Consider the following 144,179-nt stretch of genomic DNA (forward strand, 5'->3'; position numbering starts at 1 on the left):
CCCCTCAGATTCCTATTAACTCTTTTCCCCTTCACCTCAAACCTGTATCTTCACCTTAAATCTGGTCCTCGATTCACCTACTCTGGGCAAGAGACTCTATGCATCTACCCGATTTATTCCTCTCATGATAGGTCATAATATTCATCTCATAAAAGGTAGTTCCTATCTACCTATTAATTGTCTCTGTCTCCCACCCTCTCTCCCCCTGTCACACTTTCTCTCTCTGCTGTTGTTTCCTGATCTGCTGTGCATTATCATCATCTCCTGATTTCATTTGGACTGCAATAGTTTGAGAGACAGATCACTACCACTTTCGCGAGGCGATTAAGGAAATACAATTAATTATTTTTTGTTTCCCAGTATCAAAATAATGTCTACATAATTAAAATATGAATTTAATCACAAAACTTGAAATCGGAGGATTGTTTGGACAATTAGGATACATTATGTTCCACAGAGAAAATATTAATAATTCTCTTATAACTAACTTTGTTAAGGACAATGGAAACAATGTGCAATGACTTATTCTATAGAATTTCTTGAGCAGATGGATTTCCCTTAAAAAACTAACCCATTTGGTGGGAGAGTGGGGAGGGGGGTTGGAGATTAATGCTAGAGCATACTGTGTAACGTGTTTCTATTTCAGGCACTATTACTACTTTAACCCCCATCTCCTCTGATCCTTTCCAGGCACTTTAGTAATTAGAAGCTCAATTATGCTTCCTGCACTTTAACCCAACAATGTGCTTGATTCCCAACCTACTTCTACTCTCCGAGTGGAACACTTTGCCCATTCGTTTAATTGCACCTGGCAACCTCAGATGATCAAGTTTTACGTCGTAACACTGCCGAAATGATATCTGATTCTGTGGTAAAGCTTCATAGAATTGAGTTGTGCCTATCCTAAACTCAAAACTTCTACATATACTTCCAACTTTTTTAAATGAAAAAACCCCCATATAATTTGAAACGGAGACAAGTGACTGCAGATGCTGGAACCTTGAACAAAACACAAAGTGCTGGAGGAACTCAACCTGGCAGGCAGCATCTGGGTCGCGAATCGACAGGGGCCGTTTCGGACCGGGACTCTTCTTCAGACTGGTATGCATCATGGAGTTGTTCCATGCACATAATTAGTTGATTCCGACGCCTGAAACTATTGGGAAATCGGCGAGGTAGTGAAAATATCTGATATTAATTACCTGTGCATATGTAGTATTTTTTTTTCATTTGTTTCGTTATTAAAAGCAGACCATTCTATTTGTAATGGTATTCAGGGACATTTACATGCGGGATAAAACCATACTGCATGCACAAGAACGTAGATGGGGGTTCGTCATTTCTGACTCGGGTTTCTGTGTTTGGCATGATCTACACAGCTACATTGTTAAAGCTGTGGGACCCTGCAGACTGATGTTAGAATTTAACATGAATGGTTATTTACTCAATCTGAAAGGTCCCGACTTGAAGCATCGCCTGTCCATGCCCTCCCGAGATGCGACCTGACCCAGTGAGTTCCCCCAGCATTTTGCGCATTTCTGAACATCCCATAATCTATAGTCTCTTGTGCCGCCAATGTCCATTTAACGTTGGAGATAAATGTGGTCCCGAAGTTCTGATAATCCATCAATAGGTCATAAATCAAATTTGTCGTGCAACAGGCTTGAAGACAACTCAATGTTAACATTGCACCGAGATGAGGAACGCTAACCTTGTGTGTTCCCTTTCCCAACCCACAATCATACACAAGCCTATTTGTGCAGCGCCCCATATTTAGAAAGAATGACAACGGCGGAACCTCATTGTGGCATGGAAGTTCCATAAATCTGTTACAAGGTTGGCCAGTTTTACTTTCCAGGCCTTGGCATCAAAAACAAAGGGGAAAGCAGAGAGCTATATGTGGTTAATAAAGATCTCAACAACTCTTCCTGTCCGGAACCCATTGGCGCGGCAATGAAGCAACCATCCGGCTCAAAGCCGAGAACATCGTTGCTGCTTCTCTCTGCTCCCGGTGCTCAGCGTGACTGTAAATGCAAGAGGACCCCGGGGTTGCAGCGAGAAGTGAGATAGGTGTGACTCGTGAGTCCATCTCACCCGCTTCTCCTTCTCCCTGGCGCGTTTGCAATATGTGAACAATTACTGTGGATATAATTCCCATTGTCCTGATGTTTGGGAACCTGGAGCTGATGGAAACTGTCGAGGCAGCAATGCCCGAGGTGAGCCCCGAGCCCCTGTCCCGCTGGTGAACGGGGACTGGGGTGGGTGGTGGTGGTGGGGGGTGGGTGGGGGGTGGGGGGGGGGGGGGGGGGGGAGGAGCGGTGGCTTTATTTTGACAGTGGCCATGTGATCTTGCGCCAGCAGATCGATTGGAGAAGCGAGAATCGCAAGAGGGGGGAAAAAGGAAGCTCAGGCATCGAGGGCTGACAGCGAGAGCGAATACAACAGAAAGCAAACACGGTGGTGTGATTTGGATTTACATTCGATGACAAACTCCCAGCCTTGAGCCCGAGTGTTGGGGGGGATCTCGCCGCGCAGATCACTGGCAGCGAGCGAAGACCCACTCGGGGGGTGTTGGGACTCGGAGGCAAAGTTGCCGGAGCGTCTCGGACTGTGTGGGAGGTGGAGAGAGGAGAGAGAGCGATCCAGACCTGCCCCTCTGCTCAATGCAGCCGGCTCACCGTGATGGACAAGGATGCCCTGCTCCTTGTGCAGCTCCTGGCTCTCGCCGTTTGGGGTAAGGCGGTGACTTTGTTTTGCACTGAGGTGGACCCTTGCCTCCCTCTCCCAGGGTTGGGGCCGGCCGGCACTACCTGTGTCCCGGGACAACATCACATCGGAGAGAAGCCCAACATATTGTGGGCCGTCTTTACCTTTGCTTTATATTTGTAAACCTTAAATTTGGCCATTCTGTTTTTTTCTTTTGCTCTTACCTCTCACTTGAGTTTCACTAGTCGTTCTTGCAATGTACACAATACAACGAACGCGATGGAGTAATTCAACGGTTCAGACAGCATCTCTAGAGGACACGGATAGGCGACGTTTATAATAATAATAATAATAATAATAATCCTTTATTCGTCCCCCAACTGGCAAATTTGCAGGGTTACAGCAGCAAAGTGGATAGCAAAAATTAAGAAGCATTCATTCAAAAATAAAATAGCGGTAATTATCTTTATTTACTGGTCTGCTGGGAGCAGTGCTGATTGTGCAGTCTGACGGCAGCAGGAAGGAAGGACCTTCGATATCTCTCCTTCACACACTTGGGGTGAAGAAGTCTGTCACTGAAGGAGCTGCTCAGTGCAGTGACAGTGTCCTGCATGGGGTGGGAGTCGTTGTCCAGCAGTGATGATAGCTTTGCCATCATCCTCCTCTCTCCCACCGCCTGCACTGAGTCGAGGGGGTATCCCAGGACAGAGCTGGCCTTCTTGATCAGTTTATCAAGTCTCTTCCTGTCAGCAGTTGAGATGCTGCTCCTCCAGCAGACCACTCCATAGAAAATGGCTGATGCCACCACAGCGTCGAAGGTCCTCAGGAGTGCCCCCTGCACTCCAAAGGACTTGAGTCTCCTCAGCAGGTACAGTCTGCTCTGGCTTTTCTTATACAGTGCATTAATATTATCAGTCCAGTCCAGTCTATTCGGGTCCGGACAATGTCCATGTCTTCAGACTATATCCATGTCTTTTACACGACCCACATCCTCCAGAGATGCTGCCTGACCCGATGATTTCTTCCAGCACTTTGTGTTGTACTCAAGATTCCAGCATCTGCTTATCTTTATATTTGCAAACCTAAATTTTGGCCATTCCAGGATTTCTATTTGCTCTTGTCTCTCACTTCAGTAAATGAGTTTCATTCGTCCTTCTTCCCATATGCACCATGCAGAGTGCTGGAGGAACTCAGAGGGCCAGGCAGCATCTGTGGAGAGAATGGACAGACAGCTAAGGGTCGGGACCCTTCTTCGGACTCAGATGCTGCCTGACTCGCTGAGTTCCTCCAGCTCTTAGTGTTTTACTCAAGATTTTAACTTCTGCAGTTCCTTGTGGCTCCAATGTACACACTTCCTTTGAGAGACAAAATAATTCACTTATTTTTCCTCTGTCCATATTAAAAAGAAACCCTTGGATGAATTTATTTTGTGGCTTCTCCGCCTTGGTTTTGCTGTCTTTAAATGTAAACACTCCTTCTCCCTGCCATGTTTGTAGCAGTGTCGGCCGTTAACATGTAGGAAGGAACTGCAGATGTTGGTTTACACGGAAGATAGACACGAAAGGCTGGAGTAACTCAACGGGACAGACAGCCTCAGAGTCTATATCGGGGGGGGGGGGGGGGGGTTGGAGAATGTGGATGCTCCACCATAATCATGGGCACAAGTGTGGCGCGGACCACACCTCGTATAATAGAGGGGGGGGGGGGGGTAATGTTGCTAATCTATTTATTAACAACATTAGAGGGAGGGTCTATTTCTCTATCTTTCTTATTTCTTTTCTGTTTTTATACCTGGACTATGGAGGGGAGCACACTGAAATACGGCACAATGTAAATACCGGAAGAGGTATCAAGGTAAGGAAAAATGGAAAAAAAAAGGAAAAGGGAAAAAAAATAAAAAAAAAATAAAAAGGAATGAATGGATAACACATTAAATTTTTTAAGCTATAATGTGAATGGGTTAAATGTACCGATAAAAAGGAAGAGAATTTTAACACAGATGAAAAAATTGGAAGTAGATATAGCTTTCTTGCAAGAAACACATCTAACGGAAAAAGAGCATCAAAAGTTAAAGAGAGATTGGGTAGGAAGTATGGTCGCATCTTCTTTTAACTCAAAAGCAAGAGGGGTTGCTATCCTATTTAAGAAAATGCTACCAATTAAGATACAAAATATTGTAAGTGACCCAGTAGGTAGATTTGTAATGGTACATTGTCAAATTTTCTCAGAATTGTGGACCTTAATGAATATATATGCACCAAATATAGACGATGAGAAGTTTGTGCAGGGTACCTTTTTAAATCTGGCGGAAGCACATGAAAATATATTGATAGGGGGAGATTTCAATTTTTGTTTAGATCCATCAAGGACAACGACAAGAACAAGAGCAGCGAAGACAACCTTGAATTTAATGGAAAATTTAAATTTAATAGATGTTTGGAGGAAAAGCCATCCCATGGAAAGAGACTACTCCTTCTATTCCAATAGACATGATACATATTCTAGAATAGATCTATTTTTGATTTCAGCTCAATTAAGGGGTAGAATAATACAAATAGAGTACAAGGCTAGATTGTTATCGGATCACTCACCATTATTAATGAAAATTACGATGCCAGATAAAGAACTGTCAGTCTATAGATGGAGACTCAACTCTTTACTATTGAAAAGGCAAGACTTTTGTGATTTTATTCGAGGACAAATTGAATTATTTTTGGAAACAAATTTAAATTCAGTTGATGATAAATTTATTGTATGGGATACAATGAAGGCTTATTTGAGAGGCCAAATTATAAGCTACTCATCTAAGATAAAGAAAGACTATAGGAAGGAATCTGAAAGATTAGAAAAAGAAATCACCGTATTAGAAAAAGACTTACAGAAAACTTCTTCAGATACGAGAAAAACACAACTTGCAAATAAAAAATTTCAATACAATACTTTACATACTTACAGAACAGAAAAACTAATATTACAAACTAACCAAAGATATTATGAATTAGGAGAAAGAGCGCACAAGGTATTGGCATGGCAACTGAAAGAAGAACAAATATCAAGAACAATAAATTCAATTAGAACAGATCAAAACATTATTACTTATAAACCTAGAGAAATCAATGAGATATTTAAGCAATTCTACACTAATCTGTACCATTCTGAATCTGAAAAGGATGAAATTAAGAGAAATAATTTTTTATCCAAGATACAATTACCAACAATCTCTAATGAGGAGCAGATGGGACTAAATGCCTCCTTTACTTTGAGAGAGGTGGAGGAAGTATTATATTCTTTACCAAGTAATAAATCTCCAGGGGAAGATGGTTTCCCGCCTGAGTTCTATAAAAAAATTAAAGATTTGTTGTTACCAGTATTTATGGAAGTGATACATCAAGCGGAAAAAACTTCTACATTACCAGAATCCTTCTCACTGGCAATTATAACTGTAATTTAAAAAAAAGGGAAAGACCCTTTAAATGCATCTTCTTATAGACCAATATCATTGTTGAATGCAGATTATAAAATAGTTGCTAAACTTTTGGCAAGGAGATTGGCAGAATATTTACCGAAGTTGGTTAAAGAGGACCAAACTGGATTTGTCAAAAAAAGGAAAATATCTGATAATGTAGCAAGATTTATAAGTATTTTACATTTAGCACAGAAAAGAAAGGAATTGAGCGTAGCAGTTGCTTTAGATGCTGAAAAGGCGTTTGACAGGTTAGAATGGGATTTTTTATTTAATAGTATTAGAGAAGTACGGATTGGGAAATGGTTTCATTAACTGGGTAAAAGCTCTTTATAAACAACCTAAAGCCAAAGTGGTGACAAATGGCCAATCCTCTCAATCATTTAATTTGGAAAGATCTAGTAGACAGGGATGTCCCTTGTCACCGGCTTTATTTGTATTGGCCATTGAACCTCTGGCAGAGCTAATAAGATCAGATTTAGACATTGAAGGATTTAAAGTTAATCAGGAAAATCATAAAATTACTTTATTTGCAGATGATGTTTTAATTTGTCTTACTAGACCATTGGAATCCTTAAGAAAATTATATTTCAGACTGGAAGAATATGGGAAAGTATCAGGATATAAAATTAATAAAGATAAAACTGAAATAATGCCTCTTTCTGAAGATAATTATGATCAATGTAAAAGAGAAAGTCAGTTTAAATGGCAAAAAGAAGGCATGAAGTACCTAGGGGTTAAAGTAGATAATAAGTTAAATAATCTGTATAAACTAAATTATAAACCACTAATTAAAAAAATTGAGGAGGACTTGAAGAAATGGATGAATCTTCCAATTACATTGCTAGGGAGAGTGAACTGTATTAAGCTGAATATTTTTCCGAGGTTACAGTATTTATTCCAAACACTGCCTATAACTTTACCAAATAATTTTTTTCAAGAATTGAATAAAATTGTGAGAAATTTTCTTTGGAAAGGTAAAATGCCAAGAGTGTCTATGGAAAAATTAACATGGAAATTTGAATTAGGTGGACTGCAATTACCAAATTTTAAAAATTACTATCTGGCAGCACAAATGAGTTTTATTTCATCCTTTTATCAAGAGGGTGGAAAAACAGCATGGGTTAAAATTGAAATGGATAAAATAAAAGAACTATGCCCAGAAGAATTTATCTATAAATGGGAAGCGAAGCTATTAGTTAAGGATCAAGAGTCACCTTTGCTAAAACATTTAATTAATATATTGTTGAAAACAGTTAAAGCTAATGATAAAAGATTTTTTCTAACAGTTAAAACTCCATTAGTAAAAAATAGATTACTGCCGTTTGCTTGGAATAATCAAATATTACAAGTCTGGGAACAGAAGGGTATTAAACATATGGGAGATTGCTATGAAGGAAATAATTTTTTGACATTTTCTCAATTGAGAAACAAATATCAAATTCCAGGGAATAGTATTTTTTTCTATTATCAATTACAATCTTATTTAAGGGAAAAGTTAGGTAATTCAATGTTTTTATTTCAAATTAAAGGAATTGAATCCCTGATTCAGGGCAAGGGAACTAAAAAAATTATATCTTCAATGTATAAATTGTTACAAAAATCTAGTCCAAAGACAGGAATTCAAAAATCAAGACAAAGATGGGAAACAGATCTGAATATTAGCATTGATGAACCAAGTTGGGAAAGATTGTGTTTAGAAAGTATGAAAAATACTATTAATGTGAGATATAGTTTAGTACAATACAATTTTTTACATCAACTATATTTAACTCCGAAAAAATTAAACAATTTAAATTAAAATTTACCTGAAATTTGTTTTAGATGCAACCAGGATGTGGGTACTTTTTTACACTCCACATGGGCATGTCCTAAGATAACTCCTGTTTGGAAAGACCTAAAAAACTTTTTGGAACAATTGATGAATAAGACCATACCATTGGATTCAAGGTTGTTTTTATTGGGAGATACTAAAGGAATATTACCAAGATTAATTTTAGATAAATATCAGGAAAGATTTCTCAAAATAGTAATAGCAATAGCAAAAAAATGTGTGGCGGTCACTTGGAAAGATCACAATGAAATAAGAATTGCAAGATGGTATGCAGAAATGCGTAGTTGTATCCCATTAGAAAAAGCTACTTATAATCTGAGAGATAAATATGATTTATTTTTCAAACTTTGGAACCCATTCACTTTAAAACTAGGATTAAGAATTGGAAATATTTAATTTCAGGATTGTTTTGATACCCCTAAAAAGAATTTAATAAGAAATTAGCCGGAAGTGTTTCCTTCTTGTCTCCAGGTTCCCTTCATTCTTCTTTCTTTCTTTCTTTCCTTTTTAATTTTTTTTATTTCTTTATCTTTCTTCTTCTCCTTTTTCCTCTTTTTTCTAACTGGGGGGAGGGGGGTTGTGGGTGGGGAGATAATACAGAACAATACAGGTATAATCGAATTTAAATGCATAATCGAATTTATAATGTAGGTACCATCGCGTACTATGAGTTCATACATGTATTTGTTTTGTTAAAATTTAAATTAAATCAAAAAATAAAAAAGAATAAAAAGACAGCCTCAGAGTCTGAAGAAGCGTCTCGACCCGAAACAGCACCCATTCCTTCTATCCAGAGATGCTGCCCGACCCTCTGAGTTACTCCAACATTTTGTGTCTATCGTCCGGTATCGCGATCGGACCTACACAGCAATGAACAAGGATCACAGTAATGCCTCTCCAAGAGACCGCACCAACAGTATAATTGTGTTTACATTGGCAAAAAGACTCGAATCGGTCATGTTCCGTTTTTGTTTTGTTTTACAAACTAAGTACTCTAGTAAACAAGTATCTCCATGTCACCTTCTAATGCTTTTTGTATGTTTTGTAGGTAATAGTTTGTTGACACCTGGCCTTGCAGGTAAGAGGAAACCACCAGATTGTCATTGACCTACAATGCTTAATGCATGTTTGCGCCTTCTAGCTTTGCAAATGTTCTGTTTTGTCTTATTTGATTCATTCCTGGATATTTGTAAATTAGTGTTACGTGCATCAGAACTACTTCTGTATGTATATATATAAAAATAAACGCCTCATCTTGTATGTGTATGTATATATGTATGTATGTTCCCGAAATAGAGCCAAAACGATACACGATAGCGCAACAATTTTAGGGCCACCTTATTCACCATTCGCCTGTGGTGTGCAGTATCAAGTATCGTTATATTTTAAAAGTAATTCACTTTCTAAACTTTAAGAAACTTTATACTGTGAATGGGACAAGTTTCAACGTGGCAGTCGCACCTGCGCAGTGCGCTCCCACTTGCCGGGCCTGGCAGCCACACGTGCGCAGTTGGGGGAGGGTTGCCAGGCCTGGCAGCCACACATGCGCAGTTGGGGGAGGGTTGCCAGGCCCGGTATCCGCGCGTGTGCAGTTGGGGAGGGTTGCCGGGCCCGGCGGCAGTGCGCCTGCTCAGCAGCACTGGGAGGACTGGCGCCTGCCCGGCGTGACCCGCACCTGACCTTCCTCCCGTCACAACAGGAACCCAACAGGTCCACGGGTCGTGTTTCGTTCAAATTGTTGCGCTATCGTGTTCCGTTTTGGCTGCTTTCTGCCCAACCAATTGTTCAAGCGCTTTTGGACCCAACGTCTAGTAAGACATTAATATTTGTAGTAGTGTTCACACAACTGATGTCTGCAACAGATTTCAGATGGAAATATAATATAGCAAAATGAACTCCAGGTTATTAGTACTTATCCTGATGGGCACAATGTAATTGTAAATGATATAAACTCCTGTCTAGAGGTTCAGGTTGTTTTCTTAATGCAAAGTTAAATGTAGAGATTAAGATTTCAGATGGAAATTTAATATAATAAAATGAACTCCATTTACTAGTAATTATCCTGATGGGTACAATATGAAAAAAAAGCTAAGTGTTTGAAAATTATTCCAAAACTCCTCTTTTTTTAAAGTTCTGAAACTGTCAACTGAATATTTACACAGCTTCAGTAATTTTATGAACAATGCAATGTGTATGTTGAACCAAAGTCTAGGTAACCAATTTTTCTTACTGAAATACTGTAACTGGCTATTCTGATTGGAATTTATTAGAATAATATCCTATTTAGGTGATTTATAATGACCTAATTAGGATTATTGGCTTTTGTTGCAAGTTGGGTTGGGATTGGTTGTATCGGTTGGATAATGCAGGAAATGGAACATCATTAATCATGATTATAATGTGAAAAATGTCAGGTCTTGCTTTCAAAAGTATTTTAATTCTAATATAATGTTAATTAAAAAAAAATTATATGCTCTAAACAAATACATTTTCTTGTTTGTTTTCAGCCAAGGATTTTGCAAACTCGCAGAATCAATTACAATCAAACCAGTCAGATGAAAAAAAATTAAGGATCTGTAATGGGACAGCAATGCTCGAAAAAGTGTACTGGTGTGGGGATCTGTTTGCAAGCCAACTCAATGAAATGAATTCCAGTGATTGGTGCAACTTCACACTCATTGCGGAGTAGGATCTTTTTAAATACCTTTTTGATTTGCCATTTTAATTTGATTTGCTTTTAAAACCTGATGCACAAATTAGGAATAATTGTTGCATGTGTATTTTTTAATGGTGATTGATGCAAAATGTTTTGACATTTAAAATGGCTTGATGGGCTGAAGGGCCTGTTTCCATGCTGTATCTCTCAATGACACTTATGTCTAGCATCAGAGGGCGCACAGTGGCACAACACTAGAGTTGCTGCCTTATAGCTCCAGAGACTCCGGTTCGATCCTGACTGCGGGTGCTGTCTGTACAGAGTTTGTACGTTCTCCTTGTGACTGCTTGGGTTCTCCGGTTTCCTCCCACACTACAAAGACGTACAGGTTTGTAGGTTAATTGGCTTCTGTAGATTGTAAATTGTCCCTGGTTTGTAGAATAGTGTGAGTGTATGGGGTGATCGTGGTCGGTGCGGACCCGGTGGGCTAAAGAGCCTATTTCCGCACTGTATCCCTGAAGTAAATTAAAAGTCTAAAGAATGGAAGCTACACATCTTTAGATATAATTAAATGATGGATCATTGTAAGAATTAAATTCTAGTCCAGAAATTAATTTTTCAGGGCTTTACCTAAGCGAGAGTAGATTTTAGAAACCCGTATTGTACGGTACACTTTACAAAAGGATTGAGTCTCGTCATTTACTTTGGTGAAGGTTGCTATGGATTTATATGGATTTGTAAATTTCCCCGATGTGGGACGAATAAAGGAATATATTATTATTATTATAATTAAATTGTATGAAGTCAAGAAATAATAACTGAAAGATCACGGAAAAATAAAAGTATTGAACTGAGAAATAATTAATGGAATATGTCATGCACAAAAGGTGCAGTTATAACCTTTTCCAGTAGACCAATTCTAAATGGATCTGATCCTAATTGAAAACCAGGATGCTAGTTTTTATAGCTGATTACTTTTAGAGCTTGACTCTGCTAAATACATTCTATTTGCAGTTAGGGAATATAAACATAATTCTATCACATTTAAGTTTTGTGTTCAAAATATGTAATCACTTTGTACAGCAATTGCCTCTACTCTGCCTGCATTTATTGCTTCTCCTTTCAGAGGATACATCCAATCTCATTATCACCCTTACTCCTGATAGTGCTCATTAAAGCAGATTTAGGCATCTAGAAAATACATGCTGGAGGGACAAGTGTAAAATATGACAAACTCTTCTGTAAAATGTGCCTTTATGTCTGTGACTCCCTCCCAAGAGATTTTGTGTATATTGCAAAGTTTCTCTGCTATTTGAAATGAAAATGTGTCTCTTAATCAATATGTGCTCAAGTCTATGCAGAAATCTTGGTTCTTGCGTGTATTTTTTAACATTCAGAAGCACTTTATATTGATTTTCCTACATGTCAGTAGTGGCCACAGGTTAAAACAATTTCATATCCATAAATCTTGAAAGACGTTGCATAAATGTAGATCATTGTTTTACTTTAGTGAACATATAAGGAATGTTGCAGTGAGGTTAGGATCAAGAAGTATGAGAGAATTCAGGGATGGGTGATTGATGGCCAGTGTGGACTTGATGGGCTGATGTTTCCATGCTGTATCTTTCTATGACCCTTATGTCTAGCATCACAAGGTTGGATGGACTGCATTGCTGTATTTTTCAAGGAGGGGAAATGGTGGTGTTCACGGCTCCCTTATTCTAATTTTTGTCAGGATATTAGATTTTGGGTATGTGGGATAGATAGATAAGAGGTTCTCTGGAACCAGAGACCATAGCAAATATTTAGGTAGGATGTGCTTTGCTCAGTTTGAAACAAGGTGAAATTAAGATCACACGGACACTCGTGTAGTTTGTTTGCTTCCTGAATAAGAATCTTGTTGTCATCTGTCTTTTAATTTAATTGAGTAGACATAGCATTTTTACATAGCATTTTTATAAAAGCCGCTGTATGTAACAGATAACTCATCCTTCCTGATCATGCAATATTTATATAAACACTGGGCTGCCTACAGTATCAAGGAACTGCAATAATGCCACCACAAATTCACTGGAAGGATAAGGAACTGATGTCAGTATCCTCTCCCAGATTAATGTCCCAAAACTGAGGATGTAGTTACACTCAGTAGGTTATTAGGATAGCTCTCGTTTCCTTATCCCATGACTCTTAGTCTGAAGAAGGGTCTCAACCCGAAACTTCACCTATTCCTTTTCTCCAGAGATGTTGTCTGACTCGTTGAGTTACTCTAACCTTTTGTGTCTATTCATATGCCCTACATCAGTTTCTGGAAATAGAGACTGTATTCTGAGCTCGATTGTGGGAAGAGGTTATTTGGGAACGGCGGAAAAGAATCAATGATAATCTCAGTCTCCTTAACAAAAGTGACATCTCCACTGGGAATCTCCATTCAATGTGGAGAAGGAGCATTGAGGATAGTATTGAGAAACAAGGATTCTCACAGCAAAAGAGGTCAGTGTGTGCAGCCAAAGGAGTGCACCACTTCACAAACTGCCCACCGGCAGCCCTATCAACCATCTCCTGCCCCATCTGTGGAAGAGTCTCCGAATTCCACATTAACCATTTCAGAACCCACAAAGGTGGGCTGGTAATAAGACATTCTCAATCAAAACCTTCCAACCAATTTCCATGTGAAGGATTTGCCCTTAAATTCTTGACGTCATCGATTAATGGTTTTTAGAATGACTTTTGGGAACTGAATGGTTAACATTCAGACATAAATAATTGGGTATTATTTATGGAAGGCAATTTTATATAATTCTATAATATGAAGGAACAATACATGAGTAACTCATGTCTCTAAAAGTTTAAAGTTTGCCCATCAGTGACTTGAAAGAGAATGACTGTTACTCATGGAGTAAGTATCAAAGTTTAAAAAAATGCTGTGATCTACTTAGATCATTTATGATTCCCATTATTATTTTATTTCATAATATTCATGAGAAAAATGACAATTCCTAATATATTTTACACATACGTTTATGGATTGCCATGAACACATGTCAGCCTAGGCATTGTGCTTTTGATCAAAGATCCTTGTTAAAAACCATTGCAGACAATACAATAGTTCATGTTATTTGAAATCTTTCCTTTGTTAACACCTCAGGAGAAATGCTTAAATTTTTAACCATCTTCAAATATTTTATTTTTACACTGTTAATCATACAATAAATGTAAACAGCAGATTCTGGCATTTCTTAAATGAATATATTTCTGTTTGCACAGTTTTTTGGGTGTTGCTCATTTTCTACATATTTAGCAATTTTTCTCTATGAAATCATCTGAATAAATTTCCAGAAATCAGTGAGCTGATTATTGTAGCAGGTTGCAACTATTTTGCTTTTGGAGTTAGTTAATGGATATCCAGGTCAAGAGTATTGTTAATTTGGTATGGGTTATTGAGGAAAGAGAGAAGATTGCTTTTCTTTCTTGGGTCCCACTAAATTACAACATTTATTTATGTTAAGTATGGCAGAATTCATACACTATACTCTTAAATATTTTTGATGGCGGCACTGTTTTTTTGACCAGACTGTGGTTCATACTCAGCAATTGTTTATTTGTGGTTAAATTTGTAGTGTAATCCCACAAGTTAACTGATTTATTGGAAGAATTCTATGAACATCCATCTTAGTTTTGTGCTATAATCATATGGCAGTTATGTATTTTGCTGAAGTGGTATTAAGCTACACTTTTATCCAATATATTTATTGGTTGAGCCCAATACAAAATTATGGGTTTTGGTGTGAAGGAGTAGGAAATTTGGGAGATTTAGGAGTGTGGTTCAAAGGAGAAAGGGGGATAATTAGTGACTGGAGATGTCGCAGATAATCCCATAGCCACCTATTGTCCTGACCCAATAATATGTCTGAAATATATCTGGTGTTCTTGGGCTATGTGATGCATTTTCCTTAAATTAGTTATTATACCTCCATTTTCTGCCTGGGTGATTATGTTAAGAGGAGGAAGTTCTCCAACCGTAGCTGCTTGTTTAGTCAGAGTTTACTGTAATCTCTCCCTTCCTGAGACATAGAAGGAAAACTCATGAATTTTTAGTTCACCGAGGGCTGGAGTAATGATTTGTTTCAATGCAGTTCCCAACTTTTTTTAAATTGGAATCAGTAGATTGGAATTCTATTCAGCACTCATCTGCATTGTGGATTGCTTCAATGATAAATGGAAGATTAGCATTTGTACGCCCAAAGGAGTGAAAGATATTTGTAACCCTGAACAGGATTGTAACCTTCTGTTTTGTCAATGAAGAAAAGGAAATTACATTGACATGCCATTTAACAATTGCTCTATCATTAGCAGCACCTCTAGCTTAGAAAGGGCTTGAAAATAAAATCTAATTGTAATACCTTGTCCTGATCTCTCATAAATAGACCAAATGGCTTGTGAATTTCCCCCTTTTAGTGGTTCATAAATTCCTCATAACTATCAAGTTTCTAACATCCGATTCAAAATTATTAATATTCGGCAGTGAACGCTCTGTAGATTTTGCAAATTTGCTCAGTATTCTGTTTAAGTAACAATTGTTTTCACTATTTAAAATTTTTTTTAAATATTGACTATTAATAGATTAATAGGCAGTCTATTTATGTATCAGTTCTTTGCAATAGATTCCCCCAAAATGAGTATTCCCAGTTCAAATGCAATGTATCCTGTGCTAAGAAAGTGTTCAGATATTGTAACAAAAGTAGGAAGTTGGATACAATTGCTTTGCCAATCCTTTTTAAGCAAAGCAATATGGTCAGGTTCAAAGTAGTAAAATAAATAGAAACCTTGAATTATGGATAGTGAGTATGACTTTCATGTTGTTTCACACGAAAAAAGTTATGTATCTATCATTTAAAAAATAATATTTAACTTGTTGGTGTTGGATTACTGTAGTTCATTTCTGGTATCTTAGATTGATTAAAACATCTCTTGAGCATCACAGTTTTATTTGCTGTCCAGTGTGTTTTGCTGCAGTGCTGAAAATAACAATTTGCTGAATTATGATGTCAACATGTTTTAATCTGAGAGAAACTTGCGGAAGTTATACAGCTATCTGCAGAGAGAATTCAATACTGCAGAAATTTGAAGTGTTAATAAAACATAAAGGCAGCCCAAATTCTACCTGATGCCTAACCAGTGATTTACAAAGGGTGTTTGCAATATTTTGCATCTCCATTTACAAAGTCAAGTATCCCCTTAACTTTGACAACTATTTTACCAACTTGTGTCATCAGCTTGAAAACATTTTGAATTCATTGCCCCCATGTGCTTTTGCATCTTCAATGTAGCACTTTTCAGATTCTTTCGATATTCCTCCTACAGAGCATCAATTGAAACTTATTTCCGTGAAGTGCATCTGTTACATCTATGTCTATGTGGCCATTCTGATGTATCCTCCTGTAGAATTTGAGAATATGACTTACTACTTTCTGTGTAGCTGATGTGAAAGTAAGCTGTTGCAGGCTGATAACGCACGACAGTAAGAAAGAGGTCAATGCAATCACATGGGTTAAATTGGCAATTTTAGCATTACAGTTGTATTTACAAGAAATCAAAGTTATTTTCAGCCCCGTGTGTAGCCAAGTTTTGGTTCACCTGCCCACCTTCAAAATTATACTCCTTTCATCAAATTGTAGACCATTTATGTACAATGTGAGAAATAATGGCTCTAATATTGATCTTTGGCAATTCCACTGTATACTTCTCCCCAGAGCAAAAATCATCCATTGTTCTGTCTCCTTTTCTTTATTAAATTGCACAAATTGTCTGCATTGGTTTAAAAGCATACTTTAAATTTATCATTAAATCTGTTTGCTTTATCAATGCATTATTCAAGCCAATTAAAAATACCAGTGGCAGCACCTTTACAAAACTTTTATTCATCAAAATACAAATTGGAGGGCCGAAAAGGCCTGTTTCCGGCTGTATATATATGATATGATATGATACTTAGACATGGCCCAACCAAAAATTATAATCAATCTTTTCCACATTATTACTCCATACTAATAATCCATATTAATCATAATCTATCTGTCATAGATGGACCGCTCATCCGCATCTCCTCTGTGTCCTGGTTCTGCACTTGCTTCTCAGCTTTCACCAGCCTCCACATCCATCACATCATCCTCTGACATTTCTGTTGCCTCCAACATGATCCAAACACCCCTCTCACATCTTCCCATCTACCCCTTTCTACCCTCCGTAGAGACTGCTTCCTCCACACGTCCTTGGTTCACTCATCGCTTCCCACCCAAATAAACCCCTCCCCGTTATTTTCCCTGTAACTGGCTTTGTTCCAACTGGCTTCTGAAGGATTTTGACATTACATCAATAACCTAAGAGAATTATAAAGTTAATTTACGTTAACACTCATTAGAATTCATTACATCGTAGGCATAGTTGGAATTAAGCTCCTTAGCACTGTCTGGTTTGCTGCATTTTGGATCAATGATATTCTTACTCATCTGCTATTTTCAGCATTTTTCCTTACACATGAATGCTGAATATTATTAAAACGACTTCAGTAGAATAAAATTTAAACAAGCAATTTGCATACTCAGAAAAAAAGTGCTGTGCTATAATTTAGATGCAGTCGAAGCATATATTGGATAAATATGGAAGAGATGTAGAGGCATTAGATGTCATATTTTAAATGAGGCATAATATATTCATAGGATCAAAAAGAAAGTCCTGCAAAGATTTAAAGCTCTATTCACTGCAGGTTGAACCGATCATTCTTAAGTTTAGTATTATGAATTTTCTTTTTTTTGAACTGCAATCATTAAAATTAAGGAAAAGGAGGATTCACCTGTCACAGTGATATTAATGCAAATGATTTTTTCCCCCCAATTTTTTAAATATTGAGCATGATTTCAAATTCATAAAGTGGTTTTATACTCCAGCAAATTGCCCATTTTGAAAGACTGATAACAGTTTGTACTTTCGTCTGCCTCATAATTAAAAAATATATCTTTGCCAATGCTGTTATGATCATCGACTAAGTGGAAGAGATAATGTTTGCAAGTATTGCCGGAAGTAATCAGTGGTTCAAGCAGCATCTGTAAAGAGAGAAACAAAGCTATCATAAACTTGAAAAGTTTATTCTGATTCTCTCTCTTCACCCACTGAGTATTACCAATACACTATTTGTAAGCTTCACACCATTTGTAGTGTTTTGTTTTAAATTTGATCTTAGTGGGCTTTGTTGCATTTCAAAAACAATTATCCTTTTTAAGTAAGGAACGTAGGGTGTGGGAAGCTGGTGCTGGCTTGCATTAGTTGTCTTCTCCTTTTACGGAACAAATCTAATATTTTCAATACTTCTTCATATCTAATTGTACCAATAGTTCTGAATATAGTACCATTTTCATTATTACACCATGTTCTCAAATTAAGTTCAGTGTTTCAATAGTAAACATTTTCTATTTGTTGTCTGCACTCTTGCTTTTAAAGGCTGGTAATTCATGTTGCAATGACATTGTCAAATGCACAATGAACAATCTTGCTTAGTACTGGAACCTGGAGTTGATGGGAATCTGGAGAATACAATGGGTTAGGATAGGATTAGAGAAAATGTGGGTGCTTGATACTGATGGATGGCATGAGCACTGTGGGCTGAAGGGCCTGTTTCTATGTTGTATCTCCCCATGACTCTATCACTATGACTAGCTTGCAAAAATCCCAGAAAAATAATTCCCTCTTCAGAATGAGATTCCGAAATTTATTTTCTCAAACACTACTACAGCTGCACTTAACAGACTTTTTATAGGTCCCGGAAATTTGGGCGGCATGGTGGCACCTCAGAGTGCCAGATCCTGACCTTGGATGCTGTCTGTGTGGTGTTTGTATGTTCTCTCTGTGACCGTGTGGGTTTTCTTTGGATGTTCTTGTTTCCTCCCACATTCCAAAGACGTGCAGGTTTGTAGCTTAATCCGCCTCTGTAAATTGCTTCTAGTATGCAGGGATTGGATGTGAAAGTAGGATTATATAGAACTAGTGTGATCAGGTGATTAATGGTTGGCGTGGGTGTGCTGAAGATCCCATCCCCATGCTGAGTCTCTAAACCCCAAACTCCAGGTTAAGGATGCCTTTTTATAAAAATGTCAGAAGGCACAGCTCTTCAATAATGAGCTCAGAAATCATAGAAAGAAAACTGTAGCATTAGGTCATTCGGCTCTTCCACTTTACCTCCACCAGTCAATTTTATTATGGCTGATCATTCTCTCATTTTCATTCCTACTCTTTCCGCATATCACAGTGTATCTATAAATATATCCATCTCCTTCTTCACTCAGTTCAGTGCCTCATCCTCCATGGCCCCTCATGGTAGTGCCCTTCACGTTCATTACCTTTTGAGTGAAGAAATTTTCCTTTATTCTAAATCATGTGTCTTTTTCTAGAACCCCAGCTGGGAGCAATATCATCTTCACAATGCCAAGAGTATTATGTTTCAGTTGCATCTCCTCTAATCCCTCTATGTTTCAGTGAATCCAAACCCAATCAACCAAATCTTTAGACACATCTGCAGATACTGGCTTACAAAAAAAGACACAAAGTACTGGAGTAACTCAGCAGGTCAGGCAGCATCTCTGGAGAACATGGTTAGTCGACATCTCAGGTCGGTTCCCAAATTAATTTCTGCTTAAATGGCAGTTCCACCATCCCAGGAAGTGCACTAGTAAAGCGTTGTTAATCTCCCTTTTCTTATATAAAGGGAACAAAACTGCACATGATATTCCAGTGAAGATAGACACAAAGTGCTGGATATAACTCAGCAGGACAGGAGAGACGTTTTGGGTCGAGGCCCTTCGAAATGTCACCCATTCCCTCTATCCAGCAATGCTGCCTGTCCGGCTGAGTTACTCCAGCATTTTGTGTCTTTCTTCGGTGTAAACCACCATCCACAGTTTCTTCCTACACATGATAGTGATGCCTTCATTAAGTGTAGTGATAGGCCTACACTGACAGTGACAGTGTAGTGATAGGCCTTTTCTGTGACAACAATTCTAAAAATTTCTTGTTGACATTATTAATTCTTTTCAAACTAGAGAAAGTTATATGACAAAGGCATGATCTGCCAGTATAAATTGGGAAGTTGAGATGCTGATGAACTGGCGCAAGGCTATTTTGAACATTGTAGCTCAATGACTTTTCAGTTCCACTCCTTGACTGAGTTGATGCCATCTGCTTTCATCCATTTATATTGTAAGTCTAAGATAGACACAAAATGCTGGAGTAACTCAGTGGGACATGCAGCATCTCTGGAGAAAAAGAATGGGTGAGGTTTCGGGTCAAGATTCTTCACCCATTCCTTCACTCCAGAAATGCTGCTTGTCCCGTTGAGTTACTCCAGCATTTTGTGCCTGTCTTCGATTTAACCAGCTTCTGCAGTTCCTTCCTACATATATTGTAAGTCTGTTTGGCAGACCATTCCACTTTGTTGTCATGATAACCTGTTGAAGACATCATAGATACATAGATACATAGACAATAGGTGCAGGAGTAGGCCATTCAGCCCTTTGAGCCATCACCGCCATTCAATGTGATCATGGCTGATCATCCACAATCAGTACCCCGTTCCTGCCTTCTCCCCATACCCTTTGATTCCGCTAGCCCTAAGAACTCTATCTAATTCTTTTTTGAATGCATCCAGTGAATCGGTCTCCACTGCCCTCTGAGGCAGAGAATTCCACAAATTCACAACACTGTGTGAAAAGGTTTTTCCTCATCTCAGTTCTAAATGGCCTACCTCTTATTCTTAAACTATAGCCCCTGGTTCTGGAGTTCCCCAACATTGAGAACATGTGTCCTGCATCTAGTGTGTTCAATCCCTTGATAATTTTATATGTTTCTCTAAGATCCCCTCTCATCCATCTAAATTCCAGTGAATACAAGCCCAGTTGCTCCATTCTTTCATCATATGATAGTCCCTCCATCCCGAAAATTAACCTTGTGAACCTACGCTGCACTCCCTGAATAGCAAGAATGTCCTTCCTCAAATTAGGAGACCAAAACTGTACACCATACTCCAAGTGTGGTCTCGCCAGGGCCCTGTACAACTGCAGAAGGACTTCTTTGCTCCTATACTTAACTCCTCTTGTTATGATGGTCAATATGCCATTAGCTTTCTTCACTATCTGTTGTACCTGTGTGCTTACTTTCAGTGGCTGATGTACTAGGTCACCCAGATCTCGTTGCACTTTCCCTTTTCCTAACCTGACACCATTCAAATGATAATCTGCCTTCCCGTTCTTGCCTCCAAAGTGGATAACTTCACATTTATCCACGGTTGCCTCGGTAGGGGTCGAGTTGTCTGTCCGTGGGTGCGGGGGGAAGAGAGGGGAAGTTTTGTTGCCTCCATCACAGTGAGGGGGTGTTTGGAGTCACTGTGATGGATGTTTGTGTTGGGGTCGTGTGTCCTGTGTTCTTTTCTTTTTTTTGCTGTGACTGCTGAAATTTCATTCGGTGTTGTGCCGAGTGACAATAAAGTATTGTTATGTTATGTTATGTTATGTTATGTTATGTTATACTGCATCTGTCATGCATCTGCCAACTCATCCAACTTGTCCAAATCACTCTGCATCCCGATAGCATCCTCTTTACAGTTCACACTCCCACCTAGCTTTGTGTCATCTGCAAATTTGCTAATATTACTTTTAATTCCTACATCTAAATCATTAATGTATATTGTAAATAGCTGCGGTCCCAGCACTGAGCCTTGCGGCACCCCACTAGTCACTGCCTGCCATTCTGAAAGTGACCCGTTAATCCCTTCTCTTTGTTTCCTGTCTGCCAACCAATTTTCTATCCATGACAATACCCTACCCCCAATACCATGTGCTCTAATTTTGTCCACTAATCTCCTGTGTGGGACCTTATCAAAGGCTTTCCGAAAGTCCACATACACTACATTAACTGGCTCTCCCTTGTCCATTTTACTCGTTACATCCTCAAAATTCCAGAAGATTTGTCAAGCATGATTTCCCCTTCATAAATTCTTGCTGACTTGGACCAATCCTGTTACTGCTATCCAACTGCTGTTACATCTTTGATAATCGACTCCAGTATCTTCTCCACCACTGATGTCAGGCTAACTGGTCTACAATTCCCTGCTTTCTCTCTCCCTCCTTTCTTGAAAAGTGGGATAACATTAGCTACCCTCCAATCCACAGGAACTGATCCTGAATCTATAGAACATTGGAAAATGATCACCAATGTGTCCATGATTTCTAGAGTCACCTTCTTGAGTACCCTGGGATGCAGACCATTAGGCCCTGGGGATTTATCAGCCTTCACTCCCATCAGTCTACCTACCACCATTTTCTGACTAATGTGAATTTCCTTCAGTTCCTCCGTCACCCAAGGTCCTCTGATTGCTATTTGATTTTTTTGGGCAACTTTCTGCTTCCGAATAGTATGATCTGACAGGGAAGGTAAAATAAAATTACAAATGATGGTGCTCAGTGTAAATTGCACCGTCTAGCAATTTCTGGTGCGCAAAGAATTCTCAGAGCTGGCTAATCCATCTGTACTACATTCCTCAAACTTGCAGCAAGGAGAACTATGATTTTAATAATTGTAGATCAGCAGTAGAAACTCAGTTAAATATCTAAAAATATGTGCTACATCAATTCTTAGAATCATTTCAATACTTTTTTTTTAACCTTTGTAGGGGCAGTCAACAAGAATATGTAGAATTTTTCACTCTCTTTATTTGCACTTCAGTTTGCAGGTGTGACTAAAATATAATAACTTGCAATATTTGATATATCAGTTACTGGTTATACTCTTTTAGTTCCAAAAATCATTCATCAAAATGGATTAAATCATTTTTTATTTTCATTGTGGTCATAAAATATTTCATTTTGCTTATTTGTACCGTAAAATAACAACGTGGGAAAACATGCAGCCGTTTAAAACTGAATAGAAGCAATCTCTGCATCTTATCTGAGTTATATGCTGAAAATGTCAACAACAGCCACGAATGTCAAGCATGGGTGACCACAGCAATCCCAACTATTGTTCTGCAACAATGTACACTTGTTAGAGTTGCTGATGAATACTGTGGCCATTTCACGAGTATTCTTTTTTTGCACAGGCAATTTATCAATTGAATTGTTGATTATATTGGAAGTATTGTAGACATTTTATCTTGATCCTGTCAACTAGATTTGTTTGATATATTGCCTGATGCTTTTGGTCCTTTGTTGCTGCTTGCTCAAAACCAATTAAAGTAGAATATTTTAAAGCATATGAATTATTGTCACGGAATTCACCTCTGGTTGATGGTTCTAAATGTGCTGTGTTGCCACGTCAGCACATTGCACTGTAACTCCAAAGTTTATTTGATTGATTTTTCAATGCTTACATTTTGGATTTAGAGCAATGTGCTGACATGGCTGCAAAGCATGTTGAATATTAGCAACCCAAATATGGATGTGCTGATCTTCTGGTTCTAACTTTCACATCTCCTTCGAACGATCAAATTTAAGCTTTGAATTCATTTGGACTTTTGAGTTGCAGATGGTGCTCAGGTTTTTAATTTATGCTTACATAACAGAAATTAAATGCTTGATGCCTCCTGAGTATACTATGGTATGGTTAGTGAGTCTATCCAAAAAGATTGCTGTTTTATTTAGTAATATATGACTATTCGGATGTTCATTTATGCTTCTTATACATCATTGCAAATTACTTTTATTAATTTTTTTTTTTTTAAAGCATATGTACAAATAATAATAAACAACAAACTGGTTATAGAATTCTTACATAGCTTCAATTTTTAAATTTTTAAAGAAAATATAAAGATGAAAAGAGATTGAAAAAAATGACTATAAACTAATAGGGAGAAAGCAAAGAAAAAAGAGAATTACAAATATAAAGATTATGGGGATAGATCCGGGAGATGATGAGTATAGTTGTACATCCAACCCTAAACTCAAGTTTTAACTTTAGTTTTAAATTTTAGTTTTGTGTCAAACCCATTTACTTTTTTAAAAATTCAATAAATGGAGACCATATTTTAAAAAATAGATCTGGTTTGTCAATTAAGGCAAACCTTATTTTTTCCAAATGTAAGGTCTCGGTCATTTCCGTAATTCCGCAAATTACTTTTAAGTAATGTTTATGCAAATTGAATATCTCCACCTGGAGTACAAAAATAGAGCAGAAATTAATCCTTTGTTACATTGAATGTTGCATCTGAAATTTTATTTTTATTGACTTCAATAGCTCTGAATTCTGAAAGGCACTTCCATGATCCTATGACAATGTATCACAGAGCAAGAGTTTGTATTCTGAAATTATTGATCTTCACTCAAATAATTTGGCCTTTAATGTTTTAAAATCTGAATATAAAATATTTAATTATCATACCAAAATACTGGAGTAACTCAGCAGGTCAGGCAACAATGTATTAGATACTGCCACGATTAGTTGCAAAACATACTTTTATTGTAGTAACAAAATAGAAGAAATATTTGATGAGTTAATATCTGGATATACAGACAGTAAAATATTATTTTGCTAATTTTTCTTTTTAAGATGAAATGTTGAAATTCTAAGCATTGAACTTTAGTATAGTCTTTAGTACTATACTAAACTTAACTGTGGATTTATCAGTGTGCTGAAGGGTCTCGACCCGAAACGTCACCCATTCCTTCTCTCCTGAAATGCTGCCTGACCTGCTGAGTTACTCCAGCATTTTGTGAATAAATACCTTCGATTTGTACCAGCATCTGCAGTTATTTTCTTACACTACCTTAAGAGACAAAGTTAATTTTGATGGATACAAACATACAGTTCCTCAATACATCTTTTTGGATGAGATGTGTATAGGTTAGGGGAGTACATCTGAGAAACAAGGTCTCTCAATCAATGCCAAAATTAGACTTAGATTAATTAGTAGTATTAATTATTGGCATTTGGCATAATGATTAGATTCAATACCCTCAAATCTTGGTTGCTTTGAAATCTGAGAAGTTAAGGATATAAGTGTGCTGGTAAGGACAGATAATCAAATGGGTCCAAGTTTGTTTAGGTCTTATTATGAATATAAGGATAATCAATTTAACTGTACAAAAGTATCAATGTGAGATCACACTCTTTCGCAATTTAGATAGAATTTGGCAAAGTATTTTATGAATAAAAGCAGAAACCTGCTGATATTAGAGCTGCAAACAATCTGCTGGAGAAATTTAGGATGGAGCAGCTTTGTGAGTCGTAGAGTCATACAAAATGAAAGCAAGTCTTCCAGCCCAAATTGCCCATGACACTAGTCCCACCAGCCTGTCTTGGCCTTTTAAACCTATCCTACCCATATACCTATCCAAATGTTTCTTAAAAGTTATGATAGTACTAGTCTCAGCTACATCCTCCGGAAGGTTATTCCATATGCCCACCACCATTTGTGTAAAAAAAAAAAGATACCCCTCAAGTTCCTATTAAATCTTTACCTTACCTTACCTTAAACCTATGTCCTCTGGTTCTCGATTCTGAGGGGAAAGAAATTGTTGACGGTCTGTGTTGAAACCCTGCATCAAGACTGAGAGTGGAGGGGGAAGATGACCAGTATAAAGAGGAGAGGGGGAGGGGTGAGACAGAGGCTAGTAGGTAATCAATGGACTTAGAAGAGGTCAAGGGTAACTGGCGGATGGAGCCAGGAGAGGCTGGGGTGGGGGAGGGGGGTTGCAGAGGGAGGAGGTGGGTGGTGATGGTGGGAAATAGAGGCAGGTGGATCATAGGTGTAGGTAGACAAAATAAAGGCAAATGAAGCCAAATGAGGAGAGGATAAAATGGGAACAGCTAGGAATGTGATAAATGAGGTTCAGTTTGTTTCCCTTCATAGATGCTGAATGACCCATGGGCTAGTGAGAGCAGAAATTGAAGGATAAGCCAGATGGAGGTGAGGTTGAGGTAAGGTTGTAGTGCAGGTGGCAGAGATTCAGATTTTTAGATCATTTGGTTCTCTTGTTGGGTAGTGGTGACCTGTACAAGAAGGAAATGTTGCAGCTGAACTGGACGGGAACCAATATCCTGGGAGGGAGATTTGCTAGCGCTACTTGGGAGAGTGTAAACTAAATTGGCAGGTGAGTCTGTCCCACAGCAGAAATGGAGTGAATAAGAAGATAGACACAAAATGCTGGAGTAACTCAGCAGGTCATGCAACATCTCTGGAGAAAAGGAATAGGTGATATTTCGGGTCAAGACCCTTTTTCAGACTGAGAGTGAATGATAAGCTGGAGGCAAATAATGTAATCAAAGAGAGCAAGGTTAGTTGACAGGACAGTCTGCAGCATGTCGAAGAGAGAAGGGACACTGGTGGCTCAAACTGCATTTATTTCAATACAGGATGCTTAACAGCCTGGTAAAGTGGGTGAATTTAGGGTGTGGATTGACTCGATAGACTGGGTTATTATAGGCAAAACACAAAGATGACTGAGAGAAGGGCAGAACTGGCAGCTTAGTATTGCAGAGTATAAATACTCGAGGCATGATAAAGGTACAGGACGAGAGGAGGTAGGTTGCTTTTCTCATGAGCGAGGACATAACAACAATGCTTAGAGAGGATATTCTTGGGGGTTTGTCCAGTGTGGCTATATGTGTAGAACTTAGAAGCAGGAAGGGATTGATCAATTTGCTGGGATTTTGTTACAGGGCCTTGTTAGTCAGCAGGAAGTAGAGGAGCAGATGTGCAGGGAGAGCTCTATGAATAATAGTTAGTATTACTGGGAGATTTAATTTCCCTGATATTGACTGGACACCATAGTGTGAAAGGCTTGAATGGGGTGCAATTTTGTTAATTCTGTCCAAGGAAGCTTTCTTAATCGAAATATAGGGGCCCCTACTAGAGAAGGCAAAACTCCCCTTCCAACTATATTCCTTCCTCAGGCTTCACAATTGGCACTTCTTCTATCCTTATCTCACATATTCTGTTTTTTTCATCTCTGGGCTTTGACCAACCATCAGACTATTAAAAACTCCCCTCATTTGTGTCCACCTTTAACTCGTCAGGCTTTGTTCTGTCCAACCCCTTTCCAGCTTCCCCTCCTCAGCCACCACCACAATCGATCTGAAGAAAAGTCTCAATCAGAAATGTCACCTATCCAAGATCTCCAGCGATCCTGCCGGACCTGCTGAGATTCCGGCATTTTGTGTCTTTTTAAGGTGAAGCAGAATGTTGGCAAGTTTATGAAACCATATTGACAAGAGATATGGAGCCTCTGGTCAGGAAAAAGAAGGCATACGTCAGGTGTAGGCAGTTGAGATCAAACAAAATGGCTCAATTGCCAAAAGAAGTGCAAGAATACACTTTAGTGTGAAATCAAGATTTAAAAGGGACTTGGAGGCAACTTCTTCACACAGGTGGTGGTGGTGCATGTGTGGAAGGTGTTGCACCAGCAAATTGCTTGTTGCTCTGTAGTCCCTTTTGTTTCAGGCTGATATTAGATTCATTGGAAGTTTAGGTCAATATCAAAGCCTGATACCTCAAGAATTATAGTGAGGAAAACATGGGTTAAAGTTGGTGTAGGAAGGTGGGAAAGAGTTATGACAGATAGAATTTTCCTTTCATTTTTAAAGCAGATACATATATAAGAGTCTTGAGTAAGGGACCAAATTCTAGTGAAGTTTGAATTTGACCCAACAAATCCAAGAGCATCACAGATAGGAGATCATTAGCTGACGTTGTCTCAAATCATGGGAAACTACTCCTGAAAATTCTTCCTTACATCAAATTTTCTCGTTGATGGAATTGAATTGATGGAATTCAGTGGTTCATGTACCTGTAGCGTTGGAGTCCTCCAAGGGAAAGAAAATTAATAAAATTTTAGAATCAGAGTGGACAAGAATCTCCAGAGCCAGCACATCCTTCAGATATGGTGCCGAAGATTGCTCACAATATTCCAAATGGGGCCTTATTTACACATCAGATCCCCTTTAAACTCCTCGCTATCACCTTAAACTTGTGCCCTCGAGTTTCAAATACACCTGCAATGGAAACAGACTCTGGCTATCTATCCAATATATGTTTCTCATAATTTTATATCTCTATCATATCACCTCTCAGCCACTTTTGTTCCAGGGCAAACAGATCCATTCGTTGCACTCTCTACTTATAACTTGAGCCCTCTAATCCAACTAACTTCCTTGTGAATCCTTTCTGCATCCTTTATCGAGCTTAATTACATTTTGGTTACAGTGTGGGCAGAACTGCATACAAATATAGCCGAACCAATGGTTTGTACAAGTAACTTGCACCAATTATCAAGTAACATTTATCAGCTCCAAGTAGGAAAGATAAAAAAAAATTGTGTCGCAAAAATCAGTCACATGATTTATTAGATAGCATATTTTGAGAGAAATGTCACATTTTTTCACAAAATCATATCAAATTAAGAATTGTAGTCAATCTAATTCGCCAGTAAGCTTTAAGGTAATACAGAATCATGGCTATTGAATAGTAGTCCACAGAATCTAAACTACAGAGTCTAGACTATCGATTAATATGAAGGGTCGAGGTAGATAGCTCTACTTTCAGACTCAATGGGCCAAATGGCTTAATTCTGCTCCAATGCCTTATGTCTTATGTCAATTGTGGCTCAAAGAAAGCTGACCACCAACTTCCAGTTTTCTTGCACAACCTACTTCTGCAGAAATTTCAAAATGAGTTTGTTCCCTGTGATTATCAGGATTATTCAGATTAATATTCCAATGCACTAAAATAACACCCTGCCATTTGCCATTGAAGTGAAGTGCTGCCATTGTTCCCATTAGGAATTACTTTGTATCATTGCTTTTTTTGAAAGACAAGATGGAATTTTGTTTGGCATTCACCATCAACCAGCTCCCACTGGGCCACGTGTACACATGCAGTGCTGTGATGTTGGATTTACAACCTTCTTCTCTCCTAGTTGGTAAGCAACTAGTGAAAATCAACACCATTCCATTGATACATTAACTAATCAAGTGAACTTTGCCGGATGCGAGCCAGCATTTATTGCCTAAATTGAATAGCCCTTGCAGTAACAGTGAGCCATCTTTTTGAATCTCAATATGGATTTTTATGAAGTATTCCCACAATGCTGTTGGATAGGGAATTGTGGGGTTAAGACCTGGGACTGATGAAGGAACAAAGATTGGGTTGCAGTTCAGAATGCCATACAATTTAAACGGGAACCCACAGGTGGCTGTTACCTTAGGCATCACCTACTCTACATCTTGATGGTGGATGTCAGGTGTTTGAGATGTGCTGGTGGATTAGCCAAGCCGAGTAATTCCACTGCATTTCCAGTTGAACACACAGAAGTCAAGGTGAGCAGGTGATGAAGGGCATGAATGTTTAGGGCAGTTTATTGAGTGCTAGGCATGCATCTGTTTTATCCAGGTCCACACGAGCTGTTGGTTAGTTTTGTTAGTGCACTTATCGATGCAAGTGAAGAGGATTCCATCACACTCCTGACGTGCCTTCTGGAGCTAGTGGCAAGGTTTTAGGGAATTAGGATGTGAGTTGCTGACTGCAGGGTGCTTATTATCTGATGTCTTCACTTCACAAGTTCACAGGTTATAGGAGTAGAATTAGGCCATTCAGCCCATCGAGTCTGCCATTCAATCATGGCTCATCTCTGCCTTCTAATCCCATTTTCCTGCCTTCTCCCCATAACCCTTGACACTCGTTCTAATCAAGAATTTGTCTATCTCTGCCTTAAAAATACCCACTGATATTGCACTGCCTTCCTTATAGTCTTGATATTTATGTGGTTGAGTACTTGCTGAATGGTGACTTCGTCAGTATGTTGAGTCGGGGGACTTGGCGATGATAATGACAGTGAACAGTTATTTTCCCATTTGTTGGGGTTGGTCATTGTCTAGCCTGTTTTGTGACATGAGTGGTATCATGTCACTTATCTGTCCATGCCTGAAGACTGTCTAGGCCTTGCTGCATGCAGGGACTGCTTCATTTCCTGAAGTTATGAAAGGAATTGAATATTACACAATCATCAATCAGCATCCCCACGTCTGATCTGATAATGATAGAAGGACCATTGATACAGCAGTTGCAGTTGATGCTACTCACTGCTCTGACAAACACACACAGTGATGAGCTGGGATGGATGCTTGACCTCTAATAACTATAACCATTTTCCTTTGTGCAAGGTATGACTCCAACCATTGAGTCTGAAGAAGGATCCCAACCTGAAACAACACTTATCCATGTTCTCTAGAGATGCTGCCTGACCCGCTGAGTTACTCCAGCACTTTGCAGTTCCTTGTTTCTACGCTCTAGCCATTGGATTGTTTTCCCTTTGATGCATGTGGCCACCGGTTTTACCAGGGCTCCTTGGTGATTACTAGTAGAGCTACTACCTCACGGCTCCAAAATGCTAGGTCTAATCCTGACCTCTGGCGTTTTCTGCGAGGAGTTTGCACACCGTTCCGATGACTGTATGGGATCTCCCATTTGCTCCCATGTCCCAAAGGTATTTGGATTGATAGTTTAAATTGATCACGGTAAATTGCCCCCCGTGTCTAGGTGAGTGTGAGAATCGGCAATGAGGCAGCAAGTTAACCCGCTGTACCACGAGGTGACAATCTTTACTTTAGACAGTGCAAAAACAGGCCCTTCGCCCCACTGAGTCAGTGTCAACCAGCGATCACCTTGTACACTAACACGATCCTACACACTAGGGACAATTTACAATTTTACTTCAGCAAATTATCCTGCAATCCTGTACGTCTTTGGAGTGTGGGAGAAAACCGGAGCACCTGGAGAAAACTCACAAGGTCACAGGGAGAATGTACAAATTCCGTACAGACAGCACCCATAGTCAGGATCGAACCCGGATCTCTGGCGCAGTAAGACAGCAACTTTACTGCTGCACCACTGTGCCGCCCCGGTAGTTTATGCACTGAGACTAATTGACAATTTGAAATTATTAACTGAATTTCACAGTCAGCATGCTGGATTTTGAACTAAGTCTCCTCATTTGTTATTTCCAGATTAGTTATCTGGAAATTTGACCACTGAACCACCACGGAACATGGTGTATATTTTACATGAAGGAAATTTCATCTTTTTCCTGTATGGGAAGGAACTGCAGATGCAGGATCGAACCGAAGATAGACACAAGAAGCTGGAGCAACTCAGCGGGTCAGACAGCATCTCTGGAGACAAGGAATTGGTGATGTTTCAGGGTCGAGACCTTTGACTCTCAGTCTGAAGACGAGTCTCGACCCGAAACATCTTTCTTTTCTCCAGTTATGCTGACTGATCTGCTGAGTTACTCCAGCTATTTGTGTCTATCTTCATCTTTTTCCTGACAGGTGCTTTGAGGAAGCACGGTTGGGCACTGTCATTTTGGGGTGTGGAGTCGGAGAACCTACTGATGACCTTTTGTGCTCTCATGCAGAATTCCATGGGCTTTGTATGTAGGATGTAATCTACTCTCAATGTATAGCTTCTCAGCGATAAAACTGTCAAAAACTGCAACTCTGAGGTTAGCCACAGACAGTCAAATGTGCTAAAGTGTGGGAGGGTAAGAGTCATGCTTGTTTTAATAATAATAATAATAATAATAATCCTTTATTCGTCCCACAACGGGGAAATTTGCAGGGTTACAGCAGCAAAGTGGATAGCAAAAATAAATAAGCATTCATTAAAAAATAAAATAGCGGTAATTATCTTTATTTACTGGTCTGCTGGGAGCAGTGCTGATTGTGCAGTCTGACGGCAGCAGGAAGGAAGGCCCTTCGATACCTCTCCTTCACACACTTGGGGTGAAGAAGTCTGTCACTGAAGGAGCTGCTCAGTGCAGTGACATTGTCCTGCATGTGGTGGGAGTCGTTGTCCAGCAGTGATGATAGCTTTGCCATCATCCTCCTCTCTCCCACCGCCTGCACTGAGTCGAGGGGGCATCCCAGGACAGAGCTGGCCTTCTTGATCAGTTTATCAAGTCTCTTCTTGTCAGCAGTTGAGATGCTGCTGCTCCAGCAGACCACTCCATAGAAAATGGCTGATGCCACCACAGTGTCGAAGAAGGTCCTCGGGAGTGACCCCTGCACTTCAAAGGACCTGAGTCTCCTCAGCAGGTACAGTCTGCTCTGGCCTTTCTGATACAGTGCATTAATATTATCAGTACAGTCCAGTTTGTTGTTCAGGTAAACACCCAGGTACTTATCAAGGTCCACTCTCTCAATGTCCATTCCCTGGATGTTCACCGGTGTCAAGGGGGCGTGGCTGCGCCTGCGGAAATCCACCACCATCTCCTTGGTTTATTTGACACAAATAGGTTGCAGAGATACTGTGAATGAGTGGGGTCGTGATTAACTGGGTTAATCATCACAAAGGCCCACGGATTCCTTCTGTGTAGTGCTTTTCTGTGATTATATGATCTTTACGTCCAAAACTCAAAACCTATCTATGCCTGTTATCCAGGTCTGGAATGAAATGGAGGGCTACTGATCTCAATGAAACTGTACCTCAGGGTAAATTATGCCTTTCACAAATTAGAAGAAAATTAAAAATAGAAGTTTGTTAGAAGTTTCGTAATGGCAATATGAGTAAATGCACTGCGTGGACTGCGGTCATATTTTTCTGATTCATTTTTTAAATTATGATTATGCGAGTCGACCTTAGCACAGACAGCAGTAGGATTACAACTATTGACAACAGAGCTTTATTCCAAGGAAACAAAGTTAAAATCTTTATTGAATTTATGTTTCTGATTTTTTTACTCTATAAACTTAACGCTGAAAAATCTCTGCAAATGAATTTAAGGCAAGGGCAGGAATGGGCTCATTCAGGGTAGCCTTCCTCATCAAATAGCCTTCCTAATCAAATATTCAGGGTATCCTTCCTAATCAATTAAATCTAACGGTTTAGTTAGCGTGATTGAACAAAGAATAGCCACTTGCAGCAGGCATCATTGACAAAATGCTTGCAGAGTTTTGCTTCAGATGAAAACAATGCCTTCACCAAAAAATATTCTGCTGCGAATGTGTGACCTGCTAGCAAATGTCCGAAGCGGGGAGAGTTTCTCACGTTTCTATTAGTTTATTGTGCACCAGGATGTTTCCTCCAAAAATAGAACAGCTACTTCCTTCTGCACAAAACTAGGGAAAAGTCAGCACTTTGACCACATGCTTTGGCAGTTCTTTTCTTACTCAAACTGGCTTTCCTAGTTCAGTAAAACTGAGGGGAAAGATAGGTTTTAGACAACCAGGCAGCCTTACGCCTGCAAAGAGAAGGCATTTTGTTTGGGAGGTATCCCTGGCATTGCTGCTATTATTGCACCAGAAGTGGAGAGTAAATCTACTTTCAGTTGTAAGCAGGGCTTCCACTGCTTTTGTCTTGTTTTGTGATGTGATAGACAAGGAATTAAGCAGCCTCCTGCAACTCACGTGGACAACTCATACTTCAATGGTTTCTTCTACTATTTCTATATTTCATTACAGAATGTAAGGAGGCCATTCAGCCTATTGAGTATGCCAGCTCCTAGCATGATCCCATTCCCTCCTCACTAATTTTTGCTGTAACCAGTTCTCCCCTCATTCCGATTAACTGCCCTCCAGATTCTGCCACTTACCGACACACTGGAAGTTAATTAGCCCTTACTTCTGTGGGATGTGGAATGAAACTAGAACACCTGGAGGAAACCCACACACAGTCACAGGAAGAAAGTGCAAGCTGCAAACAAATTTCACCAGAAGTTAGGATTGAACCTGGGTAACAGATTAAATGTGTAGGAATGGGATGACCATTTTGCACAATTGAGAAATGACACAGGTATGATATTCTTTTACAATGAAAATACATTTTTGACCTGAATTTAACTCAAAAGGAACGAGGTTAGACATTCCACTGCACCACACCATGTTTATGTATGCCAAAAGTTGAATTGTAAAGCCAACTGCTAAAAACAACTGGCGCTTACAGTATATTGCCACACAAATGCGTGGAATTTCCCCAATAGGCAGAGTTGCATACAATGCAAATGTGGCTGTCTCAGCAGCTAAATCCAGTCACATGCATGTAGTCTGTGCTTAGTTTGGCTACTCACACAGGATAACAAATGTGAAAATTGCCTCCATTACAATGTGGGGAAGTAGCTCACGTAGATCGAAGGCCATGAAGACTGGCACTTGAGATGAATTGTGGGCAAATCCTTTTTAAGTTCTGAATGTGGTCGTTACGAGAGATCACTCTTGCGCCCACCATTATCATTCACTGATATGGTGATGATCCCAAAACCCACCCTACCCCAACCCAGACTTTGCCCTCAGCTGTCTCACTGCCCAGGCTTCATTCTTAAAATACAATTTTATCCTTACATGTAGAAACAAAGAACTGCCGATGCTGGTTTATACCAAAGATAGACACAAAATGTTGGAGTAACCCAGCGGGCCAAGCAGCATCTCTGGAGAAAAAAAGATCTTCAGAAGGGTCCCGACCCGAAACGTCACCCATCCTTTTTCTCCAAAAATCTGCCTGACCTGCTGAGTTACTCCAGCAATTTGTATCAATCTCATTTTTCTCTTGGAAAGAACTGCAGATGCTGGTTTAAATCGAAAGTAGACACAAAATGCCGGAGTAACTCAGCGGGACAGGCAGCATCTCTGGAGAGAAGGAATGTTTCCTCCAGAGATGCTGCCTGTCCCACTGAGTTACTCCAGCATTTGGTGTCTACCTCGTTTTTCTCTACTTCCCATCACTTTGTCTCTCCCCCTGCACACTTCATCTCAGTCTCCTGCAACTCCTCCCTTCCACCTACCATCACGATGCATTGCAATGCAGAGACAAGGGATTTGTGCATGTTGGGTTGGGTTTCCCTGCAATGGCACAGACATAAAATGTGTTGGCCCTACTGTGGATTGCATTTTTTCCAGAGGGAAGTTTTTCCATGCCTATTTATATAACATCGGATCGTAAGGAGTGCTTGCTGCAATCAAGACCTTTGCCTGGAAATTTCTCTGCTCATAAAGTGCACTGAGAAGTGCCCCAACATCTATACTGTACAACACATGGGTGTGTGGCATATTACAGGATATTGCATGTAGTAGATTTGATTTGCACTCAAACACGTACAGCAGCTTTGGTGATGGAAGTAGCAGAGCAGCTGTGGAAAAGTGGGAGGTTGCGAGTCAAAGTTTGCAGGTGGTGTGGTTGAGAGAGAGGGGTGATGGGGGATGTAGTAAGTGTTGGACTCTGATTCATGAAGCATCATGAATTAGAGGGTTAGGAATGGACATCAAGAGGGAGGCTTCAATTTGGCTGAGATGCATCGGGGAGTTGAGGTCACACAAGCCTGTTGTGGCGCCTCTTGCATGCAGGATCAGTAGATTATTTCTGTGCAATTTGCTAATCGGGGATGTGCTTAGGTACGACAATACTGGACTGTATGGTGAGAAAGGAATTTCACTGTGCATTTGCACCGCACATGTGACAACAAAAGTACCATTGAACCATTGGTGGATTAATGGCTGTTTGCAAAAGTGCCAGGTGAAATTGTGTGGAGCTGAGATGGTTTGTAGGTTAATTGGTAAATTGGTAAAATGGTAAATTGTCACTAGTGTTCAGGATAGTGCTAGTGTATGGGGCCCACTGGTCAGCACAGACTTAGTGGGCTGAAGGGCCTGTTTCCACACTGTATCTCTAAACTAAACTACTGAAGCCAATTATCCTACAAACCTGCACATCTTTGGAATAAGGGAGGAAACCGGAGCACCCTGAGAGAACCCACATGATCACAGGGAGAACGTACAACTGCGCACAGACAGCACATGTAGTCAGGATTGAACCCGGGTCTCTGACACTGAGGCAGCAGTTCTATTGCTGCGCCATTATGCTGCCCGTCTGAAGGGTGACTTATGCCAGTAACATCATGAATTTTTAATGCCTTTGTGCATAAATGATTCATGCACAAGGATGACCTAGAACATATGTAGCTCTTAGCAGCCATTAGAGCAAGTACTTAATTCTATTTTTTTGATTAAATTCCTTTGCAATGTACACAATAACCTTGTGCCCTGTGACTGAATTTTGAGACCATCTTTTAAATGGCGACCATCCTTTATTTCCTGTTCCGAGAATGGCTGTCTGGAATGATTGGGAATGGCTGGAACTGGCAGAGGATGGCATCTTGATATAGTTCATTGAAACATTATCTTAGTTTGTGTTGTCAGTCCCCTGCGGCAGGTCTCGAACCATTACATTTTGCCTGAGAGATGAGATTATTGTTCATGGAACTGCACTGATGAAGATAAAGATGGTTGGGAGTTTCTTCTCCCAACAGGATAGGAGGTTGAAATCTGCCCACCCCTGGCACATTGAAGCAGAAAGTATAAATAAAAGCATGACTTTGGCATGTCCAGCTGTCTCCCAAGCTTTGAAATTAACGTGGGCTTGGGCTGGAGTTTCCTGATAGACAAAAAAATGCCGGAGCGGGTCGGGCAGCATCTCTGGAGAAAAGGAATAGGTGACGTTTTGGGTTGGAACCCCTCTTCAGGTTGAAAGATAGAGAAGGCCAGATCAAAACTAGGCCATGCAACAGAGAAATGTGCGGTATTGCATTTTGGGAAGACTAACATGGGCTGGACCTATACAGTGAATGGTAGGGCTCTGGGGAGTGTTGTAGAGCAGAGGGATCTAGGAGTGCAAGTGCATGGTTTATTGAAGGTGGAGTCACAGGCAGATAGGGTGGTCAAAAAGGCGTTTGGCACATTGGCCATCAGTCGGAGCATTGAGTATAGAAGTTTGGAGGTTATGTTGCAGTTGTATAAGACATTTGTGAGGCCGCATTTAGAGTATTGTGTTGAGTTCTGGGCACCATGTTTTTGGAAAGATGCTGTCAAGTTGTAAAGGGTACAGAGACGATTTACAAGGATGTTGCCAGAACTAGAGGGTCTGAGCTATAGGAAGAGGTTGAGCAGGCTGGGACTCTACTCCTTAGAGTGCAGGAGGATGAGGGGTGATCTTATTTAGGTGTATAAAATCATGAGAGGAATAGATCAGGTGGATGCACAGTCTCTTACCCAGAGTAGGTGAATCGAGGACCAGAGGACATAGGTTTAAGGTGAAAGGGAAAAAATGTAATAGGAATCTGAGGGGTAACCTTTTCACACAAAGGGTGGTGGATGTATAGAACAATCTGCCAGAGGAGGTCGTTGAGGCAGGGACTATCCCAACATTTAAGAAACAGTTAGACAGGTACATGGATAGGACAGGTTTGGAGGGATATGGGCCAAGCGCAGGCAGGTGGGACTAGTGTAGCTGGGATATGTTGGCCAATGTGGGCAAGTTGGGCCAAATGACCTATTTCCACACTGTATCACTAGATGACTCTATGACTATAACAGATGACCTCAGGAGGGGTGAAGTCCATGATGGCCAACTGTTGCCTAGAAGGTGTGCTAACAACAGGGATACATAGTTGCGAACAGTGGAAGTAGTAGGATGACTAGGGTGGGGGAGTGGGGAAAAGAGGAGGAGGAGGGGGGAAGGAATGCAGGAGTTACTTGAAATGAGGGAAATCAACATTCACACTGCTGGGTTGTAAGCTGCCCAATTGAAATATGAGGTGCTGTTCCTCCAATTTGCGTGTGGCTAACTCTGACAGTGGGGGAGACCCAGGATAGAAAGGTTGGTTTATATATGAATGCGCGAAGCATAAGAAGTAAAGTGGATGAGCTTGAGGCTCAGTTAGAGATTGGTAGATGTGACATTGTGGGGATTACAGAGACATGGCTGCAGGAGGATCGGGACTGGGAACTGAATATTCAGGGTTATACGTCTTTTAGAAAGGACAGGCTGGTGGGCAGAGGAGGTGGGGTAGCTCTGTTGGTGAGGGATGAAATTCAGTCCATTGCGAGGGGTGACATAGGGATTGACGATGTAGAGTCGCTGTGGATAGAATTGAGGAATTGTAAAGGTAAGAAGACATTAATGGGAGTTAATTACAGTCCCCCAAACAGTAGCCGGGATATAGGGTGTAAGTTGCAGCAGGAGTTAAAATTGGCATGTAACAAAGGTAATGCTACTGTGGTTATGGGAGATTTCAATATGGAGGTAGACTGGGAAAATCAGGTTGATTCTGGACCCCAAAAAAGGGAGTTTGTAGAGTGCCTCCGGGATGGATTATTGGAGCAGCTTGTACTGGAGCCTACCAGAGAGAAGGCAATTCTGGATTTAGTTATGAACCAGATTTGATAAGGGAACTCAAGGTAAAGGAACTGCTAGGCGGTAGTGACCATAATATGATAAGTTTTATTCTGCAATTTGAGAGGGAGAAGATTAAATCAGAAGTGTCAGTGTTGCAGTTGAACAAAGGGGACTATGAAGGCATGAGAGAGGGGCTGGCCAAGGTCGACTGGAAAAGGATCCTAGCAGGAATGACGGTGGAACAGCAATGGCAGGAATTTCTAGGCATAATCCAGAAGATGCAGGATAATTTCATTCCAAAGAGGAAGAAAGATTCTAAGGGGAGCAAGAGGCAACTGTGGTTGACATGGGAAGTTAGAGATGGAATAAAACTAAAAGAAAAGAAGTATAACATAGCAAAGAGTAGCGGGAAGCCAGAGGATTGGACAACTTTCAAAGGACAACAAAAGGTAACAAAAAGGGCAATACGGGGTGGAAATATGAAGTACGAGGGTAAGCTGGCCAAGAATATAAAGAAGGATAGTAAAAGCTTCTTTGGTATGATAAGAGAAAAAGATTAGTAAAGACAAATGTGGGTCCATTGAAGGCAGAAACAGATGAAATTATCATGGGGAACATGGAAATAGCAGAAGAGTTGAACAGGTACTTTGGTTCTGTCTTCACTCAGAAAGACACAAATAATCTCCCAGATGTACTAGAGGATGGAGGATCTAGGGAGACAGAAGAACTGAAAGAAATTTGCATTAAGCGAGAAATAGTATTGGGTAGACTGATGGGACTGAAGGCTGATAAATCCCCAGGGCCTGATGGTCTGCATCCCAGGGTACTCAAGGAGGTGGTTCTAGAAATCGTGGACGCATTGGTGATCATTTTCCAATGTTCTATAGATTCAGGATCAGTTCCTGTGGATTGGAGGGTAGCTAATGTTATCCCACTTTTCAAGAAAGGAGGGAGCGAGAAAACGGAATTATAGACCAGTTAGTCTGACATCGGTAGTGGGGAAGATGCTGGAGTCAATTATTAAATAATTAATAATGGCACATTTGGATAGCAGAAAATGGATTGGTCCAAGTCAGCATAGATTTATGAAGGGGAAATCCTGCTTGACTAATCTTCTGGATTTTTTTGAGGATGTGACAAATAAAATGAATGAAGGAGAGCCAGTGGATGTAGTGTATCTGGACTTTCAGAAAGCCTTTGATAAGGTCCCACACAGGAGATTAGTGGGCAAAATTAGAGCACATGGTATTGGGGGTAGGGGATTGACATGGATAGAGAATTGGTTGGCAGACAGGAAGCAAAGAGAAGGAATAAACGGGTCCTTTTCAGAATGGCAGGCAGTGACGAGTGGAGTGCCGCAAGGCTCGGTGCTGGGGCCGCAACTATTTACAATATATATTAATGATTTGGATGATGGAATTAAAAGTAACACTAGCAAGTTTACAGATGACACAAAGCTGGGTGGCAGTGTGAACTGCGAAGAGGATGCTAGGAGGTTGCAGGGTGACTTAGACAGGTTGCATGAGTAGGCAGTTGCATGGCAGATGTTAATAAATGTGAGGTTATCTACTTTGGCGGCAAAAACAAGGAGGTAGATTATTATCTCAATGGTGTCACATTAGGTAAAAGGGAAGGTCAACGAGACCTGGGTGTCCTTGTACACCAGTCACTGAAAGTTGGCGTGCAGGTACAGCAGGCAGTGAAGTAAGCTAATGGTATGTTGGCCTTTATAATAAGAGGATTTGAGTATAGGAGTAAAGAGGTCCTTCTGCAGTTGTATAGAGAGTCTGGAGTATTGTGTGCAGTTTTGGGCTCTTAATTTGAGGAAGGACATCCTTGCTATTGAGGCAGTGCAATGTAGGTTCACGAGGTTAATCCCCAGGATGGCGGGACTATCATATAAGGAAAGATTGGAAAGACTGGACTTGTATTCACTGGAATTTGGAAAGATGAGAGGGGATCTTATAGAAACGTATAAAATTATAAAAGGACTGAACAAGCTAGATGCAGGAAAAATGTTCCCAATGTTGGGGGAGTCCATAACCAGGGGCCACAGTCTAAGAATAAAGGGGAGGCCATTTAAAACTGAGGTGAGAAAAACCTTTTTCATCCAGAGAGTTGTGAATTTGTGGAATTCTCTGCCACAGAAGGCCGTGGAAGCTAATACACTGGATGAATTTAAAAGAGAGTTAGATAGAGCTCTGGGGGCTAGCAGAATCAAGGGATATGGGGAGAAGGCAGGCACAGGTTACTGATTGTGGATGATCAGCCAAGATCAGAATGAATGGCGGTGCTGGGTCGAAGGGCCAAATGGCCTCCTCCTGCACCTAATTTCTATGTTTTCTTATGTTTTCTGGGTATCAAATTGAGATCTCTTTGGCATTAATAAGGAACTGCAGATGCTGGAATCTTGACCAAAGCACAATGTGCAGGAGAAACTCAGTGGGTCAGGCAGCATCTGTGGAGGGAATGGACAGACAATGTTTTTGGTTGGAATCCTTCTTCAGACTGATTGACAGGTTCACTTTGGCAGATTATTGATTGAAGCCCAGTGAAGAGACAGCCTGTAACATAGGTGGACATAGGTTGGATTTGTGGACCCACTGTACTTGAACCATTACTTGCGAATAACACTCTGTACTGCCTCAGCATTACATTTTCTCTTTCACAACACCCATCCTCTGGCTATTTAGAGTGATGTGCCAATATGGTGCCATAACATTTTGTACTAACAAATGAACATCTTGTGGTTGAGATAAATGTGTGCAATAAACATGGCAAATGAACATAATCTTTGGAGCAGGCAATGCGGCACTTCATACCAACTCTATCATTTAACAAGATCATGGCTGTTTTAATTGTAACCTAGGTTCTGCATTCCTCCCCCCCCCCCATGTCTACTTGCACTCCACCCGTTTTACAAGCATCTATCTACTTTTGCTTTTGAACTCTTCCAAAATTCTGCTTCCACTTCCCATTAATGCAGAGTATTCCAAAATCTCATGGCACTCTCAGAAATAAAATGTCTCCTTTTTTTTTGATGAGTGACCTCTTATTTTTAAACAGTAATACAGTTCTCATACTTAGGTCTAGATTCTCCCACAAGTAGAAATGTTCTCTTGACATCCACCCCGAGGATCCTACATGTTTCAGTCTACCCTTCCCACTCTTTTAAACTCCAGCATATACAAGCCAGCTTGTTCAACTTTCATCATGACAACCCAGTCATTTCAAATAGAAACAAGGAACTACAGTGCCTAACTCAGCGGGTCAGGCAGAGATGCCTGGGACTAACTCCAGTTACTCCAGTCATTTCAATATTAGCCCAGTAAGCAATTTGCTAAATTGTTTTGATGCAGGTCTATTATTGTCATGCGTACCAAGGTATAGTCATAGAGTCATAGAGCGATACAGTGTGGAAACAGGCCCTTAGGCCCAACTTGCCAACATTGGCCAAAAATGTCCTAGCTACACTAGTCCCACCTGCCCACGTTTGGTCCATGTCCCTCCAAACCTGTCCTATCCATGTACCTGTCTAACTGTTTCTTAAATGTTGGGATAGTCTCTGCCTCAACTACCTCCTCTGGCAGCTTGTTACATACACCCACCACCCTTTGTGTGATAAAGTTATCCCTCAGATTCCTCTTAAATCTTTTTCCCTTCACATTTAACCTACGTCCTCTGGTCCTCGATTCCCCTACTCTGGGCAAGAGACAGTGCATCTACCCGATCTATTCCTCTCATGATTTTATACACCTCAATAAGATCACTCTTCATCTTCCTGCGCTTCAAGGAATAGCCCCAGCCTACTCAACCTCTCCCTACCGCTCAGACCCTCTAGCCTGGCAACATCCTTATAAATCTTCCCTGTACCCTTTCCAGCTTGAAAAGCTTTGTTGAAAAGCTTTTTTTTGCATACCATCCATCAAGTCAAATAATGCTATGCATACTATGCAAAGAGTGAAAGGAAAGATACAGAGTGCAAAATATAGGTTTCAGCATTATAGTGCAACAGTTCCAGAGATAAAGTCCAATATCCGCAATGAGGTAGGGGAGAATCGGACAGTACCCCAGCTTAGAAGCAAACTGTTCAGAAGCCTGAGTGGTTGAAGCTGTTCCTGAGTCTGGTGGTGTGCGCTGTAAGCTTCTTCAGCATATTAACAAGCTTCCTCAAATAAGGAGATCAACACTGTATACATCACTGCAGATGTGGTCTCACCAATGCTCTCTGTAATTGAAGCATAACCATGCTACTTTTGTATTCAATTTCCTTAGCAATAAATGATAATACTCTGTTAGCTTTCTGAATAATTTACCGAACCTGCTTGCTTATTTTTTGAGAAACATGCCCTTGAAGAACACTGCAAACCAATGCTTTTTTTCTTAATTTTCTGACAAAGTAGACAACTTTAAATATTCACTCACTATAATCCACTTGTCAGATTTTTGCCAATTTAACCTATCCTTTTATAGCAGTGAGAAATGATTATAATGCAGCCCTTTGGTCCCAGTCGGCACAGGAGTGAGATTTTAAAGCACTGCTGCAGCTGTTGCAACATCTTTTGCTTTCATGTTTATTATTAAATTTGTACATAGAAATATGGAAAATAGGCTTCGAGCCAGCACCACCATTCATTGTGATCATGGCTGATCGTCCCCAATCAATACCCCGTGCCTGCCTTCTTGCCATATCCCTTGATTCCACTAGCCCCTATAGCTCTATCTAACTCTCTCTTAAATCCACCCAGTGATTTGGCCTCCACTGCCCTCTGTGGCAGAGAATTCCACAAATTCACAACTCTCTGGGTGAAAAAGTTTTTTCTCACCTCAGTTTTAAATGGCCTCCCCTTTATTCTAAGACTGTGGCCCCTGGTTCTGGACTCGCCCAACATTGGGAACATTTTTCCTGCATCTAGCTTGTCCAGTCCTTTTATAATTTTATATGTTTCTATAAGATCCCCTCTCATCCTTCTAAACTCCAGTGAATACAAGCCTAGTCTTTTCAATCTTTCCTCATATGTCAGTCCCGCCATCCCAGGGATCAATCTCGTGAACCTACGCTGCACTGCCTCAATTACAAGGATGTCCTTCCACAAATTAGGAGACCAAAACTGTACACAATACTCCAGATGTGGTCTTACCAGGGCCCTTTACAACTGCAGAAGAACCTCTTTACTCCTATACTGAAATCCTCTTGTTATGAAGGCCAACATTCCATTAGCTTTCTTCACTGCCTGCTGTACCTGCACGCCAACTTTCAGTGACTGGTGTACAAGGACACCCAGGTGTTGCTGCACCTTCCCTTTACCTAACCTAACACCATTGAGATAATAATGAGATGGGAAAATTAGCTGGCAGATCACATGTCAAGGTAAATGATCAGGCATTTTTATTTTTATGAAATAAAACAAAAATATATAGCTCTGATAATGTATTAAATCTTTTTATATTGTAATCTTGCAGAATGTAATCTTAAGATCCCACATTCTTCCCTCTTTTAAAATTGTGAGGAGCAGAACACTTTAAATTGTGAACATTCTAACATACTGAAATCAATAGACAATAGACAATAGGTGCAGGAGTAGGCCATTCAGCCCTTCGAGCCAGCACCGCCATTCAATGCGATCATGGCTGATCACTCTCAATCAGTACCCCGTTCCTGCCTTCTCCCCATACCCCCTCACTCCGCTATCCTTAAGAGCTCTATCCAGCTCTCTCTTGAAAGCATCCAACGAACTGGCCTCCACTGCCTTCTGAGGCAGAGAATTTCGCACCTTCACCATTCTCTGACTGAAAAAGTTCTTCCTCATCTCCGTTCTAAATGGCCTACCCCTTATTCTTAAACTGTGGCCCCTTGTTCTGGACTCCCCCAACATTGGGAACATGTTTCCTGCCTCTAATGTGTCCAATCCCCTAATTATCTTATATGTTTATATGTCATACGATTAAATAATCTAACTGGAAATACTTTTATGGTTGCATTATGGGAAAGGCAAGTAAGATTTTTCTTTGTGTCATCTCATCATAATAGTGATTACAAAATGTCTGGAAATTCAAAATAAAGACTGTATCTTGGACTGAATAGGTACATAGATAGGAAACGTTTGGAGGGATATGGAGCAAACATGAGCAGGTGGGACTAGTGTAGATGGGACATCTTGGTTGATGTGGGCAAGTTGGGGTGAAGGGGCTGCTTCCATGCTGTATGATTCTATGAAGGGAAGTCATTTACAAACATAAACTACTACTCCACTATGAAGGTTTCATGAACCTATACCGCATCTCCACCTGTGGTGGTGCAAGAAGCAAAACAGATTTGCCCCAGTAGGTGAGTGGTACACCCTGATGGAAGATTCATCTCAGTAGAGTGTATCTCAGAACAGATAACATTATTGTCACATGCCCCTACTATTTGTTTTACAAGTCAACAAAATACAGGTGCTGAGTTAGAAACAGGAAATGCTGGAAACAATCAGCAGGTCAGGCAGAAACTGAAAAAAAAAGTTATATTTCCAGCTATGTTAAATAGCTGAATAATGCTCTTCTGCGGAAGTGCCCTGGCCTGAAACATTAACCCTTTTTCTCTTTCCACTGATGCGAACTGACCCACTAAGTGCTTTCAGCATTTTATCGTTTAATTTTCATGCAGTTTCCTTCTAGCAATGAAGGGCAACTTTCTAATATTAGCTTTCCCAGTTACTTGCTGAACCTGCTTAATGGCTTCTTGTCAATCATGCAGTAGGAAACACAGATCTCTTTGCATCTCAGAGACAGATCTACAATCCCTCACTATTTAGATAATATGCTTCATTTTTGTTTTTCCCACGTAAGGTTCCAATTGCCAGAAGGAAGAGAATGCTGACAAGTGCCAGTAATGTAATGTAGTTACTAGTCTTTCCACTGAAGGTAACATAGCTACACAAGTGGTTCACTACATGTCGCACCATGTGATGAGGCCAGAGTAAGCCTGAACTTGTAAACGTGCTTCCTGGCCTTTGGTCTTCTTGACATGCTTTCCTTGAAGCCTACTCATTCATGCTTCAGGATATTATTTTAAAACATTACCTACATTAGAGTGTACATTTTGGATATAGGCTGAGTATATTTAACTGCTTACAGTTGATATTAATGTCTTATAACAAACCTTTTATAATTTAACATATAAATATATATATTGGGCAGGTTTTGGTAAAATTTTTCCCCTGCTTTGCAAAATGACTCAGTGGATCAGACAACATATAGTATGTGGAGGGAACGGACAGGTGCTATTTTGGGTCGGGACCCATCTTCAGCCCTTAAGAATGATCCCGACCTGAAACATCACCTGTCCATTCCCTCCACAGATGTTGCCTGACCCGCTAAGTTATTTTGTGCTTGCTCAAGATTCCAGCATCTGCAGTTCCTTGTGCCTATTTAATGCCTAATTATTGTAGATGGCAGGTGTTTAGTTTAGTTTAGATTAAAGATACAGCACAGAAGCAGGCCCTTCGGCCCACCAAGTCTGCACTGACCAGCAACACCTGTACACTACCACTATCCTACAAAGCCAATTAACCTACAATCCTGTACGTCTTTTGAGTATGGGAAGGAACCTGGAGAAAACCTACACGGTCATGGGGGAATATACAAATTCAGAAAAGACAACACCCATAGTCAGGATCGAACCCAGGTCTCTGGCGCTGTAAGGCAACAACTTTACAGCTGCGCCACCTGTATCATAAAGTTTAAAAAAATCTAACTTATTCAATATATTACTTTTCAAAATATGTCTGTTAATTATTTCTGTCTTTATTTTTTCAGCTATTACAGTTCATTCTCATTCTGCATGGAGTTTTCAACAGAAAGCGTTTTTTGCTACTGGCCGAATCCACACGTGGAAAGCTATGTAATTAATATTCACAAGTTATTTTTTTCAAACTGTATTTCTGAAATGCCAATATTTCGCGACCCTCCCGACAACATCCTCTTTGCCCTCATTGCAGTGCCTATCTGCCTAACTATTGTGGTGATAGCTGTCGTGGTGTGGTGCAGTAAGAGGAGCGATGTGCTGGTGTAGATTTAAGGAACAACATTGCACTGCAGTACCAAGCAGTTACTTTATCTTAATGTGATTTAAGTCGATTCCACTGACAATGTGTAAATCAATGTTCATCAGCTTCAGTTGGAAGACAAGGGCCATTTTGAAGTTCACAGAACTATAATATCATTGGCCTGCAACAAATATATGTTCAAAATATGAACCCGACTGGAAAATCGACTGCGTCTGATTTACTGAAAGACAAAGGGTTGACTCCCCCAACCACCCCCACCTTGGACTCGTGCTTCAAGCATACTGAACCTTCAAATGAATCAACAATCTAACATATTACATTCCCTAGTCAGCATCATTAATAGCACTTGCAACAGACCCAGATCTCTGTTACAGTAAGCCACGACCAAGTCAGGAGGTATATTTCCTGGAGATAATTGAACGAAGAAGATATTAGCACTTGTTGAAGAAAACTTTCCCAAACCACCTTAGGATAACTTGCTGGGTGTGGAGCAAGCACCAGGAAGGATGTTGAGAGTGCTTCCTGCAGCAGAGAAGAATGAAAGGAAATAGGTCGACTGGTACGGGAACAGACAAGAGCTCTGTGTTTCCTAAACTTTACTATGAGTTAAAACTAAATTTGCTGCTCATCCCCTCCCAGTGCATTTTGTGGCAGAAGAAAAATGATTAATGATTAAATATGATGCCTTTAAGAACTTTGTATAAAAAAGGCATTACGAAGTGGATAATCGTTACCATAAAATGAACAGTTGTCAGAATACAATAGCTTCAGCCCAGGCTGAGATTGCTGTGCTACAAAGAGAAGTGGGTTGCTGAGCAATGTGCTATTTTCTGTCTGAAATGACATATACCAATTTGTATATATTTTAAACTAATGACCTCGTCAAACAATGGTAGGAAATTTGTGCGTTCCACTTAGTGCTAAAACATGTCTTTTTGGCATATCCCTGACACCCAAGCTTCACGCAACTACAAAACATCTGAGTTACCATGTTTCGTGATTGCCTTAACAACTTGCAAGGATTGATCTTGGTTATTAAAGCTAATGGCTGGGTACAGAGATGTGATATTACTGTGGACCCTACAGTGGAATCAACAGGATCTTAATAACTCATCAACAAAATGTTAAACCCAAAGAAGTTTAATGAGCCCGCTTTAAGTTTAATGAGCGCACTGCAATCTCATGTGACTCAGCAATCCAACAGATGATGTTCACTCGTAAGCATCATGAATAACACCTGTAACTAATTCAAATCTCCATTACAGTTACAAGGAACAAGGCAGAAAGGACATCTTTGGAGACTATTGTAAAAATGTCATTAGCACCCACTGTGAAAATGTTTCTTAGTCCACCCACCTGTAACTTTTGTTGTCAAATTCATCATTATGTATTGGGGAAACAAAGAAGTTATCCAGTTTAAATGGCTCTGATTTGGATATACCTGCCACTCAGGTGCTTCTTGGGCACTTGCCTTCTAATGAAGACAGTCAGGTCCTTTGTAAGGAGACAGATTTATCATAACCAAGGGTGCACTGCTGTCATTTGGAGAATAGGATCTGCCACTGAAGCATCTTATACAAAAGCTGGGATGTAGACATTTTTCCGATTGAAGAGAGTTGGCCTGGCTCCGGTCCCACCCCAAAAACATTAATGTTCTTGTTTAGGACAACTGGAGGAACTCCTATCAGATAAAGACTATAAGAAACATCAAGGAATGGTTAGAACAAATATTAAGGATTATCTAATTTTCAATTTCCTGCTACAGTTCACTTACTATCATGATTACAGTGGAATTTCACCAAAGGGCCAAGATGCTTTTTGTTGCTTCAAGAATTCCATGTCCTATAAATGAGAGAATTGGTTGTTGTTTACAAAAGTTCAAATGATCTTTTGAAGAGGTTTTATGTTTATGTTGCAAATTTTAAACCACTTCTAATGGTGAAAAGTAACATTGACACCTATTTGTGAGGATATATTAATTATCTTTAATTTGAATTTTGCATCTGTGCTGACTTGGAGTAGGACACAAGTTTATTAAGAGAAAAGGTCAGAGTCTCTTGTGTTTTGCTCTAAAGATTTAGTTTCGTAACAAGCACCCTTCAAAAAGTATTAGCTACAGAATAGAACAACAAAATATACCGGAGAATAATATATTTTTAATATCGTAATTTTATTTAAATATATATACTTCAGTCCATATTGGATTAGGAATCCTTAAATATTCGGAACAACGTTAGCTTATTTTCTATTTTAAAGAAACTATTTTAAATCCTCACTGACCATGAAGAAAGGACTGGCTGCCTTCTGAGTCTAATTATCCAAGTTGCACAGAACAAGATGAGGGGTGAAATTGGGCAATGTGGAAGATACATCTGGATGCACTGGGATGCATCCTCAGTGATGTGACCTGGGGTCATCGGGTGTTTCGGGTCTCACAACATCAGACACCCTCGCCCAGGCGACCCAGCCAGGGTTGATCAGGCCATTCAACTTCATTACTACTTTTTGATTTAGATAATGGTAAAATATGTCACCTGTATTATTGCTAAGATATATGTTGTTGTAAGATATATTTGGTTACGAAATTTGACAACAGCCACCTATATGATTTTGTTTTAAGTTGCAATAATAAGAAACATTAGAAAGAGGCGTCTGTTTGACTTCCATGATTACAATTATTTCCTCCTTATCCTTCATTTGTTGACCCTTCACCTCATCCCCTTCGTAATTCAAATCACCTGTTTCTGGACTTCTGCTGATGGTACTCCTGAACCAGTTTCTGCTGAAATGATGCTTGGGAAGTTTCCTGTTGTTCTTGAATTAGCCTGCTAAGTTTCTGTTCAATGAAAATTGCTGATTGTTTAGTTTAGCGATACAGCATGGATAAAGGCCTTTTGGCCCACCAAGTCCACCCCGACCATCAATCATCCATTCACACTAGTTAAAACAATGCATGGGTATAGCCGTTATTGGTTGAGGAACAGAATATAAAGGCGGGTAGATTCTATTAGAATAGTACATCACACTAGTTAGACCACAGCTGGAAATTGGAGACATTCCAGTCTCAAGATTCCTGCATTATAGAGGGTGCAGAAGTTCGTCTCATTTTTCAATCAGTTTAAATCAATGTCATCCATTTTTTAACCCCTCTGCTAAGGGAAATAGGGTCCTCCCATTTATTCTATTAGGTCTCTCATAATTGTATGCACCACAATTAAGTGTCCCGTCTGCGATTTATTCTGTTTTCTTTATGGATCTATCAATGTTCCATGCAGGGTCTCTCTTCTACATTACTCAACATCCTCTTCTTTACTATATCTTTCCTTGTTGCACCTCCCCAAATGCATTAATTCCCATTTCTTTAGATTTGCCATTTTTCTCCTCAAAAGCCTCAACTGTCCACATCATTCTGCATTCTTTAGCATTCCTCCTCACTGTCAATCACACACAGTTTTTGAATTATCTGCAACTTCCTTGTCAGGCACTCTACAATTAAGGCTAAATTATTAACATTACAAAAAGCAAGGGACTGAGCACTAAGCTGAATGCAACCCCATTGGTAACAACCTTCAAATAACAATAACACCCATCAATTATTCCTCTCTTGTTGAGCTGATTTTGGTTCTACATTGCCACTTTCTCTTGGATCCCATTGCCTTTTTCTCTTGACCAGCCTGCCATGTAGTAGACCCTGTCAAAAGCCAACCCCATTATCCCTTCTTGTTACCATCTGAAAGTTAGACAGGTGCATTAAAATGGAGTTGGCACTAGTTTGAGTCCTCAGCATGAACAACATCATAATTGTATCTATGAATGTTGGAGCGGTGATGTATTCCTCCATTACTGTGCTCTGACCTATTTTTCATTGCAAACAAGAAAATGTAAATACATCACAGTACTGTAGAAATCCCACTTCAATCATGATAAATAATATTCCGTCAGAGGGAGTACTGACTTGATACTTCCACAGGAAAGATGAGTTTCAATTGGGAGATGGAGGATCATGCAGACTTCAGTCCTTTGTACAGGTTGACAATAAAAAATGGCGTGGAGATAGTCGTGAACAGATGATTCATAACACTGCTGTGGCAACGGCTCAATTTATCAGACGTTTTTAACCGGTGAATATAGCTCTTTATTTCCATGCTTGCCTCTCTCTAGTTTATGTAAATCCAAATACAGGAGGCATGAAAACAAAAATAATCAGTTTTTAGTACAGTTGATCTGTAGTTAACCATGTGAAGTCATATGGAGTCAAACTCATGATTGCCATTTTCAACCAGCCTCCTCTGGGTGAAACATTTGAGTGATATCCACCAACCTTCTGTTATGATATGCATGAGGTCAGAAACCACATCAGAATCCATTATTTGCTGGTACAATCAGTTTTTCCTCCAATATGCCTGTTCCCGTGGCACAATAAATGATTTGAAGTCCAATCTATCATCATCAAGCTCTTATTTTCATGATTTTCTTTTGCCTGAAGGCAATGACTTGTAACGTATATTCAGAACTGTCATCAATCCTCCATTATCTCATCCAACTGGTACTTCTCATTTACTAGTTTAGAGAATGAACATCAGATGGCAACTCAGTCAAGGAAACATCACAGCTTTGGTCACTGTTGGCCTTAATTGATGACGCACATATCACTGACAGAACATAGAACTGTACAGCACAGAAACAAGCCCTTCAGTCCATACTGAACATGATGCCAATTAAACCTATCGCCTCTGCATGCACATGATCCATATCCTTTCATTCCCTACAGTTCCATATACCTATCTATGTGCTTATCGAAAAGACTCTTAAATGCCACTATCATATCTGCCTTCATCATCACTCCTGGCATGACATTCCAGGCACTCACCACTCTCTGTGTACAACACTTACACCTCAGAACTCCTCTGAAATTTGCTCCTGTCACTGTGCATTCCAGTCTTTGATGTGTGTAATAGTGGATAGCAACCAGGACAAAGAACAGTGGCTGGTTTTTCCACTTCTTAGATATGGGAAGTGTGGCTAATGAAGTTAGCCATATCTCTGTGATTGAAATCAGCCAACTTATTGCAGAGCAAGGGTCAAACCTTATATTCTCATGGTCTGCTCAACCTAACGAAGTAATCTATGTTTGGAGTTTGCACGGATAGGTGATGTTTCAGGTTGGGGCCCCTCTTTAGTCTACCCATTGTGTTCATGGTTGATGGGAGAATCAGTGAGGGGGATATTAATGGGCATGGGTTAGAAGGAAACAAATGGAGCAATGGGACTGATGATTGCTGTAAGGTCCATTCTGGACTCACTGCACCTATATTGTGAGGAAATATGAAAATCCAACAAAAGTTCTTACCGGCCTCAATTATTATCAGTGGATGGAATGTTCTGTCAACAACAATATGACGAGCTGCCTGAAAATAAGATCTTGTTGCAGATATTTTCAGTGTTTTATCTCTTAATGCTATCTCTGCTTGCGAAAGGGTACAGGACTACCCGGTACTGTGCTCCACTTGCAGTGTTTGAAAATGTCTGTTCTTTGTAATTATCATAGAAGCAGTTTTATTTTTCAGGCATGTTGCAATTTAATTCACAAAACAAATTGCCAGTAAGTGATTAATTGTATATTAGTGCACATTTTGTTCATGGTCGTAATATGTTAGAATTTTTTTAAAGGAAGTTTGAAAATTATCTCTGTATATAACTTCTCTATGAAAAAAATGGCCAGAAATTGAGCCCAGCATTTGGCAATTAACAAGAAAGTTGGACTACGTAAAAAGAGATGCTGTGCATCTTTAATATTCAAAATTTTAAAATACTGCCCACAAATTTAAGTAGTCCGATGGAATGGTGAAAATCCAACTTTGGTTTGGTTCTGCTTTATATTATTTAAAATGGAATTTTGGAATAAAATGTGAATTGTTGAAAAATGTGTGGAAGATTTTGCATTTTCATTTTAAACCCATTTTAAAGTGTTATAAGAATTCCAAGTGTGATGTTTTTAAGAAGAAATAGTACCCACATTTCACATGGAGATGGGTAGCTCTGCAATATAATGTATTATTTTTTCCCCCAATTGCACAACTTGTATATTGTGAAATGAGATATATTTCCAACTGTTCACATATTTTGTTTCCAACTGTGTTTATATTGAAACATGTACATGCAGTAAAGTAATACGTTGGTCTGAGAAGTCCCTTGTCCATGTCAGCAGCATTATATCAAGAACATCGCCAAAACAAAGACAACTCCTGTGCCAAGGTGGTCAAAGGCTATTAGATTCTGGCCTGGATAGAGTGGTTGTGGAGAGGATCTTTCCACTAATGGGAGAGTCTAGGACCAGAGTTCAAAGCCTCAGAATTAAAGGATATGCCTTTAGGAAGGAGATGAGGGTGGAGGGAGAATTTAGTCGGAGGGTGGTAAATCTTTGAAATTTATTGCCACAGAAGGCTGTGGAGGCAAAATCAATGAATATTTTAAAGGCAGAGATTCTTGATTAGCATGGGTATCAGGGGATATGGAGATAAGGCAGGAGAATGGGGTTAAGAGCAAAAGATAGATCATCCGTGTTTGAATGGCAGAGTAGACTTGATGGGCCGAATGGATTAATTCTGCTCCTATCACATGAATTTATGAGATTCAGATTTTGTCCACCCGTAAAAGCATATGTATCCTCTTGGGAAATGTTAATTCATTTTCTATCTACTGCATTTTCTGCAGAAGGGCTGGATGGAAAATATAGTACCATTCATAAACCCATCCTGCAACCAGTTCTTTGTGCTCTTTACATCTCTGCAAACTGAGGTTTGCAAACTCATCCGGTTCGAGATTTCAGATGCCCGATTGGGGAACTCTCTCTCTCGCCCAACTCTCCAACCCCACTTTAACCACATTGCTCCCTCCCCTCTCCCCCTCACTGATTCCACCTCACTCCATTGCTGCCGCTGACCCTACCATCCCCTGCTGACTCCACCCTATCCCCTACATTCCTCTAATCCCACATCTCAACTCTGCCACAACCCAACTTTCTCCATACTCTCTCCAGCTGATCTATGTGTGATCTATGGAAAAATAATTTCACTGTGCAGTGCACATGTGACAGGATAGCACCGTTGAACCATTGTCTCCAGTACATAGACAGAACTATCAATTTCATCATCTTTGTCTCAACTCCAACTCTGCACTGGAATTTACCTGGAATATCTCTGACTCTTCCCTTCCTTCTTTGGATCTCTCTGACCCCCATCTTGCCACTGTCATCTTTCATAAACTTAGTGAAACCACAGCTACCCGGACTCTACTCGTACTACCCTGCCTGCTGTAAGGATACCATCCTTTTTTTCTGCCACATCTGTTCACAAGATGAAACCTGTCCCAGGGCATCTGAAATGGCATCCATCTTCCTGAAGCATGGCTTCCCTTCCTCCATTTCGCACATGCCTGCTCTCACCTGTCAGAACTGTGATAGAGTTCCCATGGTCCTCACCCTTCACCCAAGCAGCCTCTGTATTCAATATATGATCCTTCATCATTTCCTACAAGTCAAATGTGACTCCACTGCCAGTTACATCTTCCCTTCTTTGCCCGCTTTTTGCTTTCCACAGGATCTTCATCTCTGGTATTTGCCTCCCCAGTCCCCGTCCTTCACAAAGGTTCTGCCTGCCCATCATTCCCCCTCGTCTGGTTTCATCCATCACAAAGTAGCCTCTGTTCCAACCCTATTATTGGTCTAGGAAGGAACTGCAGATGCTGGTCTAAACCGAAGATAGACATAAAATGCTGGAGTAACTCAGTGGGACAGGCAGCCTCTCTGGAGAGAAGGAATGGATTACGTTTCGGGGTCTCGAAGTTACTCCAGCATTTTGTGTCTATCTTCTATTATTGGTCTATATTGGCTGTCTTTTCTCTTACATCTCAGTCTCGATATAGGGATTTGACCGAAAATATCCATTTACACCGTTTGTTTCCACTGCTGCTGCTTGATCCATTGAGTTATTCCAGCATTTTGTTTTCTGCATTCAGTGTAATTTTGTGGAACGTTTATTAATGCACGGAATCCTTTTAAAGAGAGGCTGCAAAACAAAGCAGTGAGAACATACTGAGACACAAGAAACTGCAGATGTTGGAATCTGGAGCAAAAAGTAAACCTTGAGTAACTTAGCAGGTCCAGCAACATCTGTAGAGTCAAAGGGATAGTCCTCCACAGTTAGTGCTTGATCAGCTGAGTTCCAATGGCGGCTTATTTTTTGCTCCTGGGAGAACACTAAGACCAGGCTCCAGTGGTGTCCCACAAAAAATCCCGCTCTCCAGCAAAAAATTAATGAGTGGACACTTACACAAATTACATGTGTAAAATAAATCCAGCCAATTACTGCAGTGCAATCTCTTGGGATGAACGATAGGCAAATTATCCATCTGATTGTGAGTGCTGCTATTATGCTTTCATAGCAGTTCTCATGCCTTAACTAAATGTAAATATTGGCTAATGCATCATAATGAGTAATAATAGCCAGGTTAACATTATTCTGCTGCTGCAAGTATAAACATTGGCCATTAGAGGTTTTTTTAAACATTGCTGTGTTCAGTTTGGAGGAAGGTGTCCACAATTGATGGCAATAATACAATGCTCTGCATGCAGTTTGCACTGATTATCAAGCGCCTTTGATGGCACCTTGTTCAACATCTACTTGACATTGTACACTGCAGATCAGGAATTCATTAACCTTCCTAAAGGCTCAACGATAGTTAAGGAGGTCCTTGGACAAAATTTAGCAAATGACACAATTGGTGATAAACAGGCTAATTGGTTAGCTTTGGTTTTGTTCCTGAAAAATTATTAAGATATGTCAAGTAGCTGTACATTGGCCATTATTTCATTATTCCAGCTATTAACAAACCCTCACAGCTGTACTCTATCAGCAATTTGTCCACATTAGCCAAGGCAACTTCAATGCCTGTGGTCTGAATTAAAACATACCATTATCATAATGGCTTTCTGCTTGTGAAACAGAGGATTGGGGAAGCAAAGGAAGTTCAGCTGACAAAGGCATCCACTGTTATTAGTTGCTGTATTAACAATATATTGGCTTACAAAACGACCTTGCAGTGAAGGTTCAGGAGAATGTTGAAAACAACAGCCAAAAGCATTTTGTCGGTTTGCATCACAGCATGGTTAGGAAACAGATCCATCCAAGACTGCAAGAAACTGCAGAGAGTTGTGGACATAGCCCAGATCATCACAAAATCCAACCTCCCTTCCATTGACTCCATCTCACAAGGCCAGCAGCATAATCAAGGACCAGTCTCACTCTGGTCACTCCTTCTTCTCCCCTCTCCTATCAGCAAAGAGCTACAGAATTTTGAACATGCATACCTCCAGATTCAGGGACAGTTTCTTCCCAGCTGTTATCAGGCAACTGAATAGTCCTCTCATCAGCTAGAGTGCAGACCTGACTTCCCACCTACCACATTGGAGACCTTTGAACTATCTTTAATTGAACTTTATCGGAACCCAATGTTATATCTTGCACTAAATGTTGTACCTTTTACCTGTGCACTGGACGCCTTGATTGTATTTATGTATAGTCTTTTCTTTGACTGGAAAGCATGCAATAAAAACTTTTCACTGTACCTGTGACAGTAAACCTGAGGCTGTACATGTGACAATAAACTAAACTAAACTATGCAGGAAACAGAAAATGTTGCTGCCCAAGGAAACAGCTGCACATTGAAGAATCATATTAGAAATAAAAATAGCGGTAGGTTCATGGCATTCAGCTCCTTGTCCCTGCTCCACCATTCAAACAGGTCACGGCTGCTCTTTTATTTCAAAATTATTTTCCCGCACTAACCTAATAATTAACTAATCCTCAATCCACAGCTCTGTATTTTCTCTTGTGCTCAGTGCTTTATTTAAAAAAAATCAATATGGCACATTTGAAAGTGCAAATGCATCAACTCAACCAGTTTGCCTTTATTTATTAGTTGAGTTACAACCTCAACAAATTACAAAGGATTTGCCAAATGTAAGCATATCACCAGGATGGTGAGATTTTAACCTCAACTATACATTCCCATCCACTACACATTGTAACATTTAACCTCCTTATCAAAAATCTATCTGCTGTACATCTGACCTCAAAGTATTTAAAAGAATGCTTCCACCACTTTTTGTCCCAGTGACTCTGGCCCTCAATATCTGCCTTAAATTGCTCAATATCTGTCTTAAATGGATGAACCTTCCTTTTTATACAGTGATTTCCAGTTGTAGACTCTCTCACAAGAGGAAACAACGTTGGGTTGCTGTTGTCTAAATTACTTAAATTATTGCATCGTATGGGAGGCGCATTCCTAATCTCGTTGTACTCCTGGGTACAATGACAATAAAGATATATTGTATTGTATTGTATTGTATATCCACCCTGCTGAGACCTCTCAGGATCTAATGAGTTTCAATTAATTTCCCACTCCTAAACTCCTGTGGTTTCACACCTATCCTGTTCATCCTTTCCTCTGAACACAGCACTCCCGTCCCCGGTATTAATGCAGTAAATCTTCTCTGTACTGTTTCCAAAGCTTTCCTATATAATGAAACCAGTAGAGTGCACAGTTTTCTCGATATGGCCTCATCAATTCCCTTTATAACTGAGGCGTAGTTTCTCTTTAATGAAGGTGCACAACATGTCTTTATTAAATCATAACTTGATGGGAGGAAGAAGTGAGGTTGGTGTGTTCTCAAGTGACTTCAATTATGACCATGTGTACCTGAGGTGTTTTGGTATAATTCTCTCTTTTTGACAATTTCATTTTGGGAAGTTAAACCAAACAGGGTCTGGTCCTACACAACGAATGGCAGGACCCTAGGGTGTGTTGCAGAACAAAAATATCTAGGGGGAGAAGTACATGGTTTCCTGAAAATGGTAACACAGATAGATGAGATGGTGAAGAAGCCATATGGCATGTTTGCCTTCATCAGCCAAGAGTGAGAACATTGTGCTACATGACAGAAAGGTCAGACTGGGAATGGGAGGGGGAGTTGAAGTGCTCGGCCACCGGAGGATCAGTTTGGTTAATGCGGACCGAGCGCAGGTGTTCAGCGAAGCGATCGCCGAGCCTGCGCTTGGTTTCGCCGATGTAAATAAGTTGACATCTAGAGCAGCGGATGCAATAGATGAGGTTGGAGAAGGTGCAGGTGAACCTTTGTCTCACCTGGAAAGACTGTTTGGGTCCTTGGATGGAGTTGATATATAATACAATGTTTACAATGGATAGGGAACATTTAGAAAGTTATGGGACAAATACAACAAATGGGATTCGTTTGAATAGGCATCTTGATGGCATGGACATATTGGGCACATGGGCCTGTTTTACTCTATGAATCTGTATGCCTGTGCTCTAATCTTCATAATGCAGTAAAATGAAGAGATTGCAGGGTAATGCATGGGAAATGTGGAGAACTCTGTGAAATGTCTCTTGTATATCTGCACACATTTGCACAATGATGTACAAAACATGAGCAATACTTCATACTTATTTACATATAGTACATCTTTATGTACATATTTACATTTATAGTAAACTCCTTTAGCACCATATTTCAAGAATTATTCTTAGATTAATGTAGGTAGAGTATTTCATGTTATTAAATCTATTGCTCAACCCACAATGTTAAAACAAACATCTGGTTGTCACGGCATTATACTGGTGGGAGTGTACTCTGTACAAATTAGCAGCACTGTTTCTTAATCGACGTTAACAGTGATTGCACTTTGAAATACTTAATTGGCAATAAGGCATGTAATTTACAGTATCAGTGCCTCCATTGTTTACTTTTAACTACTTTTCCTAGTCAACATGGACTAATATTTGCTGGGTTTTTATATAAAACTATTTCAAGATCCATTACATTAAGAGGGTTTTTGGATGATTCCCAAGAAATTCTGACCATAGGAATCATCTAAACAGAAACACCATTCTGGTCCTGTTAAAAGCTGTTAAAAGCAGATTTGTTACATTTTCAATAGTGTTTGTAATCACATTAAAATTTAGCAGCTGCAAAGGAAAATAAAATTTGGAACAATTTAGATCTCTGCTTGAATTTAGTTTAGTTTAGTTTAGAGAAACAGCTTGGAGACAGGCCCTTCGGCCCACCTAGTCCACTCCGACCAGCGATCACCCATACACTAGCTCTATCCTGCACATTAGGGACAATTTTCAGAAGCCAGTTAACCTACAAACCTGCATGTCTTTGGAAAGTGGGACAAAACTGAAGCACCCGGAGAAAACTCATGCAATCACAGGGAGAATGTACAAACTTCGTACAGACAGCATATGTGGTCAGGATCAAACTCAGGTCTCTGGCGCTGTAAGGCAGCAGCTCTAAAGCTGGGCCACTGTGCTGCCCAATTGATACAGTTAAAATATAGCAAAACATTTCTTAATATACAGAAAGGGTGGACTCAAAATGTTGTATCATATACCACAAATGGTGCATCAGGTTAGTGGGGAAGTCAAGATTAGGATAATCATGTTTCATGATTATGAACTGATTATGTTCATCCATGTTAATTAAAAATGACCACATAATTGACCTATAATTCACAGTCAGAGAGAGATAATGGAAAAAAACCAGAAACATAGAAAAATAGGTGCAGGAGTAGGCCATTTGACACTTCGAGCCAGCACCGCCATTCAATATGATCATGGCTGATCATCTAAAATCAGTACGCCATTCCTGCTTTTTCCCCATTTCCCCTGATTCCTTTAACCCCAAGAGCTACATCTAACTCTCTCTTGAAAACACCTAGTGAATTGGCCTCCACTGCCTTCTGTGGCAGCAAATTCCACAGATTCACAACTCTCTGGGTGAAAACGTTTTTCCTCTTCATTCACAACTCTCTGGGTGAAAAAGATTTTCCTCATCTTGGTCCACTGAGACCATGCCAACTATAAACCATCCATTTATACTAATCTTGCATTAATCTCATTCTCCCTGCAATTGATCAACTCCCCCAAGATGTTGCCACTTGCTGTAGTCGTGGTAATTTACAGTGGCAATTAACCGACTGACTCACAAATCTTTATGATGTAAGAGGAAACTGGAACATTTGGGAGAAACTCGTACAAACTCACTCCCAAGGTCAGAATTGAACCTGAGTCTCTGGGACTGGGACTGTGAGGCAGCTGATCTATGAACCACATCATTGTGTCAGCTTGTATAAAGCAATCCTTTAGAACTGATGGGCAAAGGTGATAAATAGATAATGAGTTATTATTGAATCACATCATTAGTGTCTGTATGACTCATTATTGATTCATGTTAGTGGATTTAGTCTTTGAGTTTAGATGTGAATTTGGATGGTTATGTTCCATTGTGATATTCAAGAGGAGCAAACACGGGACATTTAGAAATGAGCACCTTATTGGAAAATCCAAAAATGGGCCTCTTTTACTCTAAATTAGATTTATGTTCTACATGAAATCCTTTTCAGAAGGTTCTTGATGAAAGTTCATTGATTTGAAATGTTAACATTCTTCCTCTTCACATGGATGCTGTCTGACTGAATATTTCCAGAATAGTTTGTTATTATTTCAGACTTACAGACTTCAAACTACTTTACTTTTTGTACAAAATATTTATGGTGAATGCACAGAGTGAGGAACCCAGGGTGAGGAACCAAGAACCAATTGAAATAGATTTAAGGTGAGAGAAGCAAGATTTAATATTAACCCGAGGGGCACCTTTTTCCACACAAAGGGTTGTGGGTCTATGGAACTATCTGTCAGTGGAGATAATCGAGGCAGGTACTTTAACAGGATTTAAAAGACATGGATAAGAAAGGTTGGGACTAGCTTAGATGGGGCATCTTTGTCGACATTGGTATGGTTGAGCATGGAAACAGGCCCTTCGGCCCACCAAGTCTACGCAGACCACCAAACACCATTCACACGTTCTACATTATCCCACTTTGGCACCCACTCCCTACACGCTCGGAGTAATTCAAAGAGGACAATTAACCTATAAATTCGCACTTCTTTGGGATGTGCGAGGAAACCGGAGCGCTGGAGGAAACCACAGGGAAAAGGTACAAATTGCACACAGACAATGGTTTAATGGTACAATGGTACTTTATTTCTCACATATGCAACAAAGAAATTATTTACACATGCAGTGCCGCCATGTTTTGCCGCCATTTCCAGAGTCCAAAGTCTGCCCCCGCGCGTTCGGTCTACCTCAGCAGCTGAGGTCAGGATCGAACCCGGGACTCTGGTGCTGTGAGACAACATCTCTCCCAGCTGTGCCACTGTGGTGGGGATTTTTCATTAGTTTATTTTGTTTTTCAATTAAGGGTTTCAGAAAGCCAGGAACATGAACAGTCCATTTATCTCACTAAACAGAATACTAATCATGGACTCTAGCTGATGGAAGGTTATGCATTCTGCTCTTAACTCCCCACAGCCCGCATGTGTAAATATGCAGAAGGTGCCCACATGTGTAAATATGCCAAAAGAATTTCACTGTTGCATATGTGAGAAACTGCTTCAAAATATTTATTCATCATGACGATTCCTGCAGCCCGTGATTATCTTCCAAACGATACTGGCTTCTGGGTTCAACAGCACAGGAAGGTGAGTCCTGTTAATCAGATCCTGGTGCCTCGACTCCAGAGTTGTTGCTTCCTGCTAATCTCCACTGTAATATGAGGGCAGCTCATTTTATCAGTCATCTCAGAACAAAGAATATTAAAAAAATAAAAGAATAAAGCCTCGGGTCTGACACGGGGTGCAAAGCCTAATATTTATTATCCATTTCAGGCTGCCCTGAACATTTGTCACAGTTATCAGGATGTTCCAACATACTTCACAGTGAACTTCATAAGATGCTGTCACAACATAGGAATCGTTATGCTAACCAAGGCAATGTGATTTGTTTATAAGACCCACACTGATGATTGCTTTGAGAGTGACCTTACACCCCTACCCACAGCTATTAATAGGGACTCTTTCCCCAGTACCAACTGGTAATCTTTGCCCACCTGTATCCTCATTTCTACTATCACCCTCTGCTGCAGCTTTCCGCCCAGTGATACGTAGATGAGGCCTAGAAGTAAACCTTGCACGGGTTTCAAATCTTGTCCAAGATTGCCCTTCACATCTGAGAACTGTCCAAAAACTAATCCTAAACTTTCATTTGATTATGTTGTCATTTGGTTTTGTGAAACAGCATGAAAACAGGCCATTCGGCCCATCGAGTCCACAACGACCATCGATCACCTGTTCACACTAGTTCTAAGTCATCCCACTTTCTCATCCCCTCCCTACACATTAGGGGCAATTTACAGAGGCCAATTAACCTGTACGTCTTTGGGATATGGGATGTTTACACTCAGAGGAAACTCACATGGTCACAGGGAGAATGTGCATACTCTACACAGCATGTACCCGAGGTCACGATCTAACCTAGGTCTCTGGCCCTGTGAGGCAGCAACTCTGCATACAAACTGTGCCACTGTGCCACCCATGTTGGTCATCTACATAGGGATTCCTGCTTCTTTTTCTATGATTTCGTGAACTGCACAATCCCTTCATTATTTTATTTCATAAATAAAATAAAATTATAAAATCAAATTTTATAAATAAAAAAATCATGATGGCTGTGGATGGAGGAAAATGGGAAAACTATTAACCATATCAGAAGGTTAAAACTTTTAAAGAAATTGGTGGAAGGGGAAAGAGGAAATGTTTTTCCAGTTCGAAGATGGTAGGATTCTGCAGCCCTTTACTCGAATGGGTAATAGAGGCAGAAACCATTAAGTGCATTAAGGGTATTGATCTACATCTTATAGACTCAGTGATGAAAATAAATTAAGTGGGATCACCTAATCCCTTTAGTTTCTAATTCTAGCTTTCAAGATTTGTTAAATTCTGAGTATTTCAACTAATTTCATTTCTAATTTCATTTCATATCCAAAAATCTCTGCTGCGTTCTTGTTATTTTTAGGAAATTTAGGCTGACTTTGAACCCTAATTCAGTTATTAGAAATGCTTATGTTATTTGCCTACTGCCTTATTTGGCAATTTGCCTTTCCAGTTACAATCTTGGTAAATGTTTCCCATATGTTCTACTACCATTGTGTTATCTCACACCCACTACAGTCCCTAGAACTCGATCAGGCACCATCTTCTCTGCTGGTTGCAATAGTTCAGAAAATATTCCAGAAAATATTTATGTATGCTATAAGAAACACCCTTCTGTTTTTTTGCCGGTTACCTCGATTAATGACACCCATATTTATGACTGCAATTATTAATGCATATTACTATAGATTATTGATATGTTTCTTCTACCATTTCATATCCATTGCTTATTAGTCCATAACAAACTCCTAACAAATAAAAGGTTGCATTCTTATTCCTCAAATCTAACCCAACAGGTTCACATTTGGGGTGAAACTCATCTTGAATCGTAGCACAGAAAAAGCAATGAAAAACTGGGAGCTTATTTTATTCTCTCTCTGAATTAATTCGCTGTTAACAAGAATGGAAAACAAATCTTTGAAAACAAGCAGCCATTATGAGTTTCACCCATTTTGCACTACATTCCACGGTGAGTTTTGCAGTAATTGCCTTCTTGGAATATTCTGATGCCATAATAAAAGCTTTAGTTATTATTCTTACACCTTTTTTTTCTCCACTGGTCTATCTGTCCTGAATATTTTGTAACCAGGATCAAAAAATATCTCCAATTCTGCCTTACCCGTCTCATTGTCAGAACCGGTTTCCCAGGATGAAAATGTCAAATGCTAGAAGGGTCTCAACCTAAAGCGTCACATATCCATGTTCTCCAAGGATGCTGCCTGACCTGCTGAGTTACTCCAGCACTCTGTGTCCTTTTGTGTTTAAAAATAGACAATAGACAATAGGCGCAGGAGGAGGCCATTCGGCCCTTTGAGCCAGCACCGCCATTCAATATGATCATGGCTGACCATTCTCAATCAGTACCCCGTTCCTGCCTTCTCCCCATACCCCATGACTCCGCTATCCTTAAGAGCTCTATCTAGCTCTCTCTTCAATGCATTCAGAGAATTGGCCTCCACTGCCTTCTGAGGCAGAGAATTCCACAGATTCACAACTCTCTGACTGAAAAAGTTTTTCCTCATCTCAGTTCTAAATGGCCTACCCCTTATTCTTAAACTGTGGCCCCTTGTTCTGGACTCCCCCAACATCGGGAACATGTTTCCTGCCTCTAACGTGTCCAACCCCTTAATAATCTTATACGTTTCGATAAGATCCTCTCTCATCCTTCTAAATTCCAGTGTATACAATCCTAGTCGCTCCAATCTTTCAACATATGACAGTCCCGCCATTCCAGGAATTAACCTAGTAAACCTACGCTGCACGCCCGCAATAGCAAGAATATCCTTCCTCAAATTTGGAGACCAAAACTGCACACAGTACCCCAGGTGCGGTCTCACTAGGGCCCTGTACAACTGCAGAAGGACCTCTTTGCTCCTATACTCAACTCCCCTTGTTATGAAGGCCAACATTCCATTGGCTTTCTTAATGTACAGCATTAAGGCAAGAGAGGCAAAGTTTAAAGAAGATGTGCAAGGCAAGTTTTTTTTATATAGAGAATGGTGGGTGCCTGGAATACGCTGCCAGGAGTGGAGGTGGAAGCGGATACAATAGTGGTATTTAAAAGGCCTTTTGATTGGTACGTGGATACGTGGGGGATGGAGGGCTAAGCAGAGAAGATTAGTTTAACTTTGCATCGTGTATGGAATGGGTCAAAGGATCTGTTCTTGCAACGTGCTGTCCTATGTTCTACATTGCGTTACATTACACTCATTGGCAATTTGTGATTCAAGGCAATTAATATTATTCAAAGTACATTTAATACATACAACTCAAGTGTGCCTCCACCAGTTACTTCTTTTTACTTAAAAAAAAACTTCTCTAGATCTTTCATAATTTCCGCTTCATTTTTTTCAGCTCCTTGCAACCATGTTGATTTAAACTCTGCCACAGTAAAGAAAATTGAAACCAAGTATTTCTTGAGTGAAGCCCACACATCTGTGGAAAACGTCTGAGTCTTGTTCATTGTTACAGAGATCTGAACTCTTCTTACATCTCTTTTCTCTAGCTACATGTTTATTTCCCTTATCTTTGTATTCTTGGTCAACTGAAGGTACTGTCGTGTATGAAGGTAGACAAATCTCCAGGGCCTGATCAGATATATCCGAGGACATTGCGGGAAACTAGAGACAAAATTGCGGGAACCCTGGTTGAAATTTACGAGTTGTCCTTAAAAACAGGAAAGGTGCTGGAAGACTGGAGGGTGAAAAATATGGTGCTTCTTTTCAAGAAGAGCTGTAGGTAAAATGCTGAGAACTATAGGCCGGTGAGCTTAACATCTGTAGTTGGAAAGTTACTAGAGAGTATTCTGAAGGATAGGTTATACAGGCATTTGGATGGGCAAGGGCTTATTAGGGATAGTCAGCATGGTTTTGTATGTGGAAGATCGTGTCTCACAAATCTGATTGATTTTTTTGAAGACATGACCAAAAAGGTCGATGAGGGCAGAGCTGTAGATGTTGTATACATGGATTTCAGTAAGGCATCCGGCAAGGTGCCACATGGTAGGCTGCTCTGGAAGGTTAGATCGCATGGATCCAAGGAGAGATAGGTGAATGGATAGCAAATTGGCTCCATGGAAGGAATCAGAGGGCAATGGTGGAAGGTTGCTTCTCGGACTGGAGACCTGTGACTAGTGGTGTGCCTCAGGGTTCGGTGCTGGGCCTATTACTGTTTGTCATCTACATCAATTGCCTTCCATCACAGTGAGGAATGTGGGGAATCCGCTATGGTGGATGTTTATGTTAACCTTTATGTAGTTGTGTATCTTGTTGTTTTTTTTTTGTGTATGGCTGTATGGTAGTTCAAATTTCACTCTACCTTAATTGGTACATGTGGCAATAAACTGACCTTGAAACCTTCACCTTGAAACCTTGAAATCTTGATTTGGATGAGAGCAGGGCAAGATTAGCAAGTTTGCTGATGATACAAAAGTGAGTGGTTTTGCAGATAGTGAAGATGGTTGTGAACGATTGCAGCAGGATCTGGATCGATTGGCCAGGTAGGCAGAGGAAAAGTTGATGGAATTTAATACAGAGAAGGGTGAGGTGTTGCATTTTGGGATGTTGAACAAGGACAGGACCTATACAGTAAATGGTAGGCCTCTGGGTGGTGTTGTAGAGCAGTGGGATCTAGGAGTACAGGTACATGGTTCCTTCAAGGTCGAGTCACAGGTACATAAGGTGGTCAAAAACGCTTTGGCACTTTGGCCTTCATCAGTCAGAGTATTGAGTATATAAGTTGGGAGGTCATGTTACAGTTATAACAGACATTGGTGAGACTAAATTTAGAATATTCTGTTCAGTTCTGGGCACCATGTTATAGGAAAGATATTGCCAAGCTTGAAAGGGATCAGAAAATATTCACTAGGATGGTGCCAGGACTAGAGGGTGTGAGCTATAGGGAGAGGTTGAGTAGGCTGGGTCTCTATTCCACTGAGTGCAGGTGGATGAGGGGGGATCTCAGAAGTGCACAAAATCATGCGAGGAATAGATCGGGTAGATGCAGAGTCTCTTGCCCTGAGTAGGGGAATCGAGGACCAGAGGACATAGGTTCAAGGTGAAGGAGAAAAGATTTAATAGGAATCCGAGGGGTAACTTTGTCACACAAAGGGTGGTGGGTGCCAGAGAAGGTAGTTGAGGCTGGGACTATCCCATCGTTTAAGAAACAGATAGACAGGTACATGGATAGGACAGGTTTGAAGGGGTATGGACCAAGCGCAGGCAAGTGGGACTAGTGAAACTGGGACATTGTTAGCCGCTGTGAGCAATGTTTCTGGGCCTGTTTCCACACTGTATCACTCCATGACTCTATGACTCTATGACTCTAACTGGATGTGACATTGGGAATGGTCGTTGAATTATCTTCATTTAAGTTCTGTTGTTCAATCCATTTTCTAATTTTTCGAACTTCTTTCAGGTCACAGAATAGGAGTGCGCTAACGCAAGCCTCATTTGTGATTAATGGTGTGTTTCGCAGAGACTAACACAGACGTTAGTCTTATTTGACAAATGTCACGATGTTTTTTAAAACATCTTTAAAACTGTTTTCTATTCAGGAAAAACAACTTCAAAAATATTGCCTTTAGAAGAAAAGCACAAAGTAACTCAACGGACCAGGCAGCAAAATGGATACTAATTAAAGCATCTCATTTCAATGTGTTACAAAGAAGACAAATTGGTAACAGCCTCTGCTCATAAAGTTTGGAATCTTCTGCTCCTCTTGGTTCCATGCGCTGGTATGCTTTATAAATGTACCTAGTTGATAACAGAGAGTTCATGAGTCTGGTGTATAGTTAGTGCAAAGAGCTTGACATATATTTCAGATGTAACAGCATTTTAGTAATGGAAGTAAAAAAAGAAAATGTCTTAAATTTATACAGCTTCTCTCGTAGCCTCAGATTACCTCAAAGGCATCATAGTCAATTAAGTGCTCTTGAAGTCATCTCTGTATTAAAGTACAAAAATGGTAACCTATTGGCACATAGCTAGCTGACCCAAACCATAGAGATATCAATGTTTTTGTGATGTTTTTAGAGAGATTAACGTCAGTCAGAACACTTGGACAAAACCTCATGTTCTTCTTTGAAATAGTTCCATTGCATCAATTACATCCATCCAAGATAGAAGGCTGTTCTGCACCTTTTCATACCTCTAGTTTCCCTCTCCCCGCCTCAGTCTGATAAAGGGTCTTGACCTGAAACGTCACCTATTCCTTTTCTCCAGAGATGCTGCCTGACCCGCTGAGTTACTCCAGCATTTTGTGTCCATCTGCAGCTCCTTCCGAAACATAGATGTGACTTTGGTTGAACATCGAGACTGAAAGCTCAAAGCCTCTAACTGTGTAGTATTTTCTCAGTACCGCAGGATTCGGCCTAGATTTTTATGCGTAAATCCATAATGAAGTGGGATCTTTCCAATGACTGGTTACCACGCAACAAAAGTTTTTCACTGTACCTCGGTACACCTGATAATAAAATAAACTGAACTGACAGAGAAACTTGGGGCAATGCAGTATAATACCATTGTATTGAGTTGCGATCGCAGGGGTTGCATTTGTGTGGAATTGACCTATCCTCCATGGGGTTTAGAAGAATGAAAGATAATCTTAGTGGAGCATTACAAACTATTAAAGAGATTGACAGGGCAGATTTTTTAAGGTTGCTTTTCTCCTGTAACAGAGTATAGAACTAGAGCAGAAAGTCTGATTGTAACAGGTCAGCCATTTTCAACTGAGCTGGGGAAATTCTTTTTTTTCTAGAGAGTTTTAAATCTTTTAAATTTTCCACCCTGGAAACATTTTGAATGCTCAAGTAATGGGTCAAAGGCTATCATTGCCTGGCTTTGTCCAACCCCCAACTCTCTTTTCCAGTTTTGTCCTCCCTACAATCAGTCTGAAGGATCTCAACCTGAAACGTTACCTGTCCATTTCATCCACAGATGTTATTTGACTCACTGGGTTTCTCAAGCACTCTGTGTTTTGATCAAAGTCATGATGTTTGAACACTAATCAAAGAATGTAGGGATTGAAAGGCAAAGTGGGTGATATATAGGCTTGGTTATAATCTTATTGGATGTGTGTTATACGAGAGACTCAAAGAGCCATACACCTTATTGTGTAGGAGGTCTGTTTGTGTTTATTTGAAACCCTATTGTGCCAGCCCTGTTTTGTTCTGGAGAAGGGTTCCGATCCGAAACATCACCTATTCCTTTTCTCCAGAGATGCTGCCTGACCCGCTGAGTTACTTCAGCATTTTGTGCCTATCTTCCATACACCTTATTGCTGCTTCCATTTCTTACGTTTTAGTAAGAAAAACACAACAGCCTTCACAAAGGTCAAAAACTAATGCAGAAGCGAAGTAGACCTTTAAAACCACGTTACTGTTTCTGGATGATGGGAAATCATTAGTTGCACGTACCACATCAATAATTTAAACAGCACTCAGAACAAGTTGCATGGACCTTGATTTTCTCTTTAAATGTCATAAATGTCCTAGCAACGTTTTGTATAAAAAGAGTAAAATTGCTCATCAACATTTAAAAATTTTAAAAGTAAAATCAGTAGTTTATTTGAAATCAAGCAAAATTCAGATTAAGACTGTATTCTCTGAATTTCTGAGTACTGTTCACTGGTGAGTCTGACTCATTAATGTGGTCTGGATGAATGAAGATGACAGACAAAAGGCAGTTGAAATGTGTAGGAATGAACTGCAGATGCTGGTTTAAACCGAAGATAGACACAAAGAGTTGGAGTAACTCAGCAGGGACGGGCAGTATCTATAGAGAGAAGGAATGGGTGATGTTTCGGGTCGAGACTGGAAGCAGTCTGAAGAAAGGTCTCGACCCGAAATGCCATCTATTCCTTCTCTCCAGAGAGGCTGCTGTCCCATTGAGCTACTCCAGCTTTTTGTGTCTGTCTGGTAGTGTTGTCAATAGAAGGAAGCTGAAGGACATGTAGGGCTAGGTGAGTGAAGGGCAGGGAGCTAAATGAGAGGTTGATTGAAGGGAGAGTAGAGCGGAGTGAGGGGGTATGGGGAGAAGGCAGGAACGGGGTACTGATTGATAGTGATCAGCCATGATCGCATTGAATGGCGGTGCTGGCTCGAAGGGCTGAATGGCCTACTCCTGCACCTATTGTCTATTGTCTATTGTCTAGAGAGAGGGAGAGGGTCTGGGGGAGGCCACTCGGGGAAGGGGAATGGAAGCAGGCAGATGAAGGCATGGGGTATGAGTGTTCTTGCTTAAATGAATGTGCAACTTCTGGCAGTTACAGCTTGGACAACTGAAGCTTCAGTGAAACAGAGATCAGAGAGAATTCTTCAATTTAATTTTTTATGGTTGAATATCCTATAAAGTAATAATTTTGAATTTATACTCAAAATTACGCTTTCTCATCCATCTATTTTGACAATAACAATTTATTCTTAAATATATGCAGAACAATTCAAGCAATCAGAGGCCATGGGAAGCATCAAAGTATATTATATATTTCATATTTATTTATTTATGAAAATTTAAGTTTCATGCAATTCAACCATCACTAATGCACATTATGCTAAACATGTTTAAGAACCTGTAAATATAAAAGTATTTCAGTTTTTAATGTGACTTAACATGAAGCTATATTAAAAAATATAGTAAGGCTTTAGTGAGGATAAAAATGCTTAGAAAAATGCAGTGAATCACCAGCAAAAAGCTTGTTTATTCCTGCTGCACATAATCCTGGTTAGAATTTTACATATCATATCATATCATATATATACAGCCGGAAACAGGCCCTTTCGGCCCACCAAGTCTGTGCCGCCCAGCGATCCCCGTACATTAACACTATCCTACACTCACTAGGGACAATTTTTTACATTTACCCAGCCATTTAACCTACATACCTGTACGTCTTTGGAGTGTGGGAGGAAACCGAAGATCTCGGAGAAAACCCACGCAGGTCACGGGGAGAACGTACAAACTCCTTACAGTGCAGCACCCATAGTCAGGATCGAACCTGAGTCTCCGGCGCTGCATTAGCTGTAAAGCAGCAACTCTACCGCTGCGCTACCGTGCCGCCCTTGATGCGGCCTACATGCATTTGATCTAGTATAATTTGCATCCAAGGCTCTTTAGCCTGGAGTTGAACCATTATAATGAGTACAGAGGGATTTGCAGAGATTGAAAGACAGGCAGAAGATGTTGAGACAACTTGTGTTTAATGAATTCATGTGCAAAATGCAATTTTGAGTCCACTCAATCGCCATGCAGAGATATTTGCCTTACACCCCATATACACTTATCTCTGGTATCAAATGCAAAGAAATTTCACCCCACTACACTTACTTTTGCCTCATTGGTTTTGAAGCAAACCCTAAAAATATTTGATTAAAAATTGAAATGACTTTAGCGTCAGTTGCTATGCTTTGCAATGCTTGCATATAATCAAAAAGTAGGTATGCCGCTTCAATGAAATGGTGTTGTTTTGTAGTTTGGCTCTCAACTTGTGAGGCATCCTGTTCTTCCATACAGTTTGATCACCTGTGCTTCCCCTTCAGGAATTAAAAACTCACAGGTTTTCACAACATTATCTTAAGTGAAAAACGAACTCAGATGCAGAAAATCACGATGTACTTTGATGGTTCATCTTTCTGTCATTCTTGGAATTGGTCTGAATTTGTTTGAATATATGTTTGAAAGCCCTAGGGAAGGAACAGGAGTCACCAGAGACTGCAGACGCTTGAATCTTTAGCAAAAAATACAAAGTCTTGGAAGAACTCAGCGGGTCAGCAGCATCTGTGGATGGGAAAGGATGGAGTAAAGTCTAGTACTGACCAGAACGTGAAGGGTGGAGATAGCAACAGAGGCTGGGAAGTGAAAAGTGGAGAACCTTTGGCGTGGAGAACTAAATGGACATTCTGGAGACTGATAAGAAAAGAAGGGGAAGAGTGGGCCGAAATAGCAAGGGATGGTGGCTTTAAACCACAGCCGTGCTCAACTGCTCGAGGGAGACAGAGGGAAGGCATCTAGTTGACTCTGTTTGAGGGTGTAAATAGGGTGTTAAAGAAGGGATTTGACATGCTTGCCTTTATCAGTCAGGCTGTTGAGTATTAATGTCAGGAAGTCATGTTGCAACTGTATTCAACTTTGGTGAGGCCACATTTGGAATACTATGTGCAGTTCAATATGGACCAGGTGCAGGCAGAAGGGGTTTGTTTCATTTGGTATCATGGTCGGCACAAACATTGTGGGGTGAAGGGCCTGTTCCTGTACATTATTTATCTATGTTTTCTGTTTTATGCTCTTTTCCCTTTACACAAAACAAGTGCTACAGAAACAAGCTGAATTAAACTCAATTGAACAGCCATTTCTTTTACCACGATATCAACATTCAATGTGAAAACTGTGAAAGGGAAATGAAAAATAAACATTTCACATGTGAACTAGTCTTTCATGGTTGTTGGCAGCAAATTGATGCTCACATCTGTTTATGATTTTGTTAGGAGAAAGAAAGTAGGGCATCAATTTAAAATGATGCATTGAAGATTACATAGCTACACCAAGCAATATTGGTAAAAAGTTATGTATAACTGGGAGCCCAGACCCACAGCTTTGTTTACTGACAAAGGAACTCCATGTGTGTATTCTTGTAAATTACTCTGGAGGACAATTATTTTTAATATTCCTGGTGACTTGATGAAACAACAGGTAGTGTAAGAAAATAACTGCAGATGCTGGTGCAAATCGAAGGTATTTATTTCACAAAATGCTGAAGTAACTCAGCAGGTCAGGCAGCATCTCAGGAGAGAAGGAATGGGTGACTTTTCGGGCCGAGACCCTTCTTCAGACTGATGTCGGGGGGCGGGACAAAGGAAGGATATAAGTGGAGACAGGAAGATAGAGGGAGAACTGGGAAGGAGGAGGGGAAGAGAGGGACAGAGGAACTATCTAAAGTTGGAGAAGTCAATGTTCATACCGCTGGGCTGCAAGCTGCCCAAGTGAAATATGAGGTGCTGTTCCTCCAATTTCTTTTAAGTCAAGGTTGTTGCTGAGTGAGTGGAGGGCTGCACGTTCAGGAGGGGAGAGGTTAGAGTTAGTCAGGGGAGTGGAGAATTTGAGGCAGTTGATGTCACGCTGGCAGTTGGAGATGAAAAATTCTAGTGAGGGTAGTTGGCCAACCGGGGGGGTCCAAGAGGAGGGGGTCCGCTGGAGACTGGAGAAGGGGTCATCACTGGGGGGTGAGGACTCCTTCCCATGAAGGAACAGCATCTCATATTTTGCTTGGGCAGCTTGCAGCCCATCTCTTTTCTTCAAATTGAAAATATTGTCAAATTTTCAGGGAGATATTTGAATGCATCTAGTATGTGCAATGTATATCTCTAGCTCAATATATACATTGTCCAGACTGCTTTTTGCCATAGTTGGTAGCTTAATTACATTTGTGTTTTGGATAAATACAATGTATAACATCTTTTCACCACCAGGGGGATGCCATCACTTGTCCTTTATCCAAAATATTTTGGAAAGGATGGCATCCCCTTAGCCAACAAGCGCTGACAGGGCAATGATAATTTACAGAGCCGAATCTGAGTTAGAACAGATACTTATAATGTTTTGTGAGCCAAAAGTTACTCAGCAACAGTACAAGTAAAGAGTTTTTGCAGTGCAATCAAAAAGTTTAAATATAGTAATGCCATCCTTTCCCAGGTCACATTATTGCAGAAGGCTTTTGCCCTGTTGCATTGCCTGACTTAATTTTGGCCTTCCCATGACACTCAAACCAAACTAAGTTAATTTCGGATACAGGTAAATTAAAATAAAATAATCTTCTCCCACATCCAAAAAATATGCTGGTCAGTTGATTGGCTGATTGGTAAATTTACCCTTAGTGTGTGTGAGTGCAGGGAGGATAAATAATAATCCTTTATTTGTCCCACAATGGGGAAATTTACAGGGTCACAGCAGCAAAATGGAAAGCAAAAATAAATAAGCATTCATTAAAAAATAAAATAGCGGCAATACCAAAGACGTGCAGGTATGTAGGTTAATTTGACTGGGTAAATGTAAAAATTGTCCCTAGTGTGTGTGGGATAGTGTTAATGTACGGGGATCGCTGGGCGGCGCGGACTTGGTGGGCTGAAAAGGCCTGTTTCCGCGCTGTATATATATGATATGATGATGATATGATATGATAATTATCTTTATTTACTGGTCTGCTGGGAGCAGTGCTGATTGTGCAGTCTGACGGCAGCAGGAAGGAAGGACCTTCGATATCTCTCCTTCACACACGGGGTGAAGAAGTCTGTCACTGAAGGAGCTGCTCAGTGCAGTGACAGTGTCCTGCATGGGGTGGGAGTCGTTGTCCAGCAGTGATGATAGCTTTGCCATCATCCTCCTCTCTCCCACCGCCTGCACTGAGTCGAGGGGGCATCCCAGGACAGAGCTGGCCTTCTTGATCAGTTTATCAAGTCTCTTCCTGTCAGCAGTTGAGATGCTGCTGCTCCAGCAGACCACTCCATAGAAAATGGCTGATGCCACCACAGTGTCGAAGAAGGTCCTCAGGAGTGACCCCTGCACTCCAAAGGACCTGAGTCTCCTCAGCAGGTACAGTCTGCTCTGGCCATTCTGATACAGTGCATTAATATTATCAGTCCAGTCCAGGTACTTATAAGAGTCCACTCTCTCAATGCCCATTCCCTGGATGTTCACCGGTGTCGAGGGGGCGTGGCTGCGCCTGCAGAAGTCTACCACCATCTCCCTGGTTTTCCCCGCGTTGATCTGGAGGCGGTTCCGCTGGCACCAGTCCACAAAGTCCTGGGTCAATTCTCTGTACGCCCTGTCCTCGTCATCTGTGATGAGGCCAACGATAGCAGAGTCGTCAGAGAACTTTTGCAGATAACATTTGGCTGAGCTGTGTATGAAGTCCGCAGTGTACAGGGTAAACAGGAAAGGGAATTCTTGGGCATTTAAGAAAAAATAAGCTTCAGGGAAATAGTTGGGGAGTAAACCTTATCGGAATACACTGAGCTGGCATAGATCCAATAGTCCAAATGGCCTCCATTTGTGCCTTAAGAAATGTAAAAAAATGTAATATCAGTAAAATGAACATTCATTAAAATATATCTGTTTAATATAGGTTTTCACAACATTATAAAACTATAATTTTTGGTATTGGCGTAGATCCTGATAAGCCAGCCACTCTTTTGAAATTACAAGCACAGCACCAGCCAAAGGGAAGCAGCCTCCGATTTGGAAACATGCAATTTAATGGATCAGTTGCATTGTTTTAATCTGTTGGAAAAACAGTACTTGCAAATGAGGCTGAGTTTTACTATATCAACAGTGATATAAGCAGCAGAAACACAAGCATGTGAATAATCTAGCAGTGACTAACTTTCTTTCTTCATTAGCAGAATTTCCCATCCTAATCTACTTAAAATAGTCCAGTGTGTTGCTCTAGGGTCAGAGAGATTGGAAAAAATTAACGTTGTTTTTTCCTCCAGGCATGGTGGAAAAAAAGTACTGCCCATTGAGTGCTGAGATTTATTTTCCTGAATTCTTCTTTTCATCAATTTACTAACAAAAATAAAATTGTGCACAAAATGGGTGCTTTTTTAGTTTCAGTACATAAGCTACATGCAAGTTTCTCTGTAAAGATGCAATAGTATAGTTTCACCAGAGTTATTCATCAGGTTAATTGCATATTGAGTAAACCTGAACCAATATCCCTTTTGCCTGCTAATGACTTTATAAACATCACTTAATGATGAGAACATACTAATTCAATCAAGAAAGGCTTCCTTGATCATGGTGATGGGCGATAGCAGATTGAGGTGCGAATGCTGTGCCCTGCACACAGCAAAGCAGCAATCTGAAGAAAACTCAATTGCTTTAGTTCACACGTCGATATCAATGCATCATGACATACTGAGTGGCATAAAATCTTTACTGCCATTTTGATGATGTGTTTAAAATTCTGGATGGATAGAATAGAATAAATCAAAGTAATTGAGGTCTTAATAAAGACGGGAAATGTGTGCGAGATTAAATATGACACTGTGCAGTAATACCTTTTAATGCAGTTTCAAGGCTATAGAATTCACTTCTCAGGCTAATGTGTGTGTGACAGAAATCACAGCTGGACTATCGACACTTTGGAACATAGAACTGTATAACACAGGAACAGGTCCTTTGGCCTGCAATGTCTGTGCTGATCAGCATGTCAAGATCAACTCTGCCTGCTCATAATCCATATCACTCTATTCCCCGCATATCCATATGCCTATCCAAAAGTCGCTTAAATGCCACTATTGTATCTCCCTTCAACGCTGTTCCAGGCAATGCGATTCATGCACTCAAGATCCTCTGTGTAAAAACTTGCCCCACTCATCACCTTTAAACTTTAGCCCTCTCACCTTAGAATCGTAGAGTGATAAAGTGTGGAAACAGGCCCTTCAGCCCAACTTGCCCACACCGGCCATCATGTCCCAGCTAAACTTGTCTCAACTGCCTGTGCTTGGTCCATATCCCTCCAAACCCGAGAGGGACCTTAATGCTATGCTCTCTAGTATTTGATATTTCGAAGGGTTCAAAGGTTCAAAGGGTATATCAATGTCACGTGTACCAATTAAAGTACAGTGATATTCGATTTACCATACAGCCATACTAAAAAAAACAAAGACACACAACTACTTAAAAGTTAACATAAACATCCACCACAGTGGATTCCCCATATTCCTCACTGCGATAGAAGGCAATAAAGTCTAATCTTCTTCACTCTTTATTATCGCGCAGTCGGGGCATTTGAACCATCCGCAGTCGGAACAATCGAAGCTCCCGCAGCTGGTGATCGAAGCCCTCACTTCGGGGCGGTCGAAGCTCCCGTGATCGGGGCGGTCGAAACTCCTGCTGCCAGGAGCTTCCGAAGTCGATCCCCAACCAGGGACCGCGAGCTCCATGATGTTAAAGTCCGCAAGCTCCCGCGGTTGGAGCTCCGAGGTCGATCCCCGACAGGGACCGCCAGCACTACGATGCTAAGTCCGCAGGTTCCCGTGGTTATGGCTCCCGAAGTTGATCCCTAGCAGAGGCCGCCAGCTCCATGATGTTAGGCCGCATCTCCGTCGAGGTAAGATATTTTTTAAAGTTTCCCCCAACTGTGGCAATGAACTCCACAGATTAACTAGCCTCTGACTAGTTCCTCTTCATCTCCTTTCTAAAAGAGCACCCTTTAATTCTGAGGCTATGTCCTCTGATCCTACACTCCCACCAGTGGAAGCATCCTTTCAATATCCACTCTTTCTATGCATTTCACTTACAGACGTTTCAATGACGACCCCCTCAACTCCAGTGAGTACAGGCCCAGTGCTGTTAAACGCTCATCATATACTAATCTACTCATTCCTGGAATCATCTTTGTAAACCTCGACTGGACCCTCTTCTGAGCCAGCACATCCTTCCTCAGATATGGGGCCCAAAATTGCTCACAATATTCCAAATGCGGCCTGACCAGCACCTTATAGAGCCTCAGCTTTACATCTCTGTTTTTGTATTCAATTCCTCTTGATATAAATGCTAGCATTGAACTTGCCTTCCTTACTACCGATTCGACTTGCAAATTAACTTTTTGGGAGTCCTGCACCAGCACTACCAAGTCCCTTTGCACATCTGATTTCTGGATTCTCTCTCCATTTAGAAAATAATCTACAGCTTTATTCTTATTACCAAAATGCATGACTCCACACTTTGCTATACTGAATTTCATCTGCCACTTCTCTGCTCACACCCCTAACCTGTCTAAGTCCTTCAGCAGAGTCTTTGCTTCCTCTACACTCCCTGCCCCTCCCTGCCCCTCCAACTACCTTAGCATCACCTGCAAACTTGGCCATAAAGCCTTCAATCCCCTTATCCAAATCATTAATATATAACGTGAAGAGAAGCGGCCCCAGCACCGTAAAATGGCGCCAAGATATCGTGACGGGTGCAAAAATTTCACTGTGCAATGTAAATGTGACAATAAAGAACCAATTGAAGGATTGAACAGGTGCAGAAGAGACACAGTCTCAATTATGTCATACTCCATAGGTTAAGGAAGTGCACATGAAGTTAGGCTCCAGAGTGTTCCTGACATCTTACAGGATATCTATTCTTCATCACTGATTCTTGACAGCAGTTTTTGCTGCATTTCCAGCTTTAATAATGAAACTTTCTCTATCCAGTGCACTTCAGTGCACTATCAACAGGGATCACAGTTCCATGGTTTAGAAATTGATTATTTCATTAATCTGTAAATGGTGAGGCCAAGTGTAATATACTTCGTCCCATCTCATCTTAAATTAGTCAATGTTGTACAAACTGGAGTCTGATCATAAGATGTTCTCTGATCCGAATAACTCAAAGTCGGAGATACTGGATATTTTCTGCTCTATATTACCTGTTTTCAGCCACAGCAATGATGAAAAGAAGAGAGGAAACCAGTTTCATGTTTTCATTTCTTGATTGTGCAATGGCGCCAAAACCTGATGACGTGCATATAGACTCAGTGGGTTAATTCTTTGCATTATGTGCTAACCGGGAATTGTACTTATGCATGGCAATAATCTCACTGATCTGTGTGCAAAAAAAAAAGGAATCTCACTGTACCTTGTACATGTGACAATAAAATAACTATTCTTCTTGTGCAGGAAGGAACTGCAGATGCAGGGTTTGCACCGAAGATAGACACAAAATGCTTGGGTAACTCAGCGGGACAGGCAGCATCTCTGGAGAGAAGGAATGGATTCCTCTTTTTCTCTTCTGCTTCCTCTATCGCAAAGACAAATTGTGCACACTTCAATTATGAATGCTACCGTGTCCATATTTAAATAATATAACGTTCCTACTTTATTTACGCTAGAAGTTGATTATGTCTCTAAAGGCATCTGCCAAGCACTCAAACATATTGCAGTAAATTAATTAATCACAGCAGATACATTAAGAATTTCTTCAATGCATTTATATTTCAACCATCGTTCTCATTATCAGCTATTGTCCCATGTCCATCTCTATGTCTGTTCATTCAAGCTTCAAATTTGAATCCCCTTTCATTCTCAGAAGATCAAAACGCAACATCAAAGGATGGCACGGACTGGTAAAATGCAGCTTTGATGACCAAATGTATTGAACTCTCAGCATCAGCCCATTTCCTGTTGAAGGGAAATTAGATAGGACAGGGAGAATCTAATAGATTGACCTCTCTTGCTGCCTAGTGAATGAGAATGCCCAGGATAATGCTTATGGATGTGGCCTTAAGGACATTCACCCAACCTTATCAGACACAGGAAGGGTATGTCTCACTTGGGACTAACAAGGAAAGAAAATGAAAGGAAATAGGTGGTTACATCCTCTTATAGGGAAGTGCATACTGTTTAACAACTTACTTTACGAGATGTCCTTTTTGGGAATCTGAGTCACTCAGCATAATAATCCAAAGGTAGTAAAACTGAATGGAAGAAGCATATGGATGTGAATATGTACAATTGTTCATCATTTAATTGTGTGTTGGTGGCGCGAGCCACAGGGTGTTGCATGTGTCTCCTGCCCTGGTATAAATCCAGATGCCGCTGGCTAGCAAATTTTGCGTAAAAGGGAGCTGAGTGTGAAAGCCTCCCCCTGCCAGTACATAACCTCTGCATCAGACTCTCGCAGTGCCTCCTTGAGGCAACACATGGTAACTGGGGCCATCTTCAGTCACAGGCTAAACTGTGCGGGGATCTCGAAGGAACTCTGGCCCCAAGAGATGCGACTTGCAGGCCCACCGGCGTGTGGACACGTCCTGACGTCCATCAACCAGGTCCCAGCTATGGGTTAAATAGCACCCCACTGCCTTGTGGGTCAGGCTCAGGAGAGCCAAAGGCACTGAAGCTGGAGTCCCTAGAGACGGGCAGCTGATCCCTCGTGCATCCGCCTTCCGGCAACTCCTGCAACCGAGTAGGCCCCAGATGTAGCAGCCATGCCGTTCCTCTGGAATCAGCCTATTAGGTCGAGAGGGGAATGCAGATGCTGGGTAAGTTTGTTTTCCCATTTACCTGCCCAGGCTCAGCAGCCAAATCAAATGGAGAGGACACTGAAAAATCCCCCTCTCCAAGCAGGACAACACCAAGTCGCACCATCATCTCCCGCAGATGGGCGGATGCCAGAAATGATCATCATTTAATTGGAGGGGAAAGTAATGCAAAAGCTTGCAATCACTCATTAATCTTTAAGTATTTTATTTGTGCACCAGAAACTTAAAAATCTGAAATATAGCTGTTACGTTACGTGTTTAACTTTCTATATTTTACTTAGGATCTGATTATCCAATAAAATGTTTAAACTAATGCTACTCTGATTCCACCCGTTACTATTATAACTGAACACAAATGTGCAACATTAGGAAATCTGGATGTAAGTTATTAAAGATCTAGAATCTGCACGTGACCAGACAATTAAAGTTTAAGGATTTCCAGTTCTCCTTAAACATATAATAAGTAGCCATAATGTATTAGACACAAGGAACTGCAGATTCTCATTTACAAGTGAAAGGCAGAAAATGCTGGAGTGACTCAGCAGGTCAGGCAGCATTCTGGAGAACATGGATAGGCGATGTTTCGGGTCGAGACCCTTCTTCAGACCCAAGTGATTTCTTTGGTTGCATTTGGATTAATTTTCTCAGAAGTTTATCAGTGTTCAGGGCTGGCAAATGTGATTGAAATAGAGGCAGGAAAAAAGGATTCAGCTGATAGTGGCTGACAGCACCTTTTCCCTTCGCTCCTGTCTAATACATTTGAGGTTGGAGCTATTGAATGTCGATGAGCATTAACAGGAGGTTTTTGCTCCATATTTTGGATGAAGGGAGTGACTGCAAGGAAGATGCACAACCTGTCTTGACCCAATTACACAGCGGATCGTTCAGTTCCAGTTTCAGTTTCAAGTTTGTTTAATGTCACATGTACCAAGGTACAGTGAAAAGCTTTTGTTGCTTGCTGACCAGTCAGCGGAAAGACCATATATGATTGCAATCGAACCATTTACAGTAGAGGGAGCATAGTTCAAGTCAGAAATATTGATGTGGGAGTAGAGATTTAAAAGTATGGAATGATTATAACATGTGATTGTAGATCTGCTTCTGTGGCTAGCCCACAAATAGTCATCTGGGTTGAGCGCCATCTTGGTCAGATCAAGTGGGAGGAGAGGGTTAGTGGGGGATGAAAAATAATGTCATCGGTGTTAGGATGGTATATTTAGGAGAACCAACATTGTTCTCTGCACCAAAGACAGAGTCCCAATGAATATGTTGCCTGCCAAGTTTAAGGATCTCTTTTCTGGGCTGGAGAGGAATTTGGAGTGTGAAGGGATGGATCCACTTGTTGTGGTTTGCAGCATTAACAGCTTTGTTAGGACCAGGAAGGAGGTCTTGCTTTGGGACTGTGAGCACCTTCGGGCAAACCTGAAAAGCAGAACCGCAAGGTTGACAGTTTTAAATTTGTCTGTGCATAGAACATAGAAAGGTACAGTGCGGAAACAGGTCCATGGCACACTGTGTGTGCTGAATATGATGCCAATATGTAAAAGTGAGGTAGTATGATTAGCTGACGTGCAAATTGAGAGGGGATCAATGAGTTTAGAGAAGTAACTTAGAAAGGTTAGCTCAAAAATTGCTGTGGGAGAAATGGGTTTTGGTTCGTGAGGCAATGACACCAGTACTGGGGGAGGAGGGAGCTGTTCCTATGGGACATGCTTCATCTGTGCAGTGCTGGGACCTGTTTCAGAAATTGAATTGTGGAAAGGGCTCTCAACTAATTAGAGGTGGGGAGAGTTCTAGCATTGGGAAGTTTGACAAATTAAAAAGAAATGAGGGAGTAGTGCTGCGGGATAATGAGGAATTGAAAATTGAAAATCAAAGCATGACGGGCAGGTGCAGAAATTATAAGCAAAGGTGAGTAGCGAAAGGTAAACCCTGAGTAAGTAAAAAGCATAGAAAGTGAAAGCACATGGTTGTCTATCTGAATGCACGTAACATTTATAATAAAATAGATGAGCTGATGGCACAAATAGTAATATACAGTATAACAATGATTTAGTAGTTAATACAGCAATAGTGACCGGGGATAGTAGCCGGGTTATTCAAGATTTTAAAAAGATTTTTAGAGATACAGCGCGGAAACAGGCCCTTCGGCCCACCGGGTCCGCGCCGCCCAGCGATCCCCGCACACTAACACTATCCTACACACACTAGGGACAATTTTTACATTTTCACAGCCAATTAACCTACATACCTGTACATCTTTGGAGTGTGGGAGGAAACTGAAGATCTCGGAGAAAACCCACGCAGGTCACGGGGAGAATGTGCAAACTCCGTACAGACAGCAACCGCAGTCAGGATCGAACCTGAGTCTCCGGCGCTGCATTCACTGTAAGGCAGCAACTCTACCGCTGCACCACCGTACATTTTTAAAGAATAGGGAGAAGGGGAAAATAGGTGATGGCTTTATTAATTAAGGAAGGACTCAATGTTGTTCTGAGTCCTGACACAAATGCAGTGGATCATGAAGCTGAATCAATATGGGTGGAAATAATGAATAGTAGGAGAAAGAAATCACATGTGGGATTAGGCTCTGGGTCCCCATGGTGTTCATTCTTGAGAGGACAAAGCATAGATGCGGAAATGTTAACAGCAGGTAAAAAGGGAACTACAATTATCATGCGTGATTTTAATCTGCATATTGATTGGATTAATTAAGGTGGAAAGGCTACCGTGAAAAAAGGGATTTGTGAATTGTGCCATGTTTTTTTTTAGAGAAGCACGTTACAGAACCTACCCCAAAACAGGCTATTTGAGATTTGGTCATTTGTAATGCGTTAGGATAAATATAATATTTTATTTGTAAAAAATTCTTAGGACATAGTGATTATTACTTAGAACAAAAAGTTGGAGTAACTCAGCAGGTCAGGCAGCATCTGTGGAGGGAAATTAATGGACTGATTAGTCTGAAGAGGGGACTTGATCCGAAACATCGCCTATCCATTCCCTCCACCCCTTCCCACCCAAACCACCCCCTCCCCAGGTACCTACCCCTGCAACCGCAGAAGATGCAACACCTATCGCTATACCTGTTCCCTCGATTCTGTCCAGAGACCCCGACAGTCCTTTCAGGTTAGGCAGAGGTTCACTTGCACCTCCTCCAACCTCATCTACTGTATCCATTGTTCAAGATGTGGACTCTTATACATCGGCGGAACCAAACGTAGACAGGGAGATCATTTCACGGAACACCTTCGCTCAGCCCGCCTGAACCAACCTGATCTCTCGGATGCCGGACACTTTAATTCTCCTTCCCATTCCAACACAGACCTTTCTGTCTTAGGTCTCCTCCATTGTCAGAGTGAGGCTAAATGCAAATTGGAGGAACAGCATCTCATATTTCGCTTGGGCAGCTTACAGTCCAGTGGTATGAGTATTGATTTATCTCGCTTCAGGTAGCCCCGGCATACCCTCTCTCTCTATCCCTCCCCAACCAAGTTGCACTAGCTTCTTGTTTTCACCCGACAAACAGCTAACAATGGCCTGTTTCCTTTATCATCATTACTTTTATGCATATCTTTTATTCATTGTTCTTTATCTCTCCACATCATCGTCTATTTCTCTCGTTTCCCTTATCTCTAACCAGTCTGAAGAAGGTTCTCGACCCGAAACGTCACCCATTCCTTCTCTCCAGAGATGCTGCCTGACCCGCTGAGTTACTCCAGCTTTTTGTGTCTACTCTCCACAGCTGAGTTTAGTTTTGTTTATTGCCACATGTACCAAAGTACGGTAAAAAGCTATTGTTGTGCTCTAACCAGTCAGCGGAAAGACAATTCGTGATTACAACCATCCACAGTGTACAGATACATGATGAAGGGAATAATGTGAATAACATTTATTGCACGATAAAGCCAGTAAAAATGCTGCCTGACCTGCTAAGTTACTCCAACACTTTGTACTTTGCTCGATTCCAGCATACGCAGCTCCAATGATCACAACATGGTCGAATTCTAGATACCATTTGAAGGCAAACTCCTGAGGCTCATAACCAATTCCTTCAATTTAAATAAGGGCAATTACAATGTTATGAAGGTAAAGTTGCATGGCATAGACTGGGCGAATAGACTTACGAAAGACACAAAGTGCTGAAATAACCCAGCAGGTCAGGTAGCATCTCTGGAGAACATGTACAGGTGACGATTCGGGTCAGAAACCTTCTACAGACTCTGAAAAAGGGTCCCGAACTGAAACATCATCTATCCATGTTTTCAAGAGATGCTGCCTGACCTGCAGAGTTACTCCATCACATTGTGTCTTTTTTTGTTAACCAGCTTCTGCAGTTCCTTGTTTCTACAACCAGACCAAGGGATAGGTTAGTGTATGAGCAGTGATAGGTACTTAATAAGCTAATTCATAATGCTCGGAAGAGATTTATCCCAATTTGAAAGAGGAATCCCAGGAGAAAGATGAATCATCCATGGTTAACAAATGAGGTCAAGGAAGGTATTAAGGACTAGAACCTTAATAAAGTAGCAAGTGCTAAGGTTAGACCAGAGCACCGGTAATTTTCCAACAGCCGGTGACTAGAGACTAAAAAGTTAATAAAGAGAAAGAAGATTAATTATAAGGGGAAACTAACAAGTAATTTCAAAGAGCAAAGGCTTTTATTTAAAGTGCACAGTACAGCTTATTGACTGGTTGCATCAGACTGGCTTGGCAACTCAAACTCCCAGGAATGAAGGAGATAGACAATAGACAATAGACAATAGGTGCAGGAGTAGGCCATTCAGCCCTTCGAGCCAGCACCGCCATTCAATGCGATCATGGCTGATCACTCTCAATCAGTACCCCGTTCCTGCCTTCTCCCCATACCCCCTCACTCCGCTATCCTTAAGAGCTCTATCCAGCTCTCTCTTGAAAGCATCCAACGAACTGGCCTCCACTGCCTTCTGAGGCAGAGAATTCCACACCTTCACCACCCTCTGACTGAAAAAGTTCTTCCTCATCTCCGTTCTAAATGGCCTACCCCTTATTCTTAAACTGTGGCCCCTTGTTCTGGACTCCCCCAACATTGGGAACATGCTATCTGCCTCTAATGTGTCCAATCCCCTAATTATCTTATATGTTTCAATAAGATCCCCCCTCATCCTTCTAAATTCCAGTGTATACAAGCCCAATCGCTCCAGCCTTTCAACATACGACAGTCCCGCCATTCCGGGAATTAACCTAGTGAACCTACGCTGCACGCCCTCCATAGCAAGAATATCCTTCCTCAAATTTGGAGACCAAATCTGCACACAGTACTCCAGGTGCGGTCTCACCAGGGCCCGGTACAACTGTAGAAGGACCTCTTTGCTCCTATACTCAACTCCTCTTGTTACGAAGGCCAACATTCCATTGGCTTTCTTCACTGCCTGCTGTACCTGCATGCTTCCTTTCATTGACTGATGCACTAGGACACCCAGATCTCGTTGAACTCCCCCTCCTCCTAACTTGATTATAAAAAGTGGTGGACATTGCTCAATCCGTGCTAGGTGTTGACCTCCCCACTATCAAAGGGATCTATAGGAAGCACAACCTCAAAAAGGCAGCCAACATTATAAAGACATAATGTGTAGGAAAGAACTGCAGATGCTGGTTTAAACTGAAGATAGACACAAAAAGCTGGAGTAACTCAGAGAATGGAGGGGTATGGATCACATGCAGGCAGAATGGAGTTGTTCAACTTGGCACAGACATTGTATGTTGAAGTGTCTTTCCTGCACTGCACTGTTCTATAACAGTATAACAGTATAACAGTATAACAGAGCTTTATTTGTCGTTCGGTACCGAAGTACCGAACGAAACTACATAGCAGTCATAGAAAAAAAAGAACACAAGACACATAACCCCAACACAAACGTCCATCACAGTGACTCCAAACACCCCCTCACTGTGATGGAGGCAACAAAACTTCCACTCTGTTCCCCACGCCCACGGACAGACAGCTCGTCCCCGACCGACCCGCACAGTCCCCGCACCGGGCGCTGAAACGTCTCGCGGCCGATCCGGGCGATGAAAGGCCCGCGACCAAGCCTTGCGCAGCTAAGTCCCGTGGTCGAGCCGCACCGGGCGATGTCAAGTCCGCAGCCGAGCCGCACCAGCGATGAAAAGCCCCGCAGCCGAGCTGCACCGGGCGATGTTAAGTCCAGCGGCCAAGCCGCACCGGGTGATGTAAAGTCCAGCGGCCAAGCCGCACCGGGCGATGTTAAGCCCCGCAGCCGAGCTGCACCGGGCACTGTTAAGTCCAGCGGCCAAGCCGCACCGGGATGTAAAGTCCAGCGGCCAAGCCGCACCGGGATGTAAAGTCCAGCGGCCAAGCCGCACCAGGGGATGTTAGGCCCCGCAGCCGAGCCGCACCCCGCGCCGTGAGGAAGAGAAAAGTTCCCCCCACACCCACCCACCCACACCACCACCCCCTCCCACACATACACAACCAAAAAAAATATATAAAAACCATCCCAACACCGACACACAACAAAAAAAGGGAAAAAAAAAAAGACGGACAGACTGCTAGTCAGCCGCTGCCGTTAGGCGCCGCCACGTGATGCCAAGGGGTGGTGATTTAAACTGAGGTGTGTAGGAACATTTTGCGTGGAGGGTGATGGAACACTGGAATTCTGTCCTCCAGCTGGTTGTGTAAACTAAATCATTGGTGGAGCTGAAAAGAGGAAAGAGATAATTTTCTGAAAGATCATGAAATTGAGATCTGATCACCATGATGACATTGAATGATGCGGTGGGCACGGGTTCCAACCACAACCTGGTGGAGACCACCAACCTGATTGAAAGCACCAAATTGTGAGTCTATGAATCCTGGTGTCCTCAATAGACTTCACTACAGCAGTGAAATCTGGACAATGCATGCAAAACTGAGCAAGGACTTAACATTTTCCATCTAGCTTTCAAGAGAGAGCTAGATAGAGCTCTTAAGGATAGCGGAGTCAGGGGGTATGGGGAGTAGGCAGGAACGGGGTACTGATTGAGAATGATCAACCACGATCACATTGAATGGTGGTGCTGGCTTGAAGGGCCTACTCCTGCACCTATTGTCTATTGTCTATTGTCTATTGTCTATTTACTATTTACTATTTACACATTTAGAGCTCTTTGAGCACTATAACTCTGTCAGCATATTCCCATCATCAAACCAATGACATTTGCAGTGAGTGGACCATGTTTATCAGGTGGATTGAAACTTTACACCACTAGAGATACTCTGTATAACACCCGGAAACAGGCCCTTCGGCCCACCGAGTCCGTTCTGACCAACCCTGTACACTAACATTATCCTACACACTAGGATCAATTTTATCAAGGAAATAAATTTAACTACAAACCTGTACTTCTTTGCAGTGTGGGAGGAAACCAGAGCACCTGGAGAACAGGGAGAATGTGCAAACTCCGTACAATCAGCACCCATAGCCAGGATCGATTCCGGGTCTCTGGCACTGTAAGGAAGCAACTCCACTGCTGCGCCCCTGTGCCGTCTACTGGATGTTGACTGTATTTCCAAGGACAACATTCCCTATCATGAATTGACCATTGGATCACAACTTTTGCAACAAGATATCACAAGGGAGGGCACTGACATCAGCAATTGGGAGGTAGCTGCCATTGTGTCTCCAAATGTTGATTGTTCAGGAAGGTATCAAGGAGGGAAATGATGCTGGCAGAGAAGGTAGCACAGGAAAAACTGATGCCAACAAACGTAGCATATTGTCTGCTCATTGTCTTTAACAGCAATGTGTATGGTGGGCCTGCTACACTAGGATGGGCTTATGAATCACACCTGATTTTAAACAACATGGAGCCAGCCATCTAGATGCAAACTATTGTCCAGTGGGATGGGATACTGCTGCCAATCTAGCACAAAACCAATGATTTGGTGTCTTTGTGCAGGCATCCAGAAGAATATCTTGAAATCCAAGTTCATAGCTCACTGAAGGTGGCAGCACAGGTGGATAGGATGGTTAAGAAGCCATCTAGTAGTGCCTTCATTACTAGGGGCATTGAATATAAGAGTCAGGAAGGACTTTAGTTATCTGCATTTGGAGTATTGCGTGCAGTTCTGGTCGCGCCATTACAGGAAAGAAATGGAGGCTTTGTGGAGCGTGCAGGGGAGGTCTACTAGAATGCTGCCTGGATTGGAGGTTTTCAGCCTCAGGGAGGTTGGACAGACTTGGATTGTTTTCTCTGGTACATCAGAGGTTGAGGGGAGATTTGATAGAAGTTTATGAAATTATGAGAGGCATAGATAGGGTAGAAAGTCACAACCATTTTCCCAGGGTTGAAATGATCACCACTAGAGGGCATAGCTATATGGTGAGAGGGGGGAATGTTTAAAGGAGATGTGTGGGCAAGTTTTCTTTGACATGGTGAATGGTGGGGCCCTGGAATGTACTTCCAGGGGTAGTGGTGGAGGTAGATACAATAGTGGAATTTAAGATGTTTATGGATAGGCACATAGAAATGCAGGGAATAGAGGAATATGGATCATGTACAGGCAGATGACATCAGTTTAACTTGGCATGATGTTCAGCACAAATGTTGTTGGCTGAAGGGCCCATTCCTGTGCTGTACTGTTCTTTGTTCTATGATACTAAAGCATTAACAGTTTATATTTAACCAAAGATTCAGTGCCAAGAATACTCTGAATTACTTTGCAAAGACTACTGAAGTTTGATGCTATCATCTAGTACATAATGTTCACTTTTTGGAAGTTTTGCTTGGTTGTAAGTTAACTGGCAGTGGTTTTAAAAATTTTAACTTTGATTTGCAATGTTTGCAATTACTGTTCTTGACTATGACAGTTTTTGGATTATCATATTGATTTATTCTTAAAAACAGCTTTTATGTATAATCAATTTTTAAAATCTTGATTAAGAACAGGAAACGTAGGAACACAACTCTTCAATTCTGTTCAGCCATTTTATTAGATCATGGATGATCTGATTAGGTTTTAATTTTATTCTCCAATTTTATTCCCTTTTACCTGATACCCAACCTACAAGACATGTTTATTTACCCACAGTACATTTTGGGAATCTTCCAAATTTTCATACCTATTTCTAATAAAAAAGCTTCTGGATTTTACTCCTCACTTTTGAGTTTACTGCCTTTGTTCTTTTCGATTAGAGGAAATTATTTAGAGGTACCTAGTCTTTCAAGTTCCTTTACTATATGACATTCCTCATTGACATTACATTATGAATATGAACTCTATGGAACACAAACCAAATGCACAGTTTAAGAATAAGGGGTAGGCCATTTAGAACTGAGATGAGGAAAAACCTTTTCACCCAGATAGTTGTGAATCTGTGGAATTCTCTGCCTCAGAAGGCAGTGGAGGTCGATTCATTGGATGCATTCAAAAGAGAGTTAGATAGAGCTCTTAAGGCTAGCGGAATCAAGGGATATGGGGAGAAGGCAGGAATGGGGCACTGATTGTGGATGATCAGCCAATGATCACATTGAATGGCAGTGCTGGCTTGAAGGGCTGAATGGCCTACTCCTGCACCTATTTTCTATGTATCTATGTATCTATGTAAATGTACTTGATGTACTATCAGTGGTTGAGCCACTCTTCATATTATTTATATTTTTCACTGCAGAAAAGGAAGTCACTAAGCAATCTGCACTGGCTATTAGAGGCGTGCCCAGAACACATTTCTTAATTGTAGTTTAGTTTAGTTTATTATTGTAATGTGTACCGAGATCCAATGAAAAGCTTTTTTGTTGCCTGCTATTCAGACAGCAAAAAGACAATACGTGATAACAATCAAGTCGCCCACAGTGTACGGATACAGGATAAATGGAGTAACGTTTATTGCAAGTCCAGTGAAATCTGATTAAAGATAGACCAAGGGGCTCCAAAGATTCTTTGGTTGTGATAGGATGATTCAGTTGCCTGATAACAGCTGGGAAGAAACTGTCCCTGAATCTGGAGGTGTGCGTTTGCACACTTCTATACCTCTTGCCTGATGGGAGAGGGCAGAAGAGGGAGTGACCGGGGTGAGACTGGTCCTTGATTATGCTGGTGGCTTGGATGAGGTAGCGTGAAGTAGAGATGCAGTCAATGGAAGGGAGGTTGGTTTGTGTGATCGTCTGGGCTACGTCCACAACTCTCTGCAATTTCTTGCGTTCCCAAAACACACTGTGATGCATTCCAATAAAATGCTTTCTACAGCGCATCTGTAGAACTTCATAAACCTTCTGAGGAAATAGAGGCATTGGTGTGCTTTCTTAGCCATTGCTTCGATATTGGTGGTCCGGGACAATTTGCTGGTGATATTTATTCCTAGGAACTTGAAACTTTCAACCATCTCTGCTTCGGCACCGTGAATGTAGAGTAAGTGTACCCTTTGCTTCCTGAAATCAATCATAATCTCCTTTGTCTTACTGACATTGAGGGAACAGTTGTTGCTTTGGCACCAGGTTACAAGGTTCTCAATTTCTTACCTGTACTCCGTCTCACCATTATTTAATACCCGGCCCACTACGGTGGTGTTGTCTGTAAATTTGTAAATTGAGTTGGATTGATATTTGGTTACATAGCCTATATGTATGCCTATTATCTCTGTTATCTCTCACGTGCCCATCAACACTTCCAAATCTCCTACAACCTTCCTATACAAAACAGTATAAAGTTTAAAAACATCACAAAGTGCTGTAGTTACTTAATGGGTCAGGCGGTATCAGAACATGGATAGGTGACATTTCAGGTCGGGACACTTCTTCAGTTTGCCAATATAAATGAGTTCATTTACCGACCAATTGGCCTGTCTTTTGGATGTGGGATGAAACTGGAGCACCTTAGGGGAGAGTCACAATATGAGGAACATGGAAATGTAGATAGCATCCAAGCACTTGATCAAACAGTTCCCTGGAGCTGTGAGGCAGAAGCACCAACTACTGCACAACCATGTTACACATCAACATTTCTCCGCCGGATTGTTCAAAATTGATTTACCCAGGTATAGCTGATCACTGACATAACCTTCCATAATATAAACCAACTGTAGTATCTGCCTATACACGTTCATGATTATAACTCACACTGGCAAATGACACCTAATATCACTTGAAACACAGCCAGAGAAAATAAGTCAATTGAAGATGTTGGATCCTGCCATCTTCAATTTCAAGTTGCTTTCAATCGGGTGCCATCTGCTCATCTGGCAACATCTGCTCTCAGCAGACAGCGTCTTTAAAAAAAATATTGGTTTAAATTGCATGTATTTTAATGCAAGGGGCTTGACGGGTAAGGCAGATGAGCTTTGGGTATGGATAGGTACGAGCGACTAGGACGTTGTAGCCATGACAGAAACCTGGTTAAGGGACGGGCAGCTCAATGTTCCGGGGTACAGGAGTTTCAGGAGAGACAGGGGCGAGGGAAAAAGAGGAGGGGGGGGGAGTTTTATTGTTGGTTAAGGAGGACGTCACGACTGTGTTCAGAGGCGACATTACGGACGGTTCGTCTAGTGAGGCTATATGGATGGAGCTGAGGAACAAGATAGGGATGATCACCTTGTTGGGGGTGTACTACAGACCCCCGAAAAGTGAACGGGAATTAGAAGAACAAATGTGCCGGGAGATTGCAGACAGCTTCAGGTCAAATAAGGTTGGTGTAGTAGGGGATTTTAACTTTCCTAATATAGACTGGGAAAAATCATAGCATGAAGGGTTCTGATGGGGTGCAATTTCTCAAAGGTGTTCAGGAGAGTTTTCCTAAGCAGTATGTGGAGGCCCCCACACCTGAGAGGGCAATGCTGGATCTAGTATTGGGAAATTGGGAAGGGCAAGTTAATGAAGTGTTTGTGGAGGAGCCATTTGGGACCAATGACCACAGTCGATTAGATTTAAGATAGTTATGGATAGGGATGGAGAGGGTCCATGTGTTAAAATGCTCAACTGGGGTAAGGCCAACTTTGAGGGTATGAGAGAAGATCTCGCTCAAGTTGACTGGAGCAGGGTATTAGAGGGGAAAAGAACATCGGCCAAGTGGGATGTTTTTAAATGTGTACTGAAGAAAGCTCAGGATGTGTACGTCTCCGTTAGAGTGAAGGGCAAAGCAGGCAAACGTAAGGATGCTTGGCTGACGAGGGAAATTGAGACTTTAGTCAAAAACAAGAAGGATGCATGGGACAGGTATAGGCAGCAGGGATCAAGTGCATCCCTGGAGGAGTTTGGGAACTAAGGAGTAAACTAAAAAAGGAGATCAGAAGGGCAAAAAGGGGCCAGGAGATAGCTCTGGCTTGTAGCATTAAGGACAATCCCAAAAGATTTTATAAATATATAAGGGGGAAAAGGGTAACTAGAGAGAGAGTGGGACCTCTCAGGAATCAAAGCAGTCACCTCTGTGTGGAGCCACAGGAGATGGGCAAGGTCCTAAATGAGTATTTCTCCTCTGTATTTACCGAGGAGAAAGACAGTAGGACGGAGGAAATTGGAGCAGTCACTGGAAGTGTCATGAGAGCAGTCAGGGTTACTGCCGAAGAAGTACTGAAGGTACTGTCGTGTTTGAAGGTAGAAAGAAATCTCCAGGGCCTAATCTGATATATCCGAGGACATTGTGGGAAACTAGAGAGGAAATTGCGTGTGCCCTGGTTGAAATTTATGAGTCGTTCTTAAATACAGGAGAGTTGCCGGAAGACTGTGGAGGGTGGCAAATGTTGTACCTCTTTCCAAGAAGGGCTGCAGAGAAAATGCTGGGAACTGCAGGCTGGTGAGCTTAACATCTGTAGTTGGTGAGTTACTGGAGAGTATTCTGAGGGATAGGATATGCAGGCATTTGGATTGGCAAGGGCTGATTAGGGATAGTCAGCATGGTTTTGTGGGAGGTCGTGTCTCACAAATCTGATTGATTTTTTTGAAGACATGACCAAAAAGGTCAATGAGGGCAGAGCTGTAGATGTTGTGTACATGGACTTCAGTAAGGCGTTCAAAAAGGTTCCGCATGGTAGGCTGCTCTGGAAGGTTAGATCGCATGGGATCCAAGGAGAGATAGCTGAATGGATAGTAAATTGGCCCCATGGAAGGAAGCAGAGGGTAATGGTGGAAGGTTCTTCTCAGACTGGATGCCTGGTGTGCCTCAAGATTTGGTGCTGGGCCCATTACTGTTTGTCATCTACATCAATGATTTGGATGAGAACATACAGGGCAAGATTAGCAAGTTTGCTGATGATACAAAAGGTAGTGTCACAAAAAGCTGGAGTAACTCAGCGGGTCAGGTAGCACCTCAGGAGAGAAGGAATGGGTGAAGTTTCGGGTCGAGACCCTTCTTCAGACTGAATCCCACCAGTCTGAAGAATGGTCTCAACCCGAAACGTCACCCATTCTTTCTCTCCTGAGATGCTGCCAGGCCTGCTGAGTTATTCCAGCTTTTTGTGATACTTTCGATTTGTACCAGCATCTGCAGTTATTTTCCTATACAAACGTTGGTGGTTTTGCAGATAGTGAAAATGGTTGTGAACGATTGCAGCTGGATCTGGATCGATTGGCCAGGTGGGCAGAGGAATGGTCGATGAAATTTAATACAGAGAAGTGTGAGGTGTTGCATTTTGGAATGTCAACCAAGGGTAAGACCTACACAGTAAATGGTAGGCCACTGGGTAGTGTTGTATAGCAGAGAGATCTAGGAGTACAGGTGCATGGGTCTTTGAAGGTCAAGTCGCAGGTAGATAAGGTGGCCAAAAAGGCTTTTGGCACTTTGGACTTCGTCAGTCAGAGTATTGAGTATAGAAGTTGGGAGGTCATGTTGCAGTTGTATAAGATGTTGGTGAGACCGCATTTAGAATATTGTGTTCAGTTCTGGGCACCATTTTATAGGAAAGATATTGTCAAGCTTGAAAGGGTTCAGAAAAGATTTACGAGGATGTTGCCAGGACTAGAGGGTGTGAGCTATAGGGAGAGGTTGAGTAAGCTGGGACTCTATTCCATGGAGCGCAGGAGGATGATTAGAGATCTTATAGAGGTGTACAAAATCATGCGAGGAATAGATCGGGTAGATGCACAGAGTCTTTTGACCAGAGTAGGGGAATCGATGACCAGAGGACATAGGTTCAAGGTGAAGGGAAAAAGATTTCATAGGAATCCGAGGCGTAATCTTTTCACACAAAGGGTGATGGGTGTATGGAACAAGCTGCCAGAGGAGGTAGTTGAGGCTGGGACTATCCCATTGTTTAAGAAACATTTTGACAGGTACATGGATAGGACACGTTTGGAGGGATATGGACCAAGCGCAGGCAAGTGGGACTAGTGTAGCTGGCACATTGTTGGCCGGTGTGGGCGAGTTGGGCCAATGTTTCCACACTGTATCATTCTATGACTCTGTGACTCTATTCAGGTCAGTACCTTGTGAAATCTTTTGTCTTTGTCTATTGTTACCGTTTAAATGTATGTATTGACCTATTTTTAGCTCTATATATGTGGGGGGTAGTGGGGGGGTGGGGGAAACCTTTTTTCTAAATCTCCTCCTCAACGGAGATGCGACCTCTTTCCGTGTCGTATCTCCGTTCGCGCTACGGCCTAACACTGTGGAGTTGGCGGCCTCCAGCTGGGATCGACCTTGAAGGCTCCGGTCGCAGGGCCTGGACTTACCATCTCGGAGGCTTCGGCCGTGGGCCCTGTAGATCGCAACATCGGGAGCTCGCAGGTCCCTGGCTTGCGACCGGCTTTCGGGAGCTCCAGCTGTAGCAGCTTCGACCGCCCCGAAGCGCGAGGCTCGATCGACCCTCTCGCAGCACCTTCATCACCCTGTGTGGCTCGGCCGCGGCACTTTCCATCGCCCGGTGGGGGCTTAGGACCTTCATCGGCCTGCTCGGCTCGGCTTTGGGACCTTCCATTGCCCGGTGGGGGTTTCATAAGTCGGGAGCCTCGATTGCCTCCAGGCAGCAGTTTGACTGCCTGACCACGGGAGAAGAATGAGGAGGAGATAAGACTTTTCTTTGCCTTCCATCACAGTGAGGGTGTGCCTGGAGCAACCACTGTGATGGTTGTCTGTGTTAAATTGTAATTGTGTGTCTTGTGTTCTTTATTGTTTACTGTCAACCATTTACTGTTTATTGTTTATTGTCAACCATTTACGCCGTGACGTGACGTGAGAGGACGCTGGCGCTGTTTGTTCGCCGCTTCTCCGTCTGGACAGATCTTTTGTTTGTATGTTTGTTTTTATGTCTTGTTTGCTCTGTAAAGCGTCTTTGAGTTTCCTGAAAAGCGCTATATAAATTAAATGTATTATTATTATTATTATTATTATTATTATTAAATCATGGAGTGAAATTTTAATGCTAATTTCAGTAAAGAAAATGGCCTTAACTTAGTAAAATCAAGAGAGAAGAAGCTCAGACACAAAACTCAGACACAAAACTAGCCATCACAATGTAACATTTTCACGTTTCCACTTTCAGGTTCCACTTTCAGGTTCCACTTTACCTGCCCTGGATGTTATCTTCTATTTTTCTCAAAAGGGGAGCAATTATTAGCTGGCTAATATGAGCTTTGAAAGAGAAATCCTTTGAAGGAATTAGTAAAGCTGATGATGTCAGCAAGAGGAATTAATTTCAATCTGTGAATTCAGCAGCTCAGTGTTGTTCAAAATTCTTGCTCCATTTGGTTAATTAAGTAGCTTCTGCATGAGATGCAATTGAGTAAATTATCAGGATAAGACTGCTGTTACTTGCTGCTTCATTAAAAATAGTCCAAAAACAAGGGAATGGACAAAAAATTGTGTTAAATCAAGCTACAATATCAGTGTCATTTTCTAATACTCATTTTCTTTCCCTTAAATTATTGAATTATCTGAAAAACATGAAATATTTAAGGTTTAGAATTTTCATTTGACTTTTCTCTGAACTCTTTCCATTAGTCTGCTGTCTTTGCGATTATCAGTTGAGGCATTGCAATTATTATGCTTTCCTAAGCATTCAGTGTGAGTTATCAAATAACTGCTTCCGGGCACATGGACAGATAATGACATCTCCAACTGAGATTGTTTCAGTGCCTAAAGAAATAGACATAAAATATTAAAACTCTACAAAGAAAATGTGTGGATTTTAGCAAAATATTTTTAAAAACAACTTCTCTAATATATATATTTAGTTCCATTTAGAGACACAGCATGAAAACAGGCTCTTCAACCCATCTAGTCCATGCCGACCATCAATCACCTGTTCAGACTTGTTTTATGTTATCCCATCTCTGTATCCACTCCCTAAACACACGGGGCAATTTATGGAGGCCAATTAACTTACAAACCAGCACGTCTATGGGATGTGAGAGGAAATCGGAGGAAACCCATGTGGTCACAGGGAGAATGTGTGAACTCCACATAGACAGCACCCAATGTCAGGATTGAACCTGGACTCTGGCGCTCTGAGGCAGCAGCTCTACCAGCTGCGTCATTGTACTGTGGCTTTAAAGTATAGATACTTTAAAAACATTGTTGACAAAGCTAAGCATCGTTAAAGTTGCAATTCCACTTCAATAATTAGGTAGACCTTGTACAATCTGCAGTTAAGTAAATTACCTGAATAAAACCGCTATCATTAATTGCTTAATAACAAGTATTCCAAAGCTCTGGCCCCAGAGGAAGAAGTACAATACTTACAAACAATTAAACAGAATGAGGCTCATCATGTCCGTACTAACTCCAGCAGAACAATCCAATCAAATGTATTCGTCTCTTCTTATTTCCATGTAGCCTATTCTCTTTAAGATGCCTACCTACACTCAAGGGTAATTTTCAGCAATAAGTTCCACAGCAACCTGTTTTCACATTGATGAATTAGAATGAACTGGAATGGCTTCTGATGTCCCCAAGCTCTTGCTGAATCAATTTGGTAGATCCTACCTTGACAATTTGTTTCGAGGATTCCTGTGCATGTTTGGGTTGGTGGAGGGTCTAGTTTTCATCACTCACCTCAAATGAGTAGGACCAGAGAAATATGCAGGTCCTATTGCCAGGCTCAACGAGAAAGGCTGAAAACAATTGTCCAAAATGTCCTTACAATGACCTACCCATTCTTACCTTGAGCAAGTCCATTAGCACAAACTTCCCAGAGCAGCAGGGTCTGACAATACACAGCTTTGCAGCAAAATGTATTTTACTTACCTGGCATGTGCTTTGACAAATGAGAAACGAGGTGGACAGGCCGAATCAGCCATCAAACCATCTGACTTTGGGTGCTATTTGTACAGTGTTTGCGCATACTCCCTGTGAGAACCTAGGTTTCCTCTGAGTGCTCCGGTTTCCTCCCACATTCCAAAGACGTGTGGGTATGTTGGTTCCTTGGCTCGGTAAATTGGCCCTGGTGTGAACGGAGTGGATGCAAAAGATGTAACATAGAACTAGTATGAATAGGTGATCAATGCACAGCATGGACTCGGAGGGCTGAAGGGCCTGTTTCAATACTGTATCTTTCAATCAATCAAAGCTTAAAGTCTTGGATGTTTGAGACTACAGCCATCCTACACAAATGTCAAAAAAGCTATTAAAAATTAACCATTCTATTAAAATTATGAAAAAAACACTTAGAACATTAGAAACTATTTAAAAACAATTAAATTAACAAATTAATTTAAATTAAAATGGAAAACAAAACTACTCGTTGGGCACTAAAAAGATCAATTATCTCAGATATCGCTGACCTGACATTTTTGTTCAGTTTCCCTTTCACAGATGCTGACTGACCAGCTGAGTATCCTCAGCCCTTTGTCTTTATACCATACCTAGTCAAATCTGTCTGTTTCTGGTAAAGTAGATATAAAACATTCAATCCCAGAAACAGGACTCATTTGAAACCCTTATTAGGCGCAATCACACACCTAAAATATATTTCCTGTCGAAGTTCTGGGAAATTGAACAGGACACTTCCTGTCATGATTCATCCTAATGTAGACATTATTTTCTCATTGTATTCCGTGCCATCAACATGTCGAGGCTGTGTCAATTAGTTAACAACCGAACTTAAATTAGGAGGTGGCAATTCACAGCCCTTGTTAATAGCTGCAGTTAAAGGAGGTGTGTAGTGTAGTGAAAGCAGAGAACTAAAGCTGAATGAAAGAAATCTGCATGGCATTGTTATATATGTATATAAACATCCTATGTCAATGTTATTAAAAGCATTTGATTCCAGCATCCATTTGTACAAATTGAGGCTTTTGTGATCCGCTCACTTTCACCTTGATGAGGTTAGGTCTATTCCATGGTAAGGTGAGCCTCCCCTGGGAGAACCATGCCCCATTATTCTTCCCCACCTTGGTTTTCCGCTTTTTCCTCATTCTCCACCCTCCATCCCCCTCCCCTTCCCCCTTCCCCCTCCCCCTCCCCTTCCCCCTTCCCCCTCCCCCTCCCCCTTCCCCTTCCTCCATCCCTCCTCTTCTCTCTTCCTCCATCCCTCCTCTCTTCCTCTCTTCCTCTCTTCAGAGGCTGCTCTCCTCCCATCCTCCGATACCCTGATCTTTCTTAAGCCTCTGGTTGCCACGGAGAGAGCCCTTTAAAAGCACTGAGCCATTTGCCAAAGGTGAGTGCACAGATGAGGCAGCAGCTGCCTGTCCAGGAAGCAGCTGCTATTCGTGAAAAGAGCACAACAGGTTTAACGCTCTTAATGGGGAACAAATAATGATAATAGTTCCTCAAGGCATGGCGTACCAATTTGAGGACTTTATTTATGACTTATGTAACTTGGAGTTACAGCTATCTCCAGCACCAGCGTTGCTTGCAGTTCAATTTCGCAGCATCAGACTCCGCAAATAAATCTCCTACATGCAGAGATTTTAGCAACATTCATAAAATATATAAATAAACACATGAATATATTCTTTAAAAGCATTGCTTCCAAGTCAGGGGTTTTTAACTGATGATTGGAACCACTGAACTTTGAGCAGCTTAAGCCCAATCTGTCATTGGTTCAGTGGGCACATTTCCTAGCCCAACTGCTGGGACACTGCAGGAAGGTCAAGTTCCAGCGCTGGGCTCCATGCAGAGAGCAATTCTAGAGCGCAGTGGACTAGACAGCTGTGTGGATACTTGAGCTTGCTGTGTTCCCACATGCTTGTGCAGGAGTCGAGACCTACTGCACAGATAAGGATGTGGCTGCTGGCAGTCCCACACGGAAACATGATGCTGACCATAACAACTTTATTCTGTTTTGCAGGATGAGTACGCACAGCAAACGACCCAGCAGAAAATGGCATTAATTGCAGAGAGTCGATACTGAAGATGCAAGAGGATGCACTGGGGAATGAATTGGATAGAAGTCACTGGATAGAGAGAATGTGTAGAGGATGTTTCCACCTGTAGGAACGATGGGCATAACCTCAGAATAAAAGGATGTATCGTTAGAAAGGAATCTCTTCAGTCAGAGGGTGGTGAATTTGTGGAATACTTTGTCACAAACGGCTCTGGAAGCCAAGTCAATGGACATTCTTAAGGCGGAGATTGACAAATTCTTTATTAGTATGAGTGTCAGGGGTTATGGGGCGAAGGCAGGAGAATGGGGTTGAGAGGGAAAGACAGATCAGCCATGATTGAATGGGTAGACTTGATGGGTTGAATGGCCTAATTCTGCTCCTGGAACTTATGAACATGAATTCACCAGGTGGTTTCCAACTTCATTTTGTCGCGGATGTGTCAGAGGGGAATAAGACCAAGTAGAGGTAAGCTGGGGGATGATGGGCCAGATCGCCCTGGGTGTGGGTTGCTGTCCATCGTACATGTCAGCCCACACTCAGTTCTGTTGCATTCTGAACGAGCTGAAGCATCACCATCACCATCCCCTCAACAATTCATGCATCCCATTGGCATCTCGTGAAGCAGAGTTGGCTTCATGTAGCAAGTAGGCCTTAGGCAGTCTACCTTGCCTTTGAATACCTCAACAGACTTTTGTTAGAGATACACAGCGGAAACAGGATCTTCGGCCCACCATGCCGACCAGCGATTACCCTGTACACTAGTTCTATCCTACACACAAGGGACAAATACCAGAAGCTAATTAACCCACAAACCTGCATGTCTTTGGGACATGGGAGGAAACAGGAGCACCCAGATAAATCCCATGTGGTCGCAGAAAGAACGTACAAACTCTGTGCTGACAGCGCCCGTAGTCAGGACAACACGACAATCAAAGTGCTTTTTAACCATTTTTAAATGTCTGAAAGAGAGAGAGATTTCAACAGTCAAGAGATTCAGTCAAGAGTCAAGATTGTTTAATTTTCGTATGCACAGGCAAAGGAACAATTAAATTCTTACTTGCAGCAGCATAACAGGCTTGTAAACACAATGCTCATAGTTAACATATAATAAACTAAAAATGCAATAAATTAATATTGCTAGTAAATTAATAACTAGTGAAAAAATGGCTGAAGTCCTAAGTTCAAACAAACACAGTCAATAGTTTAGTTTAGTTTATTGTCACGTGGTACAGTGAAAAGCTTTTGTTGCGTGCTAATGAGTCAGAGGAAGGACAATACATCATAAGTTCATAGTTTAGTTAGTGTTGTGCAGTGTTCACGAGCCTCATGGTTGTTGGGAAGAACTTATTTTTGAACCTAGTGATCACAGTTTTCGGACTCCCATTCCTTCTTCCCGATGCTATGAGTGAAATTAAAGTATGCCAGGGTGGTGTATGCCTTTAATGATGTTGGCTGCCATCTATTAAAACAGATTTAAATAATTAAAATAAATAAAAATTATATTACAAATAAAATATTAAACCATAAAACTGCAAATAGACTTTAAATCACAAATAGCACTTAAATATATTAAAAGAACATTTGCCATTCCTCTATCAGTTCAACCTAATGTGAAGCTGAAGTCTGGATCCAATATGCTTTTGGCCGTTCTGATCAGTGCTTGTAGCCATAGAGTCAATAAGCGTCCTACCCTCAGTAAGTCTCAGGCTTGGCCACAGATGTGCAGAAGTCAAACTGATTCTGAGTAAAACATAAAATGCTAGAGTAAATCAATGGGTCAGGTAGCATCTGTGGAGGGCAATGTTTTGGGTCAAGCCTTCAATGGACAGATGACATTTCGAGTCAGGACCTTTCTTCAGCGAGTTTGGGTCAGACTAGGGTCAACGGAGCAGGAGAGGAGTGGTAATCAGGGGGGGGGGGAGCAGCGAGACAATGTCTCACGGTACTCCTGCCAGAGAGAGGAGGAGAACTTCTTCAAAGTAGGTCTACTGTGAGGAGATCTTCCAGAAGAGCAGTAAAATGGAAACACAAGGAACTGCAGGTGCTGGAACAGATCCTGAGGTATGAATGACTGATAGAAGTACTAGTTCCATCTGCCTGCATTTGGCCCATATCCCTCTAAACCTTTCCTGTCCATATACCAGTCCAAATTTATTTTAAATATTGCTAAAGTATCTGCTTCAGCTACCTCCTCTGGCAGCTCTTCCCATATATCCACCATCATCTGTGTGAAAAGGTTGCTCTTCAGTTTCCTATTAAATCTTTCCCCTCTCATCTTAAACCGATGTCCTCTGGCTCCTGATTCCCCAACTCTGTACATCTACCCTATTTATCCCTGCCCTACCCTAGCCTGCCCGATATCTCCCCACAGCTCAGGATCTCAAGTCCTGGCAATATTCTCGTAAATCTTCTCTGCAGTCTTTCCAGCTTCACAACATCTTTCCAATAGCCGGGTGACCAGAACTGAACACAATACTACAAATGTGGCATCACCAACATCTTGTACAACTATAACATAACATCCCAACTCCTATACTCAATACCCTGACTGATGAAGGCCAATGTGGCGAAAGTCTTCTTGACCACTCTATATACCTGTGACGACACGTTCAAGAAACTGTGTACCCTCACACCTAGATCCCTCTGCTCCACAGCACTCCCCAGAGCCCTGCCATTCACTGTGACAATATGTTAATCATGTAAACAACAGACTGGGGGTTTTGGTGTTTTGTTATAAAATGGTTAATTATGAATGATTTTTTAATGACTATGTTTAATTATTGAAATGCCTGAGTATTTAGTCTTTTTTCCTAAAGCTGCCAAAGGCTTGGTTATGTAAGTGGCACTCATTTGCCACGGTAGATCAGACCTGTGCCTGGTGCATACATCATGCTTAACTGTAATTAGAAGCTTAATTTAAGAAAGATACAAATAGTGGAAAATCAATGTCAAAGCTGCAAGGTTAGAATATACAATGGTTGAAGGTAATTGCATGAAAATAACTAATTATTGTTATTCGGATTTAATGATCAATATATAAATAACATCTCGATTTAAATTACTTATTTTCAAAACCCACCACAGTCTCATTCATCCCAAACTCTACAATACTCCTCAGAAACATGCACCTTCGAGATTTTTGTGCATCTTTAAATCTAATCATCCACAGATGTAATTGCCCTATCACTAGAGCGCATGCCACTAATTAGTTCCCCCTGGTATTTTAATTATTATTTGAAGCAGACATGTTCCAAGTGCAGATAATTGTAGCATTACCTACTGTCATGGAGTCAGAGTCACACAGCAGAGAAACATGACATTTAGCCCAACTCGTCTACACCGACCAAATTGCCCATTGAATCTTTTCCCCCCACACCTTAAATTTATGTCCTCAGGTTCTTGATTCCCCTACTCTGGATAAAAGACTCTGTGCATTTACAATATCTATTCTGGTTGGTATGGTAATGAGAAATTAAATGGCTTGCAAATGTTTTATGTGTTGAGCACTCTTTTTCTTTAAATTAAAGTATTTGGCCATTCCTGGAGGGTTCTGCTCTTTTAGACATAGACATAGAAAATAGGTGCAAGATTTGGCCATTCGGCCTTTCGAGCCAGCACCGCCATTCAATATGATCATGGCTGATCATCCAAAATCAGTACCCCGTTCCTGCTTTCTCCCCATATCCCTTGATTCCATTAGCCCTAAGAGCTATATATAACTCTTTCTTGAATTTGACGCATGACTGGATATGAATGAGCTAGGACCCTGACTCTCCTGCCTATTGGCACATCTGGAGGATGGGCAGCGAGATTTGGCATCGCAGCTGGATCCTGCCAGTTTCAATTTCAATCTAGTCTTCAGTCAGGTTGCAAACACATCTGCCTGAATCCATTAACCTTTACCTCTGCTTCAACTAGCATCAAACTACAAATGACTCATGTGTACATAATGGTCAAAAATGCTGTATTTGTGTAGCGGGATGGCATAAATTTGAACAATGTATTACACCCTTGACACCAAATACCTTAATGACCTCTTTTACCCAGAGTAGGGCAATCTTTTACCCAGAGTAGGGGACTCAAGAACCGGAGGACATAGGTTTAAGGTGAGGGAGAATAGATTTAATAGAATCCTTGAACCAACTTTTTTTACATAAAGAGTGGTGGGTATATAGAAGGAGCTGCCAGAAGAGTTAGTTGAGGCAGGCACTATCACAATGTTTAAAAGACATTTGAACAGGTATGTGGATAGGATGAGTCTAGAAATAATTTAGAAATTTATTTGGAGAAACCCACAATCACAATATGTTGAAACTCATAGATTTTCAATCGCTTGTTTGACTGCTCTTCAGTAACTGGTTGCACTGCTCTTCAGTAAAGGGGTCTCATCTTGACTTTGGCCTTTCAGCTAGCACTTCACCCTTTTGTCCTTTCCTTATTCCACTTGGCTCTCACTGCTTATGATCTGGGATCAGTTCTGTTAGTTGGGTCAGTCAAACTTGGATTGCTTGTTCTGGAGCATCGGAGGCTGAGGAGAGATCTGATAGAAGTATATAAAAAGCAAATATATGGTAGACACTCAGAACCTTTCTCCCAGGGTGGAAATTTCAAAGACTAGAGGGCATGGCTTTAAGGCAAGGAGGGCGGTTCAAAGGAGATGAGCAGGACAAGTTTTTAACATAGAGAGTGGTGGGTGCCTGGAATGTGCTCCCAGGCAGATATAATAGTGGCTTTTAAGAAGCTTTTAAATAAGTTCTAAACACCTGTTTTCACTTTTTTTTATTATGGGGTATTGTGTGTGGATTAATGATAAAAAAAAAGAATTTAATCCATTTTAAAATAAGGCTGTAACGTAACAAAATGTGGAAAAAGTGAAGGGGTCTGAATACTTTCTGAATGCACTGTATATTGATATGTGGAGAATGGAGTGACATGGATCTCATGCAGGCAAAGGAGATTAGTTTAACCTGGCATCATATGCGGCACAGACATTGTTCCTGCGCTGTGCTGATCAATGTTCTATGTTCCCTGCATTGATTGAACTACTAGATTTGGCCGAGAGTATTTTGTCCAGTTATGGCATTTGAATGGAATTCTGCCAATCCTTGGATGAGATTTAGTTTTGTTTTTAGTTTAGAGATACAGCGCGGAAACAGGCCCTTTGGCCCACCGAGTCCACACCGACCAGCGATCTCCGCACGTTAATACTATCCTACACACACTAGGGACCATTTACTCAGAGCAAGCCAATTCACCTACATACCTGTACGTCTGGAGTGTGGGAGGAAACCGAAGATCTCAGAGAAAACCCACATGGTCACGGGGAGAACGTACAAACTCCGTACAGACAGCACCTATAGTCAGGATCGAACACGGGTCTCCAGCTCTGAAAGCGCTGTACTGCAACAACTCAACCGCTGCTTCACCGTGTCGCCCACAATAAAAAGAGAGGCAAAGTAGAAACTTTTAAGCATAGGGCTCATAAATGCTACAACTTTTATATCTGCATCTGCATACCAAAACAACTGTATTGTATAATAATATAATGTTTAGCTGAAATGAGCATAAAAATGCTGATACCCTAAAGGTAAATTTCTTAACTCTGCCGACGTGCATATGTTTGTTGCTTCTCAAAGGCATTTTAATTATTTTAATGTTGAAATAGTATCTTCTAAGAAAAAAGTAACTGAAAAAAAAAAAATTTGTTCGGGGGCAGAAGCTTATATTGGGATTCTTCAAAAGGATGTAGCTTCCTGCCTGATGTCAAATCTTAATTAAATTATAATTTCAACAAAGACTCGGTCCATTGTGGGGAATTTTAATTTGAAGGCGTACATCAGTGAAAAATTAAATCTGGCAAAATCATCGGCTTGGGTAAACCAATTCCAACCAGTGACTTCGACATTTGACTGGATTGCTTAAAACTCTATGTGTGCAAACACCCCCAGAGACATGAGTTGCAACTTAATGTAAGCCGCGACATCAAAGGATGACAATGACCTAAGTTTTTGTACTTAACATTAGATCTGTGTTTTCTAGAGCTCATGGAAGTTGCCAATGAAGGCAAGGTGGGTGCATTACAACACTTGAGGGTACTGAATTAATCTCATGGAAATATGGCCATAACACCATTTTTCATTGTATCTCAGTACCTGTGACAATAATAATAAACCAATACCAAAACCAAGAGTCAAAGTCTGAAGAAAGATCTCGACCCGAAACGTCCCCATTCCTTCTATCCAGAGATGCTGTCTGTCCTGCTGAGTTATTCCAGCATCTGTCTTTGATGTAAACCAGCATCTGCTGTTCCTTCCTACACACTAAGAGTCAAGTGTGTTCAATTGTCATACGCACCGAAACAGAGCAATGAAACTCTTACTTGCAGCAGCAAAACAGGTCTGTAAGCACAGTACACAATAGATAATATAAGAAAAACAAAACAAAAAAAATCCCAAAGTTAGTGCAAGACAAAACAAAAGCCCAGAGTCCCTCGTGCAACTAAGACAGTTCATAGTTCAAAGTTTAGTTGGTGTTGGTGATGTTCAATAGCCTGATTGGAAAAAAACTGTTCCTTAACCTGGAGATTACGGTTTTCAGATTCCTACACCTTCTTCCCGAAGCAGGAGAGAAATAAGAGCTTGGCAAGCAAGGGTGGTGAGGGTCATTGATGATGCTGGCTGCTATTTTTTGAGGCAGCTCTTCCTATAGATACCTTTGATGGTGTGGAAGTCTGTACCCATGATAGACTGGGCAGTGTTCACTACATTTTGTAATCTCCTTCATTTCTGGCCGATTGAGTTGTTGAACCACGTCATGATGCAGCACATCTAAATGCTCTCCACTGTACACCTGTAGGTGTTCAAGAGAGTATTTGTCGACATACCAATTCTCTTCAACCTTCTCAGGAAGCAAGCTGGAGTACATGCTTCAATCAGCATCAATGATGTGGATGTGGAAATAATTGAGAGCTTTGTTCCTTGGCATTAATATTACTAATGATCTGTCATGGACCAACCACATTGATGCGACAACCAAGAGGGCACACCAACTCCACTACTTCCTGAGGAGACTGAGGACATTTGGCATATCTCCAATGACTCTTACCAATTTCTCCAGATACACCATAGAAAGCATACTATTGCTTTGCATCACAACTTCATTTGGGAACATCTCTGCTCAACACTGCAAGAAATTGCAGAGAATGTACCAGATGTAGCCAGGTCCATCATACAGACCAGATTCCCTACCATTGACTTTGTCTACACTTCACACTGCCTTGGAAAAGCACCCAACATAATCCCTGCTCTCATAAATCAGAAGGTACAGAAGCTTGAAAGAGTGCACCGCCAGATTCAGGAACAGCTTCTTTGCTCTGTTGCCAGGCTTCTGAATGGGCCTTCCATAAGCTAGGGTACTGTTCGATTCACCTCTCCCCAGTAAAGACATTGCAACCATTGTTGGTGGTGGGGCTTGTTGGTGGGGGGTTTGATCGTGGTAGGTCACGGAAAAGATGTTAATAGATTATCTTGATGGGCCCAGAGGAAACACTCCTGATTCTTCTGGCCCATGAATGATGATGTTAAAACACTTAGCCTGATGGATCTATCAGTTATAACATCTTTTCAGCTGCGAGATCCCAGCCAACTTAATGTAAAAATAGTGATAACGTAAAATCAAAATATACAGTGTCCGTCAAAGGTTTCAGTGACTAAGCTGCTTCTGGGAATGGGGTTGTCACCTGCCTCTTGTTCTGTTTCCGTTAATATTGGCAAAAGGTCGCCCCAGGTCTGGCTTGAATCCCTTTTTCAGTTTTAAAATATTTTAGCCCACCCATCCATTCCAAACCAAACCAAACAAACACACCCAATTTGGAGGGTAAACCTCTTCCTTTGTCCGCAACGTTGCTGGAATTCTGAGAAGTGTTTTCTTTTAAATATCAGGGACTATCATTATTGAAAGACATTCACTAGCTTTCAAAGGTGAACAAAATTGACGTTAGCTACCTCTTAGGCTATTCCTCCACGCATAGTTTGAAATAATTATAACAATTAAAATTGGGAATTTAATGTGCTCACGGTCCATCTAGCACACCCCTGCTGTAACTTTGAGGGAAAGGTCAATATATACATCTGTTATCATCATCAGTGATTCAGCCATGAATCGTTAAGGGTGGAATGTCATCCACACCCCACCTGCTCTTTAAAGAAAACATTCAACATTGTTTCCGTCCAATGGGAGCCACAGGGGACACAGACCCCTTCAATCGTATTCTCTGTTCACGTACTGGTTACCTGTGACTGATTTCCTAACTTCACAGCTGTTATGTAGTTGTTATGTGGCCACTGGTGTTGACTGGTGATATTCAGAGCCCACATGATGTTTTGATTTTTTCACTGATGGGATACACTGGGAGAGGGGGAGGGGAGAAATAGGTGTGAGTCCAGGTGGGGCACATGGGAAGGGAGGGGAGGGGAGGGGAGGGGAGGGGAGGGGAGGGGAGGGGAGGGGAGGAAAGAAAGAAAGAAAGGAGGGGGGAGGGGAGGAAAGAAAGGAGGGGGGAGGGAAGAAAGAAAGGAGGGGGGAGGGAAGAAAGAAAGGAGGGGTGGGGGAATAAGTGGGAGGGGGAGGGGTTTGTAGTTACATAAAGTTGAAGAATTCAATGTTCATACCATTGAGTTGTAAGCTGCACAAACAGAATCTGATTTGCTGTTCGTCCAGTTTGCACGTTGCCTCACTCTGGCAATGGACGAAGCCCAGTACAGAAAGGTCAGCAATGGAAAGAAGAGTTAAAATGCTCAGCGACTGAGAGATGCAGTAGGTTGACCGAGCGCTAGTGTTCGGCAAAGTGGTCACCCTGTCTACGCTTGGTCTCACCAAAATACAGGAGGCCACATCAGGATGCAGTAGATGAGGTTAGAGGAGGTGCACGTGAACCTCTGTCTCACCTGGAAGGACTGCTGTGGTCCCTGTATGGAGGTGAGGTAGGAAGTTTAGGATCAGGTGTTGCATCTCCTGCAGTTGCAGGCAAAAGTATCTAGGGAGTGGGTGGTTTGGGTGGGATGGGATGAGTGAACCAAGACGTTCCATTGGAAGCGGCATCTGCAGAAGGCAGAAAAGGATGGGAATGGGAAGATGTGACTGATGGTGGGATAATGTTGGAGCTAACGGAAATGTCGGAAGATGACGTGTTGGATGCAGAGGCTGGTGGGGTATAAGGTGAGGGCCAGGGGAACGCTATCCTTGTTGCGTCTCGGGGAAGGAGGAGCGAGAGAAGAATTACGTACCACCGAGGAGACATGTGCCAACTGAAAGTAGGGGGAATCCACGTTTACTAAAGAACAAGGACATCTCGGATGTCCTGGAATGAAAAGTCTCCTCGGGTGTAGATTAGACGGAGACGGGGAAATTGAGAGCAGGGGATAATGTCTTTGCAAGAGGCAGCATGGGAGGAAGTGTAGTCCAGTTCACTGTAGGATTTGATAGTTTTTCAATAGACATCAGTCGATAGTCTGTCCCCTGTGCAGGATTTAGATAAAGAAGGGGGAGATATTCCAGAGATATTCCAAGTGAATTTGATGGCAAAGTGGAAAGTTAGTGGTAAAGTTAATTAAATTAACAAGTTAATTTCACAGGTGCTGGAGGCAGCCCCAATGCAATCATTGATGTAGCAGATAAAGAGTTTGGGGGATGGTGCCAGTGTACATTTGGAACAAGGACTGTTTGATGTAACCGACCAAAAAGCAGGTATAGCTGGGGCCCATGCAAGTGCTCATGGTTACACCGTTAACTTGGAGAATGTTGATAGCTTACAACCCAACGGTATAAACATTGAATTCTCCAATTTTAAGTACATACAACTCCCCCACCCCTCCCCCTTCTTCCCAAACCTATTTCTTCCCTCTTCCTCTCTCCCCTACGCCCCACCTGGACTAACACCTATTTCTCCCCACCCTTCCCCTTTCACCTACATTCCTTCCTCTAGCTTCACAATGCACAACACTTCAATCCTTTTGTCTCACACTTTCTGTCTTTGTTTTTTTATCTTGTTGAAAAGTTATGCTGCTTTTGCTTTGAGAGACACGTTGAATCTTAAACTACATGGCTTGACATCGTCTGACTTTCTCTTGCAATCTAAATTGGCGATGTTAGGCTAGATTCCATTACTAACCCTCAAAACTTATCCCATTTTTGCTGTGACCTGGGTGTATGAGTGAAATATTAATACCTTTTGAATCTGAACGAATACGCAGTAGAGACAGGTTTTTGTTGATGAAATGGCAAGCTGGAGAATAAATTCCAGATGTAGCAAACTGATCACGGACCCAAACAATCTAATCTCTGAATCCCACTCTAGTATCGTTTATAGTGAATTATTTTTTCCAACTTAGACTTGGTAGGAGAAGTAAGATTGATATTTAATTGAGATCTACATTAGATTGCTTTCTGTTTCAGAGTCACTCTGAAATGCTCGCTACATGAATCCAGTGTATTAGAGCTATTGTTTTAAAGATCTTCTACTATTGCTACATCCTGTCTCAGCAGAAAGGCAGGATGTAACAATTCCAGAGCAACATAAAGGCCTCTGTGCTATTTGTATTAATGTGTTTTTCTAACTGACATGTGCACACATTTGCAAATCAGGCAGCACAGCGGCAGAGAGAGAGAGGGAGAGAAAATACTCTGGCAGCAAATGTTATTTTTCTGACCTGGCTTCTTTCATGGTTAAAAAGTTTTGGTTTAGTTTAGTTTGGAGATACAGGGAGGAAACAGGCCCTTTGGCCCACCGAGTCTACAACAATCAGCGATCCCCACACATTAATGCTATCCTACACACACTAGGGACAATTTTACACGTATAACAATCCAATTAACCTACAAACTAGTGCATCTTTGGAGTGTGGGAGGAAACAGAAGATCTCGGAGATAACCTAAGCGGTCACGTAGAGAAGGTACAAACTCCATACAGACAGTACCCATAGTCGGGATCGATCCTGGGTCTCTGGCGCTGTAAGACAACAAATCTACTGCTGTGCCACCGAGCCGCCCTAATAATAAAGTTCATTATTTGCATCGCAGACTCGGTTGAAGATTTGCTATTTAGAACAATGGAGGAGAAAGATGGCATGACAATACGAGTTTAGCAGTTTCAAAAGTGTATGCTGCCAGAGGTAGGTGTGGTGAGAACTGGAACCAACATTAATTTTAAAATTATTTCTCCCAGGCAGGCATATAATTTGGACATTAACATTTTAGAAAAGGCCATTTCATGCATTAATATTTATGCTGCAGAGCCTAACCTTGGGTTCAGCTTTTGTCAATATGAACTTTTGAAGGTAACAAAGCTCACTGCTACCCTGGCTCTCTGCCCTGAGCTGTCATGGGTCAGAGATTACCAACAGTTAGTGGGGATGTTGCATTCCTCCAAGGAGGATTCAAGCACATCACTGCTTCTTTTCCCCTCTTCGCCTGGTAATTTGTTCCTTTGCCAGAGCTTGGGTTCAGCTGTTTTAGTTTAGTTTAGAGATACAGCATGGCAACAGGCCCTTCGGCCCACCGAGCCTGCGCCGACCAGCGATCCCCACACACTAACACTATCCTACACACACTACGAACTATTTACAATTTTATCAAGCCAATTAACCTACAAACCTGTACGGCTTTGGTGTGTGAGGAAACTGGAGCAACCAGAGAAAACTCATGCAGGTCACGGCAGAACGTACGAACTCCATACAGACAGCACCCGTAGTCAGGATCAAACCCGGGTCTTTGGCACTGTAAAGCAGCAACTCTGCCACCGTGTTACCATACCACCCTGCATTGGGCATGCAAAACAAGACTACCTTACACAGTTAACTGAGCGCAGCCAGGGCCTTAAACCAGATTCTTAATCCGTCTGAAGAAGGGTTTGACCCAAAAAGGTTGCCTGTCGATTCCCTCGCCAAATGCTGCCTGACCCGCTGAGTTCCTCCATAGAGTCATAGAGTAATACAGTGTGGAAACAGGCCCTTCAGCCCAACCTGCCCACACCGGCCAACATGTCCCAGCTACACTAATCTCACTTGCCTGCGCTTGGTCCATATCCCTCCAAACCTGTCCTATCCATGTACCTGTCTAACTGTTATTAAATGATGGGATAGTCCCAGCTTCAACTACCTCCTCTGGCAGCGTGTCCATACACCCACCACCCTTTGTGTGAAAAAGTTACCCCTCGGATTCCTATTAAATCTTTTCCCCTATTGGCCTTGATAACAAGAATATTTCAGTATAGGAGTAAAGAGGTTCTTCTGCAGTTGTATAGGGCCCTGGTAAGACCACATCTGGAGTATTGTGTACAGTCTTGGTCTCCTAATTTGAGGAAGGACATCCTTGTAATTGAGGCAGTGCAGCGTAGGTTCACGAGATTGATCCCTGGGATGGCGGGACTGTCATATGAGGAAAGATTGAAAAGACTAGGCTTGTATTCACTGGAGTTTAGAAGGATGAGAGGGGATCTTATAGAAACATATAAAATTATAAAAGGTCTGGACAAACTAGATGCAGGAAAAATGTTCCCAATGTTGGGCGTGTCCAGAACCAGGGGACAAAGTCCTAGAATAAAGGGGAGGCCATTTAAAACTGAGGTGAGAAGGAACTTTTTTACCCAGAGAGTTGTGAATTTGTGGAATTCTCTGCCATAGAGGGCAGTGGAAGCCAAATCACTGGATGAATTTAAGAGAGAGTTATATAGAGCTCTAGGGGCTAGTGGAATCAAGGGATATGGGGAGAAGGCCGGCATGGGTTATTGATTGGGGACGATCAGCCATGATCACAATGAATGGCGGTGCTGGCTCGAAGGGCCTAATGGCCTCCTCCTGCACCTATTTTCTATGTCCTCTGGTCCTCGATTCCCCTACTCTGGGCAAGAGACTCTGTGCTTCTACCTGATCTATTCCTCTCATGATTTTGTGCACCTCTCTAAGATTACCCCTCATTCTCAAACCATCCATGGAATAGAGACCCAGCCTACTGAACCTCTCCCTATAGCTCACACCCTCTAGTCCTGGCAACATCCTCGTAAATCTTTTCTGAACCCCTTTAAAGCTTGACAATATCTTTCCTAGAAATGGCGCCCAGAACGGAACACAATAATCTAGAATGCTGGAGTAACTCAGCAGGTCAGGCAGCATCTAGGAGAGAGATTTCCTCTCTCCTAGATGCTCGCTGACCTGCTGAGTTACTCCAGCATTTTGTGATACCTTCGATTTGTACCAGCATCTGCAGTTTTTTTCCGACACAATAATCTAGATATGGTTTCACCAACTCCAGCACTGTATTTTGCTCATAAACCGAGGATGTTGATCTGGGATCTCAGAACATTGATCTCAGAACATAGCACAGTGCAGCCCAGGAACAGTCCCTTTTGTCCACAACATTTGTGCCGAACAATAAGCTGAGGCCAATGCCAAGCCTAAAGCCTTGAACTTAAAATATTATTTTTGTCAGTTGATCAAAGTCTGTGCCAATGTCTACACATTGCAACAGATTATATTGTGTGAAGTGCTAGGTTATTGGCTGCATTTGTCACTGAAAATAGTTCAGTTCAGTTCAGAGATACAGCGCAGAAACAGGCCCTTCGGCCCACTGAGTCCGCGCTGACCAGTGATCCTCGCACACCATCACTATCCTACACACTAGGGATAATTCACATTCTTTACCAAAGCCAATTAACCAACAAACCTGTGTGTATTTGGAATGTGTTAAAAAACCAGAGCACCCATAGAAAACCCATGTAGGTTACGGGGAGAATGTACAAACTCCGTACAGAGGCAGTGAGGATAATTCCAGGGAACTCCAAGACCGTGAACCTGACTTCAATGGTGGAAAGTTATTGGGGGGATTCTGAGTGGACAGGATCTGCAAACATTTAGAAAGACAAGGACTGATTAGAGATTGTGTTTGGCAAAACATATCTCATAAATCTGTTTTTTGAAGAGGTAACCAAGAGGTGATGAGTCGTGGCAGTGGTCTACATGGAGTTAAGCAGACTTGGACAATTTTCCACAAAGTAGCCTGGTCTGGAAAGCTAAGTCACATGGGGTCCAGGGAGAGCCAGTGAATTGCTTCCATAATTGACTTGATAGGGAACAGAGGGCAATAGAAACATAGAAACAGTAAAATAGGTGCAGGAGTAGGCCCTTCGATCCAGCACCTCCATTCAATATGATCATGGCTGATCAACTAAAATCAGTACCCTGGTCCTGCTTTTTCACCATATCAATGGATTCCTTTAGCCTTTAGCCCTAAGAGCTAAACCTAACTTTCTTTTGAAAATATCCAGTGAACTGGCCTCCATTGCCTTCTGTGGCAAAGAATTCCACAGATTCACAACTCTCTGGGTGAAAACATTTTTCCTCATCTCAGTCCTAATGATGATGGAGGCCTGTGCCGGGTCCATTGCTGTTCATCATTTGCTACTTCCTCTGGCAGCTCGTTCCATATATCCACCACATTATGTGTGAAAACATTGCACTTAAGGTTCTGATTAAAGTTTTCCCCCTCATCTCAGGTTCCAATTAAATCTTTTCTCCTCCCACCTTAAACTTATGCCCTCTAGTTCCTGATTCCCCTACTCTGAGAAAAAGCCTTTGTGCATTCATTCTATCAATTCCCCTCATGATTTTATACACCCCTACACGATCACCTCACACCTCACGTTCTATCCTGCCCAGCTTCTCTCTGCAGCTCAGTCTCTCGGGCCCTTGTAATATGCTCGTAAACCTTTTCCGTTTTCTTTCCAGCATAATAACGTCTTGCTTATAGCAGGGTGATTAAAACATCTTGTACAACCACCACATAATGTTCCAATCTCTGTACTCAATTCCTGCCTGATGAAGGTGAATGTGGCAAAAGCCTTTGTCTTCACCCTATCTACCTACAATGTCACTTTCAGGGAACGATGTACTTGTACTCTGAGTTACCTCTGATTTACAACACTCCTCAGGGCCCTACTATTCACTGTGAAGCTCCTGTTTGGGTCTGACTTTCCAAAATGCAGCAGGTCATACTTATCGGAATTAAACTCCATTAGCCATTCCAAGGGCTCATTTGCCAGGCTGATCAAGATCCTACTGTAATTCACGATAACCACCTTGACTCAGACCTAAGGACCCGGGAGTATAAGTACACAGTTCCTTGAAAGTAGCGTCACATGGCGGTGAAAAAGTCTTCAGGAATGCTGCCTTTTGTCAGTCAGGCCATTGATATGAGAGTTGGTACATTTTGTTGCAGTCATACCAGACATTGGTAAGGGCACACTTGGAGTATTGTGTATTGTGTCAAATTTTAGTTACCCCATATGAAAGATGCCAATAAGCTGGAAATAGTGCAAAGGTGTGTGAGAAGGTTGCCAGGACTTGAGGCCCTGAATCATAGGGAGAGGATGAGCAGGCTAAGATTGTATTCTGTGATACATAGGAGACTGACAGGTGATCTTATGGAGGTGTATAAAATCATGAGGAGCACAGATGGGATGAATGCGTGCAGTTTTTTCACAGGGAAGAGGAATCAGAAACATCATGACAAGTTTAAAGACAAGATGGGAAAATTTAATAAGAAACTGAGGGTAGCTTCTTCACACAGAGGATCAAGTGATCATGGAACAAGCTGCCAGAGAACGTGGGTGAGGCAGGTCCATCCTATACACTAGGGACAATATACAGAGACCAATTAAGTTTAGTTTAGAGATACAGCGTGGAAACAGGCCCTTCGGCCCACCGAGTCTGCGCCGACCAGCGATCCCCGCACACTAACACTGTCCTACACACACTCGGGACAATTTATACATTTACCAAGCCAATTAACCTACAAACCTGCACGTCTTTGGAGTGTGGGAGGAAACCGAAGATCTCGGAGAAAACTCACGTGGTCACGGGGAGAACGTGCAAACTCCGTACAGACAGCACCCGTAGTCGGGATCGAACCCGGGTCTCCGGTGCTGCAAGTGCTGTAAGGCAGCAAATCTACCGCTGCGCCACCGTGCTGCCCTAGAATCCTACTCGGCTTTGGAATGTGGGAGGAAACCAGAACACCCAGAGAAATCCCATGCTATCACAGGGAGAACGGGCAAACTCCATGCAGACAGCCCCCGTGGTTAGCATTTAACCCGCATCTCAGGCAGCAACTCTACTACTACGCCACTGTGCCGCGCAGGTATAGTAAAATATTAAGAGGTGAGGGCCCCAATGGAATTTCAGGATAATATGTTATAGAAGGAGTTTGAGAGACTTTGAAGGCATCAGAGCTGTTGATGTGGTCTCTCTCTTCCCTTCACAGTATGAAATATGCTATTCCAAGGTTAAAATTAGTATTTTGATTGAGGCTATTGGAAGGCCTCATTGCTGTGACTTCATCTTTGTGTGTATGTGCATTATGCAGAGAGAGAGATATAGATAGGGAGGGAGAGAGAGAGAGAGACAGAGAGAGAAAGACATAGATAGAGAGAGAGAGAGAGAGACAGAGACACAGAGAGATAGAAAGAGACAGACAGAGGCAGAGAAGCAGAGAGAGAGACAGAGAGAGGGAGAGAGACAGACAGACAGCTGTCAGTTATCAGCATTTTTTTCTTGTAATGTAAAAGGAACCCATTTTCAGCTATTAATAGTTGTTAAAGCAGAGGTCTGCAGATGCAGTCATTTCCAGCCCACACAAATTGGATATTGCTGGAGTCCCCCAGGGCAATATTTAAGGCTCAGCCATCTTCAACTGCTTCATTTACGACCTTCTCTGTACCACGGGTCAGAAGAGTTGATATTCACTGATTACTGCATTGTGTTCAGCTCCATTTGTAATTTCGCAATGAAATTCTCCGTGCACGCAGAAGGATTTGGAACACATTCAGACTTGGAGTTAAATTTGCATATAAATCTCGCAACATACAAATAAATGTCAGCCAAGAACCAGCTCCAATCACATAAACTGATTGTCCCCATTTTACCTTGAATGGCATAACCTCTGCAACCCCTTTACCACGAACTAATCTGTGGTTCAGCACAGGCCAAAAATACATATCGACCAGCCACATAGATCTCGTGATTCCCGGAATAGGGCAGAAGCTGTAGCAAATAAGTCACTTATGACCAAATGCAGGCAAATGGGACTAGGTTAGATGGGGATTCCTGATTGGCATGGATGAGTTGGCCTGAAGGGCCTGTTTCCATGCTGTACGTCTCTATGGCTCCCTAAAACATGTTCACCACCAAAAGGCACAAATCAATAGTGCGACGGAGAGCTGACTACTGATCTGAATTAATGTATCTCCCATAACACTTAAGGGCCTGCAGCAGCTTTATTAACAAACAGTACGTTCCTAAACAAAACACTGCTACTTAAAAGGCAGCAGACGTGCAGGAACATCATCAGATCTCCTTAGTCAGTTAACATCATGTTATTGTGCACGTATATACTGCCTAGCACCCTACTGTATCAGTGAATCTGAAGCTAAGAACATCTTGTCTAATAGTATATGTGGGAGCCATTATATTAGTACAAATGGCAAAAGCTCAGAAGGTACTTCTCGAGGCAATTGTGATGGACCATTGATGTTGGCCTTTCCAGCAATCTCCTAAAATAATTAAAAAATACTATTCACACCACATAAAATAGCCTCCATTTCTATTAGGTGTGTACTATGTTTAAAAAATCAAATTTGGTTCAAGATTGGCACTATTAATACTCCTTTCCCCCTCATTCTCTCTCTCTCCCCCCCTCCCCTCCCTTCTTCTCATTCAACTTTGTCCAAGTTTCTTTCTGACTCAAGATATGCATGATAAATGTCGGCAAGACTGTTGACATAGATAATGAACCATGTTTGATTCTATACGTGGTACCTTTGGGCTAAAATGTACTAGAATTAGATTGTGGATAGTTGGACTTTCCCGCCTACTCCCTCAGCAAGAAGTGCAGTGGAAACGATACTAAGGTTATCTCAAGTATTCCAATGGAAATGGTAGCATGTTCCACTATGTGAAAATCCTGGACATTGGTCAGAGAAAGAGAGGAGAAAATCAAATTTGATCCATGCTTGACACTATTAACATCCCAATATTAATATATTGCAGAGTTGTGGATGTAACCCGGTCTATCACACGGACTAGCCTTCCCCCAACTCCATCTACACTTCAGGCCACCTCAGGAAAGGAGCCAATACAATCAAAGAGATTTTTTTTACCTCAATCATTCCCCCTTCTTGCTTCTCCCGGTCGGGTAGAAGATATAATAGCTTAAAAGTATGTATCATAAGATTCAGGAACAGCTTCTTCTCCACTGTTATCAGACTACTGAACAATCCTCCCATAAACTAGGGTGCAGTCCCCATCTTCCAATCTATCTCACCGCGGGTCTGGCACTTTTTCCTCTGTAACTGTAAGGTTATAATGCTTACTATATTCTGGTACTATATTCTATATTCTGGTATTTTTCTCTTTGCATTACTGTTGTACTTGTATTTGGCCTGCTTGTACTCGTATAGTGTAATTTGACTGGACAGCATGCGAACAATAGCTTTTCACTGCATCTCGGTACATGTGACAATAATTAACCCAACACCTACAGTATATCAAAAAGAGAAAAAAGAGAATTATCAGTGGCTATTTTAAAATGAAAGAAAAGCCATGATTGAACGGCGGAGTAGACTTGATGTGCCGCATGGCCTAATTCTGCTCCTATCACTTATGATCTTATAATAATAATAATAATAATGCATTACATTTATATAGCGCTTTTCATATACTCAAAGATGCTTTACAGGGATTTAAAGAACATAGGGAAGTGAATAAATAGATAAATAAGTAAACGAACAGAGAAAGGAGACAGAAGGTGAGGTGACCTTCAGTGGTTGAAGGCAGTACTGAACAGGTGAGACTTCAGTGATGTTTTGAATGTGGTGAGTGAGGAGGAGTCTCTGACGGTTTGGGGTAGTGAGTTCCATAGGGTGGGAACAGCGATGGAGAAAGCCCTGTCCCCCCAGGATCTGAGTTTGGTCCGGATGGGGGGGGGATAGGAGATTGGCAGCAGCAGAGCGGAGGGTGCAGGTGGGAGTGTGCCTGTGGAGGAGGTCAGTCAGGTAGGATGCGGCCAGGTTATGATCTTATGAAACTTTTGGACACGTGGAATTAAATGATCTGAACAATGGGTTCCATCCAATATAGATCTTTTGAGAAACTGAAGGCTCGGGTTGGGATTCAGTATATCCCAAATGATTTTACATCCCTTTGGTAACTTAAACTTGATGGAATCGCAATTATTTAGTTTGATGAAGATTGTAGAATATATATCTTTTCTGTGGTTATGGAGTCGAAAGACCACAGCAGATGTCCATTGAATTCATATAATATTTTTTCCTTGGCTTTGAGCAAGCACACTAAAGTGCTCTCTGTTTTATAAAGATCTCATTAAAAAGCCTAGCTAAATAAAGCTTTTAAAATTTATTCTTTTTTCCATCAGGTCATTTTGAAAAATGATGGAAGGTAGCAGGTGGTAGCTCGGGAAGTAAACTCCATTAGTACAACGGAGTGAAGAGTACTAATATATCAAGGCACTGCGGTGACACTACAAAATATCAGATTGCATGTCCTGTTTTCAAACTGGCTGAACAAAGGTGTTCAGCCCAGTTTTTGAGGAAAGTTGAGTTATCATATCATATCATATCATATATATACAGCCGGAAACAGGCCTTTTCGGCCCACCAAGTCCGTGCCGCCCAGCGATCCCCGTACATTAACACTATCCTACACCCACTAGGGACAATTTTTACATTTACCCAGCCAATTAACCTACATACCTGTACGTCTTTGGAGTGTGGGAGGAAACCGAAGATCTCGGAGAAAACCCACGCAGGTCACGGGGAGAATGTACAAACTCCTTACAGTGCAGCACCCGTAGTCAGGATCGAACCTGAGTCTCCGGCGCTGCATTCACTGTAAAGCAGCAACTCTACCGCTGCGCTACCGTGCCGCCCTACTGTCATGTAAAATCTTCAATGAAGACATTAGAAGGCATGCAGGTGATCTAAGGGAGTGCAAAAGACAAAAGTGATTCATTGTCATATGTGCCAAAAACGGAACAATGGAATTCCTACTTGTTACTGATTTACAGGCATATTAAACCCAACACAGCAAATATACAATAAATGAACAGTTATTCTAGATAAACTAGAAATATGCAATTTTTTGTTCATTTTTGTTTTTGTTTTTTTACTTTGATCATCCCTTGTTTTATTATCAAGAAGGTATTTATTCACAAAATGCTGGAGTAACTCAGCAGGTCAGGCAGCATCTCGGGAGAGAAGGAATGGGTGACGTTTCGGGTCGAGACCCTTCTTCAGACTGATGTCAGGGGGGCGGCACAAAGGAAGGATATAGGTGGAGACAGGAAGATAGAGGGAGATCTGGGAAGGAGGAGGGGAAGGGAGGGACAAAGGAACTATCTAAAGTTGGAGAAGTCGATGTTCATTATGTTTATTATCAAGAATATCTCTAATATACACAATGACATTTGTAAATGGTTCGATATGTTCTTAAAATCATAGTCATGGAGTCATACAGCGTGGAAACAGGCCCTTCGGCCCAACTTGCCCATGCCGACCAAGATGCCCCATCTGCACTAGACCCATCTACCCACGTTTGGCCCATATCCCTCTAAACCTATCCTATCCATCTACCTGTGCAAATGTCTTTTAAGTGTTGTTATAGTACCTGCCTCAACTACCTCCTCTGGCAGTATATACCCACAACCCTTTGTATGAAAAAGATAGCCCTAAGGTTTGTATTAAATCTTTCCCCTCTTACCTTAAACCTATGACTGAGTTCCGTTAAATTGAGAGATTCAGAGCTGGTGGGAGAAACACTTGAGAGAATTTTTTATTTGTTTTGCAAAGCTCATTGTTAGCTGTAATAATACAACAGCTCCTGGTTACCAGTTTAAAATCTATCATGGAATATTTTTAATGCAAAAAAAATCCACAGTTGCCATCTACAGCACTGCCTCATAACATTGTTCATGGTGTTTGTGGCTATGCAAACATTTCAATGAAAACTTCAATCACACTTTCATGTCATAAAACCAACATGATTTTAACTGCAGATGCAAGGGACTGCAGATGCTGCTTGTAAAAAAAGTGCTGGAGAAACCCAATGGGTCAGGCAGCATCTCTGGAGACATGGGTGGGTCTGTTTGGGTAGCTTACAATCTAAGGGTGTGAACGTTGAATTCTCCAATTTCAGGCACTAATCTACGAACAACCCACCCCCATTTTCCCATCCCTCCCCCTCTTACCTGGAGTTGCACCCATTTTTCCCTTATCCCTCCCTGCTAACCATTTTAACTCAGTTTCTTATTTCCATACTGACCTTTCTGTCCTGGGCCTTCTCCATTGCCATAGTGAGGCCACACGCTAACTGGAGGAACTGCACTTCCTATTCCATCTGGGTAGCTTACAATCCAACGGTATGAGCATTGAATTCTCCAATTTTAGGTTACTAATCTACAAACAACCCCCTTTTTTCCCTTCCCCTCAACTCCCCTGTGCCCCACCTGGACTTGCACACATTCGTCCACTCCCCCACCCTTTCCACCTAAATTCCTTCCTCTGGCTTCAAAATTTGTACATCTTCTACCCTTGTCTCACACTTTTTGTCTCTTCATCTCTGGCTATTGTCCAACCATCTACCTATCAAAAAAAACCTTAGCTATATCCACCTATCACTTGCCAGGCTTTGTCCTGCTCCTCCTTTCTTCCAACTGTTTCTCCTCCCCGCCAACAGAATCAGTCTGAAGAAGGGTCCCAGCCTGATGAGCGTTTGACGGGCACTGGACCTCTACTCGCTGGAGTTTAGAAAGATGAGGAGGGACCTCATTGAAACATACAGAATAGTGAAAGCCTTGGGTAGGGTGGATGTGAGGAGGATGTTTCCACTAGTGGGAGAGCCCCGGACTAGAGCTCATAGCCTCAGAATTAAAGGAGGTTCTTTTAGGAAGGAGATGTGGAGGAATTTCTTTTGTCAGAGGGTGGTGAATCTGTGGAATTCATTGCCACAGAAGGCTGTGGAGGCCGTCAATGGATATTTTTAAGGCAGGGATAGATAGATTCTTGATTAGCACAGGTGACAGGGGTTATGGGGAGAAGGCAGGAGAATGGGGTTAGGAGGGAGAAAAAGAGCAGCCATGAATGAATGGCGGAGCAGACTTGATGGGCCGAATGGCCTAAGTCTGCTCCTATCACTTATGATCTAATGAACATTACCTATCCGTGTCCTCTAGAGGTGCTGCCTGACCTGCTGAGTTACACCACACTTTATTTGTGTTTTTAATCTTACTGTAACTGCGATTGTACTTGGATTGTTGGATTGTTAATTACATCCATGTTACCAATTCTATGCAATCATATCCTTTCTTGCATAACCTTTTACATCGAGAAACAAATATGAAAACATGGCCTGTACAATCTCTGATAGAGGCTAAATTGAGCCAAACACAGATGCTATTCCTGATCAGAAATGGTGCAAAATGGTTCTGATTTATTCAACAAAGAGATAATTGTAGCACGCAGATGGGAACCTCATTTAAAAGGAAGGATAGTTATATGGATGAAATAATACGACTAGGCTGAACAGAGGCATAAATCTTAGGGAGTTTTGATTACCAGCAAGGATTTACTGATATAAGTGAGCAACCACAGGGGATGTGTGCAGCACATCAGGCACAAGGCAAATACTGTGCAGCTGTGAAGCATTGTTTTTTGAATTAAATCTGTTTGTGCAAATAAACATTCTGATGGTGTACACGGTTCAAAAATAAATGTCTAATGCAGCTGTCAATAGCTCAGAAGCTAATCAGATGAATTAATCCTACAGGAGTTTGAGACATTGAAGACATTGAATTGGGGCAGAATGGCTCTTTAGTGAATTTAGTGGATCAATGCTGCACTTACGTGTCCACAAAGGAAATCACATTGCAGGAGAGTGCTTAAATAAATCTGAAAAGATAATTGGTAAAGTAATAAACCTAGCACCATTAGAGTCTTTGGGTATTTGGGGGACTTATAATGTACATGCATAAATCTCAAAATTATGCAAATGTTTAGTTAATGCTTTTAAACATGTTAACAGCATTGAGGAATAGATTCACCAGGGATGAGAGACTTGAGTTCTGAACTAATACTTGAGGAACTAGGCTCTCTTCATTAGGATGTTAATGCAACACTTCTGCCAATTATGCTCAGGATCATGGCAGAGGGTGGAAGACTTTGGCAAAAGAGAAACAGCTGGAGGAACGCAGCGGGTCAGGCAGCATCTGTGGAGGGAAATGGACAGATGATGTTTCTGGCTTGCTGAGTTCCCCCAGCACTTTGTTTTTTTCCCCCAGCTCAATCTCCTGAGTTTATTCTGGGTTGAACAGTCTACCTCATTTCAGGAGTAAGTAATTGCTTTGTTTTTCGAGGGTTGGCATGGACTTGGTGGGCCGAAGGGCCTGTTTGCTAGGTGTATCTCTAAACTAAATCCTAGGGAGGGGGAGTGATGAAGAGAACAAAGCGAATGTCCATGATAGGGTGGAGACCAAGATTGTTCTGATGATATCTGCCCTAAATGTACCTGTTCAAATGTCAGAGTAGAGGAAAGAACCTGTACATACTGGTGATAAGGTCAAGAACCAAGGGACATAGAGATTTGGTAATTGGCAAAAGAACCAAATGGGTGACGAGAATGATGTTTTTTACACACTGGGTATTTAGGGTCTGAGGCAAATAGACTCAATTGTAGCTTTTGATTGGGGAGGCATAAGTATTATAAAGGAAATGAATCAGGTGCTGGGCAATGGAGTTAATATGGAAGGATGTCCACTGGCCAGTGTGGATGAGTTGGGCTGAATGGCCTGTTTCCTTGCTGTATGATTCAATGATTCTGTGAAAGATGTTGTGGGGCTGTGGGAAAAGGATAGGGGAGTGAGATTACCTTGATTATTTTTATATAGAACGGGTGTAGATTCGATGGGCCAAATGGTTTCCTTCCATGCTGGAGCCAACTGCCACTTTGTGAATGTATTGTACAATGTTTCAATGGGCTGAAAATAATATCATTTATATTCATGATATTGCAATTTACTGCTGAAAATGCACCGAGCTCTTGCCCAGAGCAGGTGAACCGCGGACCAGAGGACATTGGTTTAAGGTGAAGGGGAAAAGATTTAATAGGAATCTGAGGGGCAACATTTTCACACAAAGGCTGGTGGGTGCATGGAACAAGCTGGCCAGAGGAGGTAGTTGAGGCAGGGACTATCCAAACATTTAAGAAACAGTTAGACAGGTACATGGATAGGACAGGTTTGGAGGGATATGGACCAAACGTGGGCAGGTGGGACCAGTATAGCTGGGATATGTTGGCTGGTTTGGGAAAGTTGGGCCGAAGGGCCTGTTTTCACACTGTATCACTCGATGACTCTATGACTCTGTTTAAAATTACTTATTTATTTTGAATGACATGCTGATGACATACTAATAGCAAGGTGTCTTTTAGGACTAATCTTGCATCTATTACTTTAATATCATTTTTTAACATAAAAATCCATTAAAGATGCAGAATTTGATGATCAGATAAGGATGCTGTTCGATTTCCAGACTGAGAACCCGACAAGCTCCAAAATAACTTAATGGTTATAAGGTATGTTTACTCAGTAAGTTGGTATTTGTATTGGTTTTATATTCTCATGTATACCAAGACACAGTAAAAATCTCTGTAGGAAAATAACTGCAGATTCTGGTACAAATCGAAGGAATCACAAAATGCTGGAGTAACTCAGCAGGCCAGGCAGCATCTAGGAGAGAGGGAATGGGTGACATTTCGGGTCGAGACCCTTCTTCAGACTGATGAAGAAATGACATCAGACTGATGTAAAAATCTCTTGTGTGTTATCCATTCAAATGATGCTAAATGATGCAAGAGAGATTTGAAGGCGCTCGACATCAATGTGGAGTCCTGGGAGAGCCTTGCAGCTGGTGGAGAGGTACCCTGAACTAACATTTCAAAACGGGGGAAGAGAAACTGATGAATGCAGCGGCAGACAAGCAGGCACGCAGAAAGGAGCGCAGCAACTTCAACAGACCAGAGACCACACACAAATGTGACCTTTGCGACAGAGACTGTCACTTCCGCATTGGTCTCTTCAGCCACAAGCGACGCTGCACTAGCCGAGGTGTGGAGCAAGCAGCCAAGCAGGATGCATCACCCATGGTCAGCCATGACCCAGGGAGCACTAAGAAGAAGATGCTATACATGAGTAGCATCATGTCATACACAAGTACAGTAGGTAGTGCAAAGAGAAAATAAAGTGCAGAATATAGTGCTACTATGGCGAGTCCGAAAACTTGTTGGTTGTAGAAGAAGTTTATTGCAGCCGCAATATTCGAATACAGAGTTAAACAACAAGGTAAAGGACAACCATCAAAAACTTACTGTCTTCTTCGAAGACTTCGCCGAACTGAACATTTCGGGCGCCAAAAGCGCACATGACCACGCTGGCCAATCAGCGATGTCGCTCCCTGGACCAATCCCCATGGTCGCGTTCACACGTGACCTCGCTGGCCAATCCGAGGGTTCGACGACCTGGACCATTCTCTATGGTCGCTACATGACCCCCCCCAGAACCCGAGGTGCGGAACCTAGCAGGGAGCCGGATTTCGCGACCATAACGAGTACGGAGAGGGACAGCCTGAACCACAGGAGCCGGGGGTTCCGGACTTGGCGGAACAGCCGGAACGGGAGGTCCTGGAGGAACTACCGGGACGGGGGGTCCTGGAGGAGCTGTCGGAACGGGGGGTCCTGGAGGAACTGTCAGAACGGGGGGTCCTGGACTGAGCGGAACTAACGGAGGTTGGCCTCTCCTAGGGGTTTGACCGACCAGGACTGGTTGATCCGGATCCAAATGTGCAGGTTTGAGCCGGGACACCGAGACGAGCTCACTCTTGCCGCACATGTCTAAGGTGAAGGTAGCCGTTCCCTTACGCAAAACCCGGAACGGCCCTTGATAGACCCTCTGCAACGGGGCGCGATGGGAATCTTTTCGCAGAAAAACAAACTCACAGTCCTTCAGGGAAGGCGGTTCATGTACCATGGGACACCCATGACGTGAAGTCGGAACTGGAGCCAGGGAGCCCACCCGTTCCCGGAGAGATGCTAACACTGATGGGACTGTAGGCAGCTGGTCTGAAAGGTCCGGAAACAAATCTCCGGGTACTCGAAGTGTCGAGCCATATACTAGCTCCGCGGACGACGCACCGAGATCTAGCTTAGGAGCAGTCCGGATGCCCAAAAGAACCCAAGGGAGCTGGTCTATCCAGTCCGGGCCTTCAAGCCTTGCACTGAGGGACGCCTTAAGTTGACGGTGGAACCTTTCTACGAGTCCATTTGCCTGGGGGTGATATGCAGTAGTGGGTTGTAACTTGGAACCGTACAGTTCTGCGAGCGCGGCCCAGAGGGACAAAGTGAACTGTGGCCCTCTGTCAGTGGTAATAACTGCCGGGACCCCGAAACGAGCTACCCAATGAAGGGCCAAAGTCCTAGCACAAGACGCTGACGAAATATCAGACAATGGGAAAGCCTCTGGCCACCGGGTGAACCGATCCACCACCGTGAGGAGGTGGGTGTAGCCCCGGGAGGAAGGCAAAGGCCCGACCAAATCCACGTGGATGTGAAAAAAACGAACCGCTGGGACCTCGAAATCCTGTACGGGGGGCTGGCATGGCGCTGGACTTTAGCGGTCTGACAGGGAACGCAGGAACGCGCCCAACCCGCTACCTGTTTCCGTAGGCCATGCCAGACAAACTGAGCTGCTACCAAGGCAGAGGTGGAGCAGATGGACGGGTGCGCCAGCCCATGAATGGCATCGAAAACCCGGCGCTGAAGGGAGGGCGGTACTACCGGCCTGGGACGGGGAAGAGAAACATCGCACCAGACTTTTGTGCCTTCCGACCCACAAGCTACCTGGGCCAACTTCAATCCCGAAGTGGGGACTGGTATGTCGAAACGGTATCTGCTAGAAGCTGTGCCTCCGCAAGCTCCTGGGGATCCACTTCGCAGTCCACCGCCGAAACAGGGGGAAAAGCAGGTCTAGACAGGGCGTCAGCAACGGCCTTAAGCTTACCCGCGACATGACGGACATCGGTGGTGAATTCGGAGATAGCAGTCAGGTGCCGCTGCTGGCGGGCCGACCATGGGTCAGACAATTTAGAAAAAGCAAATGTTAAGGGTTAAAGGCCACAAATGGGCGGCCCTCAAGGAAGTACCTGAAATGACGAACAGCTAAATAGAGAGCCAGAAGCTCTCGGTCAAATGCGCTATACTTCAGCTCGGCCGAATTTAGTTGCCGGCTGAAAAACGCCAAAGGCTGCCAACGGCCACCGACCTGCTGCTCCAGAACCCCGCCCACCGCCACATCAGAGGCGTCAACCGTCAGGGCCGTGGGAAGGAGGGGCTCGGGTGGACCAACATGGTGGCGTCTGCCAAGGCTGCCTTAGCTGCTGTAAAAGCCGACTCTGCGGCCGGGGACCATATCAACTCTACCGGTTTTCCTGCAAGGCATTGGAAAAGCGGGCGCATGACTCGCGCAGCTGCCGGAACGAACCTATGGTAGAAATTAACCATGCCTACGAACTCCTGTAGCCCTTTTACTGTGGTGGGCCTGGGAAAAGCCCGGATAGCCTCCACCTTCTCGGGCAAAGGGGAGGCGCCGGCAGGGGTAATTCTGTGCCCTAGAAAATCAAGGGCAGGGAGGCCGAATTGACACTTGGAGGGTTGAATAATGAGCCCGTGGTCCTGGAGCGGCTGGAACACGGTCCGCAAGTGGGACTGGTGTTCCTGCACTGAGGGGCTGGCGACCAGGATGTCGTCTAAATAAATAAACAAAAAGGGTAAACCCCAGCCCACGCGGTCCATCAGTCTTTGGAAAGCCTGTGCCGCGTTCTTTAAACCGAAAGGCATACGCAACCATTCAAACAACCCGAACGGAGTAATCGTTGCAGTTTTCTGTATGTCCTCCGGTCGCACCGGGATCTGGTGGTATCCTCGCACCAAATCGATATTGGAGAACACCACCGCTCCTTCCAGCCCAGATGAAAAGTCCTGTAGGTGCGGTATGGGGTAGCGATCAGCCGTGGTGACAGCATTGAGACGCCGATAATCGCCACATGGTCTCCACCCCCCAGATGCCTTGGAGACCATATGTAACGGCGAGGCCCACGGGCTGTCAGACTGACGGACAATTCCCATTTCCTCCATCTTCCTGAACTCCGCCCGTGCCACCACCAGTTTGTCTGGTGGTAGTCTCCTGGCCCGAGCGAAAACGGGAGGGCCTTCAGTGCGGATGTGATGGACCACGCCGTGCTTGGCCGAAGACGTGTCAAAACGTTGAATGAGCAGCTCTGGAAACTCCGCCAGGATCTCAGCATACGAGTCAGGGGCCGCGACGACGGCCTGGACAGTAGGGCTGGGCGGGGAGGCGATTGTCGGAGCGACGTGCTCATCTCCGGCGGAGGGTCGGAGGTCGTTACCGCGGACATCAGGGACCAGTGAAAAAGCCCAGAGAAAATCTGCGCCCAGGATCGCTTGTCTGACGTCGGCTATGATGAATGGCCATTCGTATGTGCGGAGGCCTAACACAAGGGACATCTTCCGTATACCGAAAGTGCGAATTGGGCTGCCGTTAACCGCGATGAGGGTGGGACCTGTCTTACCCGATCTGGTTTCGAGGTCGGTCGGCGGCACTATACTGACGATGGCTCCCGTGTCCACCAAAAATTCTGTGTCCGTGAATCGATCATGGACATAGAGGCGCCGGTTCTGGCCAATCGTAACTGCCCCTATGTACGATCGGCCGAGGCATTTCCCGCGAAGGTACAAGGCGAGCGGCAGTTGCAGGATTCGCTACCCCATCGTAGGTGATAATAGCACCAGCCGCGCTTGTGTGGATCTTTTTGGCGGGCTTTCGGAGAATTGGCGGGAGACGTGGCGCCATCTTGACGTCGCTGTGGCGTGGTCACTGATGTCGAGACCTTGTTGATCGAACCGCTTGCCTTGTTTTTAGCCGCTATGAGCGCGTCCGCTTTCGCTGCATATGCTTCGGGGTCCTTAAAAGAACAATCCGTGAGCAGCATTCGGACATCCTCAGGAAGCTTCTCGCGGAATGCCTGTTCGAACATAGGGCAATCCGTATGCTCACCGGCTAGCATCATCATTTCGGCCATGAGGACGGAAGGCAGTCGGTCTCCAAGATCCGGTAGGTGCAGGAGTCTTGCAGCACCACCCTGCTTATTAAACCCGAAGATTCGCAGTAACACTTTCTTCATGGCCTCGTACTTGCTTTCCGCAGGTGGATTAACGATGAACCGCATCACGCGCGTGGTCGTCTCCGACGATAGAGCGCTGACGAGGTAGTAGTACACCGTGGAGTCGTCCGATATCTTCTTTATATGAAACTGAGCTTCGGTGTGGATAAACCAAGATTGCGGTGCGTGCGTCCAAAACAACGGAAGGTGAACGCTGGACGCGCTTAACTCCGGTGTGCCCGGCGCGGCCATCGACAACGAGGCGTCGGGTCCCTGCATAGTCGGTGATCGTCCAGATCACGTCGGGGTCACCAATATGGCGAGTCCGAAAACTTGTTGGTTGTAGAAGAAGTTTATTGCAGCCGCAATATTCGAATACAGAGTTAAACAACAAGGTAAAGGACAACCATCAAAAACTTACTGTCTTCTTCGAAGACTTCGCCGAACTGAACATTTCGGGCGCCAAAAGCGCACATGACCACGCTGGCCAATCAGCGATGTCGCTCCCTGGACCAATCCCCATGGTCACGTTCCCACGTGACCTCGCTGGCCAATCCGAGGGTTCGACGACCTGGACCATTCTCTATGGTCGCTACACTACTGTGTTATAGTGTTATTATGTACAGAGAAAATGCATGTAAAACAAAGTCCAAGAGACACAATGAAGTAAGGTTGGGAGATTGGGACTTTGCCCTTAGCTTATGGAAAGATGGTTCAGTAATCTGATAGTAGCAGGAAATAAGCTGTTCCTGAATCTGGTGGTACAAGCTTTCAATCTTTTGGATCTTCTCCCTGACAGGAGATGGGTAGAATATGGAATGTTTTTGTTTGATGGCCACAGATGCTACTCAAACTACTGAACACTTTCAGCTTTTTCTGTTTTTATTGAGTTATTTTCATATCCATCTGCTGTAATTGGCTAGGTTTAGAAAACTTGTGATGATAACTTAGATTAATTGTGAGGCTTTAACATAACAAAGAGGCCCAAAGTACTTCACATGGACTTCATCAGAAAAACAACATTTAACACCTAGGCACACAAAATCTGTTTTAAAAAATAATAGATATTTAAAACTTTGATTTCAATGAACAGACAACACACACAATCCGGGTTGACAGAAAAAAATGATCATCCAAAGCCAATAGTTTTAACTGTAGATTGAACTGCTGCTGTAGTATATTGGTCAGAATCCTGCTGGGAAATGCCGGTGCTTTGTTGAGTATATGCTAACGTTTTGTCCATAAATTGTCAGTAGCTCCAGGACTTCTGTATGGCTCCAATCAGCTATTTGTGGTGTATTTGCCGACCGCAATCCCTCATGGAGTTTAGCAAGGGAGTGTGAAGTTTTGGTAATTCCACATACTTGCATTGAAAAGTTGCACTTTCGTATATGTCAAACCAGGACAGGACTAAAACAGTAAACCCAGTTAGAGCCCTGGTGAAGGTTGCAGACCAGAGAGATCTGGGAGCACAGGTACACGGTCATTGAAAGTGGTGAGTCAGGCAAGACAGTGGTGGAAAAAGGCATTTGGTACCCTTGGTTTCATGGCTAAGGATATTACATACAAAAGCTGGCACAATGCAAGACAGTGGTGTAAAAGGCATTTGGTACCCTTGGTTTCATGGCTAAGGATATTACATACAAAAGCTGGCACAATGCAAGACAGTGGTGTAAAAGGCATTTGGTACCCTTGGTTTCATGGGTAAGGATATTAAATACAAAAGCTGGCACATCATAATGCAGCTGTTTACAAGCAGGAACTGAAGCGGGAGGATCTGGTTCAAAATGTCGTGCAACGCTGGTCCGAGATGGGATTCTTCACAACTGCCTTGTGTGCATGCATATGCATATTCACGGACAGTGTGGCTAACCTAGATGAATTTTCCACTGCTGTCACAGACTTTATTAGATTTTTTAGATTTAGAGATACAGCACAGAAACAGGCCCTTCGGCCCACCGGGTCCGCGCCGCCCAGCGATCCCCGCACACTAACACTATCCTACACCAACTAGGGACAATTTTTATATTTGCCCAGCCAATTAACCTACATACCTGTATGTCTTTGGAGTGTGGGAGGAAACCGAAGATCTCGGAGAAAACCCACGCAGGTCACGGGGAGAACGTACAAACTCCGTACAGACGGCGTCCGTAGTCAGGATCGAACCTGAGTCTCCGGCGCAGCATTCGCTGTAAGGCAGCAACTCTACTGCTGCGCCACCGTGCCGCAAAGTTACATTAGCAAGTGCATAGAGGACTAAGTACCAAAGAAGATGATACGTGTGTTCCCCAGCTGGAAACATAGAACAAAATACACAGTACAGAACACAGTACAGCACAGAAACTGGCCCATTGGCACAATGTTTGTATCAATCATGATGCCTAACTGAACTGATCACATCTGCCTGCACGTGAACCATATCATTTATTTCCTGCATTTCCATGTGCCTATCTAAAAGCCTATCATAACTGCCTCCACCACCACCTCTGGTAATGCATTCCAGGCCTCTCACTACTCTGTGTGAAAAACCTATCCCACACATATCCATTAAACTTTCCCCCCTCTCACCTTATAGCTACACCCTCGAGTGTTGGATATTTCCACCCTGGTTCTGACTATCTACCCTAATAATTTAATATACTTCTATTGTCTCTCATCAATCTCTGATGTTCTAGAGTAAACAATCCAAGTCCATACAGCCTCTTCCTGTGGATGGAAACCTCACATCCAGGCAGCATTCTGGTAAATCTCCTCTGCACCCACCCCAAAGCTTCCACATCTTCCCTGTAATGGGGCGACCAGAACAGCACGCAATATTCCAAATGCAGCCTAACCAAAGTCCTGTAGAACTGCATCATTACTTACTGACTCTTATACCCATTGCCACTAGCAATGAAGGCAAGCATACCATATGGCTTCTGTACCATCCTATCTACTTGTGTTGCCACCTTTAGCGAGCTATGAGTTTTGATTACACGATCCTTCCGCACATCAATGATGTTAAGGGTCTTGGCATTAACTGCATGCTCTCTCCTCACATTCAACCTCCCAAAGTGCAACGCCTAGCACTTGCTCAAGTTAAACTCCATCTGCCATTTCTCTCCCCATTTCTGCAGCTAACCCATGTCCCACTGTATCTTCTGACAGCCTTCCTCATTGTCTGCAACTTCTCCAATTTTGGTGTCGTCTGCACACACGTACTCACCAACCCATCTACATTTAGGTCTATATTCACAAAATGTTGGAGTAACTCAGCAGGTCAGGCAGCATCTCAGGAGAAGAAGGGTCTCGACCCGAAACATCACCCATTCCTTCTCTCCTGAGATGCTGCCTGACCTGCCGAGTTACTCCAGCATTTTGTGAATAAATACCTTCGATTTGTACCAGCATCTGCAGTTATTTTCTTACACTAAATTTAGGTCTAGGTCATTTATATATTTCACAAACATCAGAGGTCCCGACAAAGATCCCTGCGGGACTCCACTGGTCACAGACCTCTAGCCAGAATATCTACTTTCGCCATGACCCTCAGTCTTCCATGACTAAGCCAGTTCTGAATCCATATGGCCTTGTCATCGTGAATCCTGTACAAGTCCCAATCGCCAACAGTGGTGTTGAAGTGGAAATTATTGGGAGCTTCATGTTCCTTTGTGCTAAAATGGTCAACAATCTGTCATCGTCCAATCTCATTGATGCAACAGCCAAAATGGCACACTGACACTTCTACCTCCTTAGGAGACTGAGGGATTTCGCCATGTCTCCAAAGACACTTACAAACATCTTCAGATACAGTGTAGAAAGCATACTGTCAGGTTGCATCACTGCTTGGTTTGGGAACAGCTCTGCCCAAGATCACAAGAAGTTACAGAGAATTGTAGATGTAGTCCAGTCCGTTACACAGACCAGACTCCCCGCCATTGACTCCATCTACTCTTCACACTGCTTCACGTAGAGAAGCAAATTTAATGTTTCAGGCCACAGACTTTTTGCCCGGATATATTTGGGTGGCTTTGCTGCCGATGGTACCCCGTTTTGAGGATTGACAGTGATTTCCTGCTGGGGGATAAAAATAGAAATAAACAGAATATTCAGCAGATAGACACAAAATGTTAGAGTATAACAGTATAACAGTATAACAGTATAACAGAGCTTTATTTGTCATTCGGTACCGAGGTACCGAACGAAACTACATAGCAGTCATAAAAAAAAGAACACAAGACACATGACCCCAACACAAACGTCCATCACAGTGACTCCAAACACCCCCTCACTGTGATGAAGGCAACAAAACTTCCACTCTCTTCCCCACGTCCACGGACAGACAACTCGTCCCCGACCGACCCGCACAGTCCATGCAAGGGGATGGAAGTCCCCGCGGCCGAATCGCACCGGGCGCTGAAACGTCTCACGGCCGAGCCGGGCGATGGAAGGCCCCGCGACCAAGCCTTGCGCAGCTAAGTCCCGTGGCCGAGCCGCACCGGGCGATGTTAAGTCCCGCGGCCGAGCCGCACCAGCGATGAAAAGTCCCGCGGCCGAGCTGCACCGGGCGATGTAAAGTCCCGCGGCCAAGCCGCACCGGGCGATATTAGGCCCCGCAGCCGAGCTGCACCGGGCGATGTAAAGTCCAGCGGCCAAGCCGCACCGGGCACTGTTAAGTCCAGCGGCCGAGCCGCACCGGGCACTGTTAAGTCCAGCGGCCAAGCCGCACCGGGCGATGTAAAGTCCAGCGGCCAAGCCGCACCGGGCGATGTAAAGTCCAGCGGCCAAGCCGCACCGGGCGATGTAAAGTCCAGCGGCCGAGCCGCACCGGGCGATGTTAGGCCCCGCAGCCGAGCCGCACCCCGCGCCGTGAGGAAGAGAAAAGTTTCCCCCACCCCCCCCCCCACCACCCCCCCACCCACACCACCACCCCCCACACATACACAACCACCCCCCACACATACACAACCAAAAAAAATACAAAAACCATCCCAAAACCGACACACAACAAAAAAAAAAGGAAAAAAGACGAACAGACTGCTAGCGAGCCGCAGCCGTTAGGCGCCATCACTTCCGCTTTTGACTCTTGCCGGAGACTCTTGTTCGATCCTGAGAAGCTCAGTGGTAACTTTTCGGGTCGGAATCCTTCTTCAGACCTGAAATGTCACCTATTCCTTTTCTCCAGAGATGCTACAAAGTTACTCCAGCATTTTGTGTCTATCTTTGGTGTAAACCTTCCTTCTCAGAATAATCAGCAGGTCAGCCATTATTCCTGGCGTGAGAAACTGTTTCATATTTCAGATTGTTATAATAACTTTCATTATAACTTGGCAAAGTTGACCAAGGGAGGCTAATTATGCAAATGATGCAATTGCTGATGGAGAGTGAGGTGAATGAAAGCTTTTTCATTGTGGCTGATTTGTCTGGAGGAGATATAGATTGAAGGAGATGAATGTTATAGTACGTGTCTCAACTACCTCCACTGGCAGCTTGTTTCATATAACCACCCTCTGAGTGAAAAATTTGACCCTGAGGTTTGTATTAAATCTTGCCCCTCTCACCTCAAACCTATATCCTCTGGGTTTTGATTCCTCTATCCTGGGTAAAAGACCCCATGTATTAACCCCATGTATTCCACTGTTTAAGCTGGGGTGGAAGGTGAGGACAAGGGGTGGCACGGTGGCGCAGCGGTAGAGTTGCTGCCTTACAGCGAATGCAGCGCCGGAGACTCTTGTTCGATCCTGAGTACGGGTGCTGTACTGTACGGCGTTTGTACGTTCTCCCCGTGACCTACGTGGGTTTTCTCCGAGATCTTCGGTTTCCTCCCACACTCCAAAGACGTACAGGTACGTAGGCTAATTGGCTTGGTAAATGTAAAAATTGTCCGTAGTGGGTATAGGATAGTTGCAACTGTAGTCTTCAAAAAACAAAATATTTTTATTGTAAATGGTTCAAAATGCTCTGTGGTGGTCATTTCAAAATGGAACACTAAATAAAAAATCGTCATAGTTTCCAATTAAAAATCTATCATCAGAAAGGTAGAGCAAGTCAATGCAAAGAACTGATTTTTAAGGACTAAGTGTGCTGGAGACAGGAAGGAAATAATTTTTATGAGCTGGAAGTTTGTTGTAACTGTTATGATAAAGGAAAAAAAATAATGCAGGCATGGTTCTATTTTATAAACAAATAAAGGTTTTAATGCCAGCTCGAGACTCTTTTCCTCAGCACTGCGTTGTCCTGAATTAACCAACACTGACATCAGCTCCATTCTGAAAAACTATTTGTACACTATGGCGAGTCTGAAGGCTTGTACTTTGTTAAAGAAGTTTATTGCGGTAGCAATATTCAATTACAAAGGATAACAACCGAGATTACAGACAACCATTAACTCAAACTGTTCACATCGAAGTTCTCTTCCCACTCCCTGGTTTTGGGCGCCAAAACCACCACGTGACCTTGCTGGCCAATCCGAGGGTTCGACTCTCAGGACCAATCCCTATGGTCGCTACAACACGAGGCCTAATCAAGAAGCAAATGCTGCAGATACTGTAAACGTAATATGAAAATGAATGGCTAGAAATTCTCAGCACATCAGGGAGCATCGGTGGACAATAAAACAGTTAACATGGCAGAATGATGATCTGGTGTCAAAACGTTGACCAAAACCTTTCATCAGTATAGATAGGGCAGCACAGTGGCATAGCAGAAGACCTGCTGCCTCACAGCTCCAGGGACCCAGGTTCGATCCTGACTACAGGTGCTGTGCAGAGTTTGTACGCTCTTCCTGTGACCCCGTGGGTTTTCTCCTCAGAAAACCTCAGAATAAAAGGATGTACCTTTAGGAAGGAGATGTGGAGGAATTTCTTTAGTTAGAGGGTGGTGAATCTGTGGAATTCATTGGCACAGAAGGCGGTGGAGGGCGTCAATGGATATTTTTAAGGCGGAAATTGACAGATTCTTGATTAGTACGGGTGTCAGGGGCTATGGGGAGAAGGCAGGAGAATGGCGTTGAGAGGGGAAGATAGATCAGCCATGATTGATTGGGGGGGTAGACATGATGGGATGAATGGCCTAATTCTGCTACTACAACATGAACTTATGAACTTAAAATGGTAATAATTTCCCTGTAGCAAAATGAATCCCCATTTTCATATGCTTCAGACGTTTGATTTTTGATGACCAAAGAACAAATGCAAATATGATTAATTGAAAAAAACCCGATTTGAACTTGAGTCAAGAGTCAAGAGTAAAGAGTGTTTAATTGTTATGTGCAACAGGGACTGGAACAATGAAATTCTTGCTTGCTGAAGCTTTTGTAATCCCTGATGAACAGAAAGCTGCAGACCTCACCAAACTCTAGACGTCATGGCCTCTTAAATCGTATACAGTTGAAAGGGGCACACAGAAGTTAAAAGCATAATATATACATTCATGAAACTTCTACAATCCACTGTCATTTGACTTCTCAGACCTACGAAATTCTTGTGTTTGACTCTTGGAGATATTTATTGAGTTGACCAGCTTGTTGAATTTTGTCAGTGAAAACATAAAAAGGAAAAGAAACAGTTTACAAATGGGAAGTTTGCACAAATTGATTGAACACAATCTGAGGTCTAATAGTGAGAATCTTATATTTACTCCTTGGAAGTATCCATTTACATATATTTGGCAAACAGTCCTTGGTATCTTTCCAAGATAAAGATTGTCTGATGGTGACTTCAAAGATGTTGATAATATATCTCATACATACACACATATCATCCTGAAACTCAGTTTTAATAAAACAGCATCCTGATTGAAGTCACGCAACCAATATTCCCATGAATGTGTTTCTTTTCTCTGGGAAAATGCCTAATCTCGCATCCTCTGAGTCAAAATGTGAGCAGCATTAAGCCTTCGATATCATTTCATGTAATTGTTTCGATTTTTTTAATCTTTTACTGAAGTGCGGATTTAAATTTTCATCAGCACACATTTCATGTGCTCTGGGATATTGACTGCAGAAATATTTTGATTCTGGATCTTTAGTTGTGTTATCCCATATGATTGTTGGCAGTGTGTTTATACTTCAAATAGCAAGAGGTGAATCTGAATTTGTGCCATATTTCAAAACAATTGATGGCAAGGCAACAACTGGTTTACAGCTCTCTCCAATTTTTCTTTTGAGGTCAACTGAATTAAAAATGGGAGAAGATGCAAAATAACCTGCCACTTTATCTTAGACTATTGCACACAATCAAATTCTACTGGGATGGGTCTGCATTAGAACATGAAGATATATACCTGTAAATTTGATGGCTTTGTGTATGGTTCTGAAACACATTTATTCAGTCCGCACAGTCACAAATTATAAACTATATCCCATTTCTACGTTTACACCATATGTTCTTGATATATAATTTAAAAAGGTGGTGTGTTAAGATAAAATTATGAACACTGCTTCGTGATGCTGCAAAAATGTAATAAATCGTAACTGAACTGATTACAATGTGGATTGAATGTAATCCAGTTTACACAAGGGGGAGGATAGTTACTGTATTTACTGCCTGTTAGTGGAGATTAACAGTACATCTGGCAAGGCTGGTCCAATATCATCACAAATAAACAATTCAATGGTGGTGGATAAACAGAGACAAATAATAACTTTATGGGTGAGGGCCGATCTCTGGTTTGGGAGTGGAAGTTGCTGTTTGCATTTAGTGTGGCTTATCATAGTACAGTATTCCTGCTAAAGGCTTGGGTAGTCTATCTGGTCTGGAATCAAAGAGTTGTACGATCATACAGTATAGAACCAGGCCCTTCAACCTAACTTTCTCATGGCAGCCAACATGCTCCATCTAAGCTCATCTGATTTACCTGCAATAGGCCCTTGTCCCTCCAAACCTTACCCCTCCAAACTAAGAAAGAGGCAGCCATGGCGGACAAGGGAAGTCAAGGACAGTGTAAAACTAAAAGAGAAGGCGTATGACATTGCAAAGATTAGTGGGAAGCCAGAGGATTGGGAAGCTTTTAAAGAACAACAGAAGGTAATTAAAAAGGCAATACGGGGGGAAAAGATGAAATATGGAGGTAAGCTAGCCAATATTATAAAAGAGGATAGCAAGAGCTTCTTCAGTTATATAAAGGTAGGAAAGAGGCAAGAGTGGACTTTGGACCACTGGAGAATGATACAGGAGAAGTGATAATGAGGAATAAAGACATGGCGGAGTTGAATAACTTTTTTGCATCTGTCTTCACAGTGGAAGACACCAGCAATGTACCTGGAATTCAAGAGAGTCAGGGAGTGAAAGTTAGTGGAGTGGCGATTACTAGGGAGAACGTGCTTGGGAAACTGAAAGGGCTGAAGGTGGATAAGTTACCTGGACTGCACACTAGGGTTATGAAAGAGATGGCTTTAGAGAATGTGGAGGCATTGATAGTGATATTTCATGAACCACTAGAGATAGGAGTGGTCCCAGATAATTGGAAAATTACAAATATTACCCCGCTGCACAGGAAGGGAGCAAAGCAGAATAGTGAGAAGTACAGGTGTACAGAAGTACAGGTGGTTGGTAAGATTTTAGAGTCCTTTATAAAGGATGAGGTTACGGAGTACTTAGAAGTTCATGATAAAATAGGCCAAAGTCAGCATGGCTTTGTGAAGGGGAGGTCTTGCGTAACAAATTTGCTGGAATTCTTTGAAAAAGTGAATAGCAGGACAGACAAAGGAGAGTCAGTAAATGTTGTTTACTTAGATTTTCAGAAAGCCTTTGATAAGATGCCACACGTGAGGCTGCTAAGGAAGATGAGGATCAAAGGGCAGATGCTAGCATGGATAGCAGGTTGGCTGGATGGCAGAAGATAAAGAGTGGCAATAAAGAGGGCTGGTTGGCTGCCAATGACGTGGAGTTCCGCAGCGGTCGGTGCTGGGGCTGCTACTCTTCACGTTGTATATTAATGATTTGGACGAGGGGATTGAAGACTTTGTGGCCAAGTTTACGAATGATATGAAAATAGGTGGAAGGGCAGGTAGTGTAGAGAAAGCAGGGACTATGCAGAAGGACTTGGACAGGTTGGGATAGTGGGCAGAGAAGTGGCAGATGGAATATAGCATAGCAAAGTGTGGAGTCATGCATTTTTGTAGCAGGAATAAAGGTGTAGACTATTTTCTAAATGGGGAGAGAATCCAGAAATTGGAGGTGCAAAGTGACTTGGGAGTGCTGGTGCAGGATTCCCAAAAAGTTAGTCTGCAAGTCGAATTGCTAGTAAAGAAAGCAAACTCAATGCTAGCATTTATTTCAAGAGGGCTTGTATACAAAAACAGGGATGTAATGCTGAGGCTCTATAACGCACTGGTAAGGCTGCATTTGGAATATTGTGAGCAATTCTGGGCACCATATCTGAGGAAGGGTGTGCTGGCTCTGGAGAGGGTTCAGAGGAGGTTTACAAGAATGATCCCAGGAATGAGTAGGTTAACCTATGATGAGCATTTGTTGGCACTGGGCCTGTTGAAACATACAGAATAGTGAAAGGCTTGGATAGAGTGGATGTGGAGAGGATGTTTCCACTAGTGGGAGAGTCTAGGACAAGAGGTCATAACCTCAGATTTAAAGTGCGTTCTTTTTGGAAGGAGATGAGGAGAAATTTCTTTAGTCAGAGGGTGGTGAATCTGTGGAATTCTTTGCCACAGAAGGCTGTGGAGGCCGTCAGTTGATATTTTTAAGGCAGAGATAGATAGATTCTTGATTAGTGCAGGTATCAGAGGTTATGGGGAGGCTATGGGGGAGAAGGCAGAAGAATGGGGTTAGGAGGGAGAGATAGATCAACCATGATTGAATGGCGGAGTAGACATGATGGCCGAATGTCCTAATTCTACTCCTATCACTAATGACCTTATGACCTTATGACCTATCCATGAACCTGTCCAAATATCTTTTAAATGTTGTTTTTGCATCTGCCTCATCCATTTTCCCAGGCAGGTCTTTTGTGAAAAATTGCTTCTCAAGTTCCTATTAAATCTTTTCCCTCTCAGCTTAAAATCAACTCTGGGAAAGATATTGTGTGCATTCACTCTTTTTATGCTCTTCATGATTTTATACACCTCAATAAGACCACTCCTTGGTTTCCTCCTCAGAGCAACCTACCATGTAGATCTCATCAAAGGCTTTGCTGGTCCATATAGAATACGTCCACTGCCTTGCCCTCATCAGCCTTTTGCTTAGTTCTTCGAGAAACTAAACTGTCGAGAAATGATCTCCCAGGCACAAAGTCGTGCTGCCCAACCCTAATTAACCCGTCTTTCCAAATGTATTATAGAATATTGAAAACTAAATATCATTTAACATTTGATTATGTCAGCGCAATCAATTAAAAACAATTTAAAATATAGATAATATATTATATTATTTAATTATTAAAATATATTAAATATATATAAATGATAAATAGTAACTTTACCAGCAAGAAATATTTCCCATTCTTTTTGGAACTACATTGCAGGAATTTGATTAATGTCACTTGTACCAATATTTAGTGAAATGCTTTGTTTGCGAGTTATCTAGGCAAATCATACCATAAATGAATCCATCAAGGAATCCATCCCTCTCCTCCACAGCTGCAGAAACCCTCATCCACGCCTTCATCGCCTCCCGTCTGGACTACTGTAAAAGCCTCCTCTATGGTTCACCCTCTAAAATCATCAATAAACTCCAATACATCCAGAACTCCGCTGCCCGTCTACTCACCCACTCCCCGACCCGTGACCATATCACCCCCGTCCTCTACAAGCTCCACTGGCTCCCCATCCCCCAGAGAATCCAGTACAAAATCCTCCTCATGACCTACAAAGCCCTCCATAACCTGGCCCCATCCTACCTGACTGACCTCCTCCACAGACACACTCCCACCCGCACCCTCCGCTCTGCTGCTACTAACCTCCTGTCCCCCCCCCATCCGGACCAAACTCAGATCCTGGGGGGACAGGGCTTTCTCCATCGCTGCTCCCACCCTCTGGAACTCACTACCCCAAACTGTCAGAGACTCCTCCTCACTCACCACATTTAAAACATCACTGAAGTCTCACTTGTTCAACACCGCCTTCAATCATTGACCGTCGCTCCACCTTATTCATCCTTTTCTGTTCGTTTATTTATTTATCTTTATGTTAGATCTAATATGTAAAGCGTCTTTGGGTTTCTGGAAAAGCGCTATATAAATGTAATGCATTATTATTATTATTATTATTAGTGCAAAAAAAACCTGAATCTGAAATATGACGTTACAGCTACAGAGAGAGTGCAGATTAAAAAAGTGCAAGGGCCCCAATGAGGTAGATTAGAAGATCAGGAATTTATCCTTAGCATTTGAGATATGCATTCAAGAAGCTAATAACAGCAGGAAAGAAGCTGCTCGTGAATCTGATGATATGTGCTTTCAAACTTTTGTATCTTCTGCCCCATGGGAGATAGGAGAATAGAGAACGACCAAGGTATGAGTGGTCCTTGATTATGTTGGCTGTCTTCTCAAGTGTAAGGGGTTTCTGCGCCGAGCTTTCGCCCGACCTAAGGTCCCTGTGCCTTGCTCTGATCCCTTGACCAGGCCGCGCACACTGGTTCCCCGTGAGTGGTTCGACCCACTCACCCCCTACGGTTCTAGACACTGGACTTAGATGCAGGAGCGTTTATGGTGCAGAAAAATTCAACCAGACCAGATTTGAAGACCAGGGTTTAAATGGAAAAGGCTTTTATTGAGCGCTTGGGACTATTGTCCATGAATACTTTTACACAGTTCCAAACGACATATGCACCACTACACGAATACTTAGACACAGTTCTAAACGACATATGCATCACTACACGAATACTTAGACACAGTTCTACAAGACATATACACGACTGTAAGATGGGGAACGTACGACACATCGCAAACTTGACCAACACATATTCCTTTACACACCCACGTTTATTCAAACCACCCTCCCCTCTACACTAAACTATGTCCAGGATATGCAGGATCGGGGTACATGCTCACTATGGGGCTATTACTGGGGTTACTGGCTGTTCGTGCTGCTTCTCCCCTGCTTTCCGTGAGGGTCGTGCTTGTCCCCTGAGTTTCTTCCTTCCGTTTCTTGCGTTCCTTGCAGGTTTTCTTGCAGTATTTCTTCTCGAGTTGCGTGCCGGTTCCTCTCTCTTGCACTTCGCTTCTTCTTGCCTGTCTTTTCTTCCTCCTGCATCCATTTGACTTGAGTTTAAAACCCAAAAGTCGTGGCCAGTTATACTATTCTGACCCGTCCTATCTCCCGCCAGATCTTGGGATCTCTTTGTTTAAAAGATATGTATTGAGTTTTCTCTCTGATCTGCGCTTATGTCCGGGGGTACCGGGGATGGCCAGACGGTGTTAATTGGTATTTCGTTGCGAGGTGATGGGTTTAACTGGTTTCCCATCACCTACCAGGTAGTTTTCTATGGTCTATTGTGCCCCCTTAACGAGATTAACTGTGTAGGTCGGCTTGGGGCATTGTGAGTATGCTGATGTCAGCGCCCCAGTGTCTGGACTTCGACCTGGTTTCGCAGGTTTCTGCATGGCCAATACCCATCCATTGTTCTGGCCGTGGCTTTGCAGAAACCTAGAGACTGGGCTGTAAGGTTTTTACTTTTGTGGCTGGTCACGAGGTCCTGCAGCCATCTTAGGACCCACAGATTGTGACATCCCTTGGTAAACTGACCGCAGCCTTTCTCCGCTATCAGCCCCAGTCTCCCGTTTAAAATGTCCAAACTGCAGCTCTTTGGTTTGGTGTTGCTTGCAGAATGAGGGAAAACTTCTCAAATCTTACACAAGGCAGCATGAAGTGTATTGGTATTATCGGTTCATTACTATCATGTGTGTGGAGATACAGTGGCAAATTTGTTTTGTGTGCTACCCAGGCATCAGTGCTGTCCATTCATGAGCACAATCTAACCATGAAGAATATAATGTTACAGCTAGAGAGAAAGTGCAGATATAAGAAAAGGTGAAAGAACTGCAACAAGGTAGGCTGAGGAATCGGGAATACATCCTTAGTGTATAAATGGTCCATTCAAGAATCTGATAACGTTGGGGAAGAAGCTGTCCATGAATCTGGAGTTATGTACTTTCAAGCTTTTGTACCTTCTGCCTGACGTGAAAGGGGAGAAAAGGGAATGGTTCTTGATTATATTGGCTGCTTTTGCAAAGCAGCGGGAAGGGTGGGGGGGGAGGCCGGTTTGTGTCCACAGCGCTAAACAATTTCTTGAGCGGACCAATTGCCAAACCTAGATGTGATGCATCCTGACAGGTTGGTTTCTATGATGTATCTGCGGATATCAGTAAGAATCATTGCAGACATGCCGAATTTTCACGTCTTTTCAGGAAGTAGATATATTGGTATGTTTTCTCGTTGGACTAAGACCAATTGTTTGTGATATTTACATCTAGGAAGTTAAAGTTCTTGACCATCTGCACCTCAGCACCATTAATAGAAACTGGGGCGTGTAATCGACCCTGCTTCCTGAAGCTCCTTTGTTTTTGGTTCTCTTGGGGGAGAGGTTGTTGTCCTGACACCATGCTCCTTTCTGTACTCCATCATGTCAATGTTTGAGATCTGGACTACTGCAGTGGCGTCATCTGCAAAACTTATAAAAAGAGTTACAGCAGAATTTGGCTGCACAGTCTTGAGTGCATATGGTATGGGGTTAAGTATGCAGCCTTACGGGGTACTGATGTTGAGAATTATCATAGATGAGATATTGTCACCCATCATTTACTACTGGGCGACACGGTGGTGCAGCGGTATAGTTGCTGCCTTACAGTGAATGCAGCGCCTGAGACTCAGGTTCGATCCTGACTACGGGCGCCGTCTGTACGGAGTTTGTACGTTCTCCCCGTGACCTGCGTGGGTTTTCTCCGAGATCTTCAATTTCCTCCCACACTCCAAAGACGTACAGGTATGTAGGTTAATTGTCTGGGTAAAATGTAAAAATTGTCCCTAGTGTGTGTAGGGTAGTGTTAATGTGCGGGGATCGCTCGGCGGCACGGACTTGGTGGGCTGAAGGGCCTGTTTCCGCGCTATATCTCTAAAATCTAAAAAAAATCTTAAAAAAAATAAATCTAATTGTGGTCTTTGAGTCAGGAAGTTTAGGATCCAGCAGCAGATGAGTGTGCTGAACCCTAAGTCCAAGAGTTTGGATGTGAGTTTGGTTGGAATTATGGTGTTGAAGGTGGCACCATAGTAATTAAATAGGAGTTTGAGTTAGGAGTCTTTGTTTTCTAGATATTCCATGGATAGGTGTAAGGCGGCACAGTGGTGCAGCGGTAGAGTTGCTGCCTTACAGCGCCAGAGACCCAGGTTTGATCCTGACTATGGTGCTGTTTGTTCGGGAGTTCGTACATTTTCCCTGTGACCATGTGGGGTTTCCCCGGCTGCTGCAGTTTCCTCCCACACTCCAAAGACGTACAGGTTTGCAGGGTAATTTACTTTGGCAAAAATTGTAAATTGTCCCTCGTGTTGTGTAAAATGGTTTTAGTGTCAGCGCGGACTTGGTGGGCCATAGGTAGCCCCCGTTTCCACGCTGTATCTCTACAGTCTAAAGTAAAGCCCGGGAGATGGCGCCCGCTATGCTGGCTAATGCTGGTGCACAAGAGTGTGTAGGTTTCTCCAGCCTGAGAGTTGGGGACTAAAAGATTTCTGCTCACCAGTAGGACTCCATGAGGCGCCCGCTGGCGCAGTGCAGTTAAAGCAAGCAGCTTCGGTGGCTCTGTGCAATGGGTTGTTGCCGACAATTGCCAGCAATGGAAGCCAACACTTTCATAGGGAAATACTGGCAATTCCCAGCATTACTGATGGTGTGTGAATAGAAGTTCCAGGGCATTGACTTAGGCTCTTTACTTTATGATTACCTTGTTCAGAATTGCTTTGGAGTTGTGAAGATTATGTTTGTGGACATACTGATATTAATATGAAAGTCATATATATTTAAATGAACAATTGGCTTAATGTGCTAAATTGGTATCTTGCAAACTTATATTTGGCTTTTACAAAAGAAGATTGAGAGTTGCTGAGTGCTGCTAATGACACCATGAAATACACCTGGCAAATGTGGGTGATCTGGTTCAGCAACTTGAATGCCCAGTTGTGAAGAAGACTGCAAAAGTGATGAACACTGCCCAGTCCATCACGGGCACTGGCCTCCCCACCATTGAAGGGATTTACAGGAGTCATTCAAAAAGGCAGCCTGCATCATCAGAGACCCACACAACCCTGGCAACACACTCATTTCACTCCTGCTATCGAGAAAAAGATATGGGAGCCTGAAAATGGCATTGTCCAGGTTCAGGAACAGCCTCTTCCCATCAGCCATCAGGCTGTTAAACACTACAAGTTCTAAATAAGCTCGAAACTACATAGACTTGGGGAGATTGGTTTTGTCTTTTTGCACTACTATTATTTGTTTTATGTGTGTGTATGTATGTATGCATATGTGTGTATGTGTGTGTGTATACTGAACCTTTTTACGTTTTTATATTGTTTATAGTGTACGATGTTTATATATTCTGTGTTGCTGCTGCAAGTAAGAATTTCATTGTTCTATTTGGGGCAAATGACAATAAAACACTCTTGACTCTTATTGCACAGTTCTTTCGGTAGAACAAGCAATGCATAAGTAAAAAGAGTAATGTAAAAAAGAAAAATGCTAGAGTGCAGAATATAATGTTATTACAGTATAGCCTTACAGTTGCAGAGAAAACTCGCAAAGTCTGCAATGAGGTAGGTGGGAAGGTTGGGAGTACACTCCAGCCTATGGGAGGACTGTACAGTAGTCTGGTAACAGCGTGCATGAAGCAATGGCTGAATCTGATAGCACGTGGTTTCAAGCTTTCAAACCAGCCCATTGGGAGAGGGGAGAAAAGGGAATGATTGGGATGTAAATGGTTCTTTATTATGATGGCAGCATGAAATGTAGAGTGCAGTGGTACTGTGGTTAGATTGCCAGACTAGTATCCAGGGACTGGATCACTCACAAACAGACATCAAATCCCATCACTGCGAATGGGGAAACCAAATTTGAAGGGGTGGTGC

At 42.2% G+C, this 144,179-nt stretch overlaps 1 protein-coding gene across 2 annotated transcripts; it reads left to right on the forward strand.

Moving 5' to 3' along the window:
• The first annotated feature begins 2,076 nt into the window (after positions 1–2,076).
• Positions 2,077–55,487, forward strand: LOC144604242 (receptor activity-modifying protein 3). Of its 2 annotated transcripts, none has more exons than XM_078418468.1 (5): positions 2,077–2,216; positions 2,362–2,734; positions 9,052–9,081; positions 10,511–10,688; positions 45,653–55,487. In XM_078418468.1, exons 2-5 carry the CDS (start codon positions 2,683–2,685, stop codon positions 45,906–45,908), a joined length of 516 nt encoding a protein of 171 aa, XP_078274594.1. In that variant the 5' UTR covers positions 2,077–2,216; positions 2,362–2,682; the 3' UTR covers positions 45,909–55,487. The 2 variants fall into 2 exon arrangements, with proteins under 2 accessions (XP_078274594.1, XP_078274605.1); XM_078418479.1 differs by having other exon boundaries at positions 2,084–2,216; positions 2,359–2,734.
• The last annotated feature ends 88,692 nt before the right edge of the window (positions 55,488–144,179 follow it).

This window comes from Rhinoraja longicauda, chromosome 2 (genome assembly GCF_053455715.1).
Source record: "Rhinoraja longicauda isolate Sanriku21f chromosome 2, sRhiLon1.1, whole genome shotgun sequence".
NCBI lineage: Eukaryota > Metazoa > Chordata > Chondrichthyes > Rajiformes > Arhynchobatidae > Rhinoraja > Rhinoraja longicauda.

What these genes read in the sequence shown, in the direction of transcription:
- LOC144604242 (XM_078418468.1), top strand. Translation starts at nt 2,683, where the DNA reads ATGGACAAGGATGCCCTGCTCCTTGTGCAGCTCCTGGCTCTCGCCGTT. An exon ending in GTTGACACCTGGCCTTGCAG is followed by an intron (nt 9,082 to 10,510) that starts GTAAGAGGAAAC and finishes GTTTGTTTTCAG; the next exon opens with CCAAGGATTTTGCAAACTCG. An exon ending in AACTTCACACTCATTGCGGA is followed by an intron (nt 10,689 to 45,652) that starts GTAGGATCTTTT and finishes TTATTTTTTCAG; the next exon opens with CTATTACAGTTCATTCTCAT.